The following is a 114,209-nucleotide window of genomic DNA, read 5'->3' as shown; positions in this document are numbered from 1 at the left end:
TATTATGTGAAATGATGAGATGTGTATGAAAATTTGGATGATTGATGATGGGGTAAGATGCTCTGTTTTGTGTGTGTGTGTGTGTGTGTGTTCTAAGTGTATTTGTTGATATTTATGTTTGAATTAGGTAATTGCCATTTGTTTGTGTTGTGCCACCTTTTACTAAAATTGTTAAGCTCATCTTCTTCCCTGGTAAGAGGACCATGCATCAAAGATCGCAGGAGGCCATAAGATGACCAACTGTCATGCCACACACTTAGATTGCTGTCTCTGCCTAAACTCCATCTTGTTCCTTTTTGAAGTGTCCATACCCTTCTTCATAGCTTTCCAAGTTCGAGAGCTTGGAAGGGAGTTTTCATTGCTAGACGAGATTCTTCTTGAGTTTAGATACTTCTTCCTCATCACTTGAGCCCACAACGCATCCTTTTCAGAGTGTAATCTCCAGTTCAACTTGGAGAGATATGCAATATTCCTTCCTTTGGCAGATTGGAGACCTAGACCACCTTTAGCTATTGGTTGGGTAATTTTCCCCCATCCCACCCAATGCATTTTCCTTTTAGTATCGCTAGATCCCTAAAGAAAGCTCCTATTTAATCTGTCCAAGTTGTCTAAAATTCTATTTGGAAGATATGTGGTTTGCATCACATAGGAGGGAATGGCACTAGTGGTGCATTGAATAAGAACTCTCACCAGAAAAGGACAAAAGATTGGCCTTCCAACCAGCTAGTTTTAACGCATCCTTTTCAGAGTGTAATCTCCAGTTCAACTTGGAGAGATATGCAATATTCCTTCCTTTGGCAGATTGGAGACCTAGACCACCTTTAGCTATTGGTTGGGTAATTTTCCCCCATCCCACCCAATGCATTTTCCTTTTAGTATCGCTAGATCCCTAAAGAAAGCTCCTATTTAATCTGTCCAAGTTGTCTAAAATTCTATTTGGAAGATATGTGGTTTGCATCACATAGGAGGGAATGGCACTAGTGGTGCATTGAATAAGAACTCTCACCAGAAAAGGACAAAAGATTGGCCTTCCAACCAGCTAGTTTTTGCCTAACTTTCTCCAACACAATATTAAGATCTTGATTAGATGGCCCTGCATGCCTTATGGGAAAACCCAAATAGGACCCCAGATTGGTGGTAGAATGGAATCCAAGAATCTCACAATGCTTTGATCTAAGATCTTCATTGTTGTTAGGAGAGAAAAACACCTTGGACTTGGATGGGTTAATCTTTTGCCCCGAGATCATACAAAATTCATCAAGGGCTTCCCTTACAGCTAAACAATTTTGTGTCCACCTTTCCAAAAAGTAGAAGGTCATCAGCAAAGAACAGATGAGAGAAGGCCGAACCACTAACAGAAGCTTTAACTGGACACCGAAGTTTGTTGGAGCACTTATCTTCTATGATTTTGCCTAAAACTTCCATGCACAGAATAAATAAGTATGGAGAGAAAGGGTCTCCTTGGCGAATACCCCTAGAGGTTAGGAAGGGATCTAGGGCACCACTATTAAACAAAATTGAAGTTGTGGCAGAAGATATATAACTCATTATAAGTTGAATGAGATCGGGGGGAAAGTTTACTGCATTAAGAACCTCACGAATGAAGGACCATTCCAGTTTATCGTAGGCTTTCTCTAGGTCAATTTTAATAACCATGTACCCGACTTTACCTTTCTTCTTGCTGATAGTGTGAATAATTTCTTAGGCAATGACAACATTGCCACTCCCTTCCTACCTGACACAAAGGTTGATTGGAATGGTGAGACCAACTTGTCCAATAGAGGTCTAATTTTGGCCACAATGATCTTGTATACCGTGTTGTATAGGCTGATAGGTCTGAAGCTCCCCATGGATTCTGGCCCTTTTATCTTAGGGATTAGGGCAATATGGGTTTGGTTAAGAGTCAAGGGAATTTTTTTTTGTCCCTAAAAATATTTTTAATTTCTTTTGACATCGATCTGCCAACCACTAACCAGAATCTTTGATAAAACCCAATGTGCAAGCCATCAGGTTTAGGGGATTTAAAGACCTTCAATTACCATAAAGCATGCTTAATTTCTTCATCCCTTATGGGAAGATTGATGAGCTGAAACTCATTGTCCAAAAGTCGAGGATAGACGAAATCATTAGATGTAGCAGCTAAAGGGGAAGAGGTAAATTTAGTGGTAAAGAGATCTAAGAAGTTGTTCCTGACAAACTCCATGATAGCAGGGAGATCATTAATCCATTCTCCTTGAGAATTTTTGAGGTTGAGGATCTTGTTACGTTTCCTTCTAATGAGTGTAGACACATGATAGAAGGACATATTCCGGTCACCTTGAATCATCCAGTTAATATGGGATTTAAGAGCCCACTGTTCCTCTTCTTGGTTAAGAATGTTCGAAAGGTCCATTTGAAGTTGCTTTTCCAGATTTATAAGAAACCCGGATGGCAATAGGGATAATGTCCCTAGGTAAGTCTTTAACCTAAACCTTAAGTTCTAACCCAACCCAAGATTTCTTAGCCAAAGCATCGACAACCTATTACAATTTCGATTCATGTGACAAAATTTATAATATCGCAATTGCGAAGCTAGATGGAGGATGTCGTCCACAATATGTCCATACAATGAAGGGCTTGACAATCCGCCATTGATTGCCTGGATCACTATTGTCGAGTCACCTTCAAAGATCATCTTATGAAGACCAAGGTCGACAGCGAAAGAGATAGCATGACGACAAGCAAGGGCCTCCACTTCTGTCACAAATTGAGGGAGAGGGACATGGACTAACATAGCTCCCATGATTTCACCATGACTATCTCAAATAACTACTCCCAGATCAACAATGTTGCTATACTTGAAAACAGCACCATCAAAGTTTGCTTTGTAGTACTGGGGATCTGGAGGACACTAACAGTTTGTTCAGGAAGTCACAGTAGGCATAGGGACCAAGTCTTGTGCATTGATGAAGTCTTGAAGCATGCCACCGGCCGAAGAAGTTAACATCTGCGGTGGTTGAATCGGTTAGCCCAGACTCAGCAGATTTCGTTTGTTGTACTGGGGATCTGGAGAACATTATCGATTTGTTAAGGAAGTCACAGTAGGCACAGGGACGGGGTTTTATGCATTGATGAAGTCTTGAAGCATGCCACTAGCCAAAGAAGTTAACATATGTGGTGGTTGAATCGGTTTGCCCAAATGTAGCAGATTTCATCTGTTCCATAAGAGCCACACTGTGAGAGCAAAAATTTCAACTTTGTAATCGTCATGTACGTACAAAAAATTTTATTATGTATCATGAGTTTGAAGGAAGAAGGTGGATGATAGTTGTTGCGTGTGAAGAAAGAAAAATAATTAAAAAAAATCAAGAGAAATTGATATTTTAATGAAAGAGTAATGCTACAGATATAAACTATTTTATAACATTTTTACAAACTACTGATGTGGCTTTAGCAATTTTCAAATAATTATTGGTAAATATAAATATAAGGTTAGTAGTGAACCCATATTAGAATTAATAATAATTTGCCAAATTAATAATTTGTAAAAATGTTGTAAAATAGTTTGTGACTGTAGCATTACTCTTTAATGAAATGATAAAACATATGTACAGTACATTAGATATTGTTTCTTAAGTTTCTCTTTTAAGATTTAGCCATATAACTATTTAACTAAAAAATACATTTTATTCTCATGAGAAAAAATCCACATGACAGAATCTTAAGAAGGAAACCTAAGAAACAACACTTAAGTATTGTACTTAAGTCTTACTCTTAATGAAATATAATTTAAAATGGATAATATGGTGTGAAGTGTTTTGAAAAATTAGTATGAAAAAAAAAAGTTCTTATATTAAAATAGACAAAAAATTTTGAACGAACTGATGCAAATGCTTAAGGTTTTTTTTTTTTTTTTTAGAATACTAAGTATTTTTAACACACACACACACAGGGAGAGGAGAGAAGACTTAAGCATGTTTTCTAAATGGCAGGTGGGAGGTGTACTCTTGAAAACTAAATAAAAACTTTAATTATGACCGTTGGAAATTTGATATGTTATCCTTAATGTATCCATACTTACATATAAAATCATAAATATAAAAATAATTCTCTTATATTAGTTTTATATATATGCATTGTCATTTTTGGTAATTTATTCTTCAAACAGCAGTTTTGAGAATTTACCAAATGCTCTTAGTTTTTTTCAAAAAACTCATTTCATTCTACAATTATTAAAACCACAATTTTTTTTTTCAAATAGCTCAACTATAACGGTGTAGAGAAGGAAAATTCCCGACCTATCACAAGCTGACACGTCACACTACCAAGTCCACAAAATGCAGCCAATTACAAAGCGTCACATGCTACTACTAGGTTTTACTATTGCTATTCAGAAGCCAACAGAAATTCGCCAAGTGTCATACAAGAACCAATCATGCATCAGCTCATGTAAGTGATGACATAAGCAACCTCACACGTGTAAGCGATGACACAATCATTCCAGCATGTGCAAGCGATGACATAAGCAGACCAATCAAGCTCTGCCACGTGTCACCAATCAGACTCCGCCACGTGTCGCTTACCTACCCCAAAACTCCTATAAATAGAAGCCTTCCTAAGCCATTTTGGAGGAGGAGACCAAAATCATTTGAAGCACTCAGAAGTCCAGAAGCTCTGTCGGAACCAAGCTCTAAAGCCTCCAAGAACTTCAAGAACTTCAACCTTCGAATACAAAGAACATTGGAAGAGAAATCATCCAAATCATCCGCCTAGATCCAAAAGTTTGCGGGAATCAAGCCTAAAGTGTCCGAAAACATCAACAAATCACAAATCAGTGAAGCTCTACGGATTCAAGCCTCTAAAGCCCCGAAGAACTTCCACCACAAATCCAAGAACACGAAGAACACACGAAGAACATGAAGAACGTGAAGAACAAAGGATTTCTAACAAGCTCATAGCCAGAGATTCATTGTAATTTCGTTTTAGCAATCTTCGATCCATCCCTCAACCAAATTGAAGGATATTTTGTGTTCAAGTCACAATCACATTACCACAAATTCAAATCAATAAGTCTTGCAAGGAGATCGAATCAGAGGATCACTCTTTTGTAATTACAGAGAATTATACCACAATCATCAATACAAATTTGCATTTGTGCAACTATTTTACTTGTTTGACTTATTTCGAACTGAGAAATTTAGTCGTCCACAAACGGGTTTTACCATATTCACCCTTAGTAATCACTCAATATCTGTGCCATCGGTGACCACAAACATCTAAGAAATTAATCAATTGCTATAAAAGTCATGAAAATCCATATTAGTACGAGGAGAAGAAAATTAATTGCACTTTGCTAACATGACAGCGCAAGACAGAGAAATATACCACTTGGATTACAAAGCCCACATAAAAGTCTCAACTTCCACTATTGGTCAATTGCTCAGGAATGTTGTCAAACGGAATTTAACAGAGTTTTAAAAACATTCACTAAAATTTGGCCCAAAATCAAACTAATCTCTTTATTCTTTTAAATTTTTAATTTAGGCTTCGCTTTGGAGTTCATAAGGAAATGGAATGGAATAGAATGGTCACAAGGGAATGAAAAAGAATGGAATGAAATGGAATTAAGTAACCTTGAACGAATGTTTTAAAATAAAGGAATGGAAATGAATGAAAATGAATGGAATGTAAGTAATCTTGTTTGGGAGTAGCATGGAGGGAATTAAATGAAATCATTTTATGATAATATTTCTATTAGACCCATATTTTAAAATAAAGAGTTAAATATATAGGGGTATTTTGGGAGTTTTAGTAAAAAAATCATTAAATCTAATTTCATTCTCTTCTATTCCTCCCAATTTCAAGGGAATGAAAATTTGAGGTTTTAAGAGAATAGAGAAGAATGAGTGTTTCTTCCTACCCATTCCATTCCCTCCCACTTAAACTCCTAAACAAAGGAATGGACTTTCCATTCCCTCCATTAAAACTTCAAAACAAGGGAATGAAAGAATATTCTAAAATGATTATTTTCATACATTTCCATTCCATTCTATTCCTTCCTCCAAAGTGAGGCCTTAAGGAAAACATTAAAGAATGCTCTAAAATAATTTTTCTTAGAATTATTTTATGGAAAAATGATAAAACTATTAATTTTGTTGACAGTTTTTTATATTTTCCATATCATATGGCTCTTAATATGGTTTATTAACAAGGGAAGGACTTGTGTCCAGTGAAAGTTATCACTGGACACGTCATGATTCGGACACGTGTCCAAGAGTGGACACGTGTCTGCAATTTAACATGTCCAATGATAACTCTCATTGGATACAAGCCGCACCCTATTAACAATTGATCTAAGGGCACCTGTTAACATGACTTTTAATTTAAAATTTAAAATTCTCAAACTTTAGAAAAATTCCACATCAATCCTTCTATTGAGCCTTTTCTTTAGTGAACTTGATAAACTAGTCGCCAAACACTTTATGATTAGTCAATATGGCTAGATTTCACAAGAAGCTTCAAAATATGGCTAGATTTCCCATACCTTGAAGAAAAAAGTCATGGAAAACTTAGTTTCATGTTTGAAATTAATGTTTCACCACGCTAAGCAATGAACCATGTATGATATGGTGTAGTAAAATTTAAAAAATTCTGAATAACTCATTATTCGATTAAATCATTTTATTCATAATTGACCACACCTCACAAGTCACAACATGAAGTGAGAATTAAACCCACAAAAACATTAACCCCACTATGCTATTCTAGAATTTGCATCTTGGACTACAGTTGTGGACTTTGTTGGGCCTGGCACACATTCGCATTCACCTTCAATGCTACAAACGCCAACGTCAGGGGGGGCACATAACTGAATACAGTCGACATCAGTTCTACAGCCCACAGGTTGCTCCTTTGACAATGGCAGACCTGCATTCAAAACCATTTCATAATTTTCATTAGCTACTTTCATGTGATATGTAAAAAAAATATATATTGTACCTTTGAATCCATGAGAAGGAAAGGAACTAACAAGATGCAATGACCAAGAGGATCATGATCATGGAAACCATCTTGGAAGATGCAAGCTTCATATCTTCTATGTTTGTGTGGATGATAGGAAACTATGATTTCTCCTGGGTTTGCTTTGGTATATGGCGTGGGAGCCCCATTGGCAATATTTATAGTGGTCCTAGTGGAGATTATCTATCCTTGGAAAGAATTGGGTAGGTTTAGGTAATTTTTGAAAAAATGGTTTAAATATTTTGCACCATCAGAGGCAAATAAATTTATTAAGGATTCTCTAGAGTTTTTATGGTAACTCTATCACGGAGTTTGTAAAATATTTCATTGTAAAATAAGTGGAATAGATTTCATCATTTCCTCACTATTTAAAGAAATTTTTATTTTGAAATCCCTTCTTGAATCTTGAATTTTTGTTTTTAACCTTTTTTTTTTTTTTGGTAGACTATTTTCTTTCTTTCTTTCTTTCTTCTTATTTTTATTTTTCTCCTCTCTTTCTCTCTCGGAAAGGGGTGGGGAGGATGTTTTTTTTTGTTTTTTTTTTTAATTCCTTTCTTTTTTTTTTCTTTTTTTTTTCTTTTTTTGACATACCAAACATTAATTTTACTTTATATTATACTGTTTGGTATATCAAAAACAGAAATCAACCCAAAAAAAAAAAAGTTGTGATCAACTGAAAACAAGCTGGGGTTCAAGCAATATGTATTCTTTTTTTTCGTATATATAAGAAAATTTCATGATTTAGTTTTATATAATTCTAGACTAATTTTTCTTCCAATAAATGAAGACAAAAATTTATGCATTTGGCAATCCCTAAATCTTTAAATAGTACTTGGTCCCAAAAAAAAAAAAAAAAAAAAAAAAAACTCTAAATAGTAAATGCCCTTCAAAAATTCAAAATAAAAAATGAAAATATTAAGGGTACGTTTAGTACGCTGTAATAGCCCCTGTAATGAAATAGTTATTCATGTGTAATATCAATTCGGTCATTTGGTTGCATGTTTATTACATAGATTAATTATTACATTGGAATAACTATTCTTTAAATTGAAGAATAGCTGTTCCTCTTTAAAATGGATGTAATAGCTATTCCTTAGTATATATAATAGGTTTTAAAATTAATAAATTTCCAAAAATATAAAGTTTCCTTATACATCATCTTTTACAAGTTTTCCATATGTAACAACCAAATTTATGAATAGTAATAGTTATTCCATTACAATGTCTTCTATTCCCAGTAATAAAGATTACTATTCCTAATGTAATCTACATTCAGTGTACCAAACGTACCCTAAAGAAAGATAATTTTAATGTATTTATTACATATTTATTGAAATATATGCTTTAATTGCTATTATAGTTAATGAATTATATATGGTAAAACAAATTGAATATTAAAACACAAAAAAGATACATTAGTACTTTAAATACATTTTCGAATTTTGTAATTTGTTTTTAAAATATCAAGGGGACATTGAGTAAAAATAAAACTCAAGTTAAATTCTGGTAAAAATACAAAACACGCACCCTCTAGTTTGATAAGAAATCATTTAAGTTCTCTTTGGTCAAATGTATTTTAAGCCAAAATGTTAATAACATTACTAATGTTAAGCTTCTTTCTTATTTTAGTCAAAGCAATAAAGATGAGAATTTATTTTTAAACTTTAATTTCATTAAAAATGATTTCGAAATGATGCTAATGGCATGCACAAAGAAAACCAATTAATGATTAGAAAGAAAGTTTCTATATAAGTGAAAGTCGAATTTATGTTATAATCAAAAACAAAAATTCAATTAGGCAACAAAAAAATCTATTTAATTAAGACATAAATTTAAGGATATTTTGCTAAATTATATTATATTTATTGTAATTAAATGTCATTTATTATTGTAGAGACTCAAATTGGATCGGACCTAGAATAGGAATGGGTTTCTAACCCAACAAGCCCAAACAATAAATTTTTAGAGAGTGGGTAAAAGAACTAGTCTCATTTGAAAGAAAAGGTCATGATCATTGTGCAGCAAAGGATGCTTCAAACTCATCCAATGATCAAAACTCTCCTTGGCTAGGTCTTAGGGGATATCTTTTTGGGTTCTATCTTTCTTTCTCCTTTTTTCTCTCCCCTCCTTAATGTCATCCATTTTCAAGTTATATACCACGTTCCTCACCCCATTCTCACGGTACACGTGTAGGTTCTATTTTGGGAACTCCTTTCTGTCCCATCTAGCACCTCCCGGAACCTTTGCTCAGCAGCCATAAGGTTGCTTGGTTACTGTTCAGGTATCACCTCCACATTAATGCAGCCAGAAAGTTAGTTGGGAAGCATTTAATGTGGAGGTAGCAGTTTTAGAAGATATTTGTTATCTCTCCCAGTTCCTCCTTTGTTCTATATTCACTTTCTAGTTCTAATACAACTTTGCGGAGTACCTTGAATAGTGAGATAATTACATCCACCTCGGACTATGGTATCCGAGGTGGATCTTATCCTCGGAAGCGTTTTGGGCCACTATATATGACTTCCATCCCTTTTTCTTATACTACTCCCACAATATCTTTCTTTAACCATCCTCGGCCAAGCGAATGTCCTTGGACTGGGCTGTTGGGCCACAAGCCCATTTTCTATGATTTCCACATCATCTTTTTGGATAACCGCCCCACAAGAACCCTTTAAAATCTCGCTTTTGTCATCTCAGAAAAAGGGAGATTTTGATATCTTGCCCTCACCCTTTTTCGTGGACTCTCCCAATCTTCAGAACGCCTTTCTACCTGCCTAAGGCATGCTCTTGACGCTTCAGCGTCAGGAGCACGCCATTATTAAATGATGACAGCTATTTTGTCCTCCACGTTTATCAGCAAGATATAAATCTAACANCAAAAAAAAAAAAAAAAACTGACAAACAAATACCGGACGGATTAATTATCCCTCAAGTAGTGTCGACGGACATGTGATCCGTCTCCCCAGGATGGCACATCCAATCGTCACCTTCTATAAAGAAGTAACGACTCTTCCAGTCCCTGTTGGAATCTGGGGTCTCATAAATCACCTTCAAGACGGGACTCCTAGGAACAAAACTGTACATCCTCCTTGACTTGTCTTTCTCATCTGGTCGGTAGCAATGGAGGAATTCTCGAACCGTCAACCTTCAGGCACCATTTGACATGGCTCTGTATAGGACCTCCATGGCTATAAAAACCTTCCAGGCATTAGGGGATATCTGGCTGACGGATAAACCCAGGTACTTAAGAAGTTCACGGTGTAGGGAACTCAGAGGAAACCTAAGGCTCGCCTTGAGCACTTGTTCGTACACTCCAACTCCGTCTACCCCTCTGTAGTAACACTTTTCTGACTTCTAGGGTAGACGGATGGGGATGTAATCTGGGATTTGGTAGTGGGCTCTATAGGTATTGAAATGAGGCTCCTTGATAGTAGAAATAAACGCATGCATCGTCCACTCCGGTAGCATGATTAACTCCCTAAGTCCATTAGCACCTACAACGGACATGATCCTTTGATCCCCATCGTCATCAGAACCCTCCTCTAGCTCGATCATCTCCATGTCCTCATTTGTTGAGGACGGGGAAGATGCAGACGGACTCCTCTCTTCGCTCAGATCGTCTCGGTCTTTGTCACCTGACGGATAAACCTTTTCGTAGTCCGCCCCCTCACGGACAACTGACTGGTTACTCGACACACTAGACATTACCTACATGTAATGACAAAACCTAAGACTCTGACGAGGTCTAAAAAAAAGGGGTGACGAGGACATAAAATCCAAGGAAAGACTACCAAAAGTTGAAAGGAATGAAATACCAACGGAGAGAAGTGACTTACCAATTTGTTAAAGTGGACGGATGTAGGCGTTTAACACGGTTGCAGTAACTAGACGGTCTATTCTTTAACAGATATGACGGTCTAGCTCTGACAAGGTGTTTCTTCGTAAAGTAGAAAAAATGAAAGGAGTAGGAGGCGATATTTATAAGAGGGAGTGCACGGAAGCCAAAGCGCCATTTCGATCCTAGACAAAAGCCAATAGAAGAGCGAAACACGTCAATGAGTAATAAATATTTCCTATAAACTTGTCGGACTGCAAGTACAACTCATGAATTTTTAACCGTCATCCTAATCTTGAATTGTCACCCCACGAGCCCTTGTGCTTAGAGATGACGAACCCATGAGGTGAAGGGGGCAACTGAAGAGGAAAAATATGCACTGGACGGCTTATATGACGGATCCACTGAAATCCCCTATATTGGACAGATCCCATACGGATGGGTTCTACACCGACGGGTTGAACACCCATGCAGTGTCCGAATCAATTATCTACAAGAAGCCCAAGTTAAAGGAACTCTTGCGGCCCATGTTTGGACATCTCAAAATCCTATTATAAATGGAATTCAAAGGCGAAGAGGATTCTAGAAGATATGTGCATTAATGGAGATCTTCTCCATAAGGAAAAGTCTTGTTCATCACGTTTGGAATTGTTAAAGGAGACTCCTATAAGAAAAAGACTTCTGCCTCAAGGAAGAGAGGTCAATCTTCGACCACTATAAAAGCTTCAATATCCTCACAAATTAAGGTACACATAATTAACCCTCTCTAGCACTCTGGAGTTGAAAAAGATTCTAACTTGACCTTCGGAGGGTATTTGGCCGGTTCCACACCGGTGCTCTCTGTATGTTTTCTCTTTCTTGTTGCGTAGGTGACTTTCTGAGCGTGTGAGCGACGTGTAATTCATTGGTGATTTTTCAGACTTCATCAGTGATAATAGTTCATTAGCCATCATGACTAAAACATTGTAGCCATTACCATTCAACCGTAAGGTCAATTTTCATGTGGTATATTTTAGATATGTGTAATTGCAGTTTCAGGCTTCACAATTTTGTTTGATATATTTTCTTATATTGTTCTACAGGGGGTTTCTTGTGATTTGCTTGATGGGCTTTGGTATGTTACTACCTTGAATATTGGGCCCATTCATGACAACTCTCTTGGTTGTGGCAAAAATTTGGAATTCAGACCTCAAGTGTTTGAGCTTAAGCACCTCAAAACTCTTTCATTCTTCAAATGCTTTGTTTCACCCAAGAGGCAACCCATTGCCATTCCATCCAATAGCTGGGACAAACTTGGTGGCAGCTTAGAATCATTAGAGTTCAGATCAAACCCTGGTCTCATTGGAAAAATTCCTATCAACTTTGGTGCCCTTGTGAAGCTCAAATCACTAGTGCTACTAGAAAATGTATTAACTGGCAATATACCAACAAATATTGGCAACTTGATCAACTTGAAGCGTCTAGTTCTTGCTGGGAACCAATTTGTTGGTTGGATTCCAGATAGTTTTGTTGGGTTGAATGAGCTACTAATATATGATTTAAGTAGGAATACACTATCTGGGCCTTTGCCATTGACTCTTGGAGGGTTGACCTCACTTTTGAAGCTTGACTTGAGCAACAATCAATTGGAAGGCATCCAAGTGAGATTAGTAACTTGAAGAATCTGACCCTTTTGGAACTTAGAAACAACAAAATTTCAGGTGGGTTGACCAAGTCATTTCAAGGAATGAGTTCCTTAGAAGAGTTGGTCTTGTCTAACAACCCAATAGGTGGAGACCTAATGGGCCTAGAGTGGCATAACTTACATAACTTGGTCATTTTGGACCTCTCCAATATTGGGTTGACAGGGGAGATTCTTGAGTCCATATCAAAATTAAAGAGATTGAGATTTTTGGGTCTCAGTGACAATAACCTCACAGGAAAGTTGTCTCCAAAGCTAGCTACTCTACCCTGTGTTAGTGCACTCTATCTAAATGCAAACAATCTAACTGGAGAACTTAATTTTGGTGATGATTTTTATAGGAAAGTGGGAAGGCAGTTTGGGGCTTGGAACAACCCAAACCTTTGTTACCCGGTTGGGTTAGTGTCAGCTAGCCATGTTCCATATGGGGTAAAACCATGTCAGTAACAGGTCACATTGCCTGAACCCGGCTTAAGAACCGAGTTGGCTAATGGGAACATGAATCAAAATTCCCAATTTGTGGCCTCTTTGGGGTTTACAAGCTATGGTACTAGTGCTGGGATTTGGTGGGTTTCTCTAGTAGAGATGTTAACAGGGCTATTCTTAAATTATTTCCTATAGTTGTGTTTTAATTGACAGAATTCTCGAACTCTAGAAGATTACCTTTTAGATGTCGATAGGTCCGTTTGGATTGAACTTATTGTTGCTGAAACTGAAAACTAAAAACTGAAAACACTGTAGCAAAATAATTTTTAAATGTGTGAATAGTATTGTGGGACCCATTTTTAATATTTTTTATTGCATGAATAGTGCGTGAACAGTGCACGCACTGTTCATGCACAGATTTTTTGTCTCCCAAAGTCAAATTATGCGTCCAAAAAAAAAAAAGAAGAGAAACGCAGATTTGAGGAAACGTGGACATGCAATGCGCAATCCAAACGCCCTCGTAAGTATGTAACAGCAATTTCATCTTACTTTCTCTTGTCCTGTCTTCTAACTCTTTTATGCAGTACCAATGTTTATGGCTATTCATTCATAATTATGAAAAATAGTCGCGAACTCACACAATATGTGAGAATTGATAATTATTTTGTAATTATGGTATAATATATAATTGTTCTTTAAATTCTGTGAAAAATTATTTTTTCTCTCAAAAAATTAAATAATTTCTAAAATTATTTTTCATTTATCTATCCCAAAAAATATCATAGTTTTATTAGTTGGATTTTTTTTTTTTGATATTATATATTCATTTTTAGGCAATCCATATTGTGTATTATGTATATATTTTTTTTCCTATACAACTAAACTGTGTAAATTTCAAATTTATCATTCAAAATTTTCATTCTCTTAAAAGAGATTATCATATTTATAATTTTTCGTATCATATGAGTAACTTCGAACTATTGGTTGAGTTTTGTTTACTAATATAGATACATAGATGGAATTGCATATTTCTCAAAAATTCCTAAGAGATTATACAATATTATAAATTTAATATTTAAAATAATATGTAGAAAAAAAAAAAAGTAGACTTTATTTTTAAAATTGAACACTTCACCTATTGTAATTAAAGAAAATAATTTATATAACAACGTAAAAAGAATTTCCTCAAAAAAAAAAAAAAAAAAAAACAACAACAACGACAACGTAAAGAGAACATGATCTAAGAAAAAAAAATTTGACTACATACACTTTCACTTATTAAGATTTAATTGCCTTTAACTGGACATTTGTATTGCATTTATTGTTGCTGCGCTTTTATTTAGCCTTCTCATCTACCACATCATTGGCCACATCATTATTTTTTTTATTATCTATTTTTACTTTTAATTTTTTGACAATATTAAATATATAAATATATTAGCTTTACAAATTCATTTTAGGCAGTTTTAACGTTACGTATTCATCTATTTTCTTTTTGATGTTATGACTAAATAATAAATCAATGAAAAATTAAAACAAAAATATTGTCTATACATATTCATCTTGGGCGGTTTTAATAGTTGATAGACACATTTAAATTCATAGTCAAGATTGTATTTTGATATAAATTCAGAATCTCACTTACAAAATAACTAAGTATTATGTCAAAAAAAAAAAAAAAATCAAACAAAAGTTATAAGAGGATGAGAGAAGACTTGTGATGGAAACTAAACACCACACACACACACACACACACACACACACACACACACACACACACCATACCAATCATATTAACCCAAAATAGTATTATAGGAAAAAAAAATGATTTACCAATGTAAAGTAAAGTTGCAAAAAAGAATAAATTATATATATGTATAAGAGAGAGAGAGAGAGAGAGAGAGAGAGAGAGAGAGAATAATAACCTTTTTTGGGAGAAATAGAAAATAAATGAGAAGAAGAAGCATAAAAAAAAAAAAAATATATATATATATATATATAGTTATGAGTCAAACACCAAAGTATCCAAGTCATGCTATCTAATAGAATAACATTATATTCTTGTAAACTATCTTTATATGAAATAGGATGACATTTAACAATCATAAAAAAGAAAAAAGATAATAACTTAAAAACTCAAAACACAAAACCAAATTGTATCAACCCAAAGTAGAATTCTAAAGAACACATAAATTCATCAATCTAAAGTAGAGATACATTTAATAAAAATTCACATAAAAATAAAACATGAGAGAGAGAGAGAGAGAGAGAGAGAGAGAGAGAGAAGAGTAATAACCTTTTTCATGTGGGAAAATATGTATAGAATGAGAGAAAAAATCACATAGTTATAGTAATAGAATGGGGATAAGAAGGTTGAGAGTAGTGGAGAGATGAAAAGGTAAAAGGGACATTATGGTTTGAAATATGGAGTGAAATGGTTGGAAATAGGTATATGATATGGCCGCTGATGTGGCTCAATAGGAGTGTAGCAATTATAAATGTTACGCTTCAGCTTTTAGATATATATATATATATATATAGATAGATAGATGTGAATTGCATAGTGAATTGATATATTATTATGAAAAGGAAAAAGAAGAAGGGAAGTTACAATGCCTAAAGTAGACAATTCAAATTTTCTTTACCATTTTACCAATAAAAACTTGCCACTGGTATACCTACTTAATTAAATTCTATCATTATGTCTTTTCCTAATCTTACTTTATATAATGTATCATTCATATTAAGATGCATCACACCAAAAAATGACAAGACATATCGTATACTTATCTTTATTTTCATTATCCACATCAACTTAGCCAAAATAGAATAAACTGCCTAAATTTAGGGGGGGGGGGGGGAAGGAATAAACTATTTAAAAACTAGTATACAAAAGGAAAAAAATTCAACTAATCTCTTAAATTTTGTAATCATAAACTAAATAGTTCAGTATAGAAAGTGTAAAATTTCAAATATGGAGAACATACTATAATAATATTGGAATGGAAAAAAAAAAGTATTGTGCTATATGTATAATACACTTTATGCCTAATTCAAGTGGTTTTTATGACAGAGAAAAATACATATAATTAACCCTAAATAGATTGTTGAAGATTTATAATCAGCCTCAAAATTTTGTGATTAAAATGTCGCTATATTGTTGGCTTCTTGTAGTTTTATACTAATATAGTTTTATGAATTAGACACGCACTTTGGGAGCAATAAAATGGTAAGTTGGACACTCTCACACGATCACAATAGCTAGATTCATGAAATTATCATAATCAGTCAAATTCAATAACTTGAAGAAAAAAAAGGAAAAAAAAAACCCTTTTTTATTCGATTGTATGACCCATCTTCCTGTTAATAATTTTAAGAATTAGGTGAGAATGAGATCAAGGTTGAAGAAGACTCACCGGTGCACCAACTTGCAATCAAGAATTTAAGATAAGGTGTTCTATTCTGTACCATACGAGTCTTCATAGTTTCTCCCATTGTACATTTGCCAAATGCCAGCTAGTTCGCTTATAAACAAGATGATTTGCCCTTTGTCATGAACAGGAAATTTGGCAATGTAACATTGCTTATTGATAATAATTGGAATCATGTCCAAGTGACCTTTTTTGGATTAAATACTTTTTTTTAAGAAATAATTACAATATACTATTAACTCTATAGTTCAAACTTTTTGCTAAATTAAATACTTTAATATATAACATTTACATTTTCTTGATAAATCTTTAAAGAACTTCTCCAAGGACAGTTTACAATTGTTAGTCTAGAACTCTTATTTACAAGTTTCCGAATAGCAAAGTAGTAACATTAGATGCTTAGAATTTTTCACAATTCTTTATAAGACAATAAATTGTTAATGAAATATCACTTTTACATGAATTAACTAATATAGAACTCTTTTGTTAACGGGTACTCCTTATTATTATGCACGACAAACTACCTCAATTATAGTGGAAAAAAAAAAGATAATAATGAATAATTTTGTGGAATCTGGTTTTCAAATTAAATTAATTTAAATAGGTTTTTCGTTGACAAAACAAGCCAACCAATTTGGAAAGTTGGAATCAATGCTGGGGTATATATTATAGATTTCCTGTATTGATTTTTCAAAGCGTGGCAGTTGAATGACTTTAATACGTTGAAAGTGAAATATGGATAACTAGACTTTAGACATAGCGTGTAGGTGTAGCCTAAGTGTAACCCTGTACGTGTACCTTGGAAAAAGTATGGCTAGGCTCTGTAGCTTTCAGTGCTTTATGAACATTGTGTTGGAAGATAATGATGATGATGATGATGATGATGAGGCTAGGGTTCAGATAAAATTCAGACAATGTTCAGAACTTTTGTCCTAATCTCTGTTCTCATCTCTATGTTCCTTAACTAGGTTGGTTTCTTCACTTTGTTCTTAGGGCAATCAAAGTGGTATAATTCTATCATGGTAATAATGCCCCCTCCTCTCACATGAGGGTGGGTCCTACCTCTCATGTGAGAGAAAAGATCATTACTTTTAGATCACTTAAATTTTTTCTAATTAAAGTGCCCTGCCTTCTAGGAAAGTAATTTTTTTTTTTTTGGGGAATTTCTAGGAAAGTAAATTAATTGTTCCTTCCTTGCACTTCAACCACTTGTTACACACTTTTGAAGTCTAGCTTAGCTATTTTCATTCACTCGTTTAAAACTAAAGAAAATTGAATGTTCCTTTCTTTTTTTTGATGTTTACCAGGGGTTTTGTTTCGAATCTAAGAAATGATTGAGTTATTTTTGTTCTACCGAATTGGAAAGACAATTTGATCTAGTAGAAGCACTAAAATGATGTGTATGTGTGTAATTACAAATAACAATGTAATGAGAACAATATTAATTAAAGTTGTAGGCTTTCAGCTCATAGCTAGCATTGCACTTGGACAACCAAAGAGAGAAATTCACAAGAAAAGAAGAAAAAAAATCATATTAACGGATGCCTTAATTAAGACATGTGTTAATGGACTATTTTAGAAAAATTTTGATACAAATTTCATAAAAAAAAATATAAAACTTATAATAAAAAAATTACTTTTTTCTTTTTCTATAAAAAGTTCTTAAAAATATTTCCTAAGGGGTATTAGCATTAGCATTGGGTCTTGCAAATTGTATATGTAGGGGAATTTGGCATCAAAGCATAAAACAAGCCCATTACCTGGTCTTGTAGTTGTAAATTTTTTTACAATAGTGTTACAGTAAATGGCATAATATTAAATTCTCTTTTCTCTCACTCTGACAACCATCTACTTCTTCTTTTCTTTTATTTTTATCTCTGATTCTCTCTCTTTCTTCACTCCTCAATCCTTCTCTCACATCTCTCTCTCTCGTACAAAGCTAGCCACTGAAGCTGGGTTGGATTCAGGGTGGTCAGGACGTGGCGGAGATTGGCGTGGTCACGACGTGGCGGAGATTGGTGTGGTCATGACGTGGCAAGATCGGCGTGGGCATGACGGATTCTGATGGGGTTGTTTGATTTTTTTGCTATTAATTTTGTCTTTTGGGTTTATATGGGTTGGATTTTGGATTCCTATGGGTTGGTGTTTTGGATTCTAATGGGGTTTGAGTTGGATTTGGATTTGCGTGGTGGGCAATGGGTTGTTTGGTTGTTTTTGCTATGGGTTTGCTTGGTTTTGGTGGGTTTTTTTTTTTTTTTTTTTTTTTTTTTTGGGTTTTTGGTCCTAGTGGGATTTTGGTGGGCAGTGGTGGTGTGGTGGGCATGGTGGTGGCATAGTAGTGCTTGGGTTGTTTGGTTGTTGAGAGAGTGACAGAGAGGCAGGGACAAAAATTAGAGAGAGAGGAGAGATAGATAATTTGTTTATTATTTTATTGTATAATTTATATTATTTTAATGTGTTTTATTGTAAACTAAAGTTGAGATGTTTGGTGTATTGTAAAATGGTATGGTATAATAGATAAAGTAGCTTTCAAGATGGTAAAATAGAATAATTTGAAGATATCGGATGTGAATAGTCTTTTAGGAAATATTTTTAGATGTATTTTATAAGAAAAGAAAAGAAAAACTTTTTTTTTAATTTTTTATTTTTTATTAAAATGGTATTAAAAGTTTAAAACTTTCCTAAAACAAATTAACAAATATCATAAAGATACCCGTTAACCGGATTCTAATGGTGTTTGGGTTGGATTTGGATTTGTGTGGTGGGCAATGGGTTGTTTGGTTGTTTTTGCTATGGGTTTGCTTGGTTTTTGGTGGGTTTTGTTTTGGGTTTTTTTTTTTTTGTTTTTGTTTTTTTTTTTTGGGTTTTTAGTCCTGGTCGGATTTTGGTGGGCAGTGGTGGCGTGGTGGGCATGGTGGTGGCATAGTAGTGCTTGGGTTGTTTGGTTGTTCAGAGAGCGATAGAGAGGCAGGGACAAAAATTAGAGAGAGAGGAGAAATAGATAATCTGTTTATTTATTTATTGTATAATTTATATTATTTAATGTGTTTANTTGCCTTTCTTCTGGTCGTCCGTCCCATCAGAGGCCTTATCGGTACTCAAGTGGTTCACTCTAATCAACGTTATCCTGCCAAGGGGTTACCTCCCCATTAATGCGGCCAGGGGGGTTAGTTGAGTGCATTAAATGCGAGAGTGACAGCTTACTTTGGGGTTAGCCTTTCCCCAAAATCACCTTTGTCAGGCCGAGGATAAGGTAGTCCTCGGCGTGGATTGGGAAAATAGACTTTCCCCCTCTTTAGTCCAAAATAGCTTGTGCTCCTCGGCATGGGCCTTGGGCCTGCTACATGATGGGCCGAGGCTATCAGGCCTATGGGCCCCACATTAAATATATAAATATATTAGCTTTACAAATTCATTTTAGGCAGTTTTAACGTTACGTATTCATCTATTTTCTTTTTGATGTTATGACTAAATAATAAATCAATGAAAAATTAAAACAAAAATATTGTCTATACATATTCATCTTAGGCGGTTTTAATAGTTGATAGACACATTTAAATTCATAGTCAAGATTGTATTTTGATATAAATTCAGAATCTCACTTACAAAATAACTAAGTATTATGTCAAAAAAAAAAAAATCAAACAAAAGTTATAAGAGGATGAGAGAAGACTTGTGATGGAAAACTAAACACACACACACACACACTACCAAATCATATTAACCCAAAATAGTATTATAGAAAAAAAAAAGATTTATCAATGTAAAGTAAAGTTGCAAAAAAGAATAAATTATATATATGTATAGAGAGAGAGAGAGAGAGAGAGAGAGAGAGAGAATAATAACCTTTTTTGGGAGAAATAGAAAATAAATGAGAAGAAGAAGCATCAAAATAAAAATAAAAAATATAGTTATGAGTCAAACACCAAAGTATCCAAGTCATGCTATCTAATAGAATAACATTATATTCTTGTAAACTATCTTTATATGAAATAGGATGACATTTAACAATCATAAAAAAGAAAAAAGGTAATAACTTAAAAACTCAAAACACAAAACCAAATTGTATCAACCCAAAGTAGAATTCTAAAGAACACATAAATTCATCAATCTAAAGTAGAGATACATTTAATAAAAATTCACATAAAAATAAAACATGAGAGAGAGAGAGAGAGTAATAACCTTTTTCATGTGGGAAAATATGTATAGAATGAGAGAAAAAATCACATAGTTATAGTAATAGAATGGGGATAAGAAGGTTGAGAGTAGTGGAGAGATGAAAAGGTAAAAGGGACATTATGGTTTGAAATATTGGAGTGAAATGGTTGGAAATAGGTAGATGATATGGCTGCTGATGTGGCTCAACACGAGTGTAGCAATTATAAATGTTACGCTTCAGCTTTTAGATACATACATACATATATATATATATATATATATAGATGTGAATTGCATAGTGAATTGATATATTATTATGAAAAGGAAAAAGAAGAAGGGAAGTTACAATGCCTAAAGTAGACAATTCAAATTTTCTTTACCATTTTACCAATAAAAACTTGCCACTGGTATACCTACTTAATTAAATTCTATCATTATGTCTTTTCCTAATCTTACTTTATATAATGTATCATTCATATTAAGATGCATCACACCAAAAAAATGACAAGACATATAGTATACTTAACTTTATTTTCATTATCCACATTAACTTAGCCAAAATAGAATAAACTGCCTAAATTTAGGAGGAAAAGAAGGAATAAACTATTTAAAAACTAGTATACAAAAGGAAAAAAATTCAACTAATCTCTTAAATTTTGTAATCATAAACTAAATAGTTCAGTATAGAAAGTGTAAAATTTCAAATATGGAGAACATACTATAATAGTATTGGAATGGAAAAAAAAAAGTATTATGCTATATGTATAATACACTTTATGCCTAATTCAAGTGGTTTTTATGACAGAGAAAAATACATATAATTAACCCTAAATAGATTGTTGAAGATTCATAATCAGCCTCAAAATTTCGTGATTAAAATGTTGCTATATTGTTGGCTTCTTGTAGTTTTATACTAATATAGTTTTATGAATTAGACACGCACTTTGGGAGCAATAAAATGGTAAGTTGGACACTCTCACACGATCACAATAGCTAGATTCATGAAATTATCATAATCAGTCAAATTCAATAACTTGAAGAAAAAAAAAAGGAAAAAAAAAACCCTTTTTTATTCGATTGTATGACCCATCTTCCTGTTAATAATTTTAAGAATTAGGTGAGAATGAGATCAAGGTTGAAGAAGACTCACCGGTGCACCAACCTGTGTAAAAGATTGGAAATCTAAATAGAATTGAGAGGATTTCATTGATGGAGAAAGAAAGTTACAAGAATGAAATTAATTTATAATACATTACTATGCTCTGTTTATATATACAGAGGAGGATGTAACCGCCCTACAATTGGCGCCAAAATCTGTTATTTGGGGCCCTCTAGAATCTGTACACGTGGCAATCCAAGAGTAACTGACTCCTGAATTTATGGAACTAACTTCTAACTAACTTCTTCAATGCTACTGGATGAAGAACACGTGCTCTGGCATGGCTTCAAGCATTATTAAATACTTTTTTTTAAGAAATAATTACAATATACTATTAACTCTATAGTTCAAACTTTTTGCTAAATTAAATACTTTAATATATAACATTTACATTTTCTTGATAAATCTTTAAAGAACTTCTCCAAGGACAGTTTACAATTGTTAGTCTAGAACTCTTATTTACAAGTTTCCGAATAGCAAAGTAGTAACATTAGATGCTTAGAATTTTTCACAATTCTTTATAAGACAATAAATTGTTAATGAAATATCACTTTTACATGAATTAACTAATATAGAACTCTTTTGTTAACGGGTACTCCTTATTATTATGCACGACAAACTACCTCAATTATAGTGGAAAAAAAAAAGATAATAATGAATAATTTTGTGGAATCTGGTTTTCAAATTAAATTAATTTAAATAGGTTTTTCGTTGACAAAACAAGCCAACCAATTTGGAAAGTTGGAATCAATGCTGGGGTATATATTATAGATTTCCTGTATTGATTTTTCAAAGCGTGGCAGTTGAATGACTTTAATACGTTGAAAGTGAAATATGGATAACTAGACTTTAGACATAGCGTGTAGGTGTAGCCTAAGTGTAACCCTGTACGTGTACCTTGGAAAAAGTATGGCTAGGCTCTGTAGCTTTCAGTGCTTTATGAACATTGTGTTGGAAGATAATGATGATGATGATGATGATGATGAGGCTAGGGTTCAGATAAAATTCAGACAATGTTCAGAACTTTTGTCCTAATCTCTGTTCTCATCTCTATGTTCCTTAACTAGGTTGGTTTCTTCACTTTGTTCTTAGGGCAATCAAAGTGGTATAATTCTATCATGGTAATAATGCCCCCTCCTCTCACATGAGGGGTGGGTCCTACCTCTCATGTGAGAGAAAAGATCATTACTTTTAGATCACTTAAATTTTTTCTAATTAAAGTGCCCTGCCTTCTAGGAAAGTAATTTTTTTTTTTTTTGGGGAATTTCTAGGAAAGTAAATTAATTGTTCCTTCCTTGCACTTCAACCACTTGTTACACACTTTTGAAGTCTAGCTTAGCTATTTTCATTCACTCGTTTAAAACTAAAGAAAATTGAATGTTCCTTTCTTTTTTTTGATGTTTACCAGGGGTTTTGTTTCGAATCTAAGAAATGATTGAGTTATTTTTGTTCTACCGAATTGGAAAGACAATTTGATCTAGTAGAAGCACTAAAATGATGTGTATGTGTGTAATTACAAATAACAATGTAATGAGAACAATATTAATTAAAGTTGTAGGCTTTCAGCTCATAGCTAGCATTGCACTTGGACAACCAAAGAGAGAAATTCACAAGAAAAGAAGAAAAAAAAATCATATTAACGGATGCCCTTAATTAAGACATGTGTTAATGGACTATTTTAGAAAAATTTTGATACAAATTTCATAAAAAAAAAATATAAAAACTTATAATAAAAAAATTACTTTTTTCTTTTTCTATAAAAAGTTCTTAAAAATATTTCCTAAGGGGTATTAGCATTAGCATTGGGTCTTGCAAATTGTATATGTAGGGGAATTTTGGCATCAAAGCATAAAACAAGCCCATTACCTGGTCTTGTAGTTGTAAATTTTTTTACAATAGTGTTACAGTAAATGGCATAATATTAAATTCTCTTTTCTCTCACTCTGACAACCATCTACTTCTTCTTTTCTTTTTATTTTTATCTCTGATTCTCTCTCTTTCTTCACTCCTCAATCCTTCTCTCACATCTCTCTCTCTCGTACAAAGCTAGCCACTGAAGCTGGGTTGGATTCAGGGTGGTCAGGACGTGGCGGAGATTGGCGTGGTCACGACGTGGCGGAGATTGGTGTGGTCATGACGTGGCAAGATCGGCGTGGGCATGACGGATTCTGATGGGGTTGTTTGATTTTTTTGCTATTAATTTTTGTCTTTTGGGTTTATATGGGTTGGATTTTGGATTCCTATGGGTTGGTGTTTTGGATTCTAATGGGGTTTGAGTTGGATTTGGATTTGCGTGGTGGGCAATGGGTTGTTTGGTTGTTTTTGCTATGGGTTTGCTTGGTTTTTGGTGGGTTTGTTTTTTTTTTTTTTTTTTTTTTTTTTTGGGTTTTTGGTCCTAGTGGGATTTTGGTGGGCAGTGGTGGTGTGGTGGGCATGGTGGTGGCATAGTAGTGCTTGGGTTGTTTGGTTGTTGAGAGAGTGACAGAGAGGCAGGGACAAAAATTAGAGAGAGAGGAGAGATAGATAATTTGTTTATTATTTTATTGTATAATTTATATTATTTTAATGTGTTTTATTGTAAACTAAAGTTGAGATGTTTGGTGTATTGTAAAATGGTATGGTATAATAGATAAAGTAGCTTTCAAGATGGTAAAATAGAATAATTTGAAGATATCGGATGTGAATAGTCTTTTAGGAAATATTTTTAGATGTATTTTATAAGAAAAGAAAAGAAAAACTTTTTTTTTTAATTTTTTATATTTTTATTAAAATGGTATTAAAAGTTTAAAACTTTCCTAAAACAAATTAACAAATATCATAAAGATACCCGTTAACCGGATTCTAATGGTGTTTGGGTTGGATTTGGATTTGTGTGGTGGGCAATGGGTTGTTTGGTTGTTTTTGCTATGGGTTTGCTTGGTTTTTGGTGGGTTTTGTTTTGGGTTTTTTTTTTTGTTTTTTTGTTTTTTTTTTTGGGTTTTTAGTCCTGGTCGGATTTTGGTGGGCAGTGGTGGCGTGGTGGGCATGGTGGTGGCATAGTAGTGCTTGGGTTGTTTGGTTGTTCAGAGAGCGATAGAGAGGCAGGGACAAAAATTAGAGAGAGAGGAGAAATAGATAATCTGTTTATTATTTTATTGTATAATTTATATTATTTAATGTGTTTANAAGTTGCAATGGAAGGTGTAGAGATGCTGCCTTTGTCCAACAAATAAAGCCCATTGCATTCTCTACCCAGACCAAGTGTGCTCCAATGAGCAAGGTCCTGGATGAAGCACAAATTTCCAAAGAAAATGAGGCAACAAGCAGTAGACTTGGCTAGTTGACTGACTGAAATAAGATTGAAACTAAAGGATGGAACACATAGAACATTATGAAGAGTAAGATGTTCAGAGATTTTTACAATGCCAACATGAGTGACTGAAGCTACTTCTCCATTAGGCAGATTAACAAACGTGTTTAAGGTAGCAGTAACAGAAGTAAAACATGAAATGGAATGGACCATATGATCCGTAGCCCCTGTGTCTATGACCCAATCAGTGGCATGAAAAGTCTTTCTATCAACTACTTTGGCAGAAAAAATGGAATGCTTTAAAGAAGGAGTGAAAGGGAGCAATGAATTTGTACCTGACATAGTGTCAACAAAAGAACAGCTTGCATTGTTTGAAGGTGAAAAGGATGAGGAAGGCACACCAGTTGCAGCAGATACACCAGGAGCTCCAGGAAGTGTGTTAGAGACAGCACCACTTGTACTCACAGTTGCAACATGGTGATTAGCACCTTGATCAGTACCAGTATTGAAAAGAGCAAGCAATTGCTCACATTGTTCCTTAGAAATAGGACATTGAGCAGATGCATTTGAAGAACCTTCAACACCTTGGCCTTGAGGATATGAAACTTGATTTGCATTAAAGTTTGGCTTGCCTTTGTGCTTGTAACCTGGTGGGTATCCATGCAGCTTGTAACACTTGTCCACAGTGTGTCCAAGCATGTTGCAATGGGTACACAAAGGCCTCTCCTTCTTGGGCCACCTTTACCTCCATAATTTCCTCTGGTATTGGCATACATTGCCACTGATTCAGGTTTAGGTGTGAAATTAGAACCATGCCCAATGCCTTTGTGAGATTCTTCTTGAAGGACCAAAGCATAGACCTTGCTCATCGATGGAAATGGCTCAATCATGAGAATATGGCTCCTCACAGTCTCAAAATTCTCATTGAGCCCCATTAAAAACCTCATCACATAGGACTTTTCATGAGCAATGCTCAGAATCTTCATTGCCCCACACGTGCAAGCTGGTAAAGGCTCATAATGGAGTAGTTGATCCCAAAGCTTCTTGAATTTGGAGTAATACTCAGTCACTGACAACTGACTCTGAGTTATTTGTGAGATTTCCTGTTGAAGATTATAGATTTTTGGTCCATTGCCCTGTGAAAAAACACGCTGCAACTCAAGCCACATCTCCCTTGCAGTCTCACAGTACATAATGCTGCTTGACACATCAAAATGCATAGAATTGATCAACCAAGAAAGCACCATTGTATTACAGCTTTCCCAATCTTCGTACAGAGGAGAATCATCTTCAGGCTTTGCAATCTTGCCATTCACAAAACCTATTTTTTCTTGGCAGTTAATGCTAGAACCATAGCTCTGACCAAGATTGATAGTTTCTCATTCCCAAAAGTGGTTGAGTGACCAAGATATTCCCTGGATTCTCACTAGCACTAAGGAAAAATCGATTAGGAAGATTGGTCTCTATGTTGGATTGAGGGATTTGCTGTGTGGACGCAGGAACAGAGTCACTTCCTTCTCCAGAAGCCATTGATGCTTGTATGAAATCTCTAGTGAAACGAAATCAAAAGATTCTTCAAGGTACAGATGAATCAAGTCTCTGTGAATCAGAACTCAAGTCTCTGTGAATCAGAACTCAAGAATTTTCTTGAAGAAATTTCTGTTTGGTAAGCGAGAATCTTTTGGAATCAAAAACGAGACTAGGAAATCAGTATAACTGTGCTAGTCGCTCTGATACCATGTAAAAGATTGGAAATCTAAATAGAATTGAGAGGATTTCATTGATGGAGAAAGAAAGTTACAAGAATGAATTAATTAATAATACATTACTATGCTCTGTTTATATATACAGAGGAGGATGTAACCGCCCTACAATTGGCGCCAAAATCTGTTATTTGGGGCCCTCTAGAATCTGTACACGTGGCAATCCAAGAGTAACTGACTCCTGAATTTATGGAACTAACTTCTAACTAACTTCTTCAATGCTACTGGATGAAGAACACGTGCTCTGGCATGGCTTCAAGCATTTCCAATTCTTCTGTGCTTATCAATCCACTTGATGTGATCCTTGTGCTCTGAGCAGTGCACTTCTCATCAGTAACTACTGCCTTCGTGGCTTGATCAACACACTTGTCATTAGCAACTGCTGCTCTGCCTGCTATCCTTGTGGCTTGGCTGGTGCATCTCATATCAGTAGCTGCTGCACTTTCAATAACCTGCAATCAAGAATTTAAGATAAGGTGTTCTATTCTGTACCATACGAGTCTTCATAGTTTCTCCCATTGTACATTTGCCAAATGCCAGCTAGTTCGCTTATAAACAAGATGATTTGCCCTTTGTCATGAACAGAAAATTTGGCAATGTAACATTGCTTATTGATAATAATTGGAATCATGTCCAAGTGACCTTTTTTGGATTAAATACTTTTTTTTAAGAAATAATTACAATATACTATTAACTCTATAGTTCAAACTTTTTGCTAAATTAAATACTTTAATATATAACATTTACATTTTCTTGATAAATCTTTAAAGAACTTCTCCAAGGACAGTTTACAATTGTTAGTCTAGAACTCTTATTTACAAGTTTCCGAATAGCAAAGTACCAACATTAGATGCTTAGAATTTTTCACAATTCTTTATAAGACAATAAATTGTTAATGAAATATCATTTTTACATGAATTAACCAATATAGAACTCTTTTGTTAACGGATACTCCTTATTATTATGCACGACAAACTACCTCAATTATAGTGAAAAAAAAAAAGAAAAAAAAGATAATGAATAATTTTGTGGAATCTGGTTTTCAAATTAAATTAATTTAAATAGGTTTTTCGTTGACGAAACAAGCCAACCAATTTGGAAAGTTGGAATCAATACTGGGGTATATATTATAGATTTCCTGTATTGATTTTTCAAAGCGTGGCAGTTGAATGACTTTAATACGTTGAAAGTGAAATATGGATAACTAGACTTTAGACATAGCGTGTAGGTGTAGCCTAAGTGTAACCCTGTACGTGTACCTTGGAAAAAGTATGGCTAGGCTTTGTAGCTTGTGTTCAGTGCTTTATGAACATTGTGTTGGAAGATAATGATGATGATGATGAGGCTAGGGTTCAGATAAAATTCAGACAATGTTCAGAACTTTTGTCCTAATCTCTGTTCTCATCTCTATGTTCTAACTAGGTTGGTTTATTCACTTTGTTCTTAGGGTAATCAAAGTGGTATAATTCTATCATGGGAATAATGCCCCCTCCTCTCACATGAGGGGTGGGTCCTACCTCTCATGTGAGAGAAAAGAGCATTACTTTTAGATCACTTAAATTTTTTCTAATTAAAGTGCCCTGCCTTCTAGGAAAGTAATTTTCATTTTTTTTTTTTGGAGAATTTCTTGGAAAGTAAATTGATTGTTCCTTCCTTGCACTTCAACCACTTGTTACACACTTTTGAAGTCTAGCTTAGCTATTTTCATTCATTCGTTTAAAACTAAAGAAAATTGAATGTTCCTTTCTTTCTTTTTTTTATGTTTACCAGGGGTTTTGTTTCGAATCTAAGAAATGATTGAGTTATTTTTGTTCTACCGAATTGGAAAGACAATTTTATCTAGTAGAAGCACTAAAATGATGTGTATGTGTGTAATTACAAATAACAATGTAATGAGAACAATATTAATTAAAGTTGTAGGCTTTCAGCTCATAGCTAGCATTGCACTTGGACAACCAAAGAGAGAAATTCACAAGAAAAGAAAAGAAAAAATCATATTAACGGATGCCCTTAATTAAGACGTGTTAATGGACTATTTTAGGAAAATTTTGATACAAATTTCATAAAAAAAAAATATATAAAAACTTATAATAAAAAAATTACTTTTTTCTTTTTCTATAAAAAGTTCTTAAAAATATTTCCTAAGGGGTATTAGCATTAGCATTGGGTCTTGCAAATGGTATTAGTGTTTGCATTGGGTCTTGCAAATTATATATGTAGGGGAATTTTAGCATCAAAGCATAAAACAAGCCCATTACCTGGTCTTGTACTTGTAAATTTTTTTACAATAGTACTACAGTAAATGACATAATATTAAATTCTCTTTTCTCTCACTCTGACAGCCATATACTTCTTCTTTTCTTTTTTATTTTTATCTCTGATTCTCTCTCTTTCTTCACTCCTCACTCCTTCTCTCACATCTCTCTCTCTCGTACAAAGCTAGCCACTGAAGCTGGGTTGGATTCAGAGTGGTCAGGACGTGGCGGAGATTGGCGTGGTCACGGCGTGGCTGAGATTGGTGTGGTCATGACGTGGTGAGATCGGCGTGGGCATGACGAATTCTGATGGGGTTGTTTGATTTTTTTGCTATTAATTTTTGTCTTTTGGGTTTAGATGGGTTGGATTTTGGATTCCTATGGGTTGGTGTTTTGGATTCTAATGGGGTTTGAGTTGGATTTGGATTTGCGTGGTGGGCAATGGGTTGTTTGGTTGTTTTTGCTATGGGTTTGCTTGGTTTTTGGTGGGTTTTTTTTTTTTTTTTTTTTTTTTTTTTTTTTTTTTTTTATATGTTAACATTTGTTTGTTTTTTTTTTTTTTTTTAAGAAAAATTTTAATTTTAACATTTGGTTAAAAGAATTTTGTACATTGCATTGGTTAGTGACCAGTTTCTCTAATTACAAGGAAAACAAAAGCTTGAACCACTATAGGCCCTTGATTTCCTGAATCTTGATTGTTCACCTTGTACTTTGTCCAGGAGCATATATTGCACAAATAGTTAGAACTTGTGGCATAACATGAGTGTCTTCCTTATTCTACTTTATGTGATACATTAATGAATGCTTACCATCTGTGATACCACTACAACGTATGTGGTACCCACCAACAAACGCTTACCTTCTTTGATACCACTTGATAAGAAGATGATACTTTAGAAAGACTCCAATTTAGAGGTTAATATAATATATATGGACATCACTTGAAGCTCATCAACTTGAGTTTAATAATATTATATTAACTACTTTTTCTTTTCATTGGTATCCTATATGAGACCTTTACTACTTAACTAATCACATCACTTATACGTGAATATTACAACAATTCCAAACTCAAGGTAGAGATCTTCACAAGATTTATCTGAAATTCAAGACTTTGCTAAGCTTTTACCTTGAGTTTGAGGAAAAGTGTTAAAAATAGTTTGGATTTATAAGTTTATTATGTATGTTGGCCAAAGAGGCCTAATTGTGCTGTAAAGCTGATGTACACTTAATCCAAACTCTTAGAACTCTTGTATAAATACTACTAAGGTTCATTGTACAATAAATCATATTGTGTGAACATGAGAGCATATGTTAGTAAAATCTATAAAAGAATTCTTGCATACGCAAAGCATATTCCAATTAAGAGTCATGATTTAGACACACCTTTTCTTTTCTTTTTCTCGTTCTTTCTTTAATGACAAGTATGGGAGGATGTGGAAGGCTGCCTCTGAATTGTAAGCGCATTGGCCAGCCATAACTCAGACTTTCCAAACCAACTATTTCATCAAAAACTCTATAATTCATGCTGGTCCTGCTAGTGCTAGCAGTTAGCAAATTCAAGACGCATAAGGGTGATTTCTCTACCTAATTAATCAGCCACAGAAAAATAGGAAAGAGACATATATTTAACTCTACTAGCATATTTGGCATTGTGATAAATAATCACTTTCGTAAATAGAGAACCAATCAAACACAAATTAGGCTTAGGACTACTACTTGTAACATACCCTAAACAAGCAAGCATGACTAGCCCCTCCAAATTAGCCCAGTCTTTGATTTGGACTAGGGCAGGCGTTGTGAAATGGACTGGCTTTTTAGCCTTTAGGACAGCCATCTACCGCATGACCCACAAAAATTCCTACACAAAAATTCTCTCTCTCTCTCTCTCTAGTCCCAAGTCAGTCTGAACACAAAAAAGTCATGCTACGTGGCTTGACAAAACTGTCACATATAGTCATATATAGATAACCCAGCTTGTGTTTCACGCTCATGAACTTGCAATTCTGTCCCAAATTCTTAATTAAACCATACAAATGATGTATATTGCTTACCATAGTAATGACTTTTTTCCAAAGAAAAACATTATAGAAAAAGAACACACATTTTCGACTTTGAAGCAACGAAGAAAGTCCTACTATTACAACTCCTCCATAAGACATTTCCTTGTTATTCAACAATCCCACTCCATAATACTCGGTTTTCTCCTACATTATCGTTTACCTGCTCCGAATGTCGGTTTTACTATGCTCAATCAAACGTATTTCTATTTCCTAACCCTATGGATTAGTATTTCAACGGTTGTGATGATTTGACATTTGACATAGAATAGGCCATTATATATATATGGCTTACGAAACCAATTGACAAATGAAACATGTTCAACACGTAATCCTCGTTCAAAGCCACGACGTAGACCCTTTAATTAATTCTTTATATTTTTCCTCATTCCCTTATGAGAAATTAAAAATAGTAGAATATTGGTTATACTTGTGTACGTAATGGTATAAGCAAAATAGTTTTTTTTTTTTTTTTTCAAAGATAAAATAAGCAAAACAGTTTATTCGTTTAGACCATATTAAAAGTTTGAAATCTGCAACTTGGTACCCATTGAATTTGGTCTTGTAGAAGAATCAATGAATAGCGCGATACGGCACGCATAATATGAAGACTTTTATTTGATTTAACATATAATTTTATTGAAACAACACATAAAAAAAAGAGTTGTGGTCACCACTGGGATTATACACTGAGGTCCACGTGTCTATCAGTGTCAAGTTGAATGTTAAACAAGGATTTGTGGACCCTATGAAGCATGTTTTCTTTATGTAGGAGCTTCGCACGCAAAAGATACCTGCCAATTTTCCTTTTTTCCTAAAGAAATTTTAAATGAAGAATTCAATCACTCATGCACATTTTAAAAAATTACAATTCAAAAAATTAGAAAACAAGTTGGTTTTTATTCGAGATAAAATTGAACTACCCAAAGACTATTATTTCTATATGAATTTAGACAATCCAAGATCCCTAAATTTGCAACATATAACATATTCAAACATTACCGTACATTCTTACCGACTATAAAGTATAAACCCTTCTAAGGATTATTCTTACTTATATCCACATTCCCAAGGAATTAATTTTCCTTGGAAATTAAACACTGAAGGCTTATGAATTTGGTCCTAAACTTCAAGAAATTAATAAGCCAATGCTACGAAGCCTAGACACACTTTCCAGCAAAAGGAAGTGATCATATATTTCATGACCAAATAGCATTTTCCACGTACTCAAATGTGAATATTTTTACTGATTTCCACATTCCTAAGGAATTAATTTTCCTTGGAAATTAAACATTGAAGGCTCATGAATTTGGTCCTAAACTTCAAGAAATTAATAAGCCAATGCTATGAAGCCTAAACACACTTTCCAGCAAAAGAAAGTGACCATATTTTAACAACCATGTGTGCCACTAGGATCTCAATATTTTAACAACAACGCGGTGGTGATGGCAGTAGTATTTTCCGGAAAAATCTTTTCAATTTGACTAAAACAAAGAAAATGGAATTAAGGGAAATAAAATTCCAAGTATTATGTCTATGCCGGCACCAAATTCTTGTACTCATTTTAAATATTTATTTTCAAACCGTTGACACTTAAAATTCAGTAGTCGTTAGCTTTTGCGTGTGTTTCACTACTCTCCTAGTTTCATACTCTTCTTCCTCTTTGTAATGCCAATTACCAAACTCTTTCTGTTTCACCATGCACACAATATTCACCTCTATAAAGTTTAGAGTCTAGACCAACCCTCCCTCTCATTGTCTTGGTAAAAAAACATTTATAACACAAAGTCACAAACATTGATACATACCTTAAACCCTTTCTTATAGCTCCCCAAAACAACTTCTCCAATGGCTTCTTCTCTTTCTAAATCCCAACATGCTTCATGCAACACTTTTCATGTTATATTTTTCGTTTTCCTTCTAGTTGGTTCTTGCACAGCAACTAGACCTGGTGTGATGGTAATGGTGCACAGAAAATCAACGGTGAATTCGGAACATATGAAGACTCTCCCGGAAAAGAACCAGACGGGTTTTCGATATCGTGACTACCAGATATTTGGTTTCTTCCCCAAAGGGATGCCCGTGCCGCCTTCCGGGCCGTCTAGGGGGCACAATTCAGCGGTGGACTCTACGCACAATTGAGTAAAACAGAGCCTCTTTTTTTGGAAGTGTTTTATAATTCTATATTTTTTTTGTTTTTTGTTTTTATTTTTTGTTTTCCAAGAGTTTTCTTCATTTAAAGGATTGCCTAAGTTTTGAATACGCTGTGAAGCTGTGATCAGATCGTTAAAGAGCTGATTTTTAAGGCTTTGCGATGTTAAGTTATACTGTATATACAGAGAGATTTTTATTTCTTAAGATGTTAAATTCATTTACACTATGAATTTGTGTACTCTTTTTTTCAATCAATTGTAGGATTATGATGATCAAATTGAGGTTATTTCAATGTGACCCCATTCTTTATTTTACATTTTAATCTGCAACAAGTAAGAGATCTTGCACAGATTAGTTTGGTATCAGATTGAGTGTTTCAACGTACAACCATATCTCTCTCTCTCTCTCTCTCTCTCTCTCTCTCATTTTGACTTAGAATGGTTTAGTGCAGCTGGCATTAGATCTTTCTTTATTACTGTAGCAGAAAGCAATGGTAAATGAGTTCATAACGCAAACTCTATTCAACATGCCTGGGTGACTTGGTCTCATTTGGAGTCTCACATTGAATATGAATCCTTTTTTCTTTTTTCTTTTTTCTTTTTTTTTAATGAGAATGTATATAAAACTTTGGTTTCCTCCATTAATATGTTTTTCACCAATTCTTTTTCTTTCCCTGCTCTTTGTTCCCTAGAATTAGCTTAATCACACAATTGATTAGTACAGGAACAAGTAAATCATAATGATAACATCTTTATTTCCAATCTTTTTGTTTTCACGTAGTGCAATGAAATGGACTAAGTTATTGCTAAGATCATGATATTGAGACCAATTTGGCTACTCTTTCATTTGAGCCATATTTCCCAATTTGATTGAATTTGGTCCAAATGTAATGCCAATTATATCAATGGAACTGTGTGAATTTTAAAGCGAGTGCCTCTCTCTGATTAGTGCAGGCTATGCAGCATTTAAGAAATAATAATGGAAATAATAAGATAAATTAAGAGAGTATTTTAAGTCATGTCATGAAATACATGCGTCCAAAAGACTCCAAATTATTCAACATCTGAAAGTCATGTCCTCATCTAATTTCAACTTTGCAATCAAATTACATTTTAATTTTTCAACGAATATTTTTGTTACCTTGACCATGTAATATATGCAATAAAAAAAGGAGTAGGTTTGTATATAAAATTGGTACGGACCGCCACTTTTTGCAAAGTTTTGTGGTAGTTTAAGGGGACAAGTAACATATGCCCCATCCATGCCATAATGTGATCACTCATGGCCTGCAATTGAAGAATTGAACCACTCCACCCCAGCCAAATAAGATGTACTCTACATTTTCCCGGGCCATCCAACAATTAATTAATAATCAATTAATTAATCCGGCCAAATGATAAAGTATTAAGCCACTAATTGGGCAATACTATTCATAGATGATATATTCATATACCAAAATGTCAGCAGAGGGATAAGCCCAAAAATGGCCAAAGTGATATGCCGATGAAATATCCTTATAAGGCTGACTTTTTGTGTGTAAATATGCAGGGTGGGTCCAAATGCATGCGTATAGGTGAGCCACTTGTCATTGTTGTCAATGGTTAAGAAAAATTAATTGGAAATTTTGTTCACAACATGGACTCAAAATTCTTGTTTATCGCAGTGGATTTGTTTATTATTCTCTCAAGCAATGTCAACTGGTCAAGGGTGGCATGCCATGCGATCCATGACTTCCTTTTCTACCATTTTTGCTCTTTCATAACCTTGGTTCTATGCCCTCTTTGCCTCTTATCTTGTAAATGGTTGTGATGCATATCCACAAAGTTCCATGATATAATTAACCGAACTGGTGTTTGGTATCTGTGCTTTTCTGCCAGTATACTTCCTGCTGTTGATTGTTATTTGCAGACAGCTATATTGTTGATGGCAACCACTGAACACATAATATATATAGTGAGCTGTTACCAGATTTTGGCAATATTAAATTGTGATGGAAGAGGAAGAAGAAAACTCAACAAAAAATAACATGTTTAAATTGCTTTTAGGAGATTGGGAGGGACAAAGAGAGTCACAAGAGACTAAAAGGAGTCGGAAATAAGAATTAACATTATTTGGATTAACGGTTTATATCTAAGACAAAAAAAGCCATTAAATAACTACATCTTTTCTTTTTCTTTTTTACTAAGCTATATCTTTACTAGTATATGAACAATTATGTTACAATGGACCTAATGTAAAGTATATATATCCTTAAACTAACCCTAAGATTGTAATACTTGTATAATTACAGGCTTTACTTATTCTATAAGTACATGAGCATATGAGTTGGCAAATATTAGTACCTAAAAAATATCAAATATGGGTGTATAATTCGAGTTGTGTTAGCATTGAGTATAGTTCAGAAGCTTCTCAAAAACGACAGAACTATGATTTGCTCAAAGATAATGAGTTAAGATTCTTTACTCATATCTTTTATATCATAACGAAATTCAGAGTTCTAGAGCCACTGTGGTGGGAAGGCAAGTGAAACATTTGTTGAGGCTACCCAGAGAATTTACTCAAAGCTTCGAAGTGCTTTGTTAAGTATTCTAAGGTTATTGCTTTTTTCTATGGGTTGGATGCCTTAGGGTGATTTTTCTTTTGAAATTTTTATTATTATTAATTTTTCATTTTATTATCAAATCTGTGTGCCTTATTGTTTTCGTTAATCGTTACTATTCTCTGATTTAATGATTGATAATTGTGGTTGAAATACATGTTTGTACTAATCTTTGGACTCAGTTGAATGACACTAGAATGACAAATTGGATTACACTTGAATGACAAATTAGATAAAGGAAGTGCTAATAGCCTAATACATTGGACATAAATAGCATTCATTCCAAATGTTAAGTAATTTTGGTTGATAATTGACATTATTATATAAGTTAAGGAAGATGGATGCTGAATTATGTAAGTGCTTAGTAAATGTCACATTATTGAGGGAGTCACAACTCACAATACTTCTTTTGAGAAAGGCTTCGATTTCATTTCACTCTCCTCTCCTTCAAAACTTATCCATATGGATTTCATTTCACTCTTCTCGCCTTCACAAATTATCCATAAGCCGAATAAGATGCAGTGGATGAATCTTTATACTAGCTAAGTTATCAAAATTATTCTTTATAACAAAATTATATATATATATATATTGAAAAAGCAAATAATAATATCCTCAGAACCTAGGGAGAAAAAATGTAGCACATATCTTCTCTCTAAATTTGTTTTTCAATGGACCACAAAAACACGTCAAGTAATTCTCTGGGCAATCTCCACATTGCTGTTAAAATGTGTAAAGTTTCCAATTTTGACGGAAAATCCAAATCCCAAGAACTACAAATCTGGAAAGTGAACACGAAAAATTAATACAGTTGTACAATTTGTAATCAATCCTTTATTTCTTTCTTGGAAAGTAATATTGTATTGTCGGGTTGAAATTTTCATTCCTTGGGATTTTGGACTTTAGACTTTTCTCTCACGTGGGGATGTTGTACGGCTTATTTACACCAGTAATCGAATCACGAGGGTAAGTTGACATAAACCTCAAGCCATTGACACCCATGGTCACCATAATCATGGTATTTGGAAATATTTGTGTATACACTCCTAAGTCCTATCTGGTATAAGCTACAATATTGTCTAGAATTTAATCCATGTTGTTCCAACTCAATAGGGTTGGCCAAGTGGTTGGGCATTTGATTTCAAAGTGATTGTCTTGGGTTTTACTAGGAGCTCCCTAGTTCAAATCCGGACACCAGTATTTTGAAAAAACTTCCTCGACCAACGATTTATCCTGCTATGGGCCCACCTATCGTGAACAGCGATTAGTCTCTAATCACTATAATTTCCATTTCTTTCTTTATGAACCAATTTAGAGAACAAGGGATACATAAAGGCATAAATTTTTGTCTTGAATTAATGATAGAAAATATTAGTCTAGAATTATATATAACTCTACTTTAAAAAAAGATGGCGGATTTGTAGAAATTTTGCAAGCGTGAATTTGTCTAATGATGGATTTGTCTAAATTCTTATTCAATAAAATGATATTGAGTGGAATTGTAGCCATTGACTACCACTAAGTTTGTAACTAAATTTTGTTTCATACAAAACTAAATTCTTTAAATGTTCTTATATATGAGAAAATATTATATATATTTTATATATATGTGTGTATTATTTTGTAGATTTAACAATTATTAATATATTATTAAGATTGACCCCTCCTAAAAATTTTATTGGCGCTACCGCTTATGGCAGTAATAGTGACTATGGTGGTATTATCATTACAATGAAATAGAGAACATGATGGTACAAGTGAATGACATAATATTTCTTACTTCCTAAAAATTGAAAATATTTTTGTTTTTGGCTTGTTTTTATTCTTTTTACGCAGACAATGGAAAGAGGGAGTGGGAGATAAGGATCGAACTCACCACATACATAGTACACTATAAAAGATGCTATAACTTTTGGTATGTTAGGCTATTGCTTGAACTAGGCTTGTTTTCAATTGATCACAATTTTTTTTTGGGGGTTGATTTCTGTTTTTGCTATTCCAAACACTAGATTATAAAAACAAAGTTTTTGGAAAAAGAAATGTTTTTTTGTCGAAACCAACATAGCCTTAGTTCATTGGCTGATCGGTTCTTTTTTCTTTTTCTTTTTTGGGTCCAACTAATTTAATACCATAAGCAGATTGCCTTATATGGGTAATGGGTTGGTCTCTACCGACCCATTTCCTTCATATTCCTTTTTCTTTTCTTTTTTGGAGAATTTTATATTCTTTTATATCCCTATATAAGTATTTTATTTCATACTAAGAAAAAATGTAATAAGGTTGCTCATAATCTAGCCAAGTATGTATTATATATCTTAGACTATATTGTGTGGATGGAGGATGTTCTACTACAATTTCTTTCTATAATCCAAGTTGATCTAGCCAATTTTTCTTAATAAAAACTTCGATGTCTTTCTTCTAAAAAAAAAAAAACATAAAATTTTCTTCAAATAGTGATGATATGATCAAATCTATTCGACTTATTTTACAATGAAAAATTTTACAAATTCCATGATAGAGTTACCACTAGAATCCTTATTAAATTTATTTGCCTCATGATGGTGTAAATTATTTAAAATATTTTTGAAATTACCTAAAACTACTAATTTCTTTCCAAGGATAAAGGATCTTTGTACCTAAATGAGATGTACCATTCCATATAAATATTTCCAACGGGGGCTCCTATACTAAAGAGTATAAAACAAAGCAAACTCAAGAGAAGTCATAGAAGAAATGGAATGTGATCTTGATCCTATTAGTAATTGTACCTTGTTAGCTCCTTTCCCTCTCATGGATACAAAGGTAGATCATGTAACCTCGGTGATCATAGCGTTTGTAGTGTTGTAGGCCAATGAGAATGTGGGCCACCCCCAAAAGAGTCCATAATTGACGTCATGGATGCAAATTCTAGAATTGTATGGTGGGGTATATGTTTTTGTGGGTTTAATAATGGATATTCCCACTTCATTGTGAAGGTGATAGGAAATAATCTTTCTTAATAAGTATTCAATTATGAATAAAAATGATTTAATTGAAAATGAGTTATCCATAATTTTTAAATTTTACTATATATATTAGAAGGACAAACATTTCTATAACAAAATATCGTACGTGTCATTGCTAACACGAAAAATTAATTTCTAACATGAAACTAAGTTTTCCATGGCTTTCTTCAAGGTATTGAAAATCTAAGCCATATTTTGAAGCTTTTTGTGAAAATGGTGTAGGGAGTGTTGGCTAATCATGAAGGTGTTTGTGATGCTAATCGACAAATGCTAGAAATTTGTGAAATTATTGTTGAACGTGATGTGAATGACCAAATGCAACAAAATCACAATAGTTTGTGACTAATTACCACAGCAATCTTCTCAAAAAAAAAAAAAAAAAAAAATATATATATATATATATATGTGTGTGTGTGTGTATTATTTTGTAGATTTAACAATTATTAATATATTATTAAGATTGACCCCTCCTAAAAATTTTATTGGCGCTACCGCTTATGGCAGTGATAGTGATTATGGTGGTATTATCATTACAATGAAATAGAGAACATGATGGTACAAGTGAATGACATAATATTTCTTACTTCCTAAAAATTGAAAATATTTTTGTTTTTGGCTTGTTTTTATTCTTTTTACACAAACAATGGAAGAGGGAGTGAGAGATAAGGATCGAACTCACCACATACATAGTACACTGTAAAAGATGCTATAACTATTGGTATGTTAGGCTATTGCTTGAACTAGGCTTGTTTTCAATTGATCACAATTTTTTTTTGGGGGGTTGATTTCTGTTTTTGCTATTCCAAACACTAGATTATAAAAACAAAGTTTTTGGAAAAAGAAATGTTTTTTTTGTCGAAACCAACATAGCCTTAGTTCATTGGCTGATCGGTTCTTTTTTCTTTTTCCTTTTTGGGTCCAACTAATTTAATACCATAAACAGATTGCCTTATATGGGTAATGGTTTGGTCTCTACCGACCCATTTCCTTCATATTCCTTTTTCTTCTTTTTTTTTTCTTCTTTTTTTTTGGAGAATTTTATATTCTTTTATATCCCTATATAAGTATTTTATTTCATACTAAGAAAGAAGGTAATAAGATTGCTCATAATCTAGTCAAGTATGTGTTATATATCTTAGACTATATTGTGTGGATGGAGGATGTTCTACCACAATTTCTTTCTATAATCCAAGTTGATCTAGCCAATTTTTCTTAATAAAAACTTCGATGTCTTTCTTCTAAAAAAAAACATAAAATTTTCTTCAAATCGTGATGATATGATCAAATCTATTCGACTTATTTTACAATGAAAAATTTTACAAATTCCATGATAGAGTTACCACTAGAATCCTTATTAAATTTATTTGCCTCGTGATGGTGTAAATTATTTAAAATATTTTTGAAATTACCTAAAACTACTAATTTCTTTCCAAGGATAAAGGATCTTTGTACCTAAATGAGATGTACCATTCCATATAAATATTTCCATATAAATATTTCCAACGGGGGCTCCTATACTAAAGAGTATAAAGCAAAGCAAACTCAAGAGAAGTCATAGAAGAAATGGAATGTGATCTTGATCCTATTAGTAATTGTATCTTGTTAGCTCCTTTCCCTCTCATGGATACAAAGGTAGATCATGTAACCTCGGTGATCATAGCGTTTGTAGTGTTGTAGGCCAATGAGAATGTGAGCCACCCCCAAAAGAGTCCATAATTGACGTCATGGATGCAAATTCTAGAATTGTATAGTGGGGTATATGTTTTCGTGGGTTTAATAATGGATATTCCCACTTCATTGTGAAGGTGATAGGAAATAATCTTTCTTAATAAGTATTCAATTATGAATAAAAATGATTTAATTGAAAATGAGTTATCCATAATTTTTAAATTTTACTATTATATTAGAAGGACAAACATTTCTATAACAAAATATCGTACGTGTCATTGCTAACACGAAAAATTAATTTCTAACATGAAACTAAGTTTTCCATGGCATTCTTCAAGGTATTGAAAATCTAAGCCATATTTTGAAGCTTTTTGTGAAAATGGTGTAGGGAGTGTTGGCTAATCATGAAGGTGTTTGTGATGCTAATCGACAAAGGCTAGAAATTTGTGAAATTATTGTTGAACGTGATGTGAAATGACCAAATGCAACAAAATCACAATAGTTTGTGACTAATTACCACAGCAATCTTCTCAAAAAAAAAAATAAATAAATAAATAAAAATAAAAACACTACCACAGCAAGAATCTAATTATGTATGCGAAAAATTAAATGATGTTGAACAATCAGAGAGCATTTTATCATTAAAAAAGCCGATACAATGCCTGGAGCTGTACAAAGAGTTCCTAGCTGTATATGGTACGTCTGAGAAGAAGATGGGAATTAACATTTCTGCTTTTTGAGTGACTAGCCATTCCTCTAAGCTTGAGAAATTGCTTCCTGAAGATACTTGAAAGCTTTTTGATAGTTTAAGAAGCCCATAAACCAGAAGTCAAAATTATCAACAGTAACTACTTCCATGTACTTTTCTGATGGTTTCTTTACATTCTCACTTTGGTTCACTCTCTCTATTTTCTTAAGTGGAATCATGACCTGCAAACAGACGGATATTACATTATTACTTTCAACATTAGTAAGCAGCAAGCCAAGGAGCAAGAGACACAGAGAGAGGAGAAATAATCTTTTGCAAGTTACATACCTTGTAATGGATTCTTTTCATCTCGCCATTTGGAGAAGAGATTTTGATTGGTCTCTCACCGCAGAATGCAATCTTATCTGTGGAAATAAAGAGAAGGCCTGCTATAGGACCAGCTGTGGTTGATAAATAGCATTGGGAAGCCTTCAGTAACTTCTCTCCTTCTCTAACACTGAAAAACCGCTTGAATATTTTCTCCACACCACCTACTTTAAGAATTCTAGCCCCCAAGCTCAACTTCCCCTTCACAGTTTCAGTGATTTTGGGCCCTATTCTCACTGCAGTTTCACAAGAACTAAAAGAAATCAAAATTTGATTGATGTTGTTTTTGTCAGAGATAGTTGCTCCTATTCAGAACAAGAAAGTAACATTGGTCTCTAGTTTAGAGATAGATGCTCCTATACATTTCATCATTTAAAAAATGAGAACAAAGTTGAGGAGCTTGATGATCGCAGCAGTACTTACCATGTTCTCGGACTCCAAGTGCAAAACTGGCTCCATTTTTCCCCGACTTGTTCTTTCTATTAAGCACTATATCTGCACTACCTGCACTAAAAGATTGTCTGATTACTAAAAAGGAATTATTTATACTAACTGATTGAAATAGAGAAGAGGGGGGATTCATATTATGTTTGGATTTGAGACACACACCTTTAAGTGATGGAATATTGCATTGGTTAGCAGGATCAGGCAAGTATCCCTTTATTGGTGACCTATCAACTTTGTATGCTGCCGAGCTTATTGGTATTCCAAGAACAAGTTCCTGAAGTGAGGATTTCATGGATGATGAGTAGTGCAAAAGCTTACTTCTCTGATTTAGCTGGAGAAGCCGGTTGTGTGCAGGCTGCAGCAAGGGGCGTAGAATGTTCTCCTCTATCAGAATATAAGGAAGAAATGGTTACTTAGGTTGATCAAACATTGTATCCTTGAGAGGTATTTAAAGGTATGAAAATACTACATTATTCTTAAAAAAATTGGTTGCATGAGTCAGCTGTGGCTCATCCAAGAGAATAAAGGTGCAGGCATGGACTCTTAAAGGTCATCTTTTAGGAAATATGATGTATGTTTGGTTGCTTTCAGAAAAAGGCATTTTGGTAAAGTCCAACTCTTCTGTTATGAAATTCTACAAAATATTAGAAGAAACATGGGTATGGGTTTTACAAACAGAGTTGGTTCCACTCATTATTCAACCAAAAACAAAAAAGCAAAACAAGGACTAAATGGTTTTAAATGGCTGGAGTTGGAATTTTGCCTCAGTTATTTTCATAATTAAATGGTTTTACTACATTTCAAATTTTGGAGTTCAATGCCCATGACAGTCCAAAATCTTTTGGAGAACATTTCCATTCAAAAAAAGGGTACCAGGAAATAAAGTTTCCTGATTACTTAAAGGCATTTTTTAATAAAACATAAAATCTTATTATGCAAGCATCATAGGTTGCCTCCTTTCCGTTTTGCTGACTGTGCCACGGGGTGCCATTGAAGCCTTTTGAGCTGGCATTTTAGCTTTCTGATGACAGCCTCTTTGGTTATACGTAATACCAAGATAAGCAAAGGACAGGGAAAAATGCATTTTCGTATTAAATTTTTGACATCAACGAACTTCCTTACTATAAGATATGGTACCTCAAACAGCCCAACAGCGTATGTTCCAATTTATTTGTGGTTTGGTGCAACTGCGCAATTTGGTATGTGATTTATGACAGGAAAAATGTTTTCAAAAACATTAACAAGGTTAAGTCCTTCTCTTTCTCTACCCAGTGTTAGACAAAAGCCGCTGGGTCTCATTGTATTTAGCCTATGATGGTTTGCCTCTTGGAGAGCTGTCTAAGTAGGAGCACGGCAAGGAAGACTTGCCTAGAACGTGTGCTTCGTGTGCACGTGAAATCTCATTACTGATAATTTGTTTAGGTTTGTTCATAATCCATGATGGAAATATGTTTTCTTAAATATTATGGTTAAGTCCTAATAGTGAATTTAGGCCCCAGTTGCACTGAATTACCAATTTTAAGCCAAGTTTTAATTAATCTAATTATGTGCAAGGTTTGGTTGGTATGACAAAACACAATATTTCGTGAAAAAAAAAAAAAACATGGGAACATGTAAAATGGTTATGCAGGAAACCATTGGAATAACAATTCCAAAGTGAAAACCACTGCGTGTGCTAAACCAACAACCCCAAGGAATATAGATCTACTATGAAATCAATATATATATATATATATATAAAGCAGAGATCTCATGTGGGAAAACATGAGGTTCTGCCATGTGACACACTCTATAAAGAGAATTGAAATACTCTTAAGTCATATCAAAGATAAGAACAAATTTAAAAATAGAGATTCTTTATTTCATTTGGTTCCATTTCTCAAGACTACTTTTTATTACATTTTTTATTCAATGTCTCAAGACTTTTCTTCTCTCTCACACAAAAAACTCTTTGCATTCCCATTCACCATTTCCACTTTTACTCCTTTATATACACATGCCTATAACCCTTCATGCTATCCCATCTCAAATACACTCAAACAAAAAACGATGTCATTTATTTTCAACCTTTCAATGACACCTACGTAACTCCGACATTGTGGTACCATTTAATTTTAACCTGTATGAGTAGGCTATGACAAAGGAAGAGAGCCTGCATTTTTTATTCAGTGATGGTAGCTTACGATTTGAGATTGAAGTCACACATTTTGGATTTGTGAAGGTTGTAATTCGTTTTGAGTCTTTGGGTGTTTGGGATTTTAGTTTGGGAACATAAATGTATTTTGTTTTAGAACTAAAGAAAAATGAACATTTTAATTGATTATTTTCGAAGTTAGCTATTTTTTTTTCAAAAAAAATTTGTGTTAGAACTCATAATTTGTAGGTTTCTTTGTTTTATTGCTATTTTATGCAGTATGAACCATAGTGATAAAAATAAAAATTGATGATGATTTCAAATTATTTTTAGTTTTTTTTCAAAGGGTACAGAAACCCAAATAAAAACTATTAAATTTTGATAAATTGATATGTTTTTAGCCAATTCCTCTTTGTTTAATCACGTTCTCTATATGTTAATACTTACAAATAATTTCCTTAATTTCACTAAGACAATGAGTTGGGTACTTTCGACTGAGGTCTCCATATTTGGTTGTGAAAATAGAGTGGTTGAAAAAGTGTTTGGGAGGTTGTGTAAATTTGTGCAATTTTATAATATAAAAGTAATTTTATGCTTTAAATTATTATTTATAGATTTCAAAATCATTTAAGTAGTTTAAAAAATAAAATCTCCTTTCAACGGTAAATATTATAATATGTTATAGTCTTATAGTGTTATATAATTTTTTGAAATAAAAAATAAATTAAGAAAATAAATTTTCAAAGTATTCAAAAATATTGTGGGCAAACATAAATATTATGCAACAAAAAAAGTATTATATGATGGTCTTAATATACATAAAAATGATTTCAAGTGAAATTGTAAAGTAGCGCGGGACATCATCTAGTTTATATGATAGACTTAACCTTAAATCTACTATTACCTCATATAGTATTTACTAACATGACCACACACAACTCTGAATTCATGGACTCTTCTACATGTGAACATTGTTGCACGTGGACAACCCACTCACAACTTAAAAGTACCCACTTGAAGATTCACTCTAACAACTTCGTTGTATATCAGATGCAACAACTTCACCGTTTTTGTTGGATATTCAAAACCACATACTAGGATCTTTGATTGATGTTTCAAGAGAACTTGGAAAACTCCAAAGCTTGTGTACATTACACGGCTCTCGAAAAATCTTTAAAAACGTGCCCTAGATTTTCTTTTATACATTCTTTTGAAAACCACAAAACCCTAGTGTGGGGAGGTGGCTCATAAAGCCCAAATAAGCATTGGGCTTTGGGTTAAAACGGGCCTAGAACGTATCCTTCCAAGATGAAAATCCTCTTTACAAGACACATACCTTGAAATACAGACCAAAGGTAAACGAAAAATCAGCAAAAACCTCCCCGAAGTCCCCTAACCACGGACTCTGACCCAACAGAACCCACCAACTCAAATCCGATCATGAATAACCATGGAAGTCATCGAGGTGAAGCATATTGACCATACTGCCTACATCAATCTATGTCCTAAGCTACCAAAGAATATTGCCGAGTATGCGTGGATTTCTGAGGATGCTTTCTGGATCTTCTTGATAGATCCACAACAACCCACCTGACACAATTGCATTCAAGGCAATAGATAACTTATTAGAATGAAACAAGAAACCCCAAAAGTCTTTGTTCATCATAACCTTGGAAAAAGGAGAACATGATGGGACCCAAGGCTGCCCAACTACATAAGAACAACACCTGCTATAGCTCATGCTGGAGAAGAAAATGAGGTGAACAATGTAATGGATAAGGATGAAAAAGGAGGAAGAGGGTGAGTATAAAAGGGAGGAGATAGACAGAATAAGGGGGTCGTTTTTCCAAAGCTATAAGAAAAAGAAGAGAGATACACAATTAGGAATGTAATAGTGAAAATACATAAATAAAAATTCTAAATTTTATTTCTTGAGCAAAAGTTGTTTAGTTCTTATTCAATTTCCCATTGTGGATTATAGCAAACCCATTATAGAAATTAATTGTGATCATAAGCGTTTATTTAAATATGTTTTAAATTCGTGCTTCCACATCAAGATTAATGATGGCTATTAGAAATAGATTTGAAAACTGATCGGTTGAGTAGGAGTTCAGATTCCAGAAACTTTGTTCTTCTTGGACTTGAACCTCTGGCTTGTCTTGGACTTAAAATTGGTTTCTAAGCACACTCAAGACACACATAGACTCATATAAAGAATTACATTTGATCACGGTTTGTCAATCTAGTCTTATAGACTCAATAAGTCCTTCTCCACCTGTTAGATAAAAGCCGTAGGTCTCATTATCTTCAGCCTATGATGGTTTGCCTCGTGAAAAACTATTTAGGGAGTAAGAGCATGGAGAGGAAGCCTTGCATAGATCATGTGCCAAGTATCCACGTGCAATCTCATTATTGATAATTTGTTCAGGTTTGTTCGTGGTGTTTAGAGATACATACCTAAACTCTAATCTTTATTGATTTTTTGTGTTGTGGTATCTAACTTGTGTATCCCTCAAAATCTTACAAAAGTGGAATTCAGCAGATCAGCCTTTATATGGAAATTAATTGCAGGGCCAAAGAAAGTCAGAATATGCTTCTCAAAATTTAAACAAAGGACCATAGCAAGAATTTAATTATGTTTGCAAAAAGCTAAATGTGTTGCAGAATCAGAGAGCATTTTATCATTACAAAAACTGATACAATGCCTGAAATTGTACAAAGAGTTCCTAGCTGTACATATTACATCTGAGAAGTAGATGAGAATTAACACTATGGCTGTTAAGTGGCTAGCCATTCCTCTAAGCTTGAGAAATTGCTTCCTGAAGATACTTGAAAGCTTTCTGATAATTAAAGAAACCCATAAACCAGAAGTCAAAATTATCGACAGTAACTATTTCCATGTACTTTTCTGAAGGTTTCTTCACATTCTCACTTTGGTTGACTCTCTTTATTTTTGTTAAAGGAATCAAGACCTGCAACAAATGGATATTACATACAATAGTAAGCAACAAGCCAAAGAGCAAGAGACACAGATAGAGAATACATAATCTTTTATAAGTAATATACCTTATAATGGATTCTTTTCATCTCGCCATCTGAAGAAGAGATTTTGATTGATCTCTCACTGCAGAATGCAATCTTGTCTGTGGAGATAAAGAGTAGGCCAGCTATAGGACCAGCTGTGGTTGATAAATAGCATTGGGAAGCTTTCAATAGTTTTTCTCCTTCTCTAACACTGAATAACCTCTTGAAGACTTTCTCCACACCACCTACTTTAAGAATTCTAGCCCCCAAGCTCAATTTCCCCTTCACAGTTTCAGTGATTTTGGGCCCTATTCTCACTGCAGTTTCACAAAAGATAAAATAAATCAAAATTTGATAGAAGTTACTTGTCATATGTTCAGTTTACTCTATTTAGTTGTTGAGAAGATGGAAGAGAAGTCAAGTCATCCTATATTTTTCATCATTTTAAAATATATTCTGCTTTTCCATCTTGCCTCCAACATAAGATTAAACGAAAGACAACAAAAACTACCTACCATGCTCTCGGACTCCATGTGCAAATGTGGTTCCTTTTTTCCCTGCCTTGTTCTTCCTTGTAAGCCCTGTATCTGCACTACCTGCAATACAAGATTGTCTGATTACTAAAAAGGAATGATTTCACTAATTGATTGATGGATTGAAATAGAGAAGGGGGGGTGGGGGTGGTTTAATATGTTTGGATTTGAGAGACATACCTTTAAGTGATGGACTGTTGTATTGGCTAGCAGGATCAAGTAAGTATCCCTTTATTGGTGACCTATCAACTTTGTATGCTGCTGAGCTGATTGGTATTCCAAGAACAAGTTCCTGAAGTGAGGATTTCATGGTTGATGAGTAGTGCAAAAGTTCACTTCTCTGATTTAGCTGGAAAAGACAGTAGTGTGCAGGCTGCGGCAAGGGGTGTGGAATGTTCTCCTCTATCAGAATACAAGGAAGAAATGTTTGTTTGGATTGATCAAACCTTATGTTCTTGAAAGGTATTTAAAGGTATGAAAATAGTACATTATTCTTAAAAGACTTGGTTGCATGAGTCAGCTGTGGCTCATCCAGGAGAATAAAGGTCGTGCAGGCTTGGACTCTTAAAGGTCATGATGTATGTTTGGTTGCTTTCAGAAAAGACATTATGATGTATGTAAAGTCCAACTCTTCTGCTATGAAATTCTCCAAAATATTAGAGGAAATGTGGATATGGGCTTTTTTTTTTTTTTTTAATTTAAAAAAAAAAGTTGGTTTTACTCTATCAAAAAATTTGAAAACAAAAAATAAAAAGGCCGTTTCTTGTTATGCTTAGACTAAATCGCTTTACTTGGGTGAAGTTGGAATGTTGCCTTCATTATTTGCATAAATAATTCATTTTAATACATTTCAAATTTTGAAGTCCAATGCTTGTGACAGTTGAATTTCTTTGTTGGAAAATTATAGCATTCAACAAAAGGGTCCCAGGAAATAAAGTGTCCTGATTACCGAAAGACCTTTAGTTGTATTAAGCATCATAGGTTGCCTCCTTTCTCTTATGCTGACTATGCCACAGTGTGCCATTGATCCCTTTTGAGTTAGCATATTAGCTTTTTGATGCCACCCTCTTTAGCTATACCAATATAAGAAAAGGAAATGGAAAAAGTATTTTCATACCAAATTTGTGACATCAACCGATTTTCCTATATAAGATATGATACCTCAAACTGCCCAACTGCACAGCCACTTTCACCTAAATGGCTGCAAGTTGAATGAGTTTGTCTGGTTTGTGAGAATTCATTGCTAAAGCTCACAAGAATTATGTTCAACTTTAAATGCTTGATTAGGTAAAACTTCATCACCAAGTCACAAATAGGTAGGACAAGAACACACATGCTGATCTGGAGTACAATCAATCTTTTTATTAGCTTTCTTTATTTTTATTCAAATGGGCAAGTTGGGCTAAAAAATAAAGATACCTCATCTCTTTGCAAATGCCCATGTCAGCATTGAACCAATAGGGTGAAGTATGCTTTTGTGTTTGTAAGAAAGGGAATTGCCACACATATCCACATAGGACCTTTAACCCCCCCCCCCCCCCCCAACATGGCCATTGCAGTGGAGTTCTATATTATTATTATTATCAACTTGTTGATTGCGTTGAGCACTGCTCCTTAGCTTTCAAGGACCTCAGTCATATAAAAGTGGCTTTTTTAAATAACACCATTAACTCTGAGCAACATCTTGTGGTGTTTTTAGAAATTTCTTATTTTTTGAAAAACTAACTTTTTTTCTTATATTTGATTTCAATGGTGAAATTGAGTTAGAAAACATTTTCTGTTGCTTGGCTTGTGTAGAAGATCATTAATATATTTTTTTTAATTCAAAATAACTAGTAAATAACTTGTGCTCGGAAAAGTTCTAAAACATATAATGTTAAACCAAAGGGTATGTGATTTTAGAATTTGTGAGAGGATATTTTGGTATGCAAAATAATGAAACCCAAACAAGGTAATCTTGTTATTAGTAGTATAGATTCTTTCTTTAAATATATATATATATGTGTGTGTGTGTGTGTGTGTGTGTGTGTGTGTGTGAAATTTGATAAGTAATTAATTATAGTAGTTAATTTTTTTGGGGATAATTTGATAGTTAAGACTGAAGAGTGAGTGGTATTTGAATATTAGATAATTCTATTGAAAACACTAGAAAGTATCAATTAAGCTACAAATTACAAGACTCTTGGCCATAAATGAAACAACTAAACATATAGAAAACTAAAAGATAGGAAGTTTGAATAAATGCTTGAGGACTTCATCCTAAGAAGCACGGACACAGAATATGGATATGATACCACAATACAAGCAATTTCTAAAAAATGTTAACATGATACAGTGATTACGACACTAGTATGACACTGTTACAACGCCCCAACTAAAGTATCCCTACTTCCTAGACTCAAACTAAAAGGGTGTGAAGCTATGCCATTTTGAATCTACTGGGGGAGAATAGCTAAAAAGTATAACAACAACTCAACATCATAATTTTAGCAATGTTCGACAAATTTGCTAATTAAGAAGGATAGAGATGCTCATTTCATTTTTTTATGCATTGATACTTGGAGTTGGGAGATTTGAAGTTTGAACCATGGGTGTTTTTATTGCACAACAAGAGGCTAGCTGAATTAATGACTTATTTCCTCACTTATTCAGCCATTGTAAGTTGTAACTGTAGAAATATCACAAATAAATAAAAAATAAAATAAAATAAATAAAAAGAAGAAGAAGAAGAAGTTACTTTGTCTAGATTATTTTTTAAGCAATATAAGTCACTTCCTTTGCCCGACTAAAATAAATTGATAATATGTCATGGCTTTTGCTTTTCTCCTAGGAGGTAGAAGTGACGTTGATGTGGCTATAAATCCACTTCAACACTCACCAATTGCCTCCCTCACTTGAGGGATTGACCACCAAAGTTGTGATTTCGTATAGATTATAAATGAATATTATTCATCTGGAAAAGATTTTGATGAACCAAAATAGATGAAAGTACAAGTTTAGACCCTAGGTTGATTTTGGCGGAAAACAGTCAATTTTATTAAATTAACCAATTATGATTTTGAATTGAATTCCAATTAATTAGCCACAGTATACAAGTCACCAAATAAACTAAAGTGCAATAAAATAAACAGAGAAAATTTGCTTACAAAGTGAAAACCAATGGAAGAATTCAGAGTGAAAAAACTCCCCAAAGGCATATTCACTCTTAGAATCAAAATTTTTATGGTAGAAATAGACATCTATCTCTAAAGCTGCCTCCAATATATAGTACTTACACATGAGATCACACACTGCTCCAACCTGGTTGAACTCTTCTAAAGAGGATTATATTGAACACAAACTTCCCATGTAACACCTTGAAAATTCTTTCCCATGTAAGACCTTGAAAATTCTTCATAGCAACTTGACTGTGTAGGCTATATGACTTCACCATTGAATTTCACATTGAACTCGTGAGATTGGTGAACTGAGAGATTTTGGTATTGAAACCCTTGTGGAGGCACACGTTCTCTTTCTCTCTTGTTTTTAGCCGTCCATAATGTTCCCTTACATACTTAACTGATAAGGTCATCAATTGATTTCATGGGCTGACTTTAGAAGCCTTTTAAGAGAATCACCCATTCTCGATTGATCAAGACTCTATTGAGAGTTTGTCGAGACATTGTTCAATCGATGGACTATATGTCGAGATTCCAGACAATTCCAAAGCTTGAGCGAATTTTGAGTCTTCGTCTTCATTGTGAAAACTCAGTTTGCGCAAGAATAATTTTCAAATTTTTTGGTGTATGATGAAATTGAAACTGTTAGTCAATTGGCACAGTGAAGCAATTGATTGCTAAGACTCATGAGTCTTGAATGGGAGGAAAGGACAAAAAAGGAACTGGGGTCATAGAAATCCTGTTGTAGGAGGAGAATTAATTGCGAAAAAAAGGGGGATGGGCCAATAAGTTTCACAGCCACAAGCGGAACATGTGCTTTTGTTAATTGTTAGTCCGTGAAGTTTGATGTTGTGCTGACGTAGCAATACATTAATCTTTACGTTCACTTCAGCGCGTGGCAACTTGCACTAATTCAAATATTCAGTTGTTGACCAATTACTATATTTTAAAAAAAATATCAAAAGGGAAACAGTGTAAAATTAATGATTACCAAAGTAATAAAAGATGAAACTTATTAGATAAATTTTTTATATAAAAAAATAAATAAATCCTAGAAAGGCAGATACACTTGCCCCACCTGTTCATACAAAATAGTTATAAAAGTGTGTTTTACTTTTTTATCTTTTCTTTTTTTACAAGAATATAGAGGTGTGTTGAAGGGTGAAACAAAATTCTTGTCCCACTAGGATTAGGGATTTTATGAATTAGGAGTGTTTTACCTTTTTTTTTTTTTAAAAGAAATGTTTTATTTTATATTAGTTGGTAGTGTGTTTATGTGATGCGAAGATTAAGTACAAAATTTAGATTAAAAAAATATGTGATTAAAATTATCATAACAAACTGTTAGAAGTATCTATAAAACCAATTATATGAAATAACAAATGTGTAGGTGATTTTAGATTGTGTTAAGTTTTAGCTTTATTAATTTTTAAATAAAAAACACATGGAAATCTACTTGGCAACTTAGATGACAAAAAAATAATACTTGGATAAAACCGTTAGTCACATTATTATTTTATATTCATCACTTAACAACATTTACGACGTATATTATTTAGACATAATATCAAAATATTAGAGGCTAAATTGATATAATTAAATCATTAAGGGCCAAAATGACATATATTGTAAATGTTAAAGGACCCACTCAAAAAAAAAATACATAATTTGGCCAAAATATAGTTATAATAAATGTCAATTAATAATTACCATAATTATTATATTATATAACAAAAAAAGTATGCAATGCTAGAATGGGTAGTTTCCATATAAAAATACAATCATAATAAATGTTTATTTATTAATAATTATCTTAATTATGAAATTATATTTTACATAAGAAAAATCATAAGTTTATTGAACTTTTGCAGACAATTATTTTCTTAAAATACAAAATAAAAAATTGTTAGAACATTTCAATGCAAACAAATCATTGAATGGCTAATATTATTGCATAACTTACCTAAGCTAATATTCTTTAAAACTTTCTCCCCTTATTCTGTGTATTTGTTAAAATAGTTAGTATTAAAAAAAATTTAATAGAAAAAGAACATATAAATGGATATTATAATATATAATACTATTAATTTTTTAAAGAAAAAAGTTTGGAAATATCAATATTATCCTAAAAATAAAAGGAAAAACGAAAAAGGACGGTAAATTTTAATAATGGTAGGACCCAAATTGGTGACAGGGCAGGCCTGGCCCTGATATTTGGATATATAACAAATATATATAATATAAATATATATAGATAGTCTTTTGACTCTTTTTTGTGCAACAGTCTAAGAACTGAAACAGCGCCAGCAGTGGCAAAAAGATTGAAACTTTTGCATGATTTTCTATCATCCTGTTCCAGAAATAACGCAAAAGGTGATGATTCTCATACACCCATGATGCTCTTTTTTTATTTTTTTTATATATATATTTTTTTTTTTTTTTTCTCTGCAACTGTTCATAGTTATCTCATCCTCTGACATCTTATGTAATTGTCTTTGTTTGTTTGGAAAAAAAGAAAGGGAAAGAAATTAAAAGAAAGATTAGATTGCAGTTTTATTTTTCTTTGTTGTTGGGTTCTTCTCTCTTGGTGTGTTATCTGTCAGATATTAATGGGTATTGCAGATTCAGTGGGTTTTTGCAACTTGGGGTTGAGGCCTTTTTCAATCCCAGCTGTCCTATTTGTAGCAATTTAGTTGGTGGTGATGGGACCAATTGACCCATCCTTTGCACCTCCTTTTGTGTGTATTTCAGGATAAACCATCAACATCACCCATAATTTCTATGTCTACCCCTTGTAATTTTCACACCATTTTAGACTCCTTTTGTTTACACCATAATTTTGTTATTTATTTATTTTTCAAATGGGTCTTTTTGTTTTGTTGTTTTTGATTTACTGGATTCTGGAATGCTCCTAATTTGTTTTTATTAGGCTCATAATTCTGCTTTAATTTATATATGTTTAGTGTTTTTGTCAATTTGTAGTCTAAAACATACACAATCAGAGAAGTTTCTAAATTAGAAGTCTTTCTTTGTTTAAAAAAAGAAGTAAACTTGGGGTTATTTTTAACAGAGAAAAGGGGTGGAGTAAGGTTTAGCACACTCAATCCTAACTTAGGTTTTTTACTTTCCTGTTAATACAGTCTCTTTAGCAGAATCTGAAAGATAAAGGCTTATGATTGTTGGTTAAACTGTCAGAGTCCAGATAGTGGTGTACTTTGAATCTTTAAGTAATTTTTGTTGGTTTTTTTGCCCACCTCAATTTACTGTTTGAGGGTTAAACATTGAGTGAAAAGGTACATATTCTGACGTGGGTATTTCAAATCAAGGGTTTAACTTTAAAATCTCAGGAATCACTGAGTCAGTATTTTGACTATTTTCCAACACATACGGTTTATAACTCCCGACTCCTTTAGTGGGTTTTACTGTTTGTCCTTTTTTGACTTAAAAAAATGGTTAGAATTTTGAGATGGGATTTTCCTAAAACTAGTTAGGATCCAATATCTCAGAATCAGGAGTGTGACTAAAATAGGACACCCTTTATAAGTTACAGTTTCTAGTTGGATTTTAATTTTTGTTTGAAAATTTCATTTTTTTTTTTTTTTTGTAATCTGTTTGATGTTAGGACCTAGATTTACATTGGTATCTGGCATTCTCATTCCATCTCTGTTAAGAAAGTTCAATCTTTTTGCTTTGATGAAAGAAAGTTTAAATTTTTATGACTTGTGTTGTTAGCTATTTGAGGAGTTGATATGTAGTTTATGTTGGTTTTACTGTATGTGTTAATAGCTAGAGGAAGCAAAGTATATGAAGGGTGTGGTGTAATCTGTAAACTTAAGCTTTAAACGGTAATATAAGGGTTCTAGAAGAAGGATAAAAGTTTTGTGGGCCTGTGCTGTTAAAGCTGTTGTTTTATTTTGGCAACTTGAATGCTCTTTCTCATCAATTATTATCTTCTGGGAATTTCTTCTTTGTTTTGTTTCTCCATGGTCTCTTTCATATTTCACAATCCAAAACCCTATTTGGTATTTACCATCCATTGAATTCACCGTTTGCATAAATTTCTATTTTCACCCCTTGTTTAAAATTGCCATTTATTGCTTCTTTCATTTTATGGTTTTCAGATATTTCTCACAGTCTAACTGAGCTACGTTGCCGTTTCATTCATCAATAGGTCAGCTATTCACTAAAGTCCAAGTCTTGAATTGTGGAGCAAATCACCATTGAACTCTTCACATACCTCACTGAGTTTTGTGATTTTTATTGGAGGTGAACTCTTCTTCCGTTTCATTGGCATTTTCTGGGTCTGTTTCTCTGCTTACCTCTATAGTCTGACATATCTGCATCCCATAAGTTTAGCTCACCATCAAAGTTTTTGTATTGAAAGCCTACTATAAAAGCAATTCAGATCTGATTTCCAAGAGCAACTCTAGAAAGTTCATGGTTTTGGAGATGGGTTTAGCCTAGACTAAACAGTAAACAGTAGCTTTGGTATATATTTCTTTTCCCTCTTCTTCCTGTGGCTTCAATTCTGGATAGTGGATTAAAAAAAAAAAACTTAGAAAGAAAAGCTAGATGACTGTGGACGAGGCGGGTAGTAGCTCCGAGTGGACTAGAGAGCAAGATAAGGCATTTGAGAATGCCCTGGCAACTTATTCTGAAGATGCTTCAGATCGGTGGGAGAAAATTGCAGCTGATGTACCTGGGAAAACCCTAGAAGAGATTAAACATCACTATGAGCTTCTTGTTGATGATCTTAACCAGATTGAATCTGGCTGTGTGCCTCTGCCTGCCTATAATTCTACTTCAGAGGGTTCAACAAGCCATGGCGGTGATGAAGGAACGGGTAAGAAGGGTGGCCATTTGGGGCACTATAACAGTGAGTCTAATCATGGAAGTAAGGTATCAAAGTCAGATCAGGAACGCCGTAAGGGAATTGCGTGGACAGAAGATGAACACAGGTATCTTTGTTTTCATGTATTTATTTTCTGGCCCTGTATATATTCATAGGTGGAACCCTCAAAAGTATCTAATATGGTTGATAACTTTTCGTTCTGATGAGTATCTAATATGGTTAAGAACTTAAGATTGGTTACTGTTGCATTACTTTAGTGATTATTGTGTTTTTGTGCTTTTATTCTTCAATAGTGTGCTGCTGAGCTCAGTTGTATTTTCCGGTCTGGAATCTTGTACACAGCACTGCTTTATAAGCACAAGTCTTTTCTGAGTATAAATTTTACAAAACATTTTGACTCTGATGACTGTAAGTAGTTTAGTTATGGACTTGTAGTGAGCTTCAATTTTCTGCATAGCTTCCTTTATTGAAGTATTGTTGCTGAGGCCTTTTATGCTAATCTTATGATTTTTTTCCCAAAAATAATCAATTTTCTAGTTCACTAGTATGCTGAAGTAGTATGGCCTGAAAGAAGATTCCAATGCTAATCATGTGTTCAAGTTATTTAACGCAAAAGAAAAAGGTGTTCAAGTCAAGGTCTCTTTTGTATTCATCTCAAGTGTAAACATGGTATTTGACCATGTTTTTATGGTGCTTTGTTGATGATGTGGCTTAATTTAGAATTGTGCTTTTATTCAATAATAACGATTCCTCTTAAACATGTTAATCACATCAAACCTTTAGATAGTTGCTGATGAGATTGGCTTCAGATTTTATTTCTCTCTTATTAAGTAACCATACTACCAGAAACATATATTCTTGGTACTTTCCCATAATCTCAAGCTATGCTGCGTCCAAAATTTAGGCTTGAATGATGTAATTTTTTGAGATGTACCTTCGAAGGTGTAAAAGGGCTTCAAGGGTAAGTGGGCTTGAGACAGTTAGTCAATCTTTATATAGTTGGTTGGAGTTATTTGCAGTCAAGTTTTAGCTGACAACATGATTACATGTGTATAGTGCGCATCTCTTTCTTCCTTTGGCTGAGGGAAATTCCACTTTATTTTGGTTTGTAACTTGTAGATGTGGCTGATGTGTAGTGAGTTATCTGAGTAAATATGCAAATTCAAGGTTACACAATTGACTGTCCCATGAAGTATGCACTGATTTCTGTAAAAACACTGTAAAAGTGATTTCATCATGATTAGTTGTGATAGGATGTGTGTGGGGTCTGATCTCCTGTGTTGGTTATGCCAGGGGCTTGACTGGCCTTGGATTGAACAAAATTGGTGTTTGTAGACGTCCTAGGCTCATTGTTATAATTTTATACGTGTGTAGCCTGAGCAGTGGGGCGATATATATATATATATATATGCTGATTACTCTTTGACTCCTTTTGTAATCATCACAATTCTATGGATTTAGCCATTGTTTTGGGTGAACTGTAAAATATGCTGTTTGAGCGTGCATTGATTGTTTATGTTCTCTATTTTTACCTGCACGCATCTCATAGACCTTTACCTAGGTTCCCTGTTTTGTCAAGTTGCTCCTTTGTTTTATAAAATCACAGTAATAGCAACTGCAGAGGAATAACAATTCCCTATTGAAATGGAAAGGAAGGCCTTGGTGAATATATATTGAGCTTATAAAAGAAAACATGATCTCACTCTTAATATTCACTCTGATTAAATGTGGGTTCTTCTATTGTATACTTCTTTTGTACTTGGGCTATATACCTCTATATCTCAATAACACCTGTTACTTATTTTAAAAAACAAATCCTTTTATTCACCATGTCTGAATCCATGGCGCTGTCCATAATGAATGCAGAAATGCACTGAATATTGGTGATAGCTGTGATAAACAATGTATTTGGCCATGGTGCTATGTGGAGCACCATATTTTTCTTTATAATCCCTTCAATGATCAAATTGGTACTAACAAAATATAGCGCAATATCTGTTAGTAGTAGCCTATTCAATAGGTGATGGGAAAATCAGAACAAGAATTCAATGGATTGTTCCCCTTCACATCTTGATTTGTATATGAACCTTAAGCCATTTAAAGCCTAAGAAATTGAATTCCAAGTACATCCATCATTTGCTTTGGAGCCACAATTTGCTTTAGCGATTTTCATCATAAGCAGATATAATAATCATCCAAGATTCCAAGTAGGAATTTAGTTGAGCTGAATGTTTGATGCAGGTTGGCAAGCTAAAATAATTCATGTCACTGAGCAGGTTACTGTAGTAGCATGAGTACATAATGTGGTATATAGCAGTTGGGTGTATTTAGATTATTCTAGGATAGTTGATTCTCTTTTGGTTTGTTTTATTTATGTATGGTTACAATTAGTTGGACTGGTATTTCTGTTAAAAAGGGCAGGCTGTTTATGTGGATACATTTCCATCTTGCTTGATGTGGCTTAATTGGAGAGAGGAATTTTTGTGTTTTTGATGATAAAGTTTCTTTGGTTGCCAAGCTCAAAACGCAATTAGTGAGCGACCTGTGAAATTTTTACTTCCTTATTGATAAAAAAAAAAAAAAAAGTATGGTTACGATTAGTCTGAATCAAAGGTTGTTAAAATTTTTGGGGGTGTAGGTTTTGTCTTCTAATAGAAAGAAGATTATGGCATTATCGTAAGACAACCTTACTTTTTATTATCAATAAAAATTGCCTTTAGCTTCTAGGTTCTTTTGGGAACCATAGGATTTACTTGCCAATGGGCTTTAGCCCAAACGTCACTTCCTCATTCATTGGCCATGACCATTCACTTTCTTTAGACTGGAATGGATATTGTCCCCAGATTTAATCAATTTGTAACTTTTGTTTGACTGACATTTTCTGGTTAATTCTTTTACACCCTCTCCTATTATCAGTGTTCTTTGTTTAGCTCCCACAATGTTTGCATTACTCTCTATTTGGATTAAAATTCGCTGAAGTTCTACAGTTTTTTTATCGCTGAACTGAGTATTTCATGTAGTGCATTTCTTTTTGAGGTTGCCAGTCAGTTAAAGTTCAGTTGTGGAGGATATCAGATGGTACATGGTTTGGTCTTCATGGGAAAAGTTCTTAGAACAGAGGCCATTCATACTGATAAAAAACAGTATCTGCCTAAACCAATTACTTTTATATAGTGTTGTAGTAATTCTGCCCATATTTTAACCTGATGTAACCCACAGCCACTTTTTTGTCTGTGTTTGCGTATTGCAATTCAGCCTCTATAAATCCACTGTCTGTGTATGTGTGGTCAGTGTGGACTTTCATAATTGTGTTGTGACGTACAAATTGAGGAACTATGGTCTTAAGATGGTATCTTGATTATACTTATCAAAAAGGATGGTACCTTGATTAAACAATGGTTAATCATTGTAAAGACTAAAGAGGGATATATCAGTGTTGAAGATACTAATGTAACATCTGTTGCACTTTTGTACACCACACATTTTTCAGATCTAATGTTGTAATATTATTCTTTTAATGCAAATTCTAATTCTTGTATCCTTTCAACAATCAGGTTATTTCTTCTTGGTTTGGACAAATATGGGAAAGGCGACTGGCGAAGTATATCACGAAACTTTGTGGTAACGAGAACACCTACACAGGTGGCAAGCCATGCACAAAAGTACTTCATTCGTTTGAACTCAATGAACAAAGATAGGAGGCGATCGAGCATTCACGACATCACTAGTGTTGGCAACGGAGATGTTTCTGCACCCCAAGGACCAATTACTGGTCAAACAAATGGTAGTCCTGCAGGAGGTTCCTCTGGCAAATCAACCAAACAACCCCCTCAGCCACCATCTGGACCCCCTGGTGTTGGCATGTATGGCGCTCCAACCATAGGTCAGCCAATAGGAGGACCCCTTGTCTCAGCAGTTGGTACACCGGTAAATCTTCCTACAACAGCACATATGGCATATGGTGTCAGAGCACCTGTTCCTGGAGCTATGGTTTCTGGGGCACCAATGAACATGGCTACAATGGCATATCCAATGCCTCACACATCTGCACATAGGTAATCTGCTGTTTAGTTGCAACATGAATGCAGGACAGAAGACTATTGCTTGTGCTCTTGTTGGGTTATTGGAATCCTTTAGATCAGAGCCTGAACATTTTTGCTTATTCAGCACAAGTTGTTTAATGTTTGTCATTTATCTATTTTTGTATCCATTCTAAATAAGCCATATGGGTAGATTACCTGAATTTGTGTATAGGCGACTTTGGAAGAGTTGGCAGTGTTTAAAAGTAGGATAGTTCTAGTTTGCTCTCTTATAAAGATTTTAAGCTCAATTATTAGTCTTTAGAAGTAGTTGGTATTTAAGTTCTATGGCACAAGATGTAAAGAACCATTTATATCTTTTACTACTTTTGAGTAGCATATCTAAACCGCTGGGCTTTGCTATATCAACCATCCTCTCTGATTTATTTATTTGAACTTAGGTTGTCTTGGCAGTTGGTTCAGTATATTAACATGAATGTTCTCTTGTGATTATCCGTTGTAATTGTTGACAGAAGAATACAAAACAACTTTCCTCTGTAATACATTAGGAGTTACATTTGTGTATATATTTGTTCTGTAATAGCTACTCAAATGGGTATAGACCATAAAGCTGCAGTTCTTGAAATGGCTGCATTTCTTTCTATCTTTCTAGAAAAAGAAAGGGAACAATTTGTTGCATCTCTTACTAAGCCAAATTCGTTTGGATGACCCTGAGAGATTGAATTGTCATTTATGATTTATTTAGGACTCAATCTTTTGTTAAATTTATCATCTTGCTCGGGACAATTAAAATTTGAAAAATACTAAAATCACAACTTTTTACATGTACAACTCGCTATGTGGCAAGTAGTGAGTGGTAGAGTTGTGGACTCATTAATTTTTCTCCACCATTCACAACTCATCATGTGGCGAGTTGTGGTCCTAGCATTGTTCTTAAAATTAAGAAAGACTACTAGTTTGATACTAGTAAATTGTGAAATCATTGGGAATGTGGGATTATCTCATGCCGTTAGTTTTTTTATAGTGGTTTTTATGGTGGGTTCTTCAATGTTTCCATCTTAGTTGATGAATTCATATTTTCAAATGCCACTTAAATTCAAAGGCATGAGATACCTTCTTGGTGGCTAGGTAATTTATTTTTTCTTTGCATGGCTACTTGGAAGCAGTAATTATTTCATATATCAGAAATATGCATCATACTCTTTCATAGAGTGTGGGTATTACAATTATGTGGAATTCACGTGTTAGGAAAAGGAAGGGATGATGCATACATCTGTGCATGAGATTTATAGGGTGAACTTGGAAGGAATTTCAAGGTTTGCTAAGAAAATTGTGGTGGTGGTTTTACTTTTCAAATCAAAGGGTGCATTGTATTTATATATTACATTGTATCTAAAGTTTGGTCGCAGACAGAATACTTTTTGTTGCATGTGCACGGTATCATCTCTATGATTTCTTTTTTCTTAAAGCATTATCCATTCCGTTTATGTTGACTCAATTGGGCGCAGCCTGTGAATTCTTATGGCCACCATGTTGAATGTTGACAAATGAGCCCTGATAAAGTTGTTTGCAATATATTGATTTTAATTTTAGCTGCTAGGTTGTGTAAGAAACAAATAAAAAGAAAAGAAAAAGAAGCTAGTCTGTGCAAAGTGAAGAGTGAAGACTACCAGGGTGCTTAATAGTTGATACCACAGTGACAAAGTGAGCTTGGCATTGAATCCAAGTTGATCTCATCCGTTACATTGGGCTCTGTTTTTCTCCTCCATGGCAATTACTAGGCCCATGAGCTATTTGGGCTAGTATCAAATATTTAAGAATGGTTGATTTAATTTTAATTCAAATACAAACTAAGCTCATCACCATATAACATGTTTAGACCATTGCCTAATAACCCAATAAATTTAAATGAAGATATTATCAATTTGTTGCTACTGCTAGATCCTTTTGCCCACCTTTCAGGTGCTCATCTTCATAGGGAGGAGGCTTCATTGTGCTCACTACATATGGTGTCCACCTTGGACTTAATTTGGAGTTTAAGGAACTAGTGTGTGCATAATAACAATAGTGGATATTATGGTCATCACCATAGCATAGATAGCAGGGTCAAGGAATATGCCTTCGTTATTGCTAATGAGAAGACTACGGTATTTAAAAGAGTCAAGGACTTGAAGCTTGGCAGCCCCCACCAACAGGCATGGTCAAACTCAACGTGGATGCAACTATCATTGATGATTTAACTGCCCTACTAGTGGTGGCCAGAGACAGTTTTGGTAAAGTGATCAAAGTCTAGGCCTAGCTATATGAGTTGTGCTCTCCTTTGCAGGCTGAGACAACAACCTTTCTCTGGACCTTACAAGCTGCTGCTGGAGAGAACTGGACGCAGGTCATAATAAGAAAGTGATGTTAAAACTTGTGGTGATAGTTTCAATGTTGAGAGTCAATGGTGTGTCTATGTGGGGACACATCTCTACCACTTACAACTCGCCACGTGAGCTAGTTGTGGCACAAATTGTGCAACAAGTTGTGACACCAGCATAACTCATTCCTTGAACTTAAAGTCCTTTTCTAGATGTAAGTTTACTTGGGTTAGGAAAAGTCTTAATTTTGCAGCCCACATTGCTGTTAAGCTTGTTATTGGGTTTAAAAGCTATTTTTGTTGTAAAAGGAAGAAGCCCCAAAAGTTATGTTGGATGCTTGTAAGACTAATTGCATTATTGTCGACTCTTCGGCTTGATTAATGAAGTTTCTAGATTATCAAAAAAGAAGAAATTATTACATGTTCAAACTTGATTATACTATTCTGCCATGACTCAAGACTAATTCATGTGAAATCTCAAAACTTGACTAACCTTAATATCACGTTAATCCACACAAAGCAGTTAAACTCCAAGATTCATTCATGTGAAATCTCGACACTTAATTTTTATGCAAAAGAAAATTAAGTCATTCTCAGGTTTGTTTACATCAAAGAGAAATATTAAAAAATATATTAGAATCTTTTTTTTTGCTAAACAAATATATTAGAATCTAAAATACATGAGTTACCACTTATTGCTCTCTTACCAATATTCTTGATTAATTAATTATTTCCTTGAATAAAGTACATATCATGATTATTGTTATTATTATTTTACATATTCATAAATCTATGGACTGCTTTTTATTTATTTATTTAATAGTTATGAAATAATTTCAATTTATGAAGCTCACTCAATTTGATAGATAAGAATAAGTTCCAGTTAGTTCAACTGGTAAAAATTTTTATAGTTGTATAAGAAATTTAAAATTCAATTCTCGCCTACACCAAAAATTAATTAGTGTTTTAATTTACTGATAAAGAGCTATTATCGAAAGCAAGCGTCATATATTTACCCTTCCAAAAATATTGATAAACGAGAGACTTACCGGTTTCCAACATACCAGTACCAAATGGGTTCTTGGCTTACGTATGTTAAACAACCATAAATTTAATGTAATGCTTAATAATTAAATTTTAGCTGAGAATACAAAAATATAATAACTGTAGCAGAGAAATTGGATGCAAGTAGTCAGCACTCTGCATGAGATTGTGATACTTCAACTTCATACTCATACACTTTCTCAGTTTTATTGACACATAAGCCTTCAACTTCATTTGTTTAAGCGAATAAAGACTTCTTATGTGTTTCTGTAAGTTTGAAGGGGTTAGGGTTTTAGATTGAACCCATGAAAGCAACACCAAGTCCAAGCCCTTCTTTTCTTCAAGCACCCAGAATCCCCAAACCCAGATACTCATATTCAACACCACACAACAAGCACAAGCACAAGCACAAGCACGAGCTCAAGCTCCCCACTTCCCGTATTAGCATTAGGCTTTTAGCATCCCAAAACCCCACAAATTCTTGCCCCCAAAATGCCCATTATCGTGATCCAGGAAACTCATCCCTCTTCTTCTGGACTGCCACGGAGATAGCTGAAGCTGTAAATGGCAGAGTTGTAAAATGGGGTCCTCCTGGAACCATTTCTACAGACACCAGAACCCTCGAACCCAACCAATGGTTCTTTGCCATTGCTGGCCAAAACTTCGACGCCCATGATTTCATAAACCCTGAATTATCAGAAAAAGGATGTGTCGGAGTTATTGGTAACCGGGTTTGTGAGAATTGGGACAAGGGTTTTGTGGAAGTCAATGGTGACACTGTGAGTTCATTGATGAAGATGGCTTATTATGCAAGGAACAGATTCAATGGGGCAGTAGTGGGAGTGACTGGTAGCGTGGGAAAGACTACAACAAAGAGTATGATAGCTCTTGCTCTTGAAAGTCTAGGAAACCCTGTTTATCAAAGTCCCGGGAATTGGAATACTAGGATTGGAGTTGCTTTGTCATTGATTGGGATTCCTAGAAATGCAGGGGTTGTGGTTTTGGAAATGGGGATGAGTACGAGGGGAGAGATTTTGGAGCTTGCAAGGATGGCTAGGCCGTCAATAAGGGTGATTTTGAATGTGGGCGCTTCGCATTTGGAGAATTTTTCAAGTTTAGAGGAGGTTGCAATGGCGAAAGGGGAGATACTAGTGAATGCGAAGCCAGGGGATGTGTGTGTTTTGAATGCTGATGATCCACTAGTTATGAGCCTTCCTATTCCATATGGAGTTAAAAAGGTGAGTGAACTTAGCAAGTATTTGATTTCGTATTTGATCAAAGTATTGTTTTTTAGTTGTTTAGCTTACTCTAAATATGTGGGAATTGAATTGGTTTGTTTTTTAAATGGTAATTCATAAAGTTGCTTTGTTTTGGATTTGGTTTTCTACTTGTGAACATATAGCGAATCAAGTTTAATAATATCCCTAAGAATATGGAACACAACAACAGTCTTTCAACTGGACTGTTGGTGTTCTGGTATGGTATCAGACTATCAGTGAATTGTGCTAACATTTAATTAACAGCAACATGATAAAATGCACACATGGATTGCCTTTTGGTTTTATTCTTGATGACACTATTGTTGGGGAAAATATTGAACTGGATGTTGAAGGGTAATCTGTGGTTGAACCGCAATGGAGTTTTACTGTTGTGTTTTGTAAAACTGTATACTTGTTGCCTTTTCATTTAATGAAAGGAATTGGGATTCATTGTATTTCATCATTGTTTACATTAGATAAAAAAAATATTAACCCTGGTATATGGATTCAGTAGTAAGTCATTTTTTGGGCTTTATTAGGTGCTCTTTGGTCGGAGTGAGGGCTGTGATGTTCGGTTGATTGTTGCTGAAAATGTTGATGGAGGTCTGGGAGTTCGAGTTGTACTAGAGAAAAATAAAGAGAAGTAAGATCATTACAAGATATACCACAGGCTATCTCTCTCCCCTCCCTCTTTTCATTTCTTCATTTGAAAATAATCTGAGAGGGAATCAACACTTTTTGCTTTCCATCTCCTTTGCAAATTTGAATGAAAGACGATGCATGCGTTTTATCTCTTCAATTGATTGTACTAATCAAAAAAAAAAAAAATCTCTTCACTTAATTGTGTTGTAGTTGCTTATAGCAGAACAATGAGGCATGAGCTAAGAGAGCAGATAGAGCAGATAGAGAGAAAATGTTGAACAAAACAGCTTAAATAGGTTTCCGTTGTTGATAACTGCATTCTTCATTTGTTGATAGCTTTTCATTATAAATTCTGGAATTTCCAAACCATTCATTACCCTTTTTTTCCTGGCTAAGGATATTGTGAGAAGGATGTTTAGCCCCACCATAAAAGGAGTAAGAACTTTTATTCATGAAACATAGAAAGGGATATAGTGGAATGTCTGTAGGGACATACCTGATCCATACATGTTCACCCTCAATAGATCTAGCTTTATGAGCCAATGCATGGGCAACAGTGTTGCCTTGTCTTCGGATATGATTGAAGCAGCACCATTGAAGCCTTTTTGAGTCCATTTTACCATCCTCAATAGCTTGGCCATATTGTGCCATGCAAACCTCTGTGTTGTTCAAAGCCTTTGTAACAATCTCAGAATCTCCTTCAAAGATTGCTTGGGGAACGCCATACTCAACTGTCAGACCTTGAAAGATATTGTGTTCTTGGATATTTAAAAGCTTAATTGAGCATATGTCAATGCTGTTTTTAGGTGTTATTGGCTAGAGGTGAGTCCAAGGGCCCTTCTTTAAAAAGGTTTCCTACATTCTCAAAAAAAAAAAAGGAAAAAGAAAAAAAAGAAGAAGGTTTTTTTTAGCTGTCAAATATCTCATTTTGTCCCATCTTTTGACCAGTAATTCCTGTAATCCAGTTTAAGCAGTCATGCTTACAATTTCATATCAATGACTGGTTTATATTCAGGGTGGAAGTTCTAATTCCTAGTCCAGGTCTGCATCTGGCACTCAATGCATGTGCAGCAGCGGCGGTTACAACTCTCTTGGGGGCTTCTCTTTTTGAAGTTGGGATGTGCTTGTCAAGATTTTATCCTGTTCACATGAGGTTGGAGCTTGAAGTTGCCAAAAATGGCATCAAAATACTAAATGATGTCTACAATGCCAATCCAGTTAGCGCCAAAGCTGCCATAGACTCACTAAAAAGCATTGATTGCTGTGGTAAAAGGGTTTCCATACTTGGAGACATGTTAGAACTTGGCTCCATGGAGATTGAGTCTCATCAGATGATTTTAAACCACTGTTGTGACTCCCAGATTGACTTAGTTGGCCTTGTTGGGAAGAGGTTCTTTGCAGCAGCTGAGAATTTGAATTTATTTGATAAGATAGATACTGTACATGCCTATGATGCCGCAAACCTTGCATTAGAAATCATGAAGAGGCTAGATTGTAATGATGTTGTTTTAGTGAAGGGTAGCCGTGCAATGAAAATGGAGAGAGTAGCTGATGCAATAAAAGCTATGGATATTCAGATCCATGTTAATTGTGATATTTAATTTCATATTAAGAAAGCTTCAGATTTCATTGGATAAAATTGCTTCTTTTTACAGTTCACATTCATAATGCTTAGATTGAGTGGTGATTAGCATAAGTTTGAGCCAAGAAAAGGGTGATGATTAGGACCTAAAAGTAGCAAGCATTGGTAAGACATTTTAACTTGATTTTTTTTTTTTGCTAAAAAAAAAAAAAATCATGCATTCTTGTTTACTATTTGCTAGCTTCCCCAAAATTTCATATATTATGCAGTCAAGCCTGGTATGTTGCTTGTGTTTCCATGAGTATGACAAGTGATTAGACGCTCAATTCAGCTGCAAACTGAGATGTGGAGCAGGAAGAGGCAATTGGTCTTGAGGGCCAATATAAGCATAGTGTGACTGAAGAAAAATATCCCTTTGTGGAGCATTCCATGTGAAATTCCTAAGAAGCAGGACAGATGCATCGAAGAAAACTACATCAGCTCTAATGGTCGATTCCATCATACAAACCATTTGTACACACTGCACTACGGATAACATGATGACCAAACCAGCATGCTACCTGGGTTGTAATTGTTTGACCAGTTGCTTAACTTAGACTAGTTAGGGGAAAAAAACAATCTTAAATGCTTATATGTCAAAAGGTTCTGTTGAAAATAGGTAAGCTTCCACGTGGCACATTAGATTAATCCAGATGATGAAAAAAACTAGGATATCTTTATAAATAAATAAAAAATTCAAAGCTCTTATGTATCATATATATGTGTGCCACACGTGTGTGTAATAAAAATAATAATTAAAAAAAGAAATTCAGTCAGCTATCTTCAAGAAAGGGGCCGCTTATTTTGATAGTTTTGATGTAATCTCATACAGAAGGTAAAATTGGACAAATTCTGAAATCACTACATCATCATATCTTATAGTCATAGATTGCGGGAGCCTTTGCTCTTTCCTTTTCTTATCTTATCTTATCTTATATTATTAAAGAGGGCTGGCACCACAAACCTAATATGCCAGCTAAGAAAGTTTCAATTACACACACTCACATAGTCAGTATAGGAAAAAGAAGCAATACGTGATGCATGTTCAGATTGTATGATTGAAAAGTAGTTCCAATTCCTGATAAGAAAAAGAGGCAATGCATGATGCATGTTAGGACTGTATGATTGAAAAGGAGTTCCAACTGATCAGAATATCTTATTCTCTTGGACATTTGTCCTAAAGAAATCTTTGAGAGACATAGCCCCCCAAAAAAAGGGGGGAAAAAAATCTAACTAACAAATAAACAAAATGAACGTCTTTCCCCTGAACCATTTACCTATAAACTGCCTCCCCTGGACCACTGGGGTATAAAATTAGTTTAATCTAGTCTTAAATAACCACTATTGTCATCTTCTGATAAAGTACCAATAAGTGCAAATACTCAAAATTCAATCAAAACAATATTTAATGTCTGAGATTCTTCATTCTACAAAAATGCTTGGACAAAATTTCAGAGAATTAACTCATTTTCCCTCAGAGTATTCCTCACATAAATTGGATCTATTGCCATACCCATACATGGGATTAAAATGGCAACAACCCCATTTCAAGATATTCTGCATTCAATTGTCACATACACAATGAATTTAAGACAGTTGAAGGTACTGCAATGAAATGGTTCACTTCCAGGGTGACTTATATGTTAAGAAAGACATTGACCCCCCCAAAATATGATTTAAACTTTAACTAAGTCCAGCGCACATGGAGTCCAACTGAGTCCCCATATATTGTAGGGCACGGTTCATTAAATCCATTGGACCAAGTCTTCCTTTGTGGTAATCTATTGAAGAATCATAAAAGAAGACTTGGACCTTTCTACTAGTCTTTTTCTAAAATCAACCAAACATGTCAGCTTCTCAATATATTTTTTTAAGTAATTATCTTTACAAGCCCACGTCTGTGCCTTTTTTCTCATTGATGAGCCATAGATGACTCATCACCCATGCAACAAATAGTTGAGATTCCTAGTATTTTTATCCTTATAAATACATTTGCAGGATGTAGGTATGAACAACCTTAATAAGCATCACTCCCCTGTTCTCTGATAGAGGAGAACATTCTGCACCAGTCTCTCAACCACACAAGCTGTTCTTACTAGACATAGAAGTGAACTTTAGCGCTACTTATCAGCCATGAAAGAATCCCTTCAGCGACATGTAATTAGCTCAGCAGCATTCCTAGTTGAGAAGTCACCAAAGAAATACTTGCCTGATCCTTCAAGCCAATACAATCTAAATGGTTCTCCTACATGCAAGCAAAGTAAAAACTCTATCTTTACTCTTCCATTCAAACAATCAATTATGTAGATAAAGCTGTTTTACTAATGAGATGTCTCAATATTGCAGGTAAAGTAGGCTCTGTTCTTAGTAGGATGAACAAACTTGGAGAAAAAGCAGGCAGGCTTAGGCATGGAGTCAAAGAGCATGGTAAGTAATTTTATTTAAGTTTTCCATGTGATATTAACACTTTGATATAGTCTATGGGGTTCCACTAAAAAGGAGAGAATTATATTGGTGATACTACTTAGGATTAAGACGGTAATTAACTAGTTGATTCTAAAAATTGTTTTCCTTCTTGTTTTTTCAGTAACTAAACAGACTGTTAGAACAACAGTTAAATGATTGAATTCACAATTTCTTAGGAGATAACCTTTTGGGATCTAGCGGTATATTATCACAAACTAGTCTGAGCATGCACTACACACTCTTCTTGAAATAACATTGAATGAAACTTACATATAAAAAAAAAGAATGTTAAGTGACTTTTTTTCTTACTATACTTCTTGTGAAACTGCAGTGAGATTGGCGCCCAAGATCACTGAAACTTTGAAGGGAAAGTTGAGAATGGGGGCTAGAATTCTTCAAGTAGGTGGGGTGGAGAAGATCTTCAAGCAGTTATTTAGTGTTAGAGAAGAAGAGAAACTGTTGAAGGCTTCCCAATGCTATTTATCAACCACAGCTGGACCTATAGCAGGTCTCCTCTTTATCTCCACAGACAAGATTGCCTTTTGCAGTGATAAAGCCATCAAATTCTCTTGTCCAAATGGAGAAGTCATTAGAGTACATTACAAGGTAATTCACATGATGATATCTTTTACATCTTTCTCTCTCTCTCTCTCTCTCTCTCTCTCTCTCTCTCTCTCCATGCCTGCTAACTTAAGCAATATCAATTTTTTGCAGGTCTTGATCCCAGTAAGAAAGATAACGACAGTCAACCAAAGTGAGAATGTGAAAAAGCCTTCACAGAAGTACATAGATATAGTTACCATGGATAATTTTGAGTTTTGGTTCATGGGTTTCATAGATTATCAGAGAGCTTTCAAATATCTTCAGCAAGCAGTCTTTCAAACTTAAATAGTGATTTGAACAGATGCATCATGTATCTTCCTCTCTGCTTTGTCAAATGTATTTTGTCATGTGAAGCAAGAAAGAGCAACATACAGTTTTCGAAAATGTATATACGTTTCTATTAATGAACAATGTCAATTGTTCAATGTCAGATGCTTTTATTTTTTTGGCCATTATTTAATCTCTGGATAGATATTCTGCAGAAATTAACTAATTAAGCCATGAATTTGATTCAATTTTGGACTTTACAAGTAAGAAAGAAATGGATCATTTTGCCACCCATCTGACCTGGTATACAATCAGAAGGCACAAGTTTAGTGATCTATACCAACTTTAATGTCACGCACACATACATATACAATCAGAAGGCACTAATTTTCAGACCTATGCCGACTTTATTGTCACACACACACACTCACACACACACACACACCCATATATATATATATACACACGCGCGCACAACTATAAGATAATCTAAAAAGTGAAAAATGAAAATGCGCGCACAACTATTGAGTATTGACACATCCTGTTAACACTAATGGTTCAAATTGTTAAAATCCAGTAACAAGTTCAATCAAGACTTTTCCTCAAAAAAAAAAAGAAGTTTTTTTTTTTTTTTTTTTTTTGGTAAAAACAAAAAATGAATAAAGAGAGTTGGGCTGTGTGACTTTTTTATCTGGACGTAACTATAGTAGCACCGCATCCTCTCTTGAGCGAGATCTCATACTTTTAGTCTGTGAGAAACTTACTTGTTATCTTTAAACCGTTTGAAATGAAGATGAAATATGAAGAGCACCAACTATGATTTTAAAAACCGATCCAGGAGTAAAACTGAATTTGCTTCCGGTTCCTGGTTTTTACTAGTTTTTCACTCTTTTTTTGAACTTGACTAGTTTTTTCAATTTTTACCCAATTTTTGGCCTTTTTTAGGACCGAACTGGCCTCTAATTCCCAGTTCAACCATTCGAACCAGCCGATCCAATCCGATTTTTTAAACCATGGTACCAACATATAGCTGGTTGTTGAAACTTGAACCCAAGTCTTAAGACTTGTTAGCCCGATATCTAACTAACTAGGCCACCCGAATGTTGATTTTTTGTCTAATTTTTTAGTAGTACATTTTATTGTCATAATTTTCAATAATTGTAATGGAGAAAAAAAGTTGGTTTGGAAGATGGAGATGTTTCTACTTTCTACCATTTCTTTTTTTGTGTTTTAACTTTTAACAAGTTTATTAGAGATACAAAGCTTTTCACAATGGTTGAATTGATATGTTGTGACTTGTGATTAATAATTTGGTACTAATAAACATATTTCCAGTGGTGAAAGTATGTGTACCTTTGTGCTTTTGTTTGTTATATATAGGAGTGTGCATAAGTCGGGTTGGGTTGGGTTGGGTTGGGTTGAGAAGATTTTTCAACCTAACCCAACATGGTGGATTAAAAAAAATCCAACCAAACCCAACCATACCAAGGGTTCAACCCAACCCACGTGGATCGGGTTGGGTTGATTTGACCCATGGATTGGACAATTTTTTCTTCATTATTATTATTATTAAATTGAGCTTTAGAACAACACCACTACAAATAAGAGTAAATTTAAAACCAAATAATTATTAGCATAACACCAAACAAACACCAACTATATAAGAAAAGCTTAGGGTTTGGGTTTTATTTAAGAAGAGGGGCAAAAAAATAAATATCAAAATTATATAATATATTTTTATAATTTAAAAATATATTAAATATAAGTGGATCAATTTGGGTTAGACGGGTTTGTAAATCTCATGATCCAAACCCAACCTGACCCACTGTAAAAAATAAAAATAAAAAATTTAATGACCCAACCCAACCCATCCCATCATCTCTTAAAAATAAACCCAACCTAGTGGGTTGGGTTGGGTCGGGTTGGTTTTGGTTAGTTGGCAGGTTTATTGCACACTCCTAATTATATATAGCTTTAACTCTTCCTTTTCATCTGTGTTCAAGAATTTTAGGTCCTATTAAGAGCTTTTAAGATTAGCTTCCCACACCACTGCGCATCCTTGGCTTGACAATCACTCCACAAGTATTAAATACTTATGGAGTGTGAGGGGTAAGGACCAGAGTTCAGATCTCTAAGATAGAGTTTTGCACATATATACACTTAGATTATATTAGTTTAGAATTTCTATTATATCTCAAAAAAAAATCAGCATCCCACAAACCCTTACACATGGCACATGCATTGCTAATGATTGCTTTTTTATTATGAAAATAAATAAGACTTATCAATCATGTACTTAAGATAATGGAAGTCACATAATCCAACGATAGGTCCACAAATTTGAAAATACACAAAAAGGGAAACTTTGAGCTTCTAGTTATACAGATTTTTTGTTCACAAAACACCCAATCCCACTTCCAAGCTAAATCGAGCAACCCCAGTCTCCAGAAGGAACAAAATTTGACAAAGACCATATCACCACCCCACCACTCAAACGCTTGTGGAGAAGCTAGCCCAAAGATTGTTTGACAGGCCGATGAGCTATGGCCCATGGTAAAACATTTATTGGAAGCTAAAAAATGTTGGGCTTCTGAATGCACCAACGAAAGTCTGAATTTATATATATATATATTATATATAAAAAAAAAAAAAAAACAAAGTTTTGAGTTTTCAATATAAATCCAAACCGGCACAATATCTTGAAAAAGTCTGAATTTATGTAATAGTCTAATAATGTACTATGGGGTCTAGTTCTATTTGAAATAGGATGCCAAAATTACAATAACAAGGCCACGCTCATACAATTGGGCCTTCACCATGTGGGCTGGACCAAGGTGTTTTATACGCCTGAACAACATTTTCTTCCAATTAAAGTGTAATGTAATTTCTCCTCCGGTTAAAGTTCATATTTTTCTTTTTAAGTAATATGGACATTTTGAGGACAATAAGACTTTACTTTGTCTTGAGTCCCTTGCACCATTGTTGACATGGAATTTACCTTCTTAAGATGTGATAGAATGAGTTGGAAAATAGTTTAAATTTTTTTTTTTTTGGAGAATGAAAGACATAAACTTTATTAACTAAAGCAAGCCAAATCAGCTTGTACAAGATGCTAAATGTGTGGTAGAATATCCTCCATCCACACTAAAAAAATATTATATGCTAATATGTCTAGCCAGACTATGTGCTACAGAATTGCATTCTCTTTTTGTATGAGAATAAAGCATTGTGTCAAATCTTTGGGAAAACATTTTGATATCCTCCAGTAAAAGGCTTGAAGGAGATAAAGGATACTCAAACTCTTTCAATGCTTTGATGACAGCCATAGAGTCCCCCTCAAGGATAGCTCGCCTTACACCCAACTCGCTTGTGAAAATTAAGGCTGTTGCTGCTGCCATTGCTTCAATCTCCATTACACTGTGAGCTTGGGACAAAAGCTTAGTACAAAACCCTAAAACCAACCTATTTTCATTCTTGACCACCACGCCTATCCTTGATTTATTTTCCTTTGAGAATACTACACCGTCGAAATTTATTTTAACCAAGTTCACTAGAGGAGGTAGCCATTTTGTTTGTAGATGGTGACCGCGAGGCTCAACCTGTGATTTAGTGTCCGATAACCTCAAGTGGTATTTAGTCAAAGAAATTTGTGATACCTTAGCAATCTAGTGAAGCGTTGTGGCAAGTGCTTGGACCCAAACCTTATTGTGCTTGTGCCAGATTAACCAGACCGTAAATGTGAAGAGCTTGAGTTGTTTCCCTTCTTCAACTATCCATGACACCAACTGCTTAAAATCGACGAAACCAACTTGACTTCTAAAATCCCACAAGGTTTGATCATCCCACACAATATCAATCTCTAAGCAAGACCACAACGCATGCAATGGACTTTCAGTATCAATTCTGCATCTGAACATATTGGGTCGGTGATGATAGTTCTTTTCACCAAAAGCTTACTTCATCAGCATGGCATTACGGCATCCCCTCCACATAAAATTCTTCACCTTTTGGGGCACACACATAGCCCAAACAGCTTTCCACAGACCATTGCATCTTCCTCCACAAAAAGTCCATCCATTAGGTCCGTGTGCCATTGTCTTGTGCTAGGATTAATGAGGCAGCTCACCGTGGTGTGTTCAAAATCCTCATTGGGGCATGTAGGCAGGTATGGAGGAATTTTTCTTGGTAGCCACCTATGCTACCATATATTTACTTTCTCACCATTCCCAATCCTCCATCTTGAGCCCCTTTTGATGACTTCCCTTCCTACTAAAATACTATTCCAAGCATAAGACTCCATTCTTGAAACAGAAGCCTCTATGATTGTAGTATTGGGGAAAAAACGTGCCTTGAATACCTTGTAGAAGAGAGAGTGTTTATTGTGCAAAATTCTCTAAGCTTGTTTTGCTAACAAGGAGTCATTAAACATAGCTAAGTCTCTAAATCCTATTCCGCCGACTTTGTCATCTCTTTCCACTTCACCCAATGCACTTTCCTCCTATCACCTTGTTGTCCCCACCAAAATCTCTTCATTAACACTTCAAATTAATTACACAAACCAATGGATATTTTAAAACACCCCACGGTGTAGGTTGGAATAGCTTGAAATGATTGCCTTCAACAATACCTCCCTACTAGCTTGAGATAGTAATTTCCCTTTCCACCCTTGCAACTTCCTCCACACCCTTTCCTTAATGTAGCTAAAGCTCGATTTTTTTTTTTTTTTTTTTTTTCTTTTCCCCACAAGAGAAGGGAGCCCCAAATATCTCTCATATTACACAATTTCTAAAACACCCAAAGCCACCTTGATTTCATGCTTCACATCAATGGAAGTGTTTTTGCTAAAAAATAGTGATGTCTTGCCCCTATTAACCTTTTGTCCCAAAGCCAACTCATACATATTCAAAATTTCTAAAACCTTGCCACATTCTTCCATAGTTGCCCTGCAAAAGAGTAGACTATCATTCACAAAGAGCAGATGGGTTAGTTTAGGTCCTCTCCTACAAAGAGAAAACCCATGAATATCACCATTACATTCTGCTCACTTAAGAAGCCCATTCAACCCTTCTGTACAAATCTTGTCACCTATGCACTCTGTTTGGCAGGTAGGACTTTTCTGTTAGTGAGTTGATGGCAGAAACCAAAACAGATGTGATTTTATGTTTTCAAGGAATAACATAGGTGCAAAATCAAATTAGGGATCAAAATGAGATTATGTCCAAAATGTAGGAATCAAAAGTGTATTTCTGACAATAAATATAAATGGGACGGTTTTGTCTAGACCTTTCTCTCTCAAGTCACAATATACTTTCTTGTCATTGTTTTTTTTTCTTTCTTTCTTTTTTCCTGAATAAAATATAAATTTCTCTAAAGGAAAAAATAAGTTGAACCCATAGTTTAGGCAAGCACTGATTCTTTCTTTTTTATCTGAACGTCTCTCTTAAGTCTTTTATCTCACTCTCTCTCTCTCTCTCTCTCTCTCTCTGTAACATGTGAATGCTCTGACCTTAAAAAAATACTAAAAAAACAAAACAAAACTTTTTAGACAACATAAAATGTTACAATTTATTCTGCAACTATCCACATGTCAAAATGTCAATGAAAAAAAATTGGTGGATCCATATGAAAATGACAGATAATGAATTAAACTTTGACGCGTAGAATAGTTGTGGCAAAAACTATAAGAGTCCGTATAGTGGAAGAATAATATTACATTTACAAGTTAAAAGTTGTTGTAATAGTACTTAAAAATAGTAAATTATTGCATTATCAATAATTAGTTGCAATAACTTTTAATTATCAGTTACAATTGAGCCTTTAATACCTAAAAGTGTTAAATGAAGAAATCATTGCAATAACTTTATACTAGTTACTGTTGCAATTTATTTCAATAAAAATTTCGAGTAGATCTTTTATTGCAACGAAGCTATCATTGTAATAACTTGATATCAATTATTTTACAATATTGCAATGACGATTATGAAATTACAATGAATATATCATTGCAATAACCTGTTATCAATTATTTTACAATTTATTGCAATGACAAAAATGAAATAATTATTTATTACAATCGAGAGATGGATGATTGGGAATTGGGATGCGTCTTCTACCATATGGACAACTTCAAGTTGGAAGTAGTGGCGGCTTTAGAAATTTTTCTTAGGATGTTCCTTAAAAAGGATAAATTACACAATCTAATAAAAAAAGAAATTATTAATTATTGTTGTTTAGTTGTTTCATTAATTTGTTTGTCTTTTATAAATTATAATTTGTTATATTGTTGTTTCATTAATTATAAAATTATTAATTATTGTTTAGCCTAACATAATTTAATTTGTTTTTCTTTTATAATGTATTGGTTAATTAAATAATTAATTATTGTTTATTAGTTGCTACCCCCAATTAATTATTGGCTAATTAAATTATTGTTTATTAGTTACACTAGCACACACCCCATGTGCATTTACTTCTCTCAAATCAAATTTTCCACCCCGACCCCATCCCCCCATCTACCCCTGCTCAAAAGACAAGCCCCATGGCCCCAATCATAAAAGCAAATCAGATAAATTCACAATCACAAATCACAATACACTAAAAGACAATTAATTATATCTCACCAATATCAACACCAACAATCACCAACACAAACTGATAAAGCCAAAAACAGAGACAAATATTAATAAAGTGATGAGGTAATATATAAATTTTTATATAATACTTTCATGTAAATAAGTCCTTCAAGATAATATATAAAAAAAATCTAAAGCTCATAGCTCATTAGATATAAGATCTTAGTGAGCAGTGACACGTCACTAATCACTAGCCCTTCAGGTCAAGTCTTAGACTTGGCTTCTTAAGTTTAAAAATAATTTAAACAGATGATGAGAAAAGACTTGCCTTTTAAATTTGAAAACAATTAAAACAAATAAAGAGACAACTCATTCCCACTGTCACATTTCCCAAGTAATCTGAATCTGATTAGAGCATCAGCAATGGATAGGCCAAATCCCAAATGTAGGCCTATTTTACAATTTAGGCCCAAAATGCCTCTCCATTAGATATTGGGTTTTGTAACTATTGCTTTTTTTTTTTTTTTTTTTTTTTTTCCAGTTGTGCTACGGTGTGATTCTAAACATAGAATCACACTATAGCTTAATGATAAACGTTATATTAATATTTTATGATAAATATCAGTCCTTTCTCTCTCCACAGTCTCTCATCTCTCACTCTCTCCATCGCTGAAGCTATTTTTAGGTTTGGGTTAAGATCAAAATCAAAATTAACTGGTGTTAAGGAGCTTAAGGATTTCGTCGCAGATGTTGGAGAGCTCCGACTCGATCTAGGTCAAAAAGCGCCACCGAAGTGGGTTACAATCCAAGTTGAGAGTGGATTGTGATTTGGGTTGTGCCGTTGAAGCGGAGAGTCTGGTGTCAAAAAGCGTCGCCGAAGTCGGTTGCAAGCCGGTTCTTCTAGGTTGCGATCTAGGTTTTGTGTGTGTATGTGTGTGTGCCTTTTTTTTTTTTTCCTGTTTCTGCTATGTTTGATGGCTTAAGGAAGAGGTCTGGGTTGCGATTTGGTTTCCGGTATGGATTTTTTGTTGTGATTTTGCTAGGGTGGCAGGTGGTGATTTTTTGTTGTGATTTTGATACGAATTTTTAGATTTGTTGATGCGATTTTGCTCGGGTGGCAGGTGGATTTCTGGTGCTTGTTTGATTTGGGTGATTTTTTTATTGTGATTTGATTTTTGTGATTTTGCTAAGTACGGGTTTGCTAGAGGTTGAGGTTGAGGCCGGTGCTAGAGGTTGAGGGAGAAAGAGAGGAAAAGGAAGAGAAAAAAATATTAAAAAAGAATATTTAAATAAATTGGAAAAAAATAGAGTTTTGAGATGTTGGGGGTATTGTAAAATGGTATGGTAAAATAGGATAGGATTGAAAAAACCATTGTGGATGCTCTAAGTGATAATTTCTTCTAGCCTTTAATTAGCTTTTCTTCTTCCCAACATATGCTTCTCTGTCTTCAACTCATTCTTCTCACTTTTTAGTCTCAACGTATGCTTCTCAGTCTCCATCTCCTTCTTCCCCAGTTTTTCAAACACAGAGTACAGCAACAAATTATTTCTCTCTCACAGCTTCAGCCTTCACTTGCTCTAACTCTTTCTCTCCCTTTCTCACTTTTTCTTCTCCGAAGAATAAATCCAACAAATAGGTAGTTGCTTACCATGAAGACCTAATCCGTGGGTTTGCTGCCATCTGTAATCTGTTGAGTTTGCATTTGTAATCCGTAGGTTTGCTACCATTTGTAATCTGTTCATTTTGATGTTGGGCTTTTTTTCCTGGTGGGCTTGCTCTGTTACAATTATTATTATTATTATTATTTTTTTAGATTTTAGTTCAAAATTTTTTTTTGGGCTTTTTTTTTTTTTGCTTGAAAGTAGAACAAATAATTTTTTTTTTTATTTGATGGTGTTCCTAATTTTGCTTGAGGGTGTTTCTAATTTTTTTAAGGGTAAACATATAAAAAAATATAAATTATTATATATATACTTTTTTTCCCAAGTCAGGGTGTTCTAGAGAACACCTTGGACTGAATGTGGCGCTGCCACTGGTTGGAAGAATCCATGTTGTGTGTTGTTGCAAAATTCTTGGACCATAAAAAAACAAATCTTTCGGTTCAATTGGTCTGAGATGTGCCCCACGGTGGAGGAATTTAGCGTTATCATGGGTAAAATATATATATGAGGAAAGTCCTATTCTTGGCTTACCACTTTGATCCTAAAAAAAAAAAAATTCTTTGCAACTATTTGAGCCACCCTTTGCAAGATATGGAGGAGGTGGTTGATAAAGGCTTTACTTTCGATCTAGAACTTTTGATAGACCTGTATTGGAAATACCATTACCTTTCAAACACATGTCTTGGGTCTATGAGAGTGGTGATCTTAGCAGCTTTCTTTTTCGTGAGTGACCTAGTGCCAATGGTCCTTGCTGAAACTTTGATGGAGCTCGATAAAGTGGCCAAAGGAGAAACCCAAGACTTTAAGGGGAGTCCTTTGCTGTTGCAAGTAAGTCTCTAATATTTTCATTCTTACAATCTTTTTTTTTTTTTCCTCTTTTTTTTTAGCACGCACATGTACACCTTATCTCGGCCTACATCCTTCAATAGAGCCTTTAATACCTAAGAGTATTAAATGAAGAAATCATTGCAATAACTTTATACCAATTGTTGTTGCAATTTATTGCAACAAAAATTTCGAGTTGATCTTTTATTGCAACAAAGTTATCATTGCAATAACTTGATATCAATTATTTTACAATATTGCAATGACAATTATGAAATTGCAATGAAGGCTGTGTTTGGTTCTTGTAAAATATTTTCCGAAAAATAGCCTATTTTTTGGAAATGCTATTTTCAAGAAAGGAAAATATTTTCAAGTGTTTGGTTGCATTAAAAAAATTGTTGTGGAAAATATTTTCATGTGTTTGGTTCTATTCTGAAAATACTATTTTTCTACAATTTTTTCACATTTTCTCAGTATCCAAACAAATTTGATTACAAAAAATGTCAAAATCGCAGCCAATTCAACAACAAATTCTGACAATCAAAAGCCACAACCACTAAAACATCACCACCACACCACCACAACAACAACAAAAATCATACTTTAAAAATACAAAACTGAGAGATCGAGGAAGAGAGAGCGAAGAGAGAGTGATCAAGCGGCGAGATTGAGGAGGCGATTGACGAGATTAAGGAAGAGAGACCGAGCTCGAGAGGGCAACGAGATCGTACAGTTTGTGCCGATGGGTCTAGGTCTGGGTCGAAGGCTTTGGGTTCGTCGGTTCGTGGGTCAAAGGTCGCCGGCGGTTGCTCGGGCGGTTGCTCCGGTCTTGGAGCGGCGGTTCGAGCTCGTGGCTCATGCTCTCTCTCTCTCTCTTCGTGCTCTCTCTCTCTCTCTCTCTCTCTCTCTCTCTCTCTCTCTCTCTGTGTTTTCCGGAAAATGACATTTGAAATGAAAATAAAAAGGGAAAAGAATTTCACTCTTAACTCACGGTCAACTTAAAAGAATTTCCAAAAATGCTATTTTCAATGCGCAACCAAACACCCGCATTTATAGAAAAGCATTTTCGGAAGTAATTTTCACCCAAAACAAACGCAACCAAATATATCATTGCAATAACCTGATATCAATTATTTTATAATTTATTACAATAACAAAAATGAAATAATTATTTATTACAACGAAGATATGGATGATTGGGAATTGACATTTTAGCCGACTATGCCACCACGATGTGCCATTGATCCCTTTTGAGTTGGCATTTTAGCTTTCTGATGCCACTGTTTTTAGCTATACCAATGTAAGAAAGCGAAATGGAAAAATCATTTTCATTTCAAATTTGTGACATCAATCGACTTCCCTGTATAAGATATGATACCTCAAACTGCTCAACTGCGCAACCACTTTCACCTAAATGGCTGCAAGTTAAATGAGCTTGTCTGGTTTGTGAGAATTCATTGCTAAAGCTCACAAGAATTATTTTCAACTTTAAATGCTTGATTAGGTAAAACTTTATCACAAAGTCACAAATAGGTAGGACAAGAACACACATGCTTATCTAGAGTACAATCAATCTTTTTATTAGCTTTCTTTTTTTTTTATTCAAATGGCCAAGTTGGCCTAAAAAATAAAGATACCTCATCTCCTTTGCAAATTCCCATGTCAGCATTGAACCAATAGGATGAAGTCTGCTTTTGTGTTTGTTAGAAAGGGAATTACCACACATATCCACGTAGGACCTTTTACCCCCCACAAGGCCATTTTAGTGGAGTTCTAACTTTTTTTATAATGCATTGGTTAAGTAAATTATTAATTATTGTTTATTAATTGCTTTCCCCAATTAATTATTGGTTAATTAAATTATTGTTTATTAGTTGCACTAGCACACACCCCGTGTGCATTTACTTCTCCCAAATCAAATATCCCACCCCGGCCCTATGCCCCTATCTACCCCCACTCAAAAGACAAGCCCCATGGCCCTAATCATAAGAGCCAATCATATAAATTCACAATTACAAATCACAATACACTAAAGGACAATTAATTGTATCTCACCAATAGAGCTTTTAATACATAAAAGCATTAAATGAAGAAATCATTACTATAACTTTATACCAATTATCATTGCAATTTATTGCAACAAAAAATTTGAGTTGATATTTTATTGCAACGAGGCTATCATTGCAATAACTTGATATCAATTATTTTACAATATTGTAATGAATCAGTCTTTCCTCAAGAAGGGGTGCGTTGTTGTGAAATGCTTACACCGCAACACTTTCTACCCTGCCTATCGCGTCTAGTATAGTTCAGAAGGGATCAATCCCAGCCCATCTTCCCCTTGGACTACACAAATGAAGACTATGGGGGTCAGAAACCAATTTTCTTGAACAAGGTGTGGGAGAAATGTCAAAAAGATGACAGCCACAAACAACTTCAAAAGTCACTTGATGCACACTACGTACTTGGAGTGGTTGAAGAGCGAATTGATCTCTGGATATCCTGATGATACCAATTGCCAAAGCACAAGACTCATCATCCCGGTTTTTCCAACAAAGTTGACCATCTCAGTATGTGCACACCCAAATGCAAACTTCCTAATCAAAACTTCCCTAAATGCCAAATTTTCAAAAGCAAGGTTGCCTTTCCTGTTGTACCCATCACCATAAGTGACCTTAAATAAACAATGACCCACTTGACAATCCTTCTTTTGGAGCAGGTTACAGACTATTGAGTTACAAGCTATCTCCGTATAAGATGAAGAATGAGTTGGGTCAAATATAGGTTGGGATTGGTGGTAACATTGGACACATGGTTGGCATTGTACCCAACCAACGTCACTTTTAGTATCCATAACTAAATATTGAAGCATTAGAGGTGTATCAAGCCCTATTGGAATGAAATGCTCTCTACCCCTTAGGTTTGAACTTACCTCTCCCTTAACAATAATAATTTTTGTTGCAATAAATTTATTGTAATAAAATATTTTTATTATTATTAAAAAAAATTTATTGCAACAAAATATATTGGTGCTATAAATTGTTGCAACAATATTTTTGTTGTATAAGTATGGCTGGAGTTACTTTGGAAACTTATTACAACAAATTGTTTTATTGCGGTAGGTTACCGCAACAATAATTTTTGTTGCAATAAATTTATTGCAATATTATTATTATTAAAAAAATTTACTGCAACAGAATATATTATTGAAATGATTTATTGCATCAATTTTTTTGTTGTAATAAATATGGCGGGAGTTGGAGGTGTACCAAACCCTATAATGATAAAATATTATAATAGACTGGATGTGCAATGTGCTAGATAATAACAATATACTTCATGTAGCAGAGTATTTCTATTAGTGCTCGATATGTAGTAGACAAGATAATATATTCCTCATGTGGGCACTCTAGGCTTCTCTACAATCTGAGCCTCTAAATCCCAAAATTTATACATATACTTAAAGTCATAATTAAGAGATAATCCAAAGAAATTCAAAATTGGAATTTTGTGTCACGTGTGGTATTGAATTTCTTAATTTGGCTACATACATTTAAGAACATTTGTGAAAATCGAGAAGTCAAGCGAAAAATGTGTTTCACTCTTCCTTTGCAGACTTATTATTATTATTAGGGTCAGGCTAATGAGTGCTGTGGGGGGAAAAGGGCCCAATCCAACATAGTGGGCCGAGAGTCCATAGGAGGACTACTATGCTACCAAGAAGAAGGAGATGGTAAGGGCAAAGCCCATCTGGAAGAGGGACCCACAGAGGGAAAAGTGATTACAATCCGAAGAGGTCGCTTCTGTCCGAAGATGTTACATTCCTCTGACGCGAATAGTAGGGATCAATTGAACGTATAAAAGGTCAAGATGATCTTCCGAGGACTCCTATTGATCAAGATAAGCTCTGAGTACACTGGGAAACGATAAGGATGAAAAAATATCTAAAGGGAAAGCTGTTACCATCGTATTTAATGCTCTGAAGCAACTTTTCTGGCCGCATTTATGTGGAGAAGATCCCTGAACAGTGTATCCTTACCTACAGCCACTCACACAGAGCTAAAGGAGATGCTTGACATGACATATACTCAAGTAGACTCACGGATGAGGTACAAGTGGACGATGGAGATGAAGAGAAGGGAGGTTATATAAAGGAAAGAAGCTCTTAACGGAGAAGGGGGGGAAGAAGGAAGAACTTTGCTGTAACCCTAAGATTTGTATTCACCAGATAATCAACAATATAGCTCTTCAGATATCCATTCTTTACGTGTAAATTCATGTTGGTTTGTGTTTGAGGGTTGTGATTCATTGTTGTTGACCCCATACTTAACCTAGCTCTTTCACCCATACTCTACAAATTCATTGTTTTGGGCTTGGGCCACAAATCCTAACCCTACAAGTGCTCTTAAGGTATTGGTTAATAATTCAGTTAAAGAAAACTTTTATGGGAAAAGAAAAAAAAAACAATTAATATTTTGATAGTTTTTTCATTTCTCATAAAAATGATGTCAAAACTTTCGTAAAATGAATTATTAATCAATGCTCTAGGGCACTTGTTAGTATTTCCCTTATTATTATAATTACTCTTTTTCTTCTACCATATTCAGTATTCACCTTCTTTCTATCTTCTATCTTCAGCATTTGGAAAGAATTTTCTTAAACACTTACAATCGCAGTCCAATGAAAATAAGAAAACCTGATACAAAAATAAAAGGTGTTAGCGGTTGAATGGGCAAAACTAATTTATCAGCAAAAATCTAACATTAAAGATGGGGTGTAAATGAAACTGGATTATTACAGAAGAAAGCAGTGAGAAGAGAAGAAGAAAGTGACAAAACTTTTGAGTTTTGAGAAAAAAGTCAAACCTTCCGAAAGACTGAGTTGATTGGATCAAAAGAAGAGAATGCAGTATTAAAGGAGTTAATTTCGTATCGTACCGGCCAGTATGGCCGGAATATTTCGCACCGAAATGGTACAAAAATATGTTTGTTTTGTACCGGTTTAAATATCGACTATACCGGGTCGTTCCGGTCATACCGGGAAACAAATCGGATTTCGGCCGAAAACTTCATACCGGGGTAGTAAGCTTACATGGCCATGGGGCACGGGGCTTCGGCAGCATGTGTTTATTTGGGTTTGGAATGTGTGAGGGAATTAATGGTGGGTTGGGTTTTACTTTCATTTCAATTTTCATTCTTGTTAATGCAGAGAAAGTTGGGTTTGGAGCTCCTTCTATGGGCCTGTTTCTTTTGTCTTTGTCATTTTGTGATACAATGGCCCATGGAGGGCTCTTGGAGCGAGCTACGGCTCTCAAATGGTATGATCTATTTTTTTTTTTTTTTTTTTTTGCATGTAATTTGAATAAATTATGAGAAGAACCAAGCGTAAAGTTATGAAGGGTAAAATTAATTTTTTAAGTTAGTAAAACTTGTTAACATTGGAAAGTTGAAACAATTAATGCTTAGCATAAGAATCCTTTTTAAGCCAACATTTTATGGTTTTTCATGATTACCAATTTTTTTGTTAGTATAAACAACGAAGGTAAGAAGCCTATTTATAAATAAATTTTATTTGTTTCAGTTTAAAACAGGCATAAAAATTATATTATAAATTTATGCAAAATTTTTCCATGCATTGCAAGGGAGTTTGCAATACTAGTTGAGTATGAATCACTTATCTCTCTACTTTCTTCTCTTTTCCGTTATAGTATATATGAGAAGATTGAATTAAAAGAAAATTGTGATTGCTTGAGAGTTTTGTTTTTTTGGAAAGAGAGGACATGAAATGACATGGATAATGATTCTTTTTATTTTCTCATCAATATTCTCTTAAAAAAACAGTGAAATTAGGGGTGTAAATCAAACCCGATAACCTGACCAACCCAATTCTAACTAAAGATAATGGATTGATTTTTGACAAGTTAATGGGTTGCTTAGTTTGAGATTCTTGTAAGAGATGTTGGTTGGTTTGATTTCAGTTTGGTATTTTTTCTAATCACTAAACTCAAACCAACCCAACCTTTTACATATTCATATATTATGTAATATCTTCAATTTTATATGTATGGTTTTTACCATTACTACGCTACATACTCAATAATTTCTCACAAGCATGAGCACAACATTTTTTTTAATAATTTTTTTTACACTAGAATTTCATAAGCTCTAGAGGACATGAGCTTTTCTTTAAAAAAAAAAAAAATAGAGGACATGAGCTGCTATTCCCCTTTGAAAAACTCAATTTATGGGGGGGAATGGGCAGAATAATCATAGATAAGAGAAGTATTTGGTTAGTTAAACAACGCGTGAAACTATAAAGGAAACTAGGCATTTCGAGTTTTAGAAAATCGAGATTCATTTACATAAATCTCGAGTTTTAGAAACTCGAGTTCCATGCAAAACAAAATTCTAGTTTTATTGCCCCTATAGTGGCGTTTTTAAGTCTTATAGTGACGTTTTAAAGCCCTATAGCGGCGTTTTTTTGCAAAAATTTTTCATAAGTGCTCAATACCAGGTTTAGTGAGCCCTATAGTGGCGTTTTTATGCCCTATACTAACGTTTTAAATCCCTATAGTGGCGTTTTTTTGCTAAATTTTTTTTTACCTCCATTTTTAAGCCCTATAGTGACGTTTTTAAGCCCTATAGGGGCGTTTTCTGAACTCGAGTTTTTAAAACTCGATTTTCAATTGGATTTTTCTTACAAATCAGACCTCAAAAACTTGATTTTTATCTTGGAACTCGAGTTTTAAACACTCGAGATGCTAGTTTTCTATATTCTTATCCAACATGACAACTAACTAAATTTTTTAATATTTATTGTTATTTAGAAAAAAAATTCCAATTTATGGTGGTGTTCTCCGAATTGTTTAATAACTCTAATTCTTAAAATGTAATTATTGCTCAAGAATCATGAAAATTAAATTGCTTGAAGTAGTTAAGTACTGAAGCCATTAAATGAGATCCATTGATTTCACGACTCAATTTTGAATAATGATTAATTTCTTGCTCAACCAAAAAATAAAGTCTTGCTCGATACCATTTTTTTCTTTGTATCAACCTGTCTTCTCTAGTATTCCACTGCTCTTATTCATTAACATCCTTTTTTCTTGTAATTTATTCATGGAGAGCCTTAGAGCGTGTCTAGTTCAATTGTAACCTCAAGATTCAAATCTCATTTTCCTAACTATCTAACTATGAAATTAAAAAAAAAAAAAAAAAGAGTAAAAAAAACCTCCATTCTATCTCAGAAAACCCTCAATTAGAAAAGAAAAATATATGGGATTATAACATTTCTAGACTCTAGAGTACTAAATAAAAAGCTCGCACATGCAATCGAACAGCAAATTGTGTGTTGAATATTAATAATTTAGAAAGCAGAGAGAAAGACACACACAACAACATCGACAACCGACAAAGGTAAAACCCATGAACTGGTTTGTCCAGCAGATCTACAATTTTACATCTACACGACACCACAGCACATCACAAATTCACAAACAACTTAGAACTTCCTCCTCTCTTAATCCACGACATTCACCTTAACACTTCTTCACCTTCCACTCCAATTTCTTCAACTCTCTCTCTCTCTCTCTCTACAAAACAAGTGCTAGATCCCTTGCAAAATCACCCAAATCTTCAATTTTGAACAATACCCTTTTGCAATCTTAGATTGCATTGTCAACGCCATACCCAAAATCTCCTATTCCCATTTCCAAAATCACCCAAAAGCTTCAATTTTGAACACGCCCATTTGAAGTTTTCATTGCATTGTAAACATATAACACTATATATTGTAAAAAAAAAAAAAAAACAATGGGCAAAGTTTCGATTTTGATATACATAACCGTAGCAGTGCTTATTCTCTTTCTTATCTCTTACTCTCCGAGTAAACCCTCGAACCACCGTCACCGCCGCCTAAAGCTCCGATCAAACTTCACCTTCTCTCACCAAGTGCGTCCCCATCATGACCCCGTGCCGTTCGACCCCATTGTCGCTGACCTGGAGCTCCGCCGCGAGGACCGTCAATGGGAGAGGCAGTATATGGAACACTCTCACCCCGAGTTGGTTCAGCATGAATCGGACTCGGCTCCCGGAGCTGAGTCACAGCCCGAGTGGGAGGACTTCGCGGACGCCGAGGATTACTTGAATGACGAGGAGAGGTTTAATGTGACCAATAGATTGGTCGTGTTGTTTCCGAGGATTGATGCGGACCCGACTGACGGGTTTGTGACTGAGCACGAGTTGACTCAGTGGAACTTGCAGCAAGCTGAGAGGGAAGTGATGCATAGGACACAGAGGGAAATGGATGTGCATGATAAGAACAAAGATGGGTTTGTCTCTTTTGCCGAGTATGAGCCCCCCAGTTGGGTTCTAAATGCAGGTCTGTTTCTTTTGTCTTATGTGTGTTTGAGTAATGGTAGATTTTGGATCAGTTTTTCTGTGTGGAATTATTTATGGGTGCTATGTCAATGGGAATGGGAATGCTCAATTTTAGTCTATGTAGTCATTTTTTAAAATGGTGTGAACATTGGATAGTTAGCGACACATGATGCATTTCTGTTCTAATTTCACTGTTATTTGTTTCTTAATCTCATTGTAATCAAGTGAATTCATGTTTTCTTGGAGAAAGCCGTGTGTCCTTTTTTTTTTTTTTTTGGGTGAATATGTGGATTACGCTTTACTTCTTCTTTCTTGTTGTGGAAGAGCTCAATTGGTGTAGTTATAATATGTTTGATGGTTCATGAGACTATGAATTGACTTGACTTTATGAAGAATTTATTAGACTTCTTAATTTTTTGTCTTAATTTTATTTCCTAAATTAGATAACTTGGAATCTTAATTATGTCTCAGTTAGTTCATTAATGGGTTTACTGTGATAGTTACTCGTCTATGTTGTGGTACAAACATTATAAATTGATTCAAGATTTTAGTGTAAGCAAGACCCAATTTTTAGGATTCCTGTTTACTCCACTTGATCATGTAGAGTCGCTCTTTAGTTATTTTAACTCACCAGATATAGGATGTGACTGTGACCATCGTACTACCATTTGGGTCATCTACAATGAAATGTTGTCATCAGTTTGCTCTTTTTAGGGCCATATCTTATGTTTTCTCATAGACCATCAGGACCTCATTTCTATATGAGTTTGTCTTGGCGACTAATTCCTATTTCATTTACCAGATAATACTTCTTTTGGCTATGATATGGGTTGGTGGAAAGAGGAGCATTTTAATGCATCAGATGCAGACGGAGATGGTCTTCTGAATATAACTGAGTTTAACGAGTGAGCTTCTACTTTGTTTAGAAAGTTTCTTTTATTGCAAAAAGCTTCTTTAATTGTTCTTTCAATTGCAGCTAATGCTTTTCCTCAACTTTTCCCTTGTTCATTCTCTAGCTTTCTGCACCCAGCTGATACTAAAAATCCAAAGCTACTTCAGTGGTTGTGCAAGGAGGAGCTAAGGTAACTTGAGTTTCATTAAGTTCCCTTCTCTGACAGTTATAAATTATTGCATCCTTTTAATCCATACATGCATTGGATAAATTCATTTTTCAGTCCGGTTTGTAGTTGTGTCATTGTTGCCATTGGTAACTTAGCTACAAATGTTTTTACCTACTTATTTAGATCGTTCCCCAAGGGCATGGAATGATTTTCTTATGGTGAAAGGCTCTAGGTTGCCAATTCAATTAGTCAGCGCTAATCTGTTCCTCCCAGTCTAAATTCTCTCTTTCTGGCAGCATATTCTAACATTTTTATTATTTATCAAATTTGATCACTAGATTTTCTTGAATTCCTGTATCAATAACAGGCCACTTAATGCATCATTCAAGATGCATTGTTGATGCATGAATTGATAGTATACTTTATGTTTTTATTCTTATGAGGGACTTGACACTTGATTCTCACTCACATTAAACTTTCATGTAAACACTTTAACTAACTTGCGTTTCTCTTTTTAATAAATATTCATATGAGTTATAAAATCTAAAATTCTGACTAACTTGGTTGAAATTTTTTACTTTCTTGGCTCTGAACTCATTTTGTTTCATATGAAGCTAATTACCTATGAATTCTGATTTTAACCATAGAGGTATATAAGATGGGAATTCTTTGATACTTATCAAAAAACAAAAAAGATGGGAATTCTTTGGTGGTCAGGGACCTTTCCTTTAAGTTCTGGGTACATGTGCATGAATCTAGTGGTAACCAATTTTATTCAAAGTCTTATAACTACATTTGATGAGTTAACTGCTTGATACACAATTACACAGTTGATTCTTTTGCCTTGGTTTGATTAATGACTCTTTTAATTTTATTATCTTACTACAATGTTTCACCTTTTGTTCCTTCAATGTCATCTCTAATGGGGCTTTGATTTTGTTGTAATGTCATTGCTTTTCCTTGTCTAATTGGTCACTTTGCACTTTTGCCTCTTTAGGGAAAGGGACACTGACAAAGACGGGAAGGTTAACTTTAAAGAATTTTTTCATGGGCTTTTTGACATGGTGAGGAACTATGATGAAGAAGGTCACAATTCTTCACATCAATTTGATGATTCAATGGAGGCCCCGGCTAAAAAATTGTTTGCTCAGCTTGACAAAGATGGTGATGGGTATTGATCAAAGATATATTTCTCATTTAAATAATGTTCTTTGAATGATATATTCTATTATTTACTTGTATTGGAATTTTCTTTCACAGATACTTGTCAGATGTAGAACTACTACCTGTAATTGGAAAACTTCACCCGTCAGAGAGTTACTATGCGAAACAACAAGCAGATTACATCATATCGCAGGTATTCAACTGAAACCAGTTTCTTATTTGATTGATGAGAAATGTCTACTTGCTGAGTCATTTCGATATGCAGATTGAGTCATCTAAGCACTAAATATAAATTGCAGCCACTTACTTGGAAGATTGTATTTAGTGTGAAGCATACTATTTTGCATGTTTACTAATATGAGTCAAAATATTATTTATGTTGGGGGTCTTATTAAATGATAATTTAATGAATCTTAAATAATCAGGAGCCTTGTTCTGCATCTTCAGTCAACTTTGCTTCAGTTCTCTTGTATCATGTAATCAATGTTATTTGTCCTAGTTTAAGAGAAGCTATTGTTTGAAATGTACCATTAAGGTCCTTGACTCCCTGTTTTTCCGATGAGCAAAAGAACTTGTCATTCAAACATATTTTTTATTCTTATTTCATCTGAGGTTTCATGGAAGTTCACAACTGCTGTTGTGTTTCAAGTTGTGCATCTAACTGGAGATGGAAATCTTTATGTAGAAGTATTACCAAAGATGCTCAGGAGATAGCCAGCCTGTTGCCTGAAGGCAGCATGTACTAATAAGTTGTTGTCATGGATGATGTTGATAATAGGAGACAGGAGTGATAGTAGCCATGCAGATTTAATTTTTATTATATTGAACTTTGCTGCCCCTAGATGGAATTAGTGACTGAAGCTACAGGTGCAAATTTTAAAAATTAATTCAGATGTAAAAGGCTCTAAAGGCCCTGTCCTGTATGTCTATTTTCTGTGTGTGTGTGCAAGTAATCATCTTTGAAGCCTCCGTATCTACGTATGTCTGTATGTGTCTTTTTGTGTGTTTCTTTATAAGGCTATGAGTTTTTTGTATTCCAGTTCTTTTCCCCCTCTTCCAGTTGAGAGTTTTGTTTAGTATTTTTTGTTTTGTTGGGATTGTAAAATTACTATATCAGATGTGTGTATCTTGTTTCAAATTTGTTTATCCATGCAGAAGCATACAGCTGTACAAACTCATGGTTCTTAGGCATGGATTAGCAAAGTTAACTTTATTGTTAATTTTCTGTCCTACAATTTTATCCCCATGGTTGGTGACTTTTATAAGACTTGACTGCTTTTTAAGGAAGCTCGGAAGAGCATACGATGGTCAGTTTTCATTTCATGGTGGCACTTTTTGTTGGAGGCCTCTAGTTTTAGGCATCTCAATGGATCTAGTAGACAGGAAACACTGCCCTATGTGTTTTAAGTGGCGTTCCTAAAAGAACAATATTTTTTTTTTTTTTTTTTATAGTCATGATTGTTTCTAGTATAATTATTTGGGATGAGAGAAGTGATAGGCCATCAATGACATACTTATCTATTCTGCTGATCGGATAATTGTCTCTTCTTTTACATTTTTATGCTTTGAGTTCACTAGGAAATCTGTCATCAACTAAGTTAGGATCTAGCTCACCGTCATGTCCAGGATTTTACAGTTTAATATTTTGGCCTACCTTGCATTATGTTACTAAAAGTTGAATGTAGATGCTCTTCTCTTGGCATTTTAGGCAAGATGTTATTGTCAGCTTAGTACGAATCATGGGTATTGTCTGGGTATTAATTGGCTTATCTTCCAGAACTTGTTGGCTTTGGTGGAATTTGATAATGATTTTGATTTTCAACCAAGCCCTTCTAGGCAAATGATTGTTGTGTTTTGTGGTGGAGAGGGTTGCACTTTGGTGAAGAGTGGTAGAGATTGAATGTGGGATCTCTTGGGGTGGTTGGTGCATGGAAAGTGTAAGGGGTCCATATGGTGTCAGCTTATGGAAGTTTATAAGCCAAGGTTGGATTAAATTTGACTATTTCATCTGTTTCTAGGTGGGAAATAGTTTCAGGGGATCACTTTTGGCATGATTTGTGATGTTGGCCTGAAACTATTTCAAATTGCAAAAACAGAGGCAACAGTGGCAGACTATATGGAGATTACACATGGTGTTATTCTATGGAACCCTTCATTTATTGAAGCTGTTCATAATAGGAGTTGGAGTCAATGCATGCTTTTTTGGAGAAACTGTATACAGCTAAGGTGTAACAAGGTCAGGAGGATAAGATGATCTGGTCTAATTCTAAAGACTTGGGATTTAGAGTAAATAAATACTATAATGTGCTGAGGGAGAGGGGGGTAATAAATCTTTTCCTTGGAGATCTATTTGGCCTCTTAAAGCTCCGTCTCCTGTTGCTTTCTTTGTTTGGACTGCAGTGCAGGGTAAAAGTCTTAACAATAGATAATTTGAGAAAGAAGGGTATAATTATTGTGGATTGGTGTTGTATATGCAAATCCAATGGGAGTCGATAGATCATCTTATCTTCATTGTGGGGTGCCACAGGCTTATGGACATTTGTGTTTTGTTTTGTAGGAATGAATTGGGTAATGCCAAAGTCAGTATCTGAATTGTTGTTTTGCTGGAAGGGAACCTTTGGCAAAAAGTCGCAGCCTAAAATTTGGGGGGTGATCTACTATGTCTAATGTGGAGTATATGGAGAGAAACGAGTGCAAGTATCTTTGAAGGAATGCTTGGTACTTCAAATGAAGTCCAAATTCTTGGGATCTTTTTATAAGTGGGATCTAGCTGCTAGGCCATGTACTGCTGCCAACTTCTAGCAGGAGTGAGTTGGGTAATGCCAAAGTTGGTATCTGAATTGTCGTTTAGTTGGAAGGGAACCTTTGGCAAAAAATCACAGCCTAAAATTTGGGGGGTGAGTCTACTATGTCTAATGTGGAGTATATGGAGAGAAACGAGTGCAAGTATCTTTGAAGGAATGCTTGGTACTTCAAACGAAGTCCAAATTCTTGGGATCTTTTTATAAGTGGGATCTAGCTGCTAGGCCATGTACTGCTGCCAACTTCTAGCAGGAGTGAGTTGGGTAATGCCAAAGTTGGTATCTGAATTGTCGTTTAGTTGGAAGGGAACGTTTGGCAAAAAATCACAGCCTAAAATTTGGGGGGTGAGGCTTCTATGTCTAATGTGGAGTATATGGAGAGAAACGAGTGCAAGTATCTTTGAAGGAATGCTTGGTACTTCAAATAAAGTCCAAGTTCTTGGGATCTTTTTATGAGTGGGATCTAGCTGCAAGGCTGTGTACTGCTTCCGACTTCTAGGATTTTATAGATACTATTAACTTTAGATGTTACCCTTGTAGTTCTCCTTTATTTCATTTAGGGTCCCTGTGTATACTTCCCGTGTACTCAGGCTATTCTTTTATGAAATATTATTTACTTACATAAACAAAGTTGAAAATGAAGATGCAAACAGTTGATAGGCTACAGTAGGCTGGGGAAGTTGATTGAAGTACGCATTCTGTGCAGTGCATTAGGAGTATCCTGATCTCAAGGGTTCTATAGGTATGCTGAAGGAAATAGCTGGTCTCCCTATGGGCCTTTAGGGTAGTATTCTAATTCCAATTTGTTCAGAAAACTCACAAGCTGATTTCCTAGCTAAGAGGAGAGCACTAATATAGGAACCTTATTGTGATTGTGCAAATCATCTTTTCTTGTTAAAAAATGGACACCAGTTTAGTTGTGATAAATTTGTGGTCTCATTATGGTTTGATGATTTCTTTTTAATCTTTTCATCTAAAAAATATATTTTCCTATCTCTTCTTTTGTTAATGTTCCAGAAGTGCTAGTAGTATACAAAGTAGAAGTTCATGCTAATGATGAGTATCACATGAATTTGACTTAACAACAGATTTCAGATTAATTTCTGGGTTCAAGTTGGTTTTGTGGAAGTGTGACTTGATAATGAATAGAGCAGTTTAGTTTTTAAAATAATGTATTGATTTTTTGTTGCAGGCAGATGCTGATAAAGATGGGCGTCTAACCTTGGCAGAGATGATTGATAACCCTTATGTATTTTACAGTGCTATATTCAATGACGATGAGGACGAGGATGACTATGAGTACCATGATGAATTCCGTTAATTTCATGCTAGGTTGGGAAACCCTTTCCATTTGTTTCTATCTTACCTGTCTCGTAAATGATATATAGATGTTTTAATTCCATTTTCTGCAGGATACAGGGAAAAACTTTGGTAGAATTCAAAATTCTTTTGGCTATATAGTACTAGTAAGAAAAAGTTCCACGACCTTGATGTGAATTTTGCTCTTCCAAATTGCTGTTTGTGGTTAATCGCCATGCAGTCATAAGTCATCCTGTACCGCCAGTTTTACAGTCAGATTGTTCTTGGCGTCATTGTTGTTCATTAGATATGAATATCAGCCCACTGTGAAGGGTGATTTACATTTTGATTGATAGCTTAAATAGTAATTTTATGGCACAAAGTTGTTAGACATTCTGATTTTTTTTTTTTCCATATTCTTTGGGTTTTTACTTTTTTAAGGCTTTGTTACTCTACATATTTTATCTAGTTGAGTTATACATGTATGATATTATAAAACATTTATCTCCATTAGTTGTTCCAAGTGGGAGTAGTTTTAATTGTTACAATCCAATTGTTTGCTTAAGGATTAATTACTTTTAAGGCAGGTATTGCGGGTAAATCCACTATTATCTCTCTCTCCAAGTTTCAGTGATCAGCTATAATAGCAGTAGTAGTTTTTTTTTTTTGGGTGTTTTGAAGTTTGAAATCAATGAAGTACTTGAAAATGCTGTCTATTACAAAAATTACCAATTCAGACTATGCTGGCAGCTCTTAGAAAATGCAAATTGAAATTTCTGAAGGAGCTGTGAAAGGTAGTGTGCATGAATGACAAATGGCAGTGAATTATGGTTAAAATAGTGGGACCATAATATGATATAATAGTAGAGGACAGTACAGTAGGCCAGTATTGGTCTTCCAATAGTGTGTGTGTATCATACTCAAAAGACTTGGCTCTTTCTTTGGTGCTAGTGGTGAGATAAACAAGGAATGATGAAATCAATCCACAAATGTTTTAATAAAATTAGGTGAATTTGTTATTACAATATTCAAACCAAAAGACAAGAGTAGAAACAAATGGCAATTGGAATTGAAGAAATTACATTTTGATTTATTTGACATAGTCGAGAAGTAATAATTTGGTAATAATGATGAAGGACAAGTCAAGAAGAATGTCGTAATCAAAATAAAATAGAAAATGGGTCTTTATTTCCGACGAGAATGATTTCCCTTAGGCTCTTCATGGCAATCTTTCTTATAGTCTTCGTCTTCATCATCATCATCATCTTGATCATCATCATCATCAGATGGAGGAGAAGGGTCGAGACGAGCTGCATCCTTGGCCCACCGAATCAACTTCTCCACTTCGTCATCTTCATCATCTTCTTCTTCTTCATATAATATATTGCTGCTGGGACCCACACCAACACCAACAGCTGCAGAAGAAGAAGAAGAAGATGAAGAGCCCTTAGCTTTAAGAGCGGCGAATCTGGCAGAGAGATCGGAGTTGTTGCTGTTGTCGTCGGTCGATTTGTGCGATTGAGATTGAGGAACAACGGATGAGGATAAGGAGGAAGGTCGAGATTTTTTGAGTGCTTGGAAGCGACGGTCGAGATCGGAGTCGATGTAGTTGGGAGAGACTCGGGACATGTGGGAATCGAGAGAAAGCTTGAGAAGCAATTCGTCCTGAGCTGCTTGTAGCAGCTCTTCCACCTCCTTTGCTTCACTCTGTGCCTTCTTCATCTCAATCTCAATTCTTTTTTCCTTTCCACTTCCCACAAACAAAACCACGTCTCTTTTCTTTTTCTTACAAACCTTTCTTAAAATTATATGATATGATTAGCAAAGTGCCATATATTATTGTGGGAGAGAGGGATCCAAGCACAGGACAATGTGGAGACATTAACTGTATTAGAACAATCTATCCCCAAACAGGCCCAAGGAAGAGTTTATATTAAATCTGTACTTCATTACTTCATCTTTTCACATCAAGAGTCATTACATACTTAATTTTATGCTTGAATCCTACTTAGCATTATAGTTGACATTAAAAGCCCACTTTCTTACAAATTAATTGTGTTGGATCAAAAATACTGAGTACCACTATTCTAAGTGGGCTTGGCCCATTCTTTTGTGCTCTTACAATTATATTTTCTAAATCAAGTTATCTATATTTTTTATTTGATTGTGTTTTAAATTTTTTAAGTGTTTTTTCTTTTAATGAAACATAATGCATTTTGTTTCTTGTACTCCTTAAAAATTATTCATCATTTATATGTCCTTTTTAATTTTTTTTTTTATGAGAATCATATATATGTCTTGAACGACCTAAAGAGAAAAATATACATAAGTAAATCCATCATTTATATTAGAAAAATAAAAATAAAAGATTTTAATAACATAAGAAAAATGTAATTTTATCAAGAATCTACCAGCATTATACTGAGAATATGACATAATTGTCAATAAAACAACTCATTTTTCTAAGAAAGCTCTCATCCCAAAGTATCACTAAAATGGACCAAAAAGACCGAAGTGGACTAAAATAATCCGAAGTTGACTAAATGGACTAAAATGGACCGAACTAAACTGAATGAACAAAATAGACCGAACTGAACTGAACTGGACTAAATAGACCAAAATGGACCAACCTGGACCAAAAGGACTGAAAAGTGCTAAACAGACTACAGTGGACTAAAATGACCAAAATGTTACATTGATATAACTCAACGTAGCATTAATAAATTTTACATTTTAGCTTTTAGATATTATACAGATTTTCAATATTCTAAAATTAAAAAAATGTTACACTCTACAAAGTTTCCCATTTCATAGCATAACAATAATAATAATCATAAAATTTTAAGGACTAATGATCATAAGGACTAAAATTTCATAGTATAACAATAATAATAATCATAATATGATCTATGATGTCTACTGTATTGTATGATGATTGCTCTTTTATTATCAAATCTAAAGATATCAATTGGTTTTTGGTGTATGCTCTTCAAACCCCAAATTTTTGTTCAATTACCAAAAAAAAAAAAAAAAAAAAAATAACAATTAAGTTAAGGATGAGATTTGGGTCTAGTATCCAGTTGCACTAGACCCGTTGAAATTATACCACATGTTTACTTTTGAACACATATCAAGCCTCACCCTTAAGTTAATTAAAACCAACAATAATTACTAAGCCTATTGACTTAAAAAAGGGGGAAAAAAAACTTTTTACTGATGGTGTCAATGTTATTAAAGGATTCATTAAATATTCCTTGATTATGTCAAAGTAGGTCATTCCATTAATTGGTGTGCCCATAAGGAAGGTACACTACAAACAACATGAGCTGCTTCGACCCTTTTTTTTCAAGGGTTACTAAAATTTGTCCAAATATACAATAAAGTAAGACTATTACTAGATTTATTAAGGACCTTCAAAATAATTAACACAACCCTTGAAATAAATATATAAAAAAGTGGTTAATTTTATCACTAAAATGTAAATCCTCTTAAATTCACAATCCCTAATAAAAATACCCAAAAAAAATTTTCAACCCTTGAATAAAATTTCAAAAAAATATTTAAAATACCCAACCTTCCTTTAAAAAAAAAAAAAAAATCACACTCTCTCTTCCCTCCACCAAAAAAAAAAAAAAAAAAAAAAACTCTCGGTCTCTCATATATCGCAAGCTCTCTCTCTCTCTCTCTCTCTCTGAGATCTCTCACTGTCTCATTTTCCCCAAATACAAATCTAAGCTCGGTAATCATGGAAATCACATAGCATTCAAGCTCAAGTTCGTGATTTCTTCGTCTGTGTCACTTTGTCTCTCTCAATCTAAGCTCGGTGTTCTCTTCGTGACTTCGTCTCTCTCGGTCACGGTGTGTTTTCTTCGTCTCTCAATCGCATTGATAAGAATTGGTATTGCCTAATCACAAACCCTAATTTCTTCTTTGAATTTTTGTGTTTCGTTGTTTTCTCCCACTTTCTCGTAGATTTTCACCGCATTTCTTTGATTTTCCTTTCGCACATTTCTCAAAAACGAAGGTTTCCTCTCATCTTGACTCCAGCATCGCTGATTCCACTAGTTTGATTACAGGTTCTACTCTCTCTTATGAAATGTTCATTGTTGATTGTTGATTTTGAAATTGGAAAACTCTCTGTACCTATTGATTGTTGATTTGTAAGGTTGAATCTGTGCTCTATTCTGAAGTAATTATTTAATTCGCTCCTTCAAGCTTCATTTTCTTTGATTTTGGAGATTTTTTTTTTTTTTTTTTTTTTTTTGTGTTTGTTTATCAATTTGATTTTTCAGGAATTTCCCGCGCTTTTGGATGATTACCTATAACTTCTGCTCCATTTTTTTTTATTAAATACGAAATTCAAATAATTAAATAATTAGATCATCCAAACTTTGTTTAAATCTAGGAGATTTTGCTGCATTTGTTTATACGATTTAACATTTCACGAATTTCCTGCGTTTTTTGAAGCACTACCTATAAGTACTTATACCGCTGCCATTGCGATTGCAATTGCGGTTTCTTTTTGTTAATTACAACCATAATTAACAAAAATAGAAAGAAGTTCTGTAACTTCTCATGGTTTAGCAAAAGAGTACTTCAAGGCTTATTGAGTTACCTGTCAGCAGATAGGAATGAGTTTCAGCTAAGGCAATTGCAGGCATGTTAAAGACTGCTTGGCAATGCAGCCTTTGAGGCAAACCATTTGTGGTATAAGTACATAAAATCCTCTGCAATACCTGTCATCCAATTTTTTATATTTTAATTGTGAAAGACACTGATGGAGAATCCATAAATTTTAATTGTGAAATGGGCAACGAGTATACAGGGCCATGATTGTTCTGTTCTATGTTGTCAAATAGTGAGATCATACTGCATATATGCTATGAAGTTAGTTACACATGGTATAAAGATAACAATCAAAGAAAAATACGTAACAAGAGCAAAGTTAAAAAGGAAATTACATGATTAGTACAACGACCAAGCATATGCGCTTCAGTATTTGAACAATCACATGTGATTTTCCATAACCACTAGGATAAATTTACCTAGTAGTTTGATAGTACGCTGCAAGAGATTTTGATATTGAGATTACCTGTGTACTTGTGGTTGTACAAGAAGATTTCACACTTCTTTATCATAAAAGAAAAAAATTGGACTTTATAGCCTAAAAACACAATGTAGATACTGAACTACTTGGATTTGTGCAATGACTGGTTTTGTTGAAGACTCTGTATGAAATATGCCCATGTTCTTTTCTTTGAATGGTTATGCAATTTGCTGTTGTTTGCTGTAATTATAAACTTCTGTCTGCCTTTGGTTTCATTTTTTTAGAACAAGGAATTATTTCAAGATTTGGCTCCTTCCCTGTGGAATTCTTTTGGTACTATTGCTGCACTTATATGGGTGTGCCTAATTAATTTATGTTTTTTTTTTTTTAGAAGAGAGAATTATTTCAAGATTTGGCTCCATTGTTGTGGAATTCTTTTGGTACTATTGCTGCACTGTTACAGGTATGCTCTTTATAATTGTCAATTTATTCTCATTGGTTTTATTTTTGCTCTCTCTCTCAACCTGTTTTTCACAGTTGTCATAAATACATTTATCTTAGCATCTTATGTATTTGGGATTTTGACAAAATATGTTTTGGTTTTCTGTATTTTAGATATGATTTTTTTTTTTTGGTCTTTTATTCCTCCCTCACTGTGGACATTACTTGCTTAATCTCGTAGAGTAAAAATGTAGGTTGCAATTGTTGCTGTTTATTATTAAATCTTTATATATAGGTTGCAATTTGTCAATTTATTCTCACAAGTATTTCAGTTTTAAATTGACTTTCAACGGCGTTTTCCCCATAAAAGTAGTCAGTGGCGACTCTAGGATTATTTTTAAGGGGGGTCAGTAAGAAATATAATTATACAAAATTTTAAATAAAAAAGAACTTGAATATATCAACATCACCCAAAAAAAAAAAAGACATGAAGTTTTACAATTGCTTTATACGATGTTTCATATTTTGAATTTGTTGCATGATATCTTCATTATTAATCCTACAAACTATATCTCTTTCAATGTACACAAACAAGCAATCATTCTTCAATTGATCTCTCATTTTATTGATTTATTTCAATTTTTTAAGATCTAAGTGAATTTTTTCTAAGGTTTAAGATTAACAAATTTCTACTTTTGTTGTTAGGCTTATTAATTTTTTTCCAAATTTTATATCAAATTGGTTTGTGATTGTTTTTTTTTTTTTTTTTTTGTTTTTTTTGTGTATGTGGGTTTAAAAAGACCAAGATATTGTTAAAAGAATTATATTCAAACTTATTTTCAACTGGGCTTAAAAAAATATAGGACCAAGGTGTTCAAAATTTTATTCTAGGTGTCAAAACCAAAAAAGAGAGTATATAATATATATATATATATATTTTTTGGTTTCAGTACAGGGGGTTCATTTGAACCCCCTGGGCTCCAACTGGAGCTGCNTTTTTTTTCACACAAAGAGACTCATAGAGACAAATATAAAGCTATAATTTCATATATATTTGTTTATTTTTGAGAGATTTTTGTTTTTGTTTGCATTGAAAATTGGAAATTTTTTGGACCTGAAGCTTGAAGAGAACGATAATGGAGGGTCCGGTAGGGCAAAAGGAGAAACAGCAAGAGTTCACTTTGGTTTCATTCTTGGACCTCACTTCGTCTTCTTCGGAATCTTAGTCTAAGCCAGTGGTGGCTCGGTTCTCCGACGATTCTGGACTCGCCGAGCTTTGATTTCACAAGGAACCTGAATCGGCTGTTGCTATCAATGTTGATCTTCGAACTGCTCAGGTTTGGCTTTACTCTTTACGATTTTGTTATCCGTTTCAGTTTTTTAATTTATTGTTCGATTGGTTGCTGAGAAAGTGGGGGAAAAGAAAGGAATGGAAAAGGAAATAGATTAAAATTTAGAGCATTATCGATGTTTTTATTTTATACTTGACTGACTGAGCCAAATAAATTCAAGCGTTGTGTTAATCAGTGTGGTGTTTGTGTGCGTGTGTGTTTCTAAGAGTGAATACTCTTTACTCTTTTCTTTTGGTTTCAACTTTGTTTTGGTTTCAGCTTTGTTTTGGTTTAATTGTTCGTTTGGCTGCTGAGAAAGTAGAGGAAAAGAAAGAAATGGAAGAGAAAATAGATTAATTATTTTGAGCATTATTGTTATTTTTTGTTATTTATTGAATAAAATAAGTTTATTGAGCCAAATAAATTCAAGAATTCCTTATTTTATAGTTTTGGCTATATGTATGCATTTTTGTTTTTATTTATTTATTTTTAATCAGTGACGTTGGGCATAAAAGGTGTGTTTATTTATTTATTTTTTTTTTTTTTTGTGTTTTCAGATATTCAAATTAAGCTCTGTTCAATCAGTTTGCCTTACTGAAGGGTCTGATTCCACTGAGGAGGTATGGAATACAATTTGAATTTATAAATTCAGTGTTTGTATAGATAGATAGATAGCTTTGTACTTTATATTGCTGAGTGAGAATGTGGTGCACTAGAAATATCCTTGCATGTGCGTGAAGCTAAGTATCTTAACTTTATTTGGGTCTTTGCTTGGAAAACTGTGATCTAACCAGTGCATTTCTGCTGCATTTTACTTTTTAAAATACGCAAATTGATGATGAATAAGGTCATGTTTGATATATACTTGTAATGTAAGATTGTTGAAGCATTGTGAAATGCTCACGTCTCTTAACAGTATTACTTTTGAAGTAGAAGACATCATATTCAAGGGGAGTCACTGTCCAATTTAGAAACGAAGAGGAGAGCAGAGCCTTCCATTGTGCATTTGAGCAATCGAAAGAGGAAGTTCTTGAAGGTGCTGCTTTGAAAATTTGCTCTCCCCTGACCCCTTTCCTCTGGTTTGAAATAGATGATCAGATAAAATGACTGATGTACTCTTTGTAAATTTGCTCTCCCCTCTGCTTTGAAAATTTGCTCTCCCCTGCCCCTCCCTTGTATTTCTAATATTCTTATGACTGATGTACTCTTTTTTTTTGGATGGGGAAGTACTCATTCTTTAAGCATAGTCAATAAAGTCCTGATATTGTTTAATAAAAATAAATTGACACATTCTTATAAATGAATGTGTCAATTTTTAAACACAAGATATAAAAGTAATTGTTTCCAAAAAAAAAAACATAAAAAGTAATAAAAATATTTATTTATTATGTTGTTAACATGGTCTCAATTACATTCACTTTATAAGTATTTTTTTAAAACAAAATTTTATACTAGATTTTGCATTTTCCTTCAAAATATTAAAAGAGGAAGAGAGTCATTATCAATTCATTAATTAATCTCTCGACCCAATTCAGAATATATTTTGAGAATGCGCTTCCTCTTTTGCAGTTGAATATGAATCTCTTTATTTTTTATTGATGGTTGTGTGTTGGATGTGGTACCTTTTTTGCTTGTTTATTTATTTATTTAAGTGGAGTTCAATTTTGAACCATTTGTTTTAAATTATTTATTAATTGTAGTGTCATAAATATAGTGTCTATTGGCTCCATAAATGACGTACAAATGGATTTGCTTGGCAGATTCTTTTAATCTCTTAAATTAATGACTCTCTCTCTCTCTCTCTCTCTCTCTCCCTTTTTCAGCTCTTCCCCTTCTCAACTAAACAACTCTTCGTTTCTCCAATTCTTCCATTTAATTGCCTCTACCCTTAAAAGTTAAAACATCAAGAGGCACAATAGCTTCTAAATGAAAAAAAGATGTCTTTGTCTTTTGGAACAAGAACCACAAAAAAGAGACAGAGAACTCCACTCCTATTGGAGTCACGCTCTTCTCAAGCAGTGGTATTAACCCATAACGAAAAGTCCTTCCAAAAAAGGTACATTTTCCCTTTCTCTTCAACTCAGTATGAAACAACGGAGTATTATGATTTTTATTTAGATTTCCTAATCCATTAATGTTGTTAATTGCTTTAGTTTGAGCATTGTTGGTTTTGAAAGTCAATTTCAATTACAAGATTCTGAACTACTCCTAAGAATTTATAAATTTGATTGGGTATGTTTGTTTGTTTTCATCTCATTATTTCTTGATGTAATTTCTTAGCCCACCAAGCGGCTTAAAATATAATTGCAATCCGTAAATTTTTTTTTTTTTAAGTAGTACGATGAAGATTGAGGAAGCAAAGAGCACATGCTCCTAAGAAAGGTGAGTAAAAGCTTTCCCTTTGTTTTAGTGAAAATTTTGGTTTCGATTTTTTTTTTTATAGTTTTTCCAAGATTGATGTTGCAAGTTTATTTGACTGTTTCATGAAAGGTTAATATATATTTTTCTCTTATATTCACGAAATCCATCCAAGCTTTACTCCATTACTGTACTCTCTATCCCTCAATTTGACAATGAGGAGGAAGGTGATGCAGAAACAAGAGAAGAGGGGGGGGGGGGGTGGGTCATGAGCCAAATCCAAAGAGAAGGCATGTTCCCAAGACTGTAATAGAACCAAAAATCATTATGCAAACAAGAAGTGAAGTTGATCTTTTAGATGATGGCTACAGGTGGCGAAGTATGGACAAAAGGTGGTCAAAGGCAATCCTCATCCAAGGTGGTAACCTCATCTGTTTCTATTATTTCAGTATCTTTCTGACTTGACATTAAAAAATCAAATATATTTTTTTGAGAAACAAAAAATCAAATATATTGAGTGAAAGAGTTGCATCAACTTTGGTCTCATTTAAATGGCTTCTTGTACCTCTAATTTGAAGTGTTGTGAGCTTTTAATTTCAATTGTCTGATCTAATTTGCATTCAACTTTTAAATATGATATTTCCTGCATTTTTGAAATTTCATATATATCACCGTTGTGTTCTTGTTGCTATTAGTGTACTATGTGTATATTTTCCTTTTGATCAAATTAAAAGAAGCTGTCTTTGGTGCTGTATTTGACCACCAATTGTTATATTCCAATATATGTCAAATTTTACATATTGATTCTTACAAGACTGAAACTTTTTAGACTTGTCCTTGTAGACAAAAATACTTCCTTATAGGCTCTCTTGACAGGGTTGTCCATTTTACATATTCATGCTTGCTTCTTATAGCGTATAGATAATGTAGTACTAAGAATCTTTCTTTCAAGACTCGGTTGATCAATAAACCATTTTGTTTGAATCAACCTAATGCTTAATTAGATAGGAATAGGATACCATTTAGAATATAATTCTTAAAAAGAATAAAAAGTTTTCGGAGTTTTTACAATAAATGTGAGACTAATGCAAGATTAAAACTGTATAATGAGGGCCTGGTTTGTGGTGATTGTACTAGTATAATGGATTTTCCACATTATAGTCTCTTATGTAGAAAAGTTACCTCAGGTGTGGAGGTCCTTCTAAAGCCATCTGGGCTAGGGGGGAAAAAAAAAAAAAAGGGGCTATAGACGCGTTTTGAACGCAGCCTAAGGTGATAGACTATGGCCGCGTTTTGAAACGCGGCCATAGACCCCATTCTTAGGCCACATTTGGAAAATGTGGCCATAGACCTCCTTCTTAGGCCGCGTTTAGAAAGTGCGGCCATAAACCCTCTCTGGCCTATAGTCACGGGGTTTGGGCCACATTTGAAAACGTGGCCTAAAAAAACGCGGCCATAGGCCAAATGGCCTATGGCTACGTTTTTTGGACCAAAGGCTGCGTTTTACAAACGTGGCCTAAGGCCTTTTTTTTTGTAGTGACGTGCGAGAATCCTTGCAATTCCTGCCGTGACACAAGAAACTGGATTTCTAGCCTCTGCAGTTACATGCATCCTATGTTGGGCTTTTATGGTAATTCTCTTAGGCTTTGTGTGTGTGTGTTTGAGTTAGTACTCATGAAATAGGGAAGTTTGTGAGAAATATAAGTCACTCTAGGTTGTGACGGGGTTGCTCATTGCTGAAGTAAATGTCAACACTATGTGTGAGCTGGGTTCTAGTGGTGTATCATTAGTAAGTTCTGTTTCTATTTAACATAACTTGCAATCAGTTCCCATACTTTTATATTTATATGTTCCCTTTCCTAAATGGGGAAAAAACATATAAAATAAAAAGATGCATGCATACACAAATTTTGTGACTAGTAGCTAACCTGTGCACCTCTATTCCTATCTGATAAGTTCTTATGAATGGATAATGTGTAAAAATGGTGTTATGTGATACACATTATGTGAGTTGTAACTTCAAAGCTGGATACTGTATTGAGATTGCATGTGATGGTTTATTTGTTCAAAAGACTGATTGGAGTTCATGCCTTTGAATGTGAAAGGAATTCATCACCTTACTATTTAAGCACATTAAGTTCACTAAATTTGCCATGAACTTTTGGCAGTCTTACTGCATAGATTTCTTAGTTTGTATAACTTAATTCAGTATGGAATATCAACCTATCATTTCTATTCTTTGTTTCCTTGTAGCATCTCTCGCAGAATGGTTATGAATGATTAATTTACAAATACGATATGTGCAACATTATTACAAGACTAAAATATTATTCTTGACCAAATTGCGGTGCACACCTATTGAGGCATGTAACAAAAAAAAGAGCCCTTTTCAAAACCAAAAAGAAAAGAAAAAAAGAAGAAGAAGGAAGGTTATGTATATTTCATTTATTAGAATAGGTGAACATGTGAAGATTTGAACTCTAGGTATGTTGCTCCAACAAAAACATTAGTGATATCCCGCATAATAATTTCAACTCAAAAAATTAATAAAGCTTAACCATCCATAAATTTCATCAATAGAAAAGGCAAATTTAACATATCATTCAACTCATTTCAACTAGAAATTGAAATCCAAATCCTACATTATTAGTACTTTTGTCCAAATTAACCAATAATGATTTAACTAAATCATAATAACAATTAGAAAGATGTACAGATCAATATCAATAATTTTGAACTAATACTTTTTCTATTGGTTATTATCCCAACTAGGCATGGCCCCATGCAAACCAGTATTCAGAAAATTTTGATTTTGCACTTGTTGTCTTTGGGGATGTGGAGCATTGAAAAAAGTAGAAACCAGTTGGTTAAGGCATGGTGGAATTGGTGAAGTGAGATATGTAGATGCATGTATCAGGCTTCTAACATCCGACAAATTCAGACCAGCATTTTCAGCTATAGATATAAAATATGGGTCATCGAGTGGGTGGAACCCTGTCACTCTCATAACTTGTTTCTCAGATGTATAGACCTGAAAAAATTCATAAGATATATAAACAGCATATTCTATATGAATGCAAAAACTACAAAGGGAAGAAAGAAAGAAAGTGAAAGTAATTTTTTAGCCTTGCACTTTCATGATCTGTTTCCCAGACTTACCCGTGCAATAATTGCCACACGATCCATTATTGCAACTCTATTCCAACGATGAGATGTGTCACACTTTTCTTTACGCTCCGAGAAAGCCAGTGATGATTCTGAGGCTATCTCCTTAAGATGTTCAACCTATATAAAACCATGAAAACTTAAATTATCGTTCATATAAGGATATTGTTGGTGAGAGTGTTTAGCGTTAACAAAAAACACAAAGCATTACCTCTTTCTCGGTGTTTTTCATCATGTCTTGTCTTCTTTTTCTAGACTGTCTAGCTGATTTTAGATTTGCTTGCTTCCTAATATGGAAAATAATCAAATTGGTATACAATCCATTTTAAATATAAAAACAAATTGAGAATCATTGTACAATATTTGAAAAAATATAAAATTTCTTGTTACCAACCTTCTTTGACGCTTTGCCTCATCAGAATTTTCAATGATCTTTGCCGTAAATTGAAAAACTATACATGGTCAAGAAAGCAAATTCAGCAAGTGATGTAAAGGCAGCTAATTGCAAAAACCCACAACCACAACACAAATTGATGTAACTATTCAATCATCAAATAACTGTTCAACACAACACTCTAAATTGAAAAAAAACAAGCCTCTATTCTCAAAGCAAATAAACATATATTATAGATATAATAGAATTGTTCTATTTATTTATTAATTTGATAAATCAGAAAGATTTATTCATGAAAAGAAACAAGGCTAGTTCCAAGTTACAATTAAATAGAGACCTAAATAATACAAAACAAAGAGCAATAAAACTCAAGCTCATACACAGCTAACCAATGTACAAAAACAAAAAAATTTCTTTCTATGAGAATTCATTCGTGAAAGAGAGTGATATAAATAATAGCATTGTTGAAATTCTATATGCAGCACATACAAATAAGAATACAAAATAAACTCTTTAAAGGCAAAATTATGATAAAGAAATAATACCATTACTATTAGCAATTGGAGGCTGTGATTGAGTGTTGTTCACTACATTAAATTGTTGATTAACTTGATTGGCAGCAACTATGGGTAGAGGAACTGACGAATATGATTCCACCGATGATACTGCACTAGTCACTGTAGAATTCAATTGTAATGAAACAAACTCATCTGCAAAATTATGATAAGACGTAACACCATTAGTACTAGCAATTGGAGGCTGAAATTGAGTGTTGTTCACTACATTGAATTCTTGATTGAGTGCAGCGTAAGGGAGCTCTTGCTCACTAACAAAATCAACAGGAGGCATCGGTAGAGGAACCAAGAAAGATGATGCACAATTCAATGGCAGAGGAACCAAGTCGTTTGAATTGCTACAGTTAGAAACTTTGGAGGAATCGACAGCAGCGTACATTGGAGACTTTGACTTAGTAATCTCATGTTCCAGAGCAGAATCCAAAGGCGGTAACTGTTCAGCCATAAACTCCAAAAGCGAGTCACTTTGAAGCTTGGAGTTGGAATTGGTTCCAGTAACACTAACAGCATCCTCCTTCCCGAAATCAACATCTTGCGCATGTGCTTTGACAAGCAACATCAAATTCGACCATGACTCGCTTTTACGCATGTTATCATCACTGGGAGAAGAAGAAGAAGACCATAAGCAGCCAGGGATTTCGCCCTCATCCATCGTTATTAATTCTCAACAACTTAAAGAAAGAAAGAAAGAAATATAGGAGAAAATATAATACGGTTTCGGTTTGTGTTGGAATAGGAGCTATATATAGGAGAGGGAGCTAGGGACAATCACCGCCTCGCCTAATGTTGATTGACTTATGCTTACGTGTCATGCAAATTATTATTTTTTATCTAACATTAATAATTTAAAAGAATTTTATCTGAAGATAAAATAACTGCGTAATGCCCTACACTATTCCTCTTCTGATTCGTAAAACATGAACCCATGCAAAAGCAAGAAAGATTATTTTCAATTTCATGAAACTTGTGGGGAGAGAGAGAGAGAGAGAGAGAGGGTATCAATGTCTCAACCATGGTGTCGCCGCCAATCTCCTCCCCCTTTCTTCTTCCTGCAGCTTCACCCAGCGTTGTTTCCTTCTTTCCAGTTTCTTCAGTTGCCTTTTCATTTTGGTCTTAGTCTTTTCTTTTGTGTGCTGACCCTGACTAACACACTTGTTGTCTATTCAATTCAATTTCAATTTTCAAAACATCATTAACTTGCCATGAAGGATGTCACGTGAATAGGGTTTTTTTTTTTTTTTTCATAAAAAAACAATTTTGTATATTATTATTTCAATGTTTGTATTATTTTAAAAACTTTAAACTAAAAATATGTCTACTATGTATTAGTATATATTACTTTTAATGTCTATTACTCTTCTTCTTTGTTTTATTGTTCTTCTCTTCTGTTTTTACTTAATTTAAATTCTAAAATGAACATAAGTTGTCTAAAAATATACCTAAATGTAAAATTAATTAATTAATTGTTTAGTTCATTTTTACTAAATTCATGATTATTTTGTTATGGTGAAAGTATATGTAATGGCCGAGGGTTTCAAAATGAATATACTATAAACTAGCAACAAGGCATGGGCTAAGAGCTGAAATCGCCCTCCTTAGACATTATCCTCTTTTTGTTAGATTTGATTCAGATCCAACTCAGATAATTTGGAACCATCTAATAAAATTTAATGATAATTTTTTACTTATTTTAATTTCATAGAATATTATTGACTCTCAAAAAAAAAAAAAAATCAAAGAATATTGATAAACTTGTATATACATTAGAAATACAAAAAATATTGATAGATTTTTGGAAAATTATTGCTGTAATGCAAATAAATGAGGTAGAGGAGCTGCATTCTAATAACATTGTGGGTGTGAATCATTCCAACTCTATAATTCGCGTGTGCATGACCTTCAATAGAACAATTTTGGTTACCAACATAAATTTGCATTTTTTAACCTATCTAAATCAATGAGGTAACATTTTTATGTTTGCTGATAATGACTAAACACTCTAACCATCTATATCCTTATTTTTATGGTTTTAGTTTTTTTTTTTTTCATAAAAAAACTATTTTGTATATTATTATTATTATTTCAATGTTTATATTATTTTAAAAACTTTAAACTAAAAATATGTCTACTATGTATTAGTATATATTACTTTTAATGTCTATTACTCTTCTTCTTTGTTTTATTGTTCTTCTTTTCTGTTTTTACTTAATTTAAATTCTAAAATTAATGAACATAAGTTGTCTAAAAATATACCTAAATATAAAATTAATTAATTAATTGTTTAGTTCATTTTTACAAATTCATGATTATTTTGTTATGGTGAAAGTATATGTATTATGTAATGGCCAAGGGTTTCAAAATGAATATACTATAAACTAGCAACAAGGCATGGGCTAAGAGAGGAAATCGCCCTCCTTAGACATTATGTGCCTCTTTTAGTATCTAGCATTAGTACTGCAGTATAAAAAAAATAATTAGTGCTAGATCTGGTTGGGTTTTGTGAGATTTGATTCAGATCCAACTCAGATAATTTGGAATCATCTAATAAAATTTAATGATAATTTTTTACTCATTTTAATTTCAAAGAATATTATTGATTCTCAAAAAAATAAAATAAAAAAAATCAAAGTATATTGATAAACTTGTATATACATTAGAAATACAAAAAATATTGATAGATTTTTGGAAAATTATTGCTGTAATGCAAATAAATGAGGTAGAGGAGCTGCATTCTAATAACATTGTGGGTGTGAATCATTCGAACTCTATAATTCGCGTGTGCATGACCTTCAATAGAACAATTTTGGTTACCAACATAAATTTGCATTTTTTAACCTATCTAAATCAATGAGGTAACATTTTTATGTTTGCTGATAATGACTAAACACTCTAACCATCTATATCCTTATTTTTATGGTTTTATGGTTTCAATTTTTTATCAGTTTTGACTTGATAGATAATTTAATTATTCAAGTAAAATGAATTTTACTAATTGAGTTAATTGAAATTCATGCAATAATCCAAAAAATTTAAGATGTATAAATAAGATTACAAATTTTTTCTCTATTTTGGTTCACTAAAGCTCTATTTTTTTTAATAAAAAATAATTCAATAATTGAGGCGGGAGGGAGGATTTGAATCTTAAATGTCTCAATTGGAAACATAAAGTAATGCCAATTAGTTAAATCATCAATTTTTTGTCATGATTCACAACGTTTTTTAAAAAAAAAAAATTTGGCCTCGTAACATTAATTTTGGCCAAGAGAGAATTAACACTGAAAAATTAAACCAAATATATCTCAAAGTTATCGAGGAAGAATCTATAAAAACTTGATTTATATATATATATATATTTTACATGATGATCTACATCTTAGATATAAAGTGAAGAACATCATGACTAATATAGAACTCAACTAAAGAAAAACTAATACTACTGGATATTATTATTTTCTACTATTATGTAATCTAAATATAGGTAATGGAGCAAGAACCATAATGGACGTAACGTAAAAGCATTGATCACAGTATCACATGCCATGCCTCATAGTATAGTCCTGTGATAAAAGGTTCTCATATTGGTCAAATATGGCCATTTTAGCCCTTAAATGTGTATTCTTTAAGTTGTATGCCTTTTGATTTTCTTTAATCAAACAACGCACTCTTCATGTTTTCTCTTGATGATATCGGTCTCCGAAAAAGATTTTTGATTCATCAAGTCTTTCATATACTGATCCCCCTTTTTTTTTGTGTGTGTGTGTGTGTGTTTTCTTTATAGCTTCTTGATTCTTATTTTTTCTCTCTCCAATTTTTGCAGATGTTGCAAACACGCTCTCCATAATGATTGCAATTGAAATTACAAATTTACAACATAAATCTTATTTTAGTAAACATACAATAACAACAACAACAATGAAGCGAATGAATCATATAGAAGGAAAAGAAAGAATCAAATTACACATATGTACCGTAAAATTAATGACTCAAGTCAATAAAAACCATAAAGTAAATAAATCAAACAAATTAAAACTATAATTTATCATGGTGAAAAACTTGACAATGATAATAGATTTAGTAGTGAAAAACTTGTAAAACTTGACCCTGTGTTTGGCTATATGCATTACGAGAAATTGGTTATTTTCAATAGTTGAAATTGTTGAAAAAAGTACTAAAAACAGTTGAAAATACTATTTTCGACAGTTAAAGTAACCGTCAAGAACCGCCATTAAAAACGATGTTGAAATTTTTTTTCTACGGCCTATACAACCGTTGAAAAAAATGTTACACTCTTATCAATGGTTAATAAACGTCAAAGCATCATTAAAAGCCGTTGAAACATAAACACATAAAGATGCTTATTACTTTTTTCCACATGTACTCAATCGTCGATAAAGGGTATCTTGAAATAAATTTCAATGGTTTGTAAACGTTGAAATAAGTATTTTCTTTAAAATAAAATTATTTGGATGCACTTTTTACATTGATCAAAATTTAATAACCTATTAAAAAATATAATGAAACACAATTGTGCAATTCCTAATTAAATTTACAACAACCAATCAACTACTCTTTTAACACAAAAAAAAAAAAAAAATTGTACAAATACAATGGATAATTAGAGCTGAAAATATTTTTTTTATTAGTAATTTGAACTGAAAATATAGAAGTCAACCTTTCGAAACCCATGCTCGTAGCAACATGCTCAGCAGGCAGGGGTTTTAAAGAACCATCACTTTCTCTATTAAACTGCCAAAAAAATCAAAATTAAACAAGAGTAAATAATAAATCAAATTCCTTCTTAGGCCACATAGAAGAAGAATGATAATAATGTACATAAATACAGTAGGGAGTCTTTTGAAGAAGAATTACAAAATTATATCAGGAATGCTAAATGGAAATCCACAAGATATGGTGGCAAAAGTTATACCTGGATAAAGACAAGGTTCCAAATCTCAAGGCACGTAGGATCATCATTTTAACCAATGATGCAGCATCGCGATTACCAATTCTATCATAATGTACTTCAGTGCAAGGTCCACAAGGACATGTATCACCCATCTCCCAGAAATTGTCCTGTACAAAGAGACAAAAACAATGAACCAATTAGATTTTTTTTTTTAATAAAAAATAATTTGAATATGGCACACAATTTAAATGAAATTAATGGACAAGAATATTTTTTCCTAGATGGAACCTTTGTAGTGTAAGCAGGAAAAAGATGTACATTGCACTAAGTATTTTTTTTTTAATAAAAAATAATTTGAATATGGCACACAATTTAAATGAAATTAATGGACAAGAATATTTTTTCCTAGATGGAACCTTTGTAGTGTAAGCAGGAAAAAGATGTACATTGCACTAAGTAGGTATTGAATTTGAACCCATGATCTTCAATAGGATCATGGGTATTGAAATAAAAATATCACTTAGCTGTAATGCATTCAAATTCAACAGAGCAAGTAGACAAAAAGAATTACAAGTTTTGGATAAAAAAATATTTACAGTTTAAATTATCTATTGTATTTGGTATTATTGCTCCAGTTATGGGCTGCACACACAAGCTGTCTTTTTCTCACTCTAGCATTGCCCTTTGTTACATTGAGAACAAAATGACAAGAAACACTAAACACAAAGAAAGGAAACATACCTTTTCAAGGTTTGCTGCATAATTTGCTACATGCCTTCATCAAGATCATCACTAACTTCACACCGTCTCAAGGTTCTACTGGCATCAACAACATCTTCTTCATAGGATTCTCTAAGACAATGTCATCCTATAAACATCCCAATCAGATCAGAACAAGTCAACCCAAAAGCACACACACACATAAACATGCAAGAATTAGCCCAGTACCTCTGATGCCCGTAACTCATCCACAGTCTTTTTCACTTTGTCGTAATTGGATTTTGCATTGTCTAATGCATCTTTATGTTCATCGATCAGCTATACAAGGGGAAGAAAGAAATTAGATCATATAGCAGTATGAAAAAATCTTTTTTCTTGTGGATGTTTATTAAAAATAAATAATGAAAAAAAAAAAAAAAATCTCCTGTGTCTTTTTAGAATATAAACAATAGAGATGTGTATGACGATTGAAAAATTATTAGTAAGCAAGGCAGAACATGATCATGATTACAGGATGATACAGCTGAAACCAAGAATATAAACAATATGTTATTTTCCACACCAGCATATAAACAGCATATCAAAATAATTTATCTCTATCCAGTCATTAAAGCATACACAAGAGGTCAGACCACATAATCCAGCAGCAATTCTGCAGGAAGTCCACTGCAGCTTGGCATCACCATTTTCTTGGACGCTAATCACTGGAGTTGTGGAGCCACTCCTCCTTGATTGCCCTGTAATGGTTCGGCCCATGAACTTTCCTGCTTATTCAGTCCACTGCCAACAGCTCAAAGGCCAGTTCCCACAAGCCCAACTCCAGCACCAACACCACTTCCCACAAGCCCAACCCCAGCACCAAGACCAGTACCCACAAATCCAACACCAGACCCAACCAGTGTTGCAGCTCCGTCAATTGCATCCATTGTAATCCCTATAACTCCCGCTTCTTTCAGTTTCTTTCTTGCTTATAGGATCATCTTCTCTTCTTCAAGAGCAGCCAACTGCTCTTGTTAAATTCGTGGTATAAGACCTTAAATTAAAAAAATAACAATACCCTTAAATTGAAAAAATAAAAATAAAATTTTATGAAAAGAAGGGACAAGACCCCCCTGCATAGAAAACATATGATGTGAATGGGAAATTTTTTATAATTATATTGCAGGCCTTTCTTTAACATACAATAGAAGAGACATCACGAATCAAAATGAGAAGCAATTTCTACCTTAATTGTAAGAGTCCCTCAATCCTTTTTATCTTTATTTTCAGCATGTCAAGTGATGGTTGCAGTCTCAAATCAAGCTCTTTCTCAGTTTCAGATTCCAGGTCATTCAAAGTTAGCTTTACTATTCCCAATCTCTTGTCTTGCCCAATGTCCTCATCAAAGACCTGTTGGAAGAGTTCATGAACATTAGTTGCATTACTAGTAACAGAGGCATGAGATTTACAGGTTATAGGCAACTCAGCTACATATAGAGATATATGGCCACACCATAACATGAAAATA

General features: G+C 34.0%; 9 protein-coding genes, 2 long non-coding RNA genes and 1 pseudogene across 15 annotated transcripts; 7 read left to right on the top strand and 5 right to left on the bottom strand.

The window, feature by feature from the left end:
* The first annotated feature begins 11,422 nt into the window (after positions 1-11,422).
* Positions 11,423-12,959, top strand: LOC112027263 (piriformospora indica-insensitive protein 2-like; annotated as a pseudogene).
* A 12,632-nt stretch (positions 12,960-25,591) lies between these two features.
* On the bottom strand, positions 25,592-26,505 carry LOC136062811 (uncharacterized). Its single transcript, XM_065762379.1, has 3 exons — positions 26,380-26,505; positions 25,836-26,333; positions 25,592-25,756 (listed from the first exon to the last, which is right to left on the bottom strand). Exons 1-3 carry the CDS (start codon positions 26,503-26,505, stop codon positions 25,592-25,594), a joined length of 789 nt encoding a protein of 262 aa, XP_065618451.1.
* Positions 26,506-41,091: 14,586 nt separating this feature from the next.
* Positions 41,092-42,451, bottom strand: LOC112027277 (GEM-like protein 4). Its single transcript, XM_024059950.2, has 4 exons — positions 42,164-42,451; positions 41,978-42,058; positions 41,516-41,790; positions 41,092-41,409 (listed from the first exon to the last, which is right to left on the bottom strand). Exons 1-4 carry the CDS (start codon positions 42,291-42,293, stop codon positions 41,236-41,238), a joined length of 660 nt encoding a protein of 219 aa, XP_023915718.1. The 5' UTR covers positions 42,294-42,451; the 3' UTR covers positions 41,092-41,235.
* A 4,340-nt stretch (positions 42,452-46,791) lies between these two features.
* Positions 46,792-48,289, bottom strand: LOC112027273 (GEM-like protein 4). Its single transcript, XM_024059939.2, has 4 exons — positions 47,873-48,289; positions 47,675-47,755; positions 47,202-47,476; positions 46,792-47,107 (listed from the first exon to the last, which is right to left on the bottom strand). Exons 1-4 carry the CDS (start codon positions 48,000-48,002, stop codon positions 46,934-46,936), a joined length of 660 nt encoding a protein of 219 aa, XP_023915707.1. The 5' UTR covers positions 48,003-48,289; the 3' UTR covers positions 46,792-46,933.
* A 4,828-nt stretch (positions 48,290-53,117) lies between these two features.
* Positions 53,118-60,150, top strand: LOC112027268 (transcription factor SRM1). 3 transcript variants are annotated; one of them, XM_024059935.2, is made up of 3 exons: positions 53,118-53,223; positions 55,022-55,808; positions 59,257-60,150. In XM_024059935.2, the coding sequence occupies exons 2-3, from the start codon at positions 55,423-55,425 to the stop codon at positions 59,759-59,761; spliced, it is 891 nt and encodes a 296-aa protein (XP_023915703.1). In that variant the 5' UTR covers positions 53,118-53,223; positions 55,022-55,422; the 3' UTR covers positions 59,762-60,150. The 3 variants fall into 3 exon arrangements, with proteins under 3 accessions (XP_023915703.1, XP_065618151.1, XP_023915701.1); XM_065762079.1 differs by lacking the exon at positions 53,118-53,223 and adding an exon at positions 54,329-54,872; XM_024059933.2 differs by lacking the exon at positions 53,118-53,223 and adding an exon at positions 54,329-54,872 and having other exon boundaries at positions 54,972-55,808.
* Positions 60,151-63,257: 3,107 nt separating this feature from the next.
* Positions 63,258-66,685, top strand: LOC112027270 (uncharacterized). Its single transcript, XM_024059937.2, has 3 exons — positions 63,258-64,383; positions 64,944-65,047; positions 66,062-66,685. The coding sequence occupies exons 1-3, from the start codon at positions 63,451-63,453 to the stop codon at positions 66,645-66,647; spliced, it is 1,623 nt and encodes a 540-aa protein (XP_023915705.2). The 5' UTR covers positions 63,258-63,450; the 3' UTR covers positions 66,648-66,685.
* A 1,975-nt stretch (positions 66,686-68,660) lies between these two features.
* On the top strand, positions 68,661-70,166 carry LOC112027272 (GEM-like protein 4). Its single transcript, XM_024059938.2, has 4 exons — positions 68,661-68,927; positions 69,014-69,094; positions 69,465-69,739; positions 69,848-70,166. The coding sequence occupies exons 1-4, from the start codon at positions 68,801-68,803 to the stop codon at positions 70,019-70,021; spliced, it is 657 nt and encodes a 218-aa protein (XP_023915706.1). The 5' UTR covers positions 68,661-68,800; the 3' UTR covers positions 70,022-70,166.
* Positions 70,167-86,405: 16,239 nt separating this feature from the next.
* Positions 86,406-94,318, top strand: LOC112027279 (uncharacterized). Of its 2 annotated transcripts, none has more exons than XM_024059952.2 (7): positions 86,406-87,441; positions 88,243-88,345; positions 88,457-88,522; positions 89,499-89,672; positions 89,762-89,858; positions 93,659-93,798; positions 93,886-94,318. In XM_024059952.2, the coding sequence occupies exons 1-6, from the start codon at positions 86,874-86,876 to the stop codon at positions 93,785-93,787; spliced, it is 1,137 nt and encodes a 378-aa protein (XP_023915720.1). In that variant the 5' UTR covers positions 86,406-86,873; the 3' UTR covers positions 93,788-93,798; positions 93,886-94,318. The 2 variants fall into 2 exon arrangements, with proteins under 2 accessions (XP_023915720.1, XP_023915719.1); XM_024059951.2 differs by having other exon boundaries at positions 86,407-87,441; positions 93,879-94,318.
* Positions 94,319-94,721: 403 nt separating this feature from the next.
* LOC112027281 (uncharacterized) lies at positions 94,722-95,668 on the bottom strand. Its single transcript, XM_024059954.2, has one exon. It carries the CDS (start codon positions 95,485-95,487, stop codon positions 94,951-94,953), a length of 537 nt encoding a protein of 178 aa, XP_023915722.1. The 5' UTR covers positions 95,488-95,668; the 3' UTR covers positions 94,722-94,950.
* A 1,724-nt stretch (positions 95,669-97,392) lies between these two features.
* Positions 97,393-106,094, top strand: LOC112027271 (uncharacterized). Its single transcript, XR_010624407.1, has 4 exons — positions 97,393-97,623; positions 97,738-97,841; positions 99,204-99,275; positions 105,715-106,094. It is a non-coding gene; the product is annotated as an uncharacterized LOC112027271 (long non-coding RNA).
* Positions 100,335-102,546, top strand: LOC111998941 (uncharacterized). 2 transcript variants are annotated; one of them, XR_010624410.1, is made up of 4 exons: positions 100,335-100,590; positions 101,142-101,204; positions 101,518-101,620; positions 102,408-102,546. It is a non-coding gene; the product is annotated as an uncharacterized LOC111998941 (long non-coding RNA). The 2 variants fall into 2 exon arrangements; XR_010624409.1 differs by lacking the exon at positions 102,408-102,546 and having other exon boundaries at positions 100,339-100,590; positions 101,518-102,004.
* On the bottom strand, positions 105,540-107,834 carry LOC112025272 (uncharacterized). The gene is made up of 5 exons (XM_024057925.2): positions 107,047-107,834; positions 106,502-106,559; positions 106,319-106,394; positions 106,102-106,227; positions 105,540-105,973 (listed from the first exon to the last, which is right to left on the bottom strand). The coding sequence occupies exons 1-5, from the start codon at positions 107,726-107,728 to the stop codon at positions 105,692-105,694; spliced, it is 1,224 nt and encodes a 407-aa protein (XP_023913693.2). The 5' UTR covers positions 107,729-107,834; the 3' UTR covers positions 105,540-105,691.
* Between the last annotated feature and the right edge of the window lie 6,375 nt (positions 107,835-114,209).

Source organism: Quercus suber, unplaced genomic scaffold, assembly GCF_002906115.3.
Source record: "Quercus suber isolate HL8 unplaced genomic scaffold, Cork oak 2.0 scaffold_19, whole genome shotgun sequence".
NCBI classification, from domain to species: Eukaryota; Viridiplantae; Streptophyta; class Magnoliopsida; order Fagales; family Fagaceae; genus Quercus; species Quercus suber.
This window is presented reverse-complemented; position numbering and strand designations above follow the sequence as displayed.

Excerpts from the sequence above, each read along its gene's own strand:
- LOC136062811 (XM_065762379.1), bottom strand. The coding sequence starts at position 26,505 with ATGGCTTCTGGAGAAGGAAGTGACTCTGTTCCTGCGTCCACACAGCAA. Across the intron at positions 26,334-26,379 it reads AGAATCCAGGGAATATCTTG|AGCTATGGTTCTAGCATTAA; the intron begins GTCACTCAACCA and ends AATCTTGGTCAG. Across the intron at positions 25,757-25,835 it reads CATTTCCATCGATGAGCAAG|TGGCAATGTATGCCAATACC; the intron begins GTCTATGCTTTG and ends AACCTGAATCAG.
- LOC112027277 (XM_024059950.2), bottom strand. The coding sequence starts at position 42,293 with ATGAAATCCTCACTTCAGGAACTTGTTCTTGGAATACCAATAAGCTCG. Across the intron at positions 42,059-42,163 it reads CAATATTCCATCACTTAAAG|GTAGTGCAGATATAGTGCTT; the intron begins GTGTGTGTCTCA and ends CTTTTAGTGCAG. Across the intron at positions 41,791-41,977 it reads ACTTGGAGTCCGAGAACATG|TGAGAATAGGGCCCAAAATC; the intron begins GTAAGTACTGCT and ends GTGAAACTGCAG.
- LOC112027273 (XM_024059939.2), bottom strand. The coding sequence starts at position 48,002 with ATGAAATCCTCACTTCAGGAACTTGTTCTTGGAATACCAATCAGCTCA. Across the intron at positions 47,477-47,674 it reads ACATGGAGTCCGAGAGCATG|TGAGAATAGGGCCCAAAATC; the intron begins GTAGGTAGTTTT and ends GTGAAACTGCAG. Across the intron at positions 47,108-47,201 it reads TGAAAAGAATCCATTATAAG|GTCTTGATTCCTTTAACAAA; the intron begins GTATATTACTTA and ends CATTTGTTGCAG.
- LOC112027268 (XM_024059935.2), top strand. The coding sequence starts at position 55,423 with ATGACTGTGGACGAGGCGGGTAGTAGCTCCGAGTGGACTAGAGAGCAA. Across the intron at positions 55,809-59,256 it reads TGGACAGAAGATGAACACAG|GTTATTTCTTCTTGGTTTGG; the intron begins GTATCTTTGTTT and ends TTCAACAATCAG.
- LOC112027270 (XM_024059937.2), top strand. The coding sequence starts at position 63,451 with ATGAAAGCAACACCAAGTCCAAGCCCTTCTTTTCTTCAAGCACCCAGA. Across the intron at positions 64,384-64,943 it reads TTCCATATGGAGTTAAAAAG|GTGCTCTTTGGTCGGAGTGA; the intron begins GTGAGTGAACTT and ends GGGCTTTATTAG. Across the intron at positions 65,048-66,061 it reads CTAGAGAAAAATAAAGAGAA|GGTGGAAGTTCTAATTCCTA; the intron begins GTAAGATCATTA and ends GTTTATATTCAG.
- LOC112027272 (XM_024059938.2), top strand. The coding sequence starts at position 68,801 with ATGAAAGAATCCCTTCAGCGACATGTAATTAGCTCAGCAGCATTCCTA. Across the intron at positions 69,095-69,464 it reads GCATGGAGTCAAAGAGCATG|TGAGATTGGCGCCCAAGATC; the intron begins GTAAGTAATTTT and ends GTGAAACTGCAG. Across the intron at positions 69,740-69,847 it reads TCATTAGAGTACATTACAAG|GTCTTGATCCCAGTAAGAAA; the intron begins GTAATTCACATG and ends AATTTTTTGCAG.
- LOC112027279 (XM_024059952.2), top strand. The coding sequence starts at position 86,874 with ATGGGCAAAGTTTCGATTTTGATATACATAACCGTAGCAGTGCTTATT. Across the intron at positions 89,673-89,761 it reads CTTGACAAAGATGGTGATGG|ATACTTGTCAGATGTAGAAC; the intron begins GTATTGATCAAA and ends TTTCTTTCACAG. Across the intron at positions 89,859-93,658 it reads CAGATTACATCATATCGCAG|GCAGATGCTGATAAAGATGG; the intron begins GTATTCAACTGA and ends TTTTTGTTGCAG.
- LOC112027281 (XM_024059954.2), bottom strand. The coding sequence starts at position 95,487 with ATGAAGAAGGCACAGAGTGAAGCAAAGGAGGTGGAAGAGCTGCTACAA.
- LOC112025272 (XM_024057925.2), bottom strand. The coding sequence starts at position 107,728 with ATGGATGAGGGCGAAATCCCTGGCTGCTTATGGTCTTCTTCTTCTTCT. Across the intron at positions 106,560-107,046 it reads TCCAATTGCTAATAGTAATG|TTTTTCAATTTACGGCAAAG; the intron begins GTATTATTTCTT and ends GACCATGTATAG. Across the intron at positions 106,395-106,501 it reads GAGGCAAAGCGTCAAAGAAG|GAAGCAAGCAAATCTAAAAT; the intron begins GTTGGTAACAAG and ends TTTCCATATTAG.